Raw genomic sequence first — 106,027 nt, 5'->3', positions numbered from 1 at the left:
AACAATTTAAAGCCAAGAGCACAGCATATTATATTGGAAGGAAACATGTCCTTTAGAGCTCTAAGACAAAACATTTTCTAGCATCAGACCACAATAAACAGAATCTAAGGAATAAAAGACTTACAGGAGTTAAACACTAGTTGAAGGACAGAGTTATTTTTACAGGCCTATTAAAAGGGGAGAGAAAGCTGAAAACAGAAAGGCGCAATGAAGTTGAACTTTGCATACAAAAATAATAATGTCATGTAACTTTATTAAGAGTAAAGCAATACCTTAGGAAAATTTCTTTGTTCAAACTTTTTTAAGGAAGTTTTCAAATATCAAAACCCAATCTCTAGAAAGACCATTATAAACAATTTCCCTTTAATTATGACAACTATAAAAGTTTTCTCCATAAATCCTCTGTTTATGATTTACACAGACCATTCATGACATGTTTGGACTTCCTGGTTTGTCCTGAACATCCCTCTTTCGTGAAGAACCAGTCATTTCATTCTAGGACAAAAATTCACCAAACAAGATTCTTTCTCATATAAAATTATTTTTCTCTAAGCTTTTTTTTTTTTTGAGACAGAGTCTTGCTCTGTCACATAGGCTGGAGTGCAGTGGCATGATCTCGACTCACTGCAACCTCCACCTCCTGGGTTTAAGCAATTCTCCTGCCTCAGCCTCCCAAGTAGCTGGGATTACAGGCATGTGCCACTATGCCTGGCTAATTTTTATATTTTTGTAGAGATGGCATTTCACCATGTTGGGTAGACTGGTCTCGAACTCTTGACCTCAGGTGATCCACCTGCCTCAGCATCCCAAAGTGCTAAAAAGGATTACAGGCCTAAGCCACCGCACCCAGCCAACCTTTTTTTTTTTTTTTTTTTTTTTTTTTTTTTTTTTTTTTTTTTGAGACGGAGTCTCGCTCTGTCGCCCAGGATGGAGTGCAGTGGCCAGATCTCGGCTCACTGCAAGCTCCACCTCCCGGGTTCATGCCATTCTCCTGCCTCAGCCTCCTGAGTAGCTGGGACTACAGGCGCCCGCCACCTCGCCCGGCTAGTTTTTTGTATTTTTTAGTAGAGATGGGGTTTCACCGTGTTAGCCAGGATGGTCTCGATCTCCTGACCTCGTGATCCACCTGTCTCGGCCTCCCAAAGTGCTGGGATTACAGGCTTGAGCGCCAACTTTTTTTTTATACTAAAAATGCCTTTTTATTTTTATAACTTTCTTTTTTTTTTTTTTTTTTTTTTTTTTGAGACAGAATTTTGCTCCTTGTTGCCCAGGCTGAAGTGGAATGGTGCAATCTCAGCTCACTGCAACTGTCTCCCAGGTTCAAGCAATTCTCCTGCCTCAGCCTCTCAAGTAGCTGGGATTACAGGCACCTGCCATCATGCCTAGCTAATTTTTGTATTTTTGTAGAGATAGGGTTTCACCATGTTGGCCTGGCTGGTCTGGAACTCCTGACCTCAGGTGATCTGCCCACCTCAGCCCCCCAAAGTGCTGGGATTACAGGCATAAGCCACTGCTCCTGGCCATGGCCTTCTGTAACTTTTTTTACATCTCTTATTTCCTGATTCCCTTTACCTTGTTTTATACATAACCTTTAAATAGGCTTTAAATTACACAAAAATTGGCCAGGCGGTGATTCACGTCTATAATCCCAGCACTTTGGGAGGCTGAGGTGGGCAGATCACCTAAGGTCAGGAGTTTGAGACCAGCCTGGCCAACATGGTGAAACCCTGTCTCTACCGAAAATACAAAAATTAGTTGGGCATGATGGTGGGTGCCTGTAATCCCAGCTACTCAGGAGGCTGAGGCAGGAGAATCACTCGAACCCAAGAGGTGGATGTTGCAGTGAACCAAAATCACGCTACTGCACTCCAGCCTGGGCAATAGAGTGAGACTCCATCTCAAAAATAAATAAATAAATAAATAAAAGGGCAGGAGAATCACTTGAACCCGGGAGGTGGAGGTTGCAGTGAGCTGAGATCATGCCACTGCACTCCACCTGGGCGACAGAGTGAGACTCAGTCTCAAAAAATATATATAATCATAAAAATAACAATAAATAAATTAGACAAAAATTATTCACCTTTTAACAAGAACACACATTTTTTAGAAAGAATGTTTTCTTAGTATATTTTTTAATTGAAAAATACCTATTTAATGAAATATCTACTATTTAACTTGATATAACTTTAGGTTCCAAATTATGGCATTTGTCTACAAGTATGTATCTCATTACATATACCTAATTATTTTATATTGAGTTTACCTGCATTATTTATGAAACCTGTCATAGTCATCATTTAAAGTTATTTTCCTGTCAACCATTTTATAGCCTGTGAATTTCAGGTATTTAGGTAAGTAGAAACCTTAAGATTAAATATATAGTTATTTTACTAAATAATTCAAGATTTAACTGTTTTCATTAAAACAATATTAATGTCTTATTTATCAAAAATTACACAGCAGGAAAATTTACACAAGCCAAGATCATTCTGTGTTGGGCTGGGTTTATAGTTTAATGAGCTTTATGTCAAATGTTGGCACCTTTTATTATTTGGCAGGGATAAGAATGAAATCTCTTGATCAATAATGCAAATATAAATGTATGCTGGCCGGGCGCAGTGACTCACACCTGTAATCCCAGCACTATGGGAGGCCGAGGCAGGCGGATCACCTGAGGTCGGGAGTTTGAGACCAGCTTGACCAACATGGAGAAACCCCAACACGGAGAAACATGGAGAAATCTCTACTAAAAATACAAAATTAGCAGGGCGCGGTGGCGCATGCCGGTAATCCCAGCTACTCGAGAGGCAGAGGCAGGAGAATTGGGTGAACCCAGGAGACGGAGGTTGCAGTGAGCCAAGATTGCGCCATTGCCCTCCAGCCTGGGCAATAAGAGCGAAACTCCATCTCAAGGGAAAAAAAAAAAAAAAGTATGCCAACAATTCATAAGACTTTTCTAATATCACTTTACCAAAATTTTAAAGCTAGCTTATTTTTTTTTTTTCTTTTTTTTTTCTTTTTTCTTTTTTTTTTTTTTTGAGACGGAGTCTTGCTCTGTCACCCAGGCTGGAGTGCAGTGGCCAGATCTCGGCTCACTGCAAGCTCCGCCTCCCGGGTTCACGCCATTCTCCTGCCTCAGCCTCCCGAGTAGCTAGGACTACAGGCGCCCACCACCTCGCCCGGCTAGTTTTTTGTAATTTTTAGTAGAGACGGGGTTTCACCGTGTTAGCCAGGATGGTCTCGATATCCTGACCTCGTGATCCGCCCGTCTCCGCCTCCCAAAGTGCTGGGATTACAGGCTTGAGCCACCGCGCCCGGCCCTAAAGCTAGCTTATTAATGATTTTACTTAAAAGTCACATGAACTTGAAAAGCATTTCAGTTATTATTTAATTTATGACTACTCTATAACTTTAAGCCAATTTGGTACCTGTGGCCAAAAACACATAACAAAATACATATATGTACATATAAACACACACATACACACTCATACAAAGATCCTACAGCTTTTGCTTTAGAACTCTGGCCATGAGATATTAATACAAACTCATTGGTTTGCGCAAACAATAACAAAAAGAAATGGCTGGATGCACACAGTGGATTTTATCACGGGAGAAAAGTAACAGCAGACTTGAAGCAGGGAAAAGATAGCAGAGAGATAGAGAATTAGGAACTTTGGCTGGGTGTGGTGGCTCACACCTGTAATCCCAGCACTTTGGGAGGCTGAGGCGGGTGGATGACCTGAAGTCAGGAGTTCAAGACCAGCTTTGCCAACATGGTGAAACTCCGTCTCTACTAAAAAATACAAAAATTAACCCGGGCATGGTGGCGGGTGCCTTTAATCCCAGCTACTCAGGAGGCTGAGGCAGGAGAATCGCCTGAACCCAAGAGGCAGAGGTTGCAGGGAGCCGAGACGGTGCCACAGCACTCCAGCCTGGTGACAGAGCGAGACTCTGTCTCAAAACAAAACAAAAACCAAAAAACCCACTTAGGAACTTGATGGTTGCAGGCCGACCTTCAGGCTCTGCATTTTCCTTGATGTAACTGTGCGCAGAAAGACCATAATACGTCCATTTTATACAAACACTTGCAAACAGAGGCATCATTAAACCAAACGGGGGTGGCCCAAGAGGAGTCGCTTTCCTTGGCTTTCCTCATTAGATGATTTGTTTCGCACTTTTGTTTCTCAAAAGGAGGAAGTGACCTGTGGCCTAGTTAGTGTCATGTGCTGGTTGCGGGTGGGACTTCACAGTGTCACCACCACTGTGGCACCACCACAGTGCCCCCTCACGTGTCTCAGTTTCTCTCTCTGGAGGTCTAAGTGCCTCAATTTCTCTCTCAGTACGTCTGAGTACCTCCAGAAGGGCTCGAAGAGTGGAGTGAGCCACTCTTATATGCGCTTCCTGGACTAGCCTTTTAAACTAATTTTGTTGGGGGTTTCCTGTAGGATCGTTGTGCATCGCAGCGGGTCAACCCCCCAGACACTCTTGCTTGGCCCCCATTCACCCAGGGGCACCTTTCCACTGGGAAAAGCAAAATGTCCTTTCTCTTTGGAGCTGAGGAAACCCAGTCTCTCATTTACCTCTGAAAACAACAGTTCACTTCCTCGTGCAAATGTGCATACAAGGCAATGGAGAAGACCCTTTAAAATGCACCTCCCAGCTAGAATTAGGATCCTAAACAACAACTTCCCAGGAGGAAAAAATCCCAGCCAACACCACTTCCTATAAACTGTCTTCAGCCACCCCTAACTTTGTAGCTGTCATCCACCATGATTACAGACGCCAGGCTCAAATCCTCTCATAGCACAAGGTCATCTCTGGTACCCCCACAAAGACAAAGAATACAGGTAATGCAACAGGAGCCAGAGTCTTAGACCCAGAAGAACCCATCCATGACTCTTGAAACGCCGCAAAGAAAACAGAACACCCCAAAAGGGGTGAGTGGCGCCATTGTTCTGAGTTCTTTACGGGATTTGAGTCATTAGACACCTTCTCTAGATTTTTTTCTTGGTACTGAAGTTGGTGAAGGGGAAAGAGGAACAGGGTGGAAGAAAAGTAAGACAGGAAGCAAGCACGGAAACCAGGAATGTCGGGAAGCGAACAGGGAAACCAAGAGCGTGGTTTTGTTTTGTTTTTCTCTTTTGCATCTGTGAGGAATGTTAGATAATTCAGAAAGTCCTTGTTTCCCATAATTTGGAATTCTCATTCGAATTTGACCAAGTCAAGTAGAGTGGGTCAAATCTAATGGGACAAAGACCCGAAAACATTTTTTAAAACAAGATCCCGGCTGGGCGCGGTGGCTCACGCCTGTAATCCCAGCACTTTGGGAGGCTGAGGCGGGTGGATCACGAGGTCAGGAGATTGAGACCATCCTGGCTAATATGGTGAAACCCCGTCTCTACTAAAAATACAAAAAAATGAGCCGGGCGTGGTGGTGGCGGCGCCTGTAGTCCCAGCTACTCGGGAGGCTGAGTCAGGAGAATGGCGTGAACCCAGGAGGCGGAGCTTTGCAGTGAGCCAAGATTGCGCCACTGCACTCCAGCCTGGGCGACAGAGTGAGAATCTGTCTCACAAAAAACAACAACAACAAACAAACAAAAGATCCCAACAATATGATTACTGAGCGCTAATGGTAAAGATAAATTAAGACCAGCTGGTTGTTAAGCATAACTTTAGCCAAGACCAAAACCCAGTGAAGCTACCAAAACCCAGTGAATGGGTCTCAGGCTGAAGACTGCGCTCTTCCATTCTAGAAGCAGGAGAAAACTCAAATTTGCATTCCCTGTTGAAAGCAAGCTCAAACTCCGGAAAGGAGTTACCTGCCTTCCATTGTCATGGAAGCAGGAAAACTTGCCTTCCTTGTTGGAAGCAAGTAAAACTCCAAAAAAAGGAGTTGTGTTACAAGAAAGCGGTCCTGATCAAGACCCCAAGAGACGGTTCTTAGATTTCGCACAAGAAAGAATTCAGGGCAAGTACATAGAGTAAAGGGAAATAAAGGTTGTTAGGAAAGTAAAGGAATAAAAGAATGGCTACTCCGTAGACAGAGCAGGCCTGAGAGCTGCTGGTTGCCCAATTTTATGGTTACTTTTTGATGATATGCTAAACAAGGGTATATTATTCATGCCTCCCCTTTTTAGACTATATAGGGTAACTTCCTGACATTACCATGGCATTTGTATACTCTTATGGTGCTGGTGGGAGTGTAGTAGTGAGGACGACCAGAGGTCACTCTTGTGGTCATCTTGGTTTTGGTGGGTTTTAGCTGGCTTCTTTATTGCAACCTGTTTTTATCAGCAAGGTCTTTATGACCTATATCTTATGCCAACTTCCTAGTCTCATTCTGTGACTTAGAATGCCTGAAGCGTCTGGGAACGCAGCCCCGTAGGTTTCAGCCTCATTTTACCCAGCCCCTATTGAAGATGGAGTTGCTCTGGTTCACACGCCTCTGACAGTTGTACAGAAAAATAAACTGTAGATCTCAATCAAATTTTGGGAGACCTGGGATTCTCTGGAGGGAGGGAAGCTCCCATTCCTCAGTAATTTGTCCTATTGGTTTGAGCTGTAAAGATAGCTCAAGTTGGTACCAAGCACTGATAGATTTGTTGAAGGTCAGGGTCACCGCCACTCAGAGTCCTTTCTGTTGGTTAGCAATTTGTGAACCAGAAAGCATCTGAGGCTGGGTGCATGGCTCATGCCTGTAATCCCAACACTTTGGGAGGCTGAGGCAGGTGGATCACCTGAGGTCAGGAGTTCGAGACCAGCCTGGCCAACATGGTGAAACCCCGTCTCTACTGAAAATACAAAAATTAGCCAAACATGGTGGTGGGTGCCTGTAGTCCCAGCTACTCAGAAGACTGAAGCAGGAGAATCGTTTCAATGGTCTGGAAAGGTGGGACAATTCAAAGCGGGAAGGGGGCTTGTAGGTGATAGGTAAATAAGAGACAAACGTTTGCATTCTTTTGAGTTTCTGATTAGCCTTTAATTGAATACACAATTTATAGGAATAGTCACTTATGCCTTAGTCTGGCTTAGGGAAACAATAGGGGAAAGGAGCCACCAGCTGTGCGTTTGTCTCACCGGAGCAGAGGGAGGACTCTTGAGTTCTGCCTGTCTTTTGCCCACAAGGCATTTTCTTGTGGACACATTTTGAGGGAAGGACATAGCTTTTTTATGTTTGTAGCTATTTTATTTAGGAATAGGATGGGAAGCAGGTTTGCTGATGGAGTTCCCAGCTTGACTTTTCCCGTTGGCTTAGTGATTTTGGGGTCCTGAGATTTATTTTCCTTTCAGTTTCTGTTATTGCAGCCAATCCGTTGGCTCTGTTACCCAGGCTGGAGTGCAGTGGTACTATCTCAGCTTAACTGCAGCCTCAACCTCCTGGGCTCAAGTGATCCTCCCACTTCAGCCTCTTGAGTAGCTGGAACCACAGGCAGGCGACACCACGTGATGTGATTCAGCTTTGTGTCCCCACCCAAATCTCATGTTGAATTGTACTCCCCATAATCCCCACATGTCAAGGGAGAGATCAAGTGGAGGTAACTGAGTCATGGGGGTGGCGGTGCCCCCATGCTGCTCTCACGTTAGTGAATTTGTTCTCAAGAGATCTGATGGTTTGCAAAGGGCTCTTCCCCCTTTGCTCGGCACTTCTTTCTGCCACCTTATGAAGGTGTCTTGCTTCCCCTTTGATGACCACCATGATTGTAAGTTTCCTGAGGCCTCCCCAGCCATGTTGAACTGTGAGTCAATTAAATCTCTTTCCTTTATAAATTACCCAGTCACACTGTACTTCATAGCAGTGTGAAAACAAACCAATACATCACGCCCGGCTAATTTCTTGATTTTTTGTAGCTGGTCTCAAACTCCTGAACTCAAGTGATCCTCCCACCTTGGCCTCCCAAAATGCGAAGATTACAGGCATGAGCCACCAGGCCCAGTCCCAAAAGGGGCACTTCCTACCATTTAAATAGCGACAGCTCTGCCAGTGATCATTGCTCTTTGTGACAAAAATATTAAACAATATAAAGGAAAAGAAAAAGGTGGCTGGGAGGCTTAGTCACAGGCTGAGGGCCTGCCCTGACAGGCGTGTCCTGAGCATCTCCTCACTGACTCCAACAGCCCCTAGCCCCAGGGTTGGCCCCAGGAGTCAGGATGAGTGATGAGGGGGCGGGTACGGCCGTAGCAGTGTCCTGCCTGGAATCTGAACTGTGCACAAACACACCCAGGCTGCTCCCAAGTGAAGGGGCTCAGTTGCGAGGCTGAAAAGCTGAACGCATTTTTTTTCTTAATTAAAGAGAAGCTTTTCTTCCTTGACTAGGTAATACATATGCATGGAAGGTAATTCCAAAGGAACAAAAAGACAGACATGGAGCCTTCTAGCCTGGCCTGAGCCCCAGCCACCAGGGGACCACCCAGAGATAGCCCCTGGGGATCCAGCCATAGATACATTGTATGAGACACAGTACTTAATGTACTTTTTTTTAAATTTTTTTGAGATGGAGGGTCGGTCTGTCGCCAGGTTGGAGTGCAGTGGCGCTATCTCAGTTCACTGAAACCTCCGCCTCCCAGGTTCAACGGATTCTCCTGCCTCAGCCTCCCAAGTAGCTGGGATTACAGACATGCGCCACCACCACGCCTGGGTAATTTTTGTATTTTTGGTACAGACGGAGTTTCATCATGTTGGCCAGGATGGTCTTGATCTCTTGACCTCGTGATCCACCCCCCTTGGCCTCCCAAAGTGCTGGGATTACAGGCGTGAGTTACCCCGCCTGGTCTAATGTACTTATTTATTGAAGTCAAAACATAGAATGCCCTGAAAGGGAACACACAAAACAGATTCAACACCACCATTCAGATCAAGACAGTGATGGTCTCCAGGTTCTGGGAGGCTCCCGTGCTGCCCAAGGGCCATTCTCTGGTACAGTGCCCCTCTGCCTGATCTGAACTTTCCATCTGTGGAAGCAGTCACTACTCGAGTTTGGCTTCTCTCCCGAAACGTTATGTTTGTGGGACCCATCATTTGTTTGTGTGCAGCAATGTTTGCTCATCTCATCTCACAGCAGTGTGCCACTGTTGAATACACCCACCTCCAGTGTCCATTATCTTGGGGACAGACATTTGGGTTTTCAGGTTGGAGCTTTCACTGGGTGCAGTGGCTCGCTCCTGTAATCCCAGCACTTTGGGAAGCTGAGGTGGGTGGATCACAAGGTCAGGAGTTCGAGACTAGCCTGCACAACATGGTGAAACCCCATCTCTACTAAAAATACAAAAAATTAGCTGGGCATGGTGGCGCACGCCTGTAATCCCAGCTACTCAGGAGGCTGAGGCAGGGGAATAGCTTGAACCTGGGAGGTGGAGGTTGCAGCAAGCCGAGATCGCGCAATTACACTCCACCATGGGCGACACAGGGAGACTCTGTCCCCCAAAAAATAAAAATTAAAAAAAAAAAGAGAGTTGAATCTCTAAGTATAAATAAAAGGTTGTATTTGGGTATAAGAAGTAGGATTGCAATCTGGGACATACATACAGAACACAGTGGTCTCTGGTATGTCCAGAGAATGAAGGGAAAAGGCTAGGGTTTTATTAGGGAAAGTGTAGGCTACACAAGTTATTTTGAAAGAAAGTATATTGGAGCTGGCAGCATCTTATAAGAGCTGGTGAGTTTTTATTTTTCATAGTTTTAAATTAAATCCTTTTTTATAGAGACAGGGTCTCACTATGTTGCCAGGCTAGTCTTGAACTCCTGGCTTCAAGTGATCCTCCCACTTCAACCTCTCAGAATGCTGGGATTACTGGCATGAGCCACTGTGCCTGGCCCTGAGCTGGTGAGTTCTGACTGGCAAGTGTTGGTAGTTGCTAGGTAGGACTCGTCATCTGTGAGTTAGCTAGGCTCTTGCAGTTTTGGATTGGGCTTGTGAGACCACGTGTCAGGCAAGTGTTCTTGTATAAGCAGCTAGCTGTCCTTGTGTGACATGTGTAGTGACCTGTGGTTTGGAAACATCTTGTGATAGTTCTTGTAATCAGGCAAATCGTACATGGGAGACCTCCCTTCATGCCCTTCCCCAGCTCCAGTTAGCCAGGGGATTGTCACAAGTGATTCCATTTTGAATTTGACAACTTTCACAAGGCTACTCTGAATAACCCTGCTACAAATACTATCGTATAAATCTTTTTGTGAACATAGGCATGTCTTTCCACTGGGCACATCCAGACAAGCAATCCTAAGTCATAGGCTCGATGTGTGTGCAGGTCTGGTAGATCCTGCCACATAGATCTCCAAAGTTATTGTCCAGCTCACCACTTTCTTGTTCTTCAAGGTTTTGGCTATTTTTGGCACTTTATATTGCCATAAAAATGTGAGAATCAGTTTGTCAATTCCCATAAAAACAAGTTGGTATTTTGACTGAGATTGCTTTGAATCTGAAGATAAATTTTGAGATCTCTGATATTGTTACAGGAGTAAGTCTTCCAATCCATATGCCTGGTTTATTCCTCCATTTATTTAGATTTCTCACAGCAATGTTGTGTAGTTTTCTGCGTAGAGGTCTTGCATATTCCATGTTAGATTTATCCCTAGGTGCTGATGTTTTTAGTGGTTTGCAAACGACATCATTAAAAAAGTATTTTATAATGGTTTCTAGCTTTTTTTGAGATGGAGTCTTGCACTGTTGCCCAGGCTGGAGTGCACTGGAGTGATCTTGGCTCACTGCAACCTCTGCCTCCTGGGTTCAAGCGATTCTCCTGCCTCAACCTCCCAAGTAGCTGGGATTACAAGCGCCCAACACCACGCCCATCTGATTTTTTTGTATTTTTAGTAGAGATGGGGTTTCACCATGTTGGTCAGGCTAGTCTCGAACTCCTGACCTCATGATCCGCCTGCCTCCGACTCCCAAAGTGCTGGGATTACAGGCATGAGCCACCACATCCAGCCAATGGTTTCTTATATATACAAATAGAATTGATTTTCCTGTATTGACTGTATTAAAAAATAAAAATCCAAGACAAGTTAAACATAACTGAGTTTAATTAAGCAGAGAAAACATTCATGTACCCGGGAAACAGCCCAGACTGGTTTAGAATGCATCACCCAGAAATTTCTGCAGGCTATATGTATAGCCAGAGAAGAGGAAATGACATACAGAAATAACCTGATTGGTTGCATTTGGTGTTTGCCTTATTTGGTCATGTTTTGGCAGCTTTCAGCCTCTGACTGGCTGGACATTCAGCTGCTATGATTGGCTGAGACACAGCTGCTTATTACAAGCCCATCCATCCTCTTAGGTCGGTATACAATTTGTTTACACATTAACTTTTTATTAATTTGAACAGTTTATCTGGGGATTCTCTCCCTCCCTTCGTTTCTTCCTCCCTCCCTCTCCTTCCTCCCTCCCTCCCTTTCTCTCTCTCTCTTCCAAGACTCTTTCTTGACAGAGTCTTGCTCTGTCACCCAGAGTGACAGTGGTATAATCATGGCTTACTAGTCTCAACCTCCCAGGCTTAAGCAATCTTCTTGCTTTAGCCTCCTGAGTAGCTGGGACTACAGGGGTGCATCACTATACCTGACTCATTTTATTATTTTATTTCTCTTTTTTTTGAGACAGAGTCTTGCTCTGTCACCCAGGATAGAGTGCAGTGGCACAATCTCCACTCACTGCAACCTCCACCTCCGTGGTTCAAGCAATTCTTCTGCCTCAGCCTCCCAAGTAGCTGGGACTACAGTTGTGTGCCACCACACCCAGCTAATTTTTGTATTTTTAGTAGAGATGGGGTTTCACCATACTGGCCAGGCTGGTCTTGAATTCCTGACCTCGTGATCCGCTTGCCTTGGCCTCCCAAAGTGCTGGGATAACAGGTGTGAGCCACTGCGCCTGGCCCATGTGGCTAATTTTAAAAAATTTTTTGTAGAGACAAGGTCTCACTATGTTGCCTGGTCTGGTGTCAAACTTCTGGCCTCAAGTGAGCTTCTTGCCTTGGTCTGTCAAAGTGCTGGGATTATAGGTGTGAGCCACCGCACCCAGCATCCTTTGGATTTTCTACAAATTCTAACTTTCTGAAATTAATGATAATGTTAGTTCATTTTCAAATCTTCATACCTTTTCTTTCTTTTTCTTGCCCTTTTACAATAGCTAGGTCCTAGAGTACGACGTTGAGTAGAAATGAGTCAGAGCGGAGATGAGTCAGGAGATGAGGAATCTTTGTCTCTTTACTGGTAATGGGAGAAAGCTTTACCATTTTCACCATTTCACTATCATTTTAGTATTTCCTGTGGATTCTTGTAGATACAGATGGTCTCTGACTTATGATTGACTTGTGATTTTTTGACTTTACAATGGTGCAAAAGCAATACACAGTCAGTAGGAACCGTACTTCCAAGTACCCACACGACCATTCTGTTTTTCACCTTCAGTGATGGTGAAAAAAGTGAAAGTAGAGTATTCAATAAATTACATGAGATAGTCAAGATTTTATTATAAAACGGGCTTCGTGTTAGATGATTTTACCCAACAGTAGGTGAAGCTAAGTGTTCTGCGATGTGTAAGATGGGCTAGGCTAAGGCATGTTTGGTAGGTTAGATGTATTAAATGCATTCTCAACTTATTTTTGATATTTTCAAACTACAATAGGGTTTTTGAGGCATAATTTCATCCTAAGTGGAGGAGCATCTGTATATATTTGTTTCATTTTACTACAGTATACAGCAATATCTGTCATTACTAAGTATATATTTAAGTTTACTTACAGTATGTTCAAGTATCTGGTAAGATGCAGACTACAGCAACGTTTGGTTAGGTGTGGTGTGGTGGTGTGTGCCTGTAGCCCAAGCTACTTGGGAGGCTGAGGCAGGAGAATCACTTCAGCTGGGGGAGGTCAAGGCTGCAGTGAGCGGTGATTGCACCACTGCACTTCAGCCTGGGCCACAGAGCAAGACCTTGTCTCAAAATAATAATGATACTAGGCTGGGTGCAGTGGCTCGCATCTGTAACCCCGCACTTTGGGAGGCTAAGGCAGGCGGATCACTTGAGGTCAAGAGTTAGAGACCAGCCTGGCCAACATGGCTAAACCCTGTCTCTACTAAAAATACAAAAATCAGCCAGGTGTGGTGGCACGTGCCTGTAATCCCAGTTACTGGGGAGGCTGAGGCAGGAGAATCCTTGAACTCAGGAGGTGGAGGTTGCAGTGAGTCGAGAGCATCCCACCGTTGCACCCCAGCCTGGACGACACAGCAAGATTCTGTCTCAAAATAATAGTAACAATAATAATGTCCTCCAAGGAATTGTCATCTCATGTCCACATTGGCCCTAGGCTTGGCCAGATGTGTTTTGGCCACCTGGACATTGACACATGTGAGTTGAGCAGAGGAAAGTGTAAAAAGAACCCCTGTATTGGCACCGCCTCCTGCCTGGGCTGGCCTTCCGGAGGATGACAGAGCAGAGATGAGTCAGTCATCCCTGCCAAGACCCAAACGCTTGAGTGAGCTCAGCTGATGCCTCATGAGACAGAGCATGCTGACCCCAGTTGAAATGCCAACCGCAGAAATGCCAGCAAACAAAAGGCTGCCTTTTGAATCTACTAAGTTTGGGAAAGTGTATCATACAGCAAAAGGTAACTGATATAGAGGTGGGTCTCCTCCTTAATACTTTTCTTTCTTACTGTATCTATAGGCTAGACTTTCACATGTATTTCTCTAGATTTTTATTTTTTATGTTTATTTATCTATTTTTTGAGACAGAGTCTCGCTGTGTTGCCCAGGCTGGAGTGCAGTGGCGCAATCAATCTCAGCTCACTACAACCTCCGCCTCCTGTGTTCAAGCAATTCTCGTGCCTCAGCCTCCCAAGTAGCTGGGATTACAGGCACGTGCTACCATGCCTGGCTAATTTTTGTATTTTTAGTAGAGACAGGGTTTCACCATGTTGGCCAGGCTGGTCTCAAACTCCTGACCTCAGGTAATCCGCCCACCTCAGCCTCCCAAAGTACTGGGATTACAGGCATGAGCCACTGTGCCCGGCCATTTCTCTAGATTTTTAACAGTATTTTGTAAGGTTTCAAAAATATCCTGGGATTTTGACTGGCAATAGAGTAAATGTGTATATTCATTTGGGAAGTAAATGAACTCTGGACTCAAGCTCAGTGACACATTTTCACCAGCAATACCACTATCTGTGACTCCAAGAGAACAACTGGAGTCTCCGCATGGCCTCTCCTGGCCCCTGCCTCATGCACCTCTTCCCTTGGTTAATTTTAATGAGCCTTTTCATGGTAATAAACCATAACCATGAGTACAATAGCTTCTAGGGAATTCTGTGAGTCCTTCTAGTTAATTTCAAACTTGAGGGTGGTCTTGGGGCTGTTCCTAACTTTGCACTTGTATATTTAGTTTGCTAAAGATTTTACCATGAAGGGGTATTGAATTTTACTAGATGTTTCTACACTGAGATTTTCATACTTTTTTTCTCCTTAATTCTGTTATGAATCATGTTGACCTTGCAATGTGAAATCAACTGTACTCCAATTCCTGGAGTACACCCAACTTGGTTGTGATGAGCTACCTTTTTCACATTATCACTGGATCTGATTTGCTAATATGTGGTTTGCAATTTTAAACTATGTTCATGAGAAAGAACAGCCTGTGTGTTTTCTCTCATCACGTCCCTTTCGAGTTTTAGTATCAAATTTGTTAGCCCTGTAGAACAAATTGGTAAGAACAGTTCCCCTTTATCACCTGGAAGACTCTGTGTAAGACTGATGCTGCTTCTTCAATTTGAGCCTTTTTTTTTTTTTTTTTTTTGAGACGGAGTCTTGCTCTGTCGCCCAGGTTGGAGTGCAGTGGCGCCATCTCAGCTCACTGCAAACTCCGCCTCCCGGGTTCACGCCATTCTCCTGCCTCAGCCTCCTGAGTAGCTGGGACTATAGTCGGCCGCGGCCGGCTAATTTTTTTTTGTACTTTTAGTAGAGACGGGGTTGCACCGTGGTCTCGATCTCCTGACCTTGTGATCTGCCCACCTCAGCCTCTTAAAGTGCTGGGATTACAGGCGTAAGCCACCGCACCCAGCCTTTGAGTCTTTTTTTTAATGGATTCTAGTTCTCCTTGTCATCAATTTTCCTGAATACATTAGTGTTACTGAAAAATATGACTCCAATCCTGGTGTAACCATAGACGACTTCTATGTTTTCTTTTTCTGGTCCTATGTCCTAGCAAGCCTGTTAATATTTTATGACTACAGTTAATGGTAACTTACTGCATATTTTCTAATAGGTAGAGGAGAGGATTTTGAATGTTCCCAACACAAAGAAATGATGTTTGAGGTGATGGATATGCTATCTACCTTGATGGATCATTATACTTTGTATATATATGTCGAAATATCACACCAAATCTCATCTTGAATTGTAGCTCCTATAACTCCCATGTCGTGGGAGGGACCCGGCGGGAGGTAACTGAATCATGGGGCAGATCTTTCCTGTTATGTTCTCTGGATAGTGAATACGTTTCCTGAGATCTGATGGTTTCATAAAGGGGAGATCCCTGCACACACTTTCTTGCCTGCCGCCATGTGAGACGTCCCTTTGCTTTTCCTAGGTCTTCGGCCATGATTGTGAGTCCATTAAACCTCTTTTTCTTTATAAATTACCCAGCCTCGGGTATGTCTTTATTAGCAGCCTGAGAATAGACTAATATGCTCCGGAAGATATTATCTTACTCCAGACATTATTTTAGATCTTTGCCAATTTGACCTGTGGCAAATGGCACTCCAGCACAGCTTTAATTTCCACTGCTCTTGTCTGCCCAGGCTGGAGTGCAGTGGTGCAATCATAGGTCACTGCAGCCTCCAACTCCTGGGTTCAAGGGATTCTCTCATCCCAGCCTCGAGTAGCTGGGATTACAGGTGGGTGCCACCGTGTCCAAACCACTTTTCTTTGGTGATCTAGATTTCATTTGCAGAATATCTGTATATTAAGGAATTTAACCTTTATGTGGGATACAGCCAGGAAAACCTTTTTTCCCCATTAGTCTTTTCACTTTGACATGCATAAACTTTAAAGTCTCAGGTAGTCACCTTTATCAAGTCCCATTTTCTTTTACCTGGATAATAACCTAATAGGATTTTCTACTTCCAGCCTTCCTGCCGCCTCCTCCAAATCTACTACCAACAGTGATTCTTGGTGGTCGGAGTGACTCATGCCTGTAATCCCAGAACTTCGGGAGGCCAAGGTAGTTGCAGCCAGGAGTTGGAGCCCAGCCTGTGTAACAAGGCAATACTCTGTCTCTACAAAATTACCAAAAAAAAAAAAAAAAGTTAGCTTGGTGTGGTGGCACACTTCTGTAGTCCCAGCTACGTGGGAAGCTGAGGCGTGAGGATCACTTGAGCACAAGAGTTCGAGGATACAGTGAGCCATCATCACGCCACTGTCCTCCAGCATGGGCGAAAGAAACCCGTTTTGTTTGTTTTTTTTAATAAGAACAGTGATTCTTTTCAAGCACAATTCAGATCCCAGTTCCTTCTCTGACCGTGCCAGTAGTCTCCATCCCACTCAGAGAACAGCCCCAAAATCACTCCACCTCTCACATTTAAACTTTCCCACGAGATCACAGGGTTCTTTTTCACTGCACTGAGACTTCTTCCTGCCCCTGCCTCGGGCTTTGTCCTAGCCATTCCTCTCCTGGAATTCTCTTCCGCTCTTCCTTTTGGTGCTTTAAGACGCCCCTTATCCTAGAGACCTATGTGAGCAGCGCCCCAACGTCACTCCCAGCTTTTTCCGACAGCATTTCAGCATTAACCACTGACCTTGGCGCATCCGCATCTGCGGATTCAGCTGAGGATTCCCCCACCACCAGCACAGGGTTCTCAGCTGCAGCCACGCCTGCCGGGCCTGCTGCAGGCGTTCAAAGAATATTACTTAAGTCAATGATTGCAAGCTCTTGTATCCTATTTAAAACCTTTTCCACTAAGAGATTTAAAACACGTGTTTCCCTGCTTTCTACTTTCACGTTACATTTCTTACGTGTAAACCTGGGAAGCCTCTGGAGATAACCGCAGTTTCTGGAGAGGCTGGGATAGACCTCGGAGCCCAGGCCGCCCGGGAACTGCCGTTCCCGGCTCCTCCCCACCCCGGCACGGATCCCTCGGCAAGGAAGTTAACCCAGGCAGAAGCGAGAGAGGATCAGCCCCTACCAGACTGCCCCGCCACGCCCGCCCGAGGGCACCACGTGGGCCCCCAGCGCAGGCGCATTGTTGAGGACCAGACGTGCGGAGACCTGCGAGCCGGCGGGGCTGGGCGGGGCCGGATTGGGCGCGGGGAGACCTGGGAGCCGGCGGGGCGTGGGTATCGCGGAGCCCGGCGCGGAGGCGGGGGCGGGGCGACCGAGGGCGCGCGCGAGCCCCAACGGCCGTCGCCGCAGCGCGGGAACACGCGCCGCAGATGCCCCGCCCGCGCGGGTTTGAACAAGAGGCCCCGCCCCCGGTCCGTGAATGGCCAATCAGTGGGCACGGCGCGCGGAGGGCGCAGCGTCCACCCTTTGTGGACGCTGAGTGGCGGTCGCACGCCCCGCCCCGCGCCGGCGGGCGCTCCTCCCTCAGCGGCGGGAAGCTGGTGGCGGCGGCGGTGGCGGCGGCTGAGCAGAGGAGCCATCGGGCGGCCTCGCGGGTCAGGTGAGCGGGTCCGGCTGACCGCGAGGGCGTCTACGGCGGCGCGCGCGTTTGTGCTGCGGGGCGCGGAGGAGCCCGGGGGTGGTGTGCGGAGTCTGTGGCTCCAGGCACTGGTTTGGGTCCGGGGCTGAGGCGACGCTCAGGGTTCCCGCTGGGGCTGCCGCGGGCGCCCTCGCCGCCCTCCTGGGCGCTGGTTACACCGCGGGGTGGCCGCTGCTGAGGGGGCCCGGGGACCAGAGGGGCCCGGGCCGCCGTCTGCGTTCCATGCGGATTGTGGAGCTGGGGCTTCGCCGAGGCCTCCGGGCGGCCCCACACGGGAGCGACTTCGCGAGGGTCCGGCTGGGGTACGCAGCGGCGTTTCCTGTACCTCGGCTCTGGTTGCCGCGGAGGGAACGCCGGACGCGCCCCGCGACGGCCGCCCCCACCCTGCCCCGGGCCGACCCCACTAACCAGGCCAGGGCGCGCTGCAGCCCCCTCAATTGGATCCCGGCCGCGGAGAGGGCCGAGGATGTGGGAGGAGGCCCAGACCCCGGGCGGGTCGGCCAGCGCCGTCTTTCCTGGGCTCCTCCGGCGTTCCGAGGTGGGATTAGGAAAAGTCCCCGAGACACTTGCAGAAGTCAGAGGCAAGCTTCCCTGCGCGCTTTCAAACGCTTCTCGTCCCGTAAACAGGATCGTCGTGACAAAGTCCTACGGCTTGCTGGAATAGAGAGGGTCTCCGCTGCTTCGCCTCTCCTGTGGCCTTCGTGTGGGACGCACGAGACGGCAGGACCCAGATAACCGTTCTCTCAAAGTGAGCCACAGAAAAACATCGCCTGTTCCCAAAACTTAGGTTTTATAAACTTTCTACGTACAACCACTCTATTTTCCAGTGTCACCATGTTTTATAATTAGGGTGGAAATCAACACAAAGTGAGTTACACCCTTTTTCTAGGAAGAGTCGTAGGCTTTATCTTGGAAAAGGGGCCAGGAAGTTTCTCTCAACTTGCCATTGGAACATGTTTTCAGGGAAAGGAAGGTGTATCGTTCCAAGTAACAAAAGTACCTGAAATTAGCTGGGCGCAGTAGCTCACACTTCCTAGCACTTTGGGAGGAGGCCTAGGCGGGTGGATCACCTGAGGTCCCCAGTTCGAGACCAGCTGGCCAACATGGTGAAACCCCGTCTCTACTAAAAATACAAAAATTAGCTGGGTGTGATGGCGCGTGCCTGTAATCGTAATCCTAGCTACACGGGAGGCTGAGGCAGAAGAATCTCTTGAACCCGGAAGGCGGAGGTTCTCCAGCCTGGACGACAAAGCAAGACTCCTCTCAAAAACAAAACAAAACAAAACCCTGAAATTAACATATCAGTAATTGTTCAGGAACAGCCTCCAGCAGACTGTAGTGGAAGGTGGAGCTCCCACTCAGTAGATCTCAAGACTGAAGACCTTGCTCCTCTTCTTCCTGTTTTTCCGATAGAGTATTTCAAAGCTTATCTGGTGTGTGAGAAATGGAAATTGTTGATGATTTGCTTAACCCGAAACTTCGAAGTGGCTGCAAGTCCAGCTGTGAAGGTGACAGGTTAGGTCAGAGTTGAGTCTGTCCCCAGCAGCCCCAGCCCTATTGGTCAGAATCTGGGAATCTGCATTTTCAGCCAGCCTCATGGGATTGCTCAGCCACGAAGGTGTGGCCGCTGCTGCTGTAGTGAAGGGCCGGTCCCCCAGCTGTACTCTGCTTGCCTGAGTAGCACTGCGGGGCTGCTCTCTGCTGGCCTCTGCTTCCGTGGGCTTAGTTTACTCTGTCCCTAGTGGCCTGTAGGCTGTTCCACCTGCCATGTCGGACATATCCTCAGTCTGTCTGACCCTCCTCGTTTTTCTCTTTGTGGTTGATGCTTGGTTTAGAAGCCTAAGGGCGGTGCTGGGAGTTGACTGAGGGGTGAACGCCTTGGCTGTCCCGTTGACACCCTGTGGAGTTGGTGGGATTTTAGGCATTTAACTAGATGTGTAGAAGGAGATTCAAAACTGAGCAGGGGGTCAGGCATGGTGCCTCACACCTGTAATCCAACACTTTGGGAGGCTGAGGTGGTCGGATTGCCTGAGATCAGGAGTTGGAGATCAGCCTGGCGAACATGGTGAAACCCCGTCTCTACAAAAAATACAAAAATTAGCCAGGTATGGTGGCACGTACCTGTAGTCCCAGCTACTCAGGAGGCTGAGGCAGGAGAATCACTTGAACCTGGGAGATGGAGGTTGCAGTGAACTCAGATTGCATCACTGCACTCCAGCGTGGGGGACAGAATGAGACTCCATCTTAAAAAAGAGCTAGGCTCCACAGCCCCACCCCTATGATACAGGGCCTTTCCTTCCGTATTAGAAGGAGTTAAGCAGCCTCAGGCCAGAGTCACACAGGAGGCCCTCAGGGAGCTGGGCCCAGCCCAGGCATCCCTCAGGGCTGGTCAAGACGATGCTCTTGCTGACTTTGTCCCAAACACAGATATGGCCCAATTCAGGGTGATCCTCACAGGCCAGCTTCTCCGGGCCCAACCTTATCCTCTTCACCCCTGAATGCACGTTCTGGGTGACAGCTCTTGGGGGTCACACGACTGTAAAAAACACCTGTGAGCTTTACTCCTTTTTGTATTAATAGTAATAAACTTGTTAGCATTTTAAAATATTGGGTACAACACAGAATTAGCTGCTGGAGATTTGGAACATTGGACAGCAATGATTTGAAGTGACTGAACAGGAATATTCTCATGGTACCAGAATGGGATCTGTGCATGGGATGAGATGCAGTGGAGGATGATGGAGATTCTCTCTCGTCCCTTGTAGGACTTGTATAACCCAGGCACATCTACGCAGGTCCCTGGGTTACGCGAGTCCTACAAGGGGCGAGAGAATCTCCATCATTCTGGAGGATTCCCTCTGGCCCCCTGTAGCATTTCCCACCTGGATGGTGGCTACCCTTCTGTGTTTTCACAACTTACATTAACTTTGCCTGTCCTGAAGGTTCAGATCAATAGAATCCTAGTACATATTTTTGTGTGTGTCTTGCTGCTTTTATTCAGCATAATGTTTTGAAATTTATCCATGTTGCATAAATCATTGAGGTTTGTTGCTGAGTTGCATTCCTTTGTCAGAATATGCCAGATCGTATGCATTCAACTTATTTTAAGTGTTTTTTTTTTGAGATGGAGTCTCACTCTGTCGCCCAGGCTGGAGTGCAGTGGCGCGATCTCTGCTCACTGCAACCTCCGCCTTCCGGGTTCAAGCAATTCTCCTGCCTCAGCCTCCTGAGTAGCTGGGACTACAGGCATGTGCCACCCCACCCAGCTAATTTTTTGTATTTTTAGTAGAGACAGGGTTTCATCGTGTTGACCAGGATGGTCTCAATCAACTGACCTTGTGATCTGCCCACCTTAGCCTCCCAAAGTGCTGAGATTACAGGCGTGAGCCACTGTGCCCGGCCTGTTTAAGTCTTAAAAGAGTGCTTGTGACTGGGTGTGATGGCTCATGCCTGTAATCCCAGCACTTTGGGAGGCTGAGGTGGGCGAATCACTTGAGGTCAGGAGTTCGAGACCAGCCTGGCCAACATGGCGAAACCCCGTCTCTATTAAAATACAAAATTAGCTGGGCGTGCTGGTGCACACGTTATAATCCCAGCTACTTTGGAAGTTGAGGCAGGAGAATTGCTTGAACCCGGGAGGTGGAGGTTGCAGTGAGCTGAGATGGCACCACTGCACTCCAGCCCAGGCGACAGAGTAAGACTCCGTCTTTAAAAAAAAAAAAAAAAGAATGCTTACAACTGAGAGAGATGAAACTAGGCCAAGGACCGCCACCCCTCCCCAGGAGCCTCTCTGGAGGCTCACACCTGCTGGTCCTGCCCTTGAATAGACAGAAAAAATGTTCCCCGTTTTCTGAATTTCCTTTCAGTGTGATAGATCTCATTGCCTGTGCATTTAACACTCCTAAATTTTATAAAACGGTTATTTCTTGGGCATTTTTCCAAGAGAAATGAAAAACCAGTATTCATGCAAAAACATGCTCTAGAGTGTCCTTAGTAGCTTTATGTATAATAACTCCAAACTGGAAACAAGGAAAAAGTCGCCTTCAACTGGGGTGCGGTGACGCTGTGCTCCGTCTGTGCCTCCAAATCATACTCTGTTGTGAACTGTTGACACACGATACAGTTTGCAAGGATCTCAAGAGAATTATGTTGAGGGAGAAAAGCCAACCGCAGAAGGATGCTTGCTGTGGGATCCCATTTATGCCACATTGTTGTTCTGACCCAGAGCTGAAGGGTGGCATGGCCAGAAAAGGACCTACACAGGAAGGCCGGGGTGTCTGGTCCTGGCAGAAGAGCAGCTGTGGAACAGGATAGGAACACAGAGGTGGAGCTTAGTGGAGGAGGGAAGGAATGCTTAGCTGTGGGGCTCAGAGACTTGGCAAAGCAAGAGGAAACTTTACCAGCAAGTGTGCAGAAATTAGTGCAGGGGAAGGTTGATGGATTGTTCCACCTTCTTAGGATGCAGTTTGATAATGTTTGTCAAGCCTCTTAAAAATGTACCTGCACCTCACCCTAGTAAGTAGAGTCGAGGCTGAGGAAGCCAAATGCTAGAAATACCAAAGCACCTAAAGTTAGAAACTGGTATCATTTGTGATTGGGAAAATTGTCAGTAGTGTGAAACTTCCCTCCCTTATGCAGAGAGGAAAGTGCTGGGAGAAACGACTGGAAAGGAGGAACCCAGGAAAGGAAGAACCCAGGTGGTGACTTTTTTTCTGAGTGGATAGGATCCTGAGAGAAAATTTGTTTTGCGGTTTTTGATACTCTTCCAGATTGTCTACAGTGAGCTGTGGAAATAAGCAACCAGGTGAGAACAGGCAGAGGCTGTTTATCCAGAGCTTACCCTAGCAAGGGTGCGGCCCTTCTCCCTTGTGATTGGCAGAAACTCATAGGCAGGTGAGGGAACAGGAGAGCTTTACAGTGGAAACCAGGGAAGCTCAGGGATGGCTGATGGAGGCTGCTGACTTGGGGGACTGGGGTGGCTGGTTAGTAGTGGGGTGCCTGGTCTGGCACGGTGGCTCACACCTATAATCCCAGCACTTTGGGAGGCCAAGGTGAGTGGATCACCCAAGGTCAGGAGTTTGAGACCAGCCCGGCCAACATGGTAAAAACCCTGTCTCTACCGAAAATACAAAAATTAGCCAGGCCTGGTGGTACACGCTTGTAATCCCAGCTATTCGGGAGGCTGAGGGAGGAGAATCCCTTGAACCTGGGAGGTGGAGGTTGCAGTGAGCTGAGACCATGCCACTGCACTCCAGCCTGGCTGATACAACAACAACAGAAAGAAGTGAGGCTCCTATAAGATGGCTTAGAACACGTTTGGCTTTCTCTGGTTGGTCCTAAATTGGAAGCAGGGACAGAAACTGGAGAGGTGGTCAGCTAATCATGTCCTGGCCATTTTGGGCTGCTTGCTGTGGAAATGACTGTTCAGCTTCCTAGAGAAAGCAGCCAGGCTTCCTGCAAGAGTGACGAGGGCAACCTGGCTTCCTGGCTGGTTACTGAAGGTAAAGGGCTGCTTTTGGACCGCTTGCCACGGATTATGGCTGATAGTTCTGCTTCTGTGCGTGGTTCCGCCATTGTTGGTGTATTCCCTCGCTCAGAGCAGATGTTAGGGTGATTTCCAACGGTCACGGATTCCTAGTGCTGCCCTTAGGACTGCTGACAGCACCAGGCCAAGCACTTAATTCATCCTCTTAAGATCCCCAATGGGAGGTTCATGACCTGGCATTTCTAAGGACTCAGAGGAAAGGAAAGTGGGACCCAGAGGATACTAGGAGCTTGGGCCAGCTTCTTGAGCTGGTTGCTAGTGTGGTTGTGGGTCTTCTTGGTCTGTCCCATTGGTATTCTCGTTCCTTCTGTGAGTTGCCCTCGTCGTCCTGGTCAGCCATGCTGACCTCCTGTAGACCCTACATTATGGGGGTTGTGCTGCTGGGTTTCCAGAGTCAGGGGAGGCAGCCAGGGGTTCTTCTGTCTGTAAACTTGGGCTGAATGCATGCTGTTCAAGAGGATTTGGTTTGGGTCTTAAATTAATCCATTGTTATGCAGGCTTGGGATTGAGATAGGGTTGAAAGAGAAACTAAAAACCCAAAAGGTATAGTGACTTCCCAGAGGAACCCGTGGCACTTAATCTTTTCCTCAACACAGGGTGTTTTTTGTAGTTTGACATAGCCTTATGTTAATTCTCAATATACTTAGCAATTTTAAGCCAGTGATTTAAACAATGGATTGGGATGAAAACCTCTGAAAAGTTAAATTTGTGGCTGACACAAAGAACTTGAATATTTACCAGAAGTAGTTGAAATGTTTAAATGTATTTTGGTGGTAAAGTGTCCTTCATTTAGAATTAGTTGAGAAGCTGGTGTAGGCAGGTGTGAGAGGTGGTGCACAGCCGGAGGGTCATGCCTGTGGTGACACTTGCATGCTGTAGGGGAAATAAGCTAGGGTTATGTAAGTTTTATTTTAGTTTTAATTTTGAAATCATTGTAGAACCAGGGGAGGTCGCAGAGCAGTGTTTAGGAGGTCCTGTGTGCCCTTCCTCTGCTCCCCAGGGTTGGCATCCTCATAGGATGCACAGCCAGGCCCCAGGTCCATGTGATCACATGGCTGCTGCAGGCCCATGTGCGTGTGTCCCATGCTGTGCAGTCAGAGTGGAACCACCCCCACAGCCCAGGAGCAGAAGGGCCCTCACCCCCGAGATCTCCCTGCACAGGTCCTTTTCTAGCCATGCCACCCCCCAGCTCTGGGTCAGCACTGCAATGTGGCATAAATGGGATCGCACAGCAGGCACCCTTCTGAGGTTGGCTTTTCTCCCTCAGCATAATTCCCTTGTGGAAGGATCTGTTGTGTGTATCAACAGTTCATTCCTTTCTATTGCAGAGTAGGATTTGGTGGTATAAATGGAGCAGAGTGTGTGTCACCATGCCCAGGTGAAAGGGACGTTTTCCTTGTTTCTGGTTTGGAGTTATTACAAATAAAGCTGCTATGGACATTCTGGAACATGTTTTTGCATGAACATTGGTTTATTTCTCGGATAAATGCCCAAGACGTCACTTAGTTTTATAAAATTTAGGTGTGTTAAATGCACAGGCAATTGAGATCTATGACACTGAAAGGAAATTCAGAGAACAGGGGGAACCTTTCTTCTGTTTATTCAAGGTAGGACCAGCAGGTGGGAGCCTCCAGAGGGGCTCCTGGGAAGGAGTATGGTTGGCAGCCAGTTCTCCCGCACTGCAAAACCTCCCATCCTTGGTCTCCAGACCCCGAGCAGAGACAGCATACGCCTCCCATACCCCAGCTTTCCAAAAGCAACCTGGGTATACCCTGGTCACAGGGAGCCATCGATTGACTAAGAGAAAAAGAAGTTCCAAAGTGTGCATATTCAAAAGATTGTAACCCCATTTATGCATAACTTGATTTGAAATAATATTTCACTACATCACAAGCATGAGAAGAGATAAACTTAATCATGTGTGAGATGCTTGTCCTGTCAGACTCTGCCGGCCAGTGTGGCCCTGAGCCAGCTGTCATCCTCCCAGCTCCCCACAGGCGGCACTGGCTCAGAATGGCACCTGTCAAAAGCCAGAGCCCACCCTCTTCTCTGCTCTGCCTTTAATGCCCCAGAGATATCCCAATTTAGAATCAGTTAAAAAAAAAAAGTTTGCACAGACTTGTATTTCTAAGAGTAGACATGGCCAGTGTCCATCTAGTGCATCTGTGCTGTGCGTCTGAGTGGAGCCTGCTCAGCAAGGCTGACCCTCAGGTACCAGCCCGGAGTTGCCCAGGTCTGGGGTAAAGTCCAGGAATCTGCATCTTCAACCAGCAGCGCCATTGCTGAGACACACGCTGAGAAATGCTGCCTTGGCCAGCTGTGGGCTGCCACAACACACTGGTGGGGAACCCCCCGCCCCCCAACACACACCTTGCCATGTTTTGGTTCCTTTGAAGAGAAAGGAGTTGGGATGAGAGGGAGGAGGTGGCCCCTGAAGCCATGGTTGTGCCAACTCGTCAAGAGCTCTCCAGTGGAGGGCATTGACCCTGAGAGATGTGAAGTGGAAAGCGGCCAGGCAGAGCCTCTGCACTTCGGGAGAAATGAACTGGTGGGGGCGGGTGGGGGGAGCCAAGGAACGGGTGTGATCCCTAAGGCAGGCAGCACTGGTGGGTGTGGGAACAAGGGGCTGCCAGGGCCACATGGGACCCTGTGTCCCTTGGAGAATTGTGCACGAAACACAGCCCACTCGCTGCATGGGAAGAGCATACAGCCCTGCAGTCCTTCCCCTGCACGTTCCTGGTGGCACAGCTTTCCGGCATGGCTGTGTCTCCAGCATGGCTGTCCGCGACATACAGAGGCTTTTAGTGAAAGTATGGAGGGGGAAGGCACTAACCCTCTGAACACAGAAGTGACTTTGTCCCAGGCAGGATCCTGAGGGAAGTTGGAATGGTAGGTGTGTGCGCCTGGCCCTGTCCCCAGCCCTGCGCCCTCTGCAGGCTGGCATGGTTCACATTCATCTCATGTTACCCCAGGGTCTCTTCTTTCGTATGCACTACAATTAGATTTTTTGATACAGATTTTCAGCCAAGCTCTCAAACACTTATATTTCTCTTATATATTTCTCCTACTTTTAGTTCATTTACCTTTTTTGCTGGAGAACACTGCTGTGGTACAGTTTAGAGGTTTGTTGTTTCTCACAACGTGACTGTGCCTGGATTAGGCAGGATGGCAGCTGATCTGAGGGGGTCTCCCACTGGGCTCCACATCTCAGCTCTGACTTCCCTGCCTGTTACAGAGTCGCTGCTCCTTGTGTACAGTCAGGGCAGTCAGACGGAATCCAAGGGACGTTGTCTGCTAGAGAGTGCTGTGTGCTAAGTGGTATCTTCCTTGGTTTCTGCAGGACACAATGTTTGCACGGGGACTGAAGAGGAAATGTGTTGGCCACGAGGAAGACGTGGAGGGAGCCCTGGCCGGCTTGAAGACCATGTCCTCATACAGCCTACAGCGGCAGTCGCTCCTGGACATGTCCCTGGTGAAGCTGCAGCTTTGCCACATGCTTGTGGAGCCCAATCTGTGCCGCTCAGTCCTCATTGCCAACACGGTCCGGCAGATCCAAGAGGAGATGACGCAGGATGGGACGTGGCGCGCAGTGGCACCCCAGGCTGCAGGGCGGGCGCCGCTCGACCGCTTGGTCTCCACGGAGATCCTGTGCCGTGCAGCGTGGGAGCAGGAGGGGGCACGTCCTGCCCCTGGGTTGGGAGATGGCCACACACAGGGCCCAGTTTCTGACCTTTGCCCAGTGACCTCAGCGCAGGCACCAAGGCACCCGCAGAGCAGCGTCTGGGAGATGGATGGCCCTCGAGAAAACAGAGGAAGCTTTCGCAAGTCACTTGATCAGATATTTGAAACGCTGGAGACTAAAAACCCCAGCTGCATGGAAGAGCTGTTCTCAGATGTGGACAGTCCCTACTACGACCTGGACACAGTACTGACAGGCATGATGGGGGGCACCAGGCCAGGCCCCTGTGAAGGGCTCGAGGGCTTGGCTCCAGCCACCCCGGGCCCTAGCTCCAGCTGCAAGTCTGACCTGGGCGAGCTGGACCACGTAGTGGAGATCCTGGTGGAAACCTGAGCAGGAGCCCTGAGCGCTCACAGCCGCCTCTGACGCGTGGACACGTGAGCACTGGCTCCCACGGAGGGTGCGCCTGCCGCCAGCGGCCCAGCCTTGCTGCCCTGTCTGCTGATTCTGAGAAATCCCAGAACAGCCCATTACCAGTGGGGTCTGCAGCCCCAGGCCCATCCCACTTACTTCCCCCCTGTGGAGGGCCAGGCAGAGGCTGTTATCCTGGAAGGCCTGTGTCTCTGGGCCAGTTCTGATGTCCCCACAGCCCTGGGACCCTTGTGTCTCTTTGTGTCCCCCACTGTAGAGGATGGCAGGCCACAGCTGCATCAACCTCCTTTACATTTAGATAGGTGAATTTTTACAATTCAGTTTTATATGTTTTGGGCAGTATTTTGTCTTAAGATATATTTTTTAAACTTTTTATACCTTATCTCTTTAGATTTTTTCAGCTATTTTCTTAAAAGTATATTTTTTCTATAAACATCCTTTGCTGCTACATTAGAACTTTTATAGCCTAAACAATTGCAGTTGGTGTGTTTCGTTTTTTTAAGGTTTCAATAAGGGCTTTTTTTTTTTTTTTTTTTTTTGCAGTGAGCATCACTACAGTCTGAGTCAACAGTGTGAATGTATCATGTTTTACTTTAAATGTGCGTGTGATGATACTTCATTATGTTCTGTGCTACAGTGAGAGCTGGGTGAAAATCAAGAACCGTACACAGCTACACTTTTTTTGTCGTTAGAAAATCTGTGGGAGCCACATCTTCCTAGACTTAAGTGTAAATTATGGAGGATTTTATTTATGTCTATTTATATGTAAATGTCATTGAAGACAAAGGTCAAATATTTGTTTGTCTGGAGATCACGGGCACCAGTTGGTCTTCAGGGACCTCAGAGCCCCTCGGTGGTGCTTTCTTAAGGCAGTGTTTCTGGAGGCTCCCGTCAGGGTCAGCCCAGGCACCCGCCCTGGGTGAGGAAACAGCATTGCTGCTGGATGAGAAATGCCTGCACTGCTCTGTTAGATTGGTGCTGAAACAAAAGGTTAAGGCTAGGTTGAAGTCTAGAATGAAAGAGATCTGAATCCTTGTTGTCATTCATGACACCTTGATCTGTAGGGCCATGGGTGCTGCCGCAGGCAGGGAGTGAGCTGGGGGTGCCTGCGGCCTTCCGCTCCTGCCCCGCCTCACCCCACATGCTCCCTGTTTCTCATGCTTTCTCTAACTTCCTTACCCCTTAACCAAAAAGGTGTGTTTTCTTTTGTGCATATAGCCATTCTTAAATATCAGTGATGTAAACCTTACTTTATTAAAAAATTATCCAGCAAACAAAATGGGAATGTGGCGTTAGTTACGGCCTGACCCTCCAGCGACCTTTCTGCAGGATCGGTTCCGCTGTGTTATCTAATGGTGCTTTGTAAGGTGGGGAAAGGAATTTCACTTGGCTGCATTATTAAATGGACGCTGGGTTACTTTTATTCCCCCCCACACAGGGTTGCAGAGCAAATTATTTTTACCTCGTTCAGCACCTGGCTGGGGCTGGGGGTGTCCACGACCTCTGACAGTCCCCTGATGTCGAAAGTTAATCCTCATGGACCCTAGTTTAAAGGGTATGTGTTTTATAGCAATAAACCTAAAGCACTATTTTGTTTCTGTATAGCATTTTTATCTTTTAAAAACATCATTTGTTCAGCATTAGTAGTAGTTGTAGTGCCTGTTTTGGTAGCCTTCAAAATTATAAACCGCTCAGAGAATGTGACTTTGGGGACCACAGAGACACAGACAGGAGAGAACAGCTGCTATGACTTAGAAGTGTAGCTGGAGCCTCATTCCCTGGACTCTCATCGTGTTGACCTGTGATACTGTACAGCAAAGCCCACGTGTTTCCGCCGTGGTGCACAGTGGCTGAGTAATCAGCTGTTTTCCTAGCATCTCTCTACAGGTTTAGTCTGTGTGTGTGGCGTTTTTTGTTTTGAGATGGAGTCTCGCTTTGTTGTCCAGGCTGGAGTGCAGTGGCGCGATCTCAGCTCACTGCACCCTCTGCTTCCTGGGTTCAAGTGATTCTCCTGCGTCAGCCTCCCGAGTAGCTGGTATTACAGGCACCCACCACTACACCCAACTAATTTTTTGTATTTTTAGTAGAGACGGGGTTTCATCATGTTGACCAGGATGGTCTCAAACTCCTGACCTTTTGATTTGCCCGTCTCAGCCTCCCAAAGTGCTGCAATTACAGGCGTGAGCCACCGCACCAGGCATTTTTGGTTTTTTGACAGAGTTTCTTGTTGCCCAGGCTGGAGTGCAATGGCATGATCTTGGCTCGCTGCAACCTCTGCCTCCCAGGTTCAAGCGATTTTCCTGCCTCAGCCTCCCAAGTAGCTAGGATTACAGGCAGGTGCCACCACGCCTGGCTAATTTTTGTATTTTTAGTAGAGATTGGGGTTTCGCCATGTTGGTGAGGCCGGTCTCGAACTCCCAACCTTAGGTGATCCACCTGCCGCAGCCTCCCAAAGTGCTGGGAATATAGGCGTGAGCCACCGCACCTGGCCGTGTATGTGGTATTTTTAAGTATGTAGCTACAAATTGACTTTAATTGGGAACACATTTTCCAAGTGTTTAATAATTTTGTTTACAAAATATTTATTCAGAAACAGAAATACAAATCGCAGTGACCTAAAATTTTGGCACTGTTGTCTGTAGTCTGCTTCTGACCGAACTGAGGGGAGAGGGCATTTTAGTTGACAGTTTCACGGGGGCGTTTCCTGACGCGTGGTGGGCGCCCCTCACGTACAGTGCACCTTGCACACAGCTTCGGAGCCCCTTCCGCCTCGGAAGTTCAGTTTCTAAGGTTAAAAAGTAATGCACATTTATTTGAAGACGTGGAACAGTATGAAGATAGCAGATTCCTCCCAGGGAACCGATCTTCCTTTCAGGGGTGACAACGCGCCTTGGAGAACACTGCCTGCTCTGCCCACAGATTCTTGTGCAGGATTTCCTCAGGGTAGGGGGATCTCCACAGGGCTGAGCCCAGCCGTCTGGGCCTAGATCCCTGCTGGGCCACAGCCAGGCCAGGCGTCTTCTCCCAGGTTCACTCCTTAGTGAAGTGGGTACTGCAGTGATGGAAGCAGGACTCAGCAGCAAACTGCAGAACAAGTGTTGACATTGTGCTCACCCTATGGAGTCCGCGTTGCTGGATGAGCAGGCTGGCGGAGCCGCCGGAAAGGGCCTGGCTGGGAAGCCAACCCTGCTGGGATGGGTGGGTGGGTGAGCTGCGAACACTTGATATGTTGCGTTGGTGTCTACCAAGAGTGGTGGAATCACATCCCTCGTCATGAACTCTCACAGTTGGTTTCTGGGTTGCTAGAAGTTTCCATCTGCAACCAGCGAGCCACATCCTTAACTGGGATTTGACTGTAACCTGAGCCAGGCTTTCCATGTGTGTGCTGGGTTGCTGCATTTACTCACAGGAAGGCTGCTGTTCCTTCTCACCCTGTGTGGAGATGGCTGTGTCCTCAATGCCCGCTCAGGGTTTGTAGTGGAGCCAAGCAGGGAGGGGAGTTGTGTGGATGCCTGAGGGTTCGAGGGTAACCTCCATTTCTCAGTGGTGAGCTTTTGCAGTATTCTCAGGACTGGCGATCGCCTGTCTGGGAAGATGTGACTGCCAAGTGCAGCCTTCAGTTGAGGTGTCACAAATGTTGCTTGGTCGCTCCGGCAGGCCTGCTGCAGCTGGACACAGTTTAAACCCCTGTGGCTGCTTGCTGCCCCATGCAGGCGTACTCTTCATCGGCCCATCCCTCACTCTGCCCTGCCCCTGGGAGATAAGCCCTTGCTTCTCAGATCTGTACCCCTTGCTTCCTGCACTGGGCCTGAATGAGCCTCTGCACTGTGCACGGGAGACCAGCAGGGGCTGGGGGGCCTTGCAGAGTAGGCTGGGAGCAGCTCCATGGATTGTTCCTGAAGCTGTCAGAACCAGCTGAATGAACTGGAGGTGGAGGTGAAGGCCTGCGTCTTGGGTAACGATTTGGTCAATGCCAGAACAAGAGGCTTGGAAAACCTACAGAGAGCTGGAATGGAAGGTCCAGGAAAGGCCCTAAAAATGACATGCTCTGGGCAGCCTGTTGGCCACGGCCACTGTGCAGTGGTTCCCATCGGCCTGTAGACACCAGGCTTGGGCTCACTGCCTGGCCCGGCCCTGCCACCTTTGGGACCTTCAGGGGCCCTTCAGCACCCTCGTCTTTCTGTGAAAAAGCCCCAAATGTACAAGCTGTGCCCCCATCCCTGGGTTGGCCTGAGGCCCTGTAACCTTGCCCTCACATTCCTGCAGACCATCAGATGGGAGTAGTCCCACTGATCCGCTTGAAGGTTAGCAAGTTGCATGGTAGGGAGCAAGTGGGTGTCCACAGGCACCTGTTGGGTGGACGCCCAGAGTGGAGTCAAAAACTCCACTTTAGATTCAAAATAAAGCAACCTGGACGGGACTGTTACACACAGCCTCTGCCTGGTGAAAGCTCCTCTGTCCTGTACTCACACGTGTGCCTCCCTGCAAGTGCCTCTATCACAAGCTGTGGAGAAATCCGGCATGCCAGGCGAACCTGCCCACCAGGCTGCCTGGTGATCCTCTTCCTGGAGCTGAGGCACAGCACAGCCAGGCCCGTGGGCTGCATGTGGTTGACAGGACTTTCATTAGAGGTGGGTTCATCTCCCACCGGGATCAGTGAAGGGGCATTCCAGGACCCTACAAAGAGCTGGGCAGGCCTGGGGACAGAGGGCACTGTGGTGCTGGGCGCCAGGAGGGGCTGCCCCACCATTGACCCCACCAGTGATGAAGCTGGGCAGCCTGCAGGGCAAGAGCCAGGTGGCGTGCTTGCTGCCCACAAGCTGAAGATCTGGTCCCAGGAAGCTCTCCCAGGGGCTCTGCCATCTTCACCCTGTTCTTCCTGCCTAGGCTGGTGGCCTAACCTGTGGCAGCTGTGCTGGACCCAGGCACCCAGCAGGACCAGCCACCCACTGAGGGGCAGGAGAACAAGAAGGGGCACTCACTGCCCAGCTCCGAGAGCTCAGGCGGGGCGGTGCCTCTGCCTCCCGACCCTGGCCAGAGGCTGTACCAAGTCGGCCCAAGCCCAGACCCACAGTGAGACACAGGCGGAAAGGTGCTCCCTCCATCCTGGCTGCCTGCTGTGGGGACTGTCTGGGTGGTGTAGGAGGGTGTGCATGTGTGTGTGCAACTACATGTATGTGCATGTGCAGCTGGAGGGGGTGCTGGGGGTGAGGGCCAGGGAAGTGGTCAGATCCCAGCCCGTTCAAAGGATCCTGGTTTGTGATCCCGTCCCTGTGACCATGGGGCCACCACTCCTGCAGAGCTGCTCAGCTGTGGTCACACTGTGTGCGGCTGCCAGGAGCCCGGGCTGTGCATTTTCCTCCCCGCCCATGGGCCTGGCCAGCCTGGTGCTGAGGGTCACTGGGGACTGGGAGGGTTCCCAGGAGGCCACAACCCCTCCCACTGCCCCAAACACTTGGCTTCTGGTTCCCCATGCTCGCCTTCTGGATGCAAGTGGAGAGCCAGGCAAAGCTCCCAGCCAGCGGTGGAGGTGCTGTCCCAAAGCAGGCAGGCTTGCCTGGAACAATGCAAACACCCGGAGCCCAGAGCCCCGGGCCTGCCACCTGGGCTAACCAGATATTAGCATTGTTCATCTTTTTTTTTTTTTCTTTGAGACAGAGTCTCTTACTCTGTCGTCTAGGCTGGAGTGCAGTGGCACAATCCTGGCTCACTGTAGCCTCTACCTCCTAGGTTCAAGCAATTCTCCTGCCTCAGCCTCCAAAGTAGCTTGGGTTACAGGTGCCCGCCACCACACCCGGATAATTTTTTATTTTCAGTAGAGACAGGATTTCGCCATGTTGGCCAGACTGGTCTCAAACTCCTGACCTCAGGTGATCCGCCCGCCTCGGCCTCCCAAAGTCCTGAAATTAGAGGCATAAGCCACTGCACCTGGTCTTTTTTTTTTTTTTTTTTTTGAGTTTCTGAATTTTAAAGCAAATCCCAGATGTTAAGACATTTTGACCCTAAAAACACATTAAAGTTTTTTCCTTTTTTTTTTTTTTTTTTTTTTTTGAGACGGAGTTTCCCTCTGTCACCCAGGCTGGAGTGCAGTGGCACAATCTCAGCTCCCTGCAACCTCTGCCTCCCGGGTACAAGCAATTCTCCTGTCTCAGCCTCCTGAGTACCTGGGACTATAGGCATGTGCCACCAAGCCCAGCTAAATTTTGTATTATTAGTAGAGATGGGGTTTTACCATGTTGGCCAGGCTGGTCTCAAACTCCTGACCTCATGATCCGCTTGCCTCGGTCTCCCAAAGTGCTGGGATTACAGGCGTGAGCCACCGCACCCGGCCAGGTTAAACTTTTTAAAAAAGACTTATTGATTGATTGATTGATTGACTGAGATGGAGTTTCGCTCTTGTTGCCCAGACTGGAATGCAATGGCACGATCTCAGCTCACTGCGATCTCTGCCTCCTGGGTTCAATCAATCCTCCTGCCTCAACCTCCCAAGTACCTGGGATTACAGGTGCCTGCTACGATGCCCAGCTAATTTTTTGTATTTTTAGTAGAGGCAGGGTTTCACCATGTTGGCTATCTCAAACTCCTGGCCTCAGGTGATCCGCTTGCTTTGACCTCCCAAAGTACTGGTATTACAGGTGTGAGCAAATGCACCCAGCCAAAAAAGATGTTTTCTTACACAACCACAATACCATTGTGAAAAAAAATACAATCTCAGGACCCCCAAATTCATTATGCCAGTGGGAAAAATTAAGCTGGAAACTGACTCAAGAAACCGCCTTTTTGTTTCTGAGCAAACAGCTGCAGGTAGAAAAGGCCACAGGCCTCCACAGGCAGCTGCGCTTGTGTGCTGTATCTTACAAAAGCACAATTTGCTGAGTGAGAGACAACTGCGTGACTGCTCTACAACCTCCTTCGCCTGTAACGTGGATTCAGTGAACGCGGATCAAAAACTCAGAATGGAACCGCTTGCCCCTTTTATCTGCCCTCCCCTCTTTTTCTTTCCTCTTTCCTCTTTAAATATTGAAATCCCGGCTGGGTGCAGTAGCTCACACCTGTAATCCCAGCACTTTAGGAGGCCAAGGCAGGCGGATCACGAGGTCAGGAGTTCGAGACCAGGCTGGCCAACATGGTGAAACCCCATCTGTACCAAAGGTACAAGAAATTATCTGGGCGTGGTGGCGTGCACCTGTAATCCCAGCTACTCCCGAGGCTGAGGCAGGAGAATCACTTGAACCTGGGAGACAGAGGTTGCAGTGAGCCGAGATCGTGCCACTGCACTCCAGCCTGGGCAACAGGGCAAGACTCCATTTCAAAAAATATATATATATTGAAGTCCCCAAATCTTGCTCTTTGGAAAAAGCACAGATCACAGACCGTTCCTGTGGTTTTGTGTTTCTTTTTCCTGGGAGCTGGCAAAATAAACACCTAACTTGAATGAGAGCTGCCTCAGATGCTTTTTGGTTTACACCATATTGTAACTGGAAAATTATGGAGAATTCCTTCATATCATCTAACACCTGCTTCATATTCAAACGTCTTTGATTTTCCCCCTAAATTGTCTTTTATTTCTTTTTTTTTTTTTGAGACAGAGTCTCACTCTGTCGCCCAGATTGGAGTGCAGTGGCGCGATCTCGGCCCACTGCAAACTCCACCTCCTGGGTTCAAGCGATTCTCGTGCCTCGGCTTCCTGAGTAGCTGGGACTACATGCGCCCGCCACCACGCCCGGCTAAGTTTTATATTTTTAGTAGAGACAGGGTTTCACAGTGTTAGCCAGGGTGGTCTCGATCTCCTGACCTTGTGATCTGCCCACCTCAGCCACCCAAAGTGTTGGGATTACAGGCGTGAGCCACCGCGCCCGGCCCCTTTTATTTCCTTTTTAACTTTTAAAAATTGAGGTACACAGTAGAGTCCAGAACATGCCAGCATTGTCCGTGTCCACTTGGCAACAGGTTACACGGGAAGACACCCTGTAGCTGCTACGGGTTAAGGTAGGGGAGGTGCGTCACCACCGTGCCAGCAGGATTTGTGGGCCTGATCTGCTTGTGAATGGGCACTTGCAGGGCCTGGGCTTTACATGTCGTGAGGTTTGCCCAGGTTGTGTGTGTGGCTGTTTTGTTTTTTTTTTTTTTTAATTAATTTTTTTGGTCGGGCGCGGTGGCTCACACCTGTAATCCCAGCACTTTGGGAGGCCGAGGTGGGTGGATCACGAGGTCAGGAGTTCAAGACCAGCCTGGCCAAGATGGTGAAACCCCGTCTCTACTAAAAATACAAAAATTAGCCAGGCGTGATGGCAGGTGCCTGTAATCCCAGCTGCTTGGGAAGCTGAAGCAGAGAATTGCTTGAACCCAGGAGGTGGAGACTGCAGTGAGCTGAGATCATGCCACTGCACTCTAGCCTGGGCGACAAAGCAAAACTCCATCTCAAAAAAAATAATAATTAATTTTTAGGCCGGGCGTGGTGGCTCATGCCTGTAATCCCAGCACTTTGGGAGGCCAAGGCAGGCAGATCACAAGGTCAGGAGTTCAAGACCAGTCTGGCCAAGATGGTGAAACCGCGTCTCTACTAAAAATACAAAAATTAGCCGGGTATGGTGGCAGGTGCCTGTAATCTCAGCTACTTGGGAGGCTGAAGCAGATAATTGCTTGAACCCGGGAGGCAGAGGCTGCAGTGAGCTGAGATCATGCCACTGCACTCTAGCCTGGGCAACAAAGCGAAACTCCATCTCAAAAAAATAATAATAATAATAATTAATTTTTAGGCCGGGCATGGCAGCTCATGCCTGTAATCCCAGCACTTTGGGAGGCCAAGGAAGGCGGATCACGAGGTCAGGAGTTCGAGACCAGCCTGGCCAAGATGGTGAAACCCCGTCTCTACTAAAAATACAAAAATTAGCCAGGCGTGGTAGCCTGTAGTCACAGCTACTCGAGAGGCTGAGGCAGAAGGATCGCTTGAACCTGGGAGGCAGAGGTTGCAGTGAGCCGAGATCGCACCACTGTACTCCAGCCTGGGTGACAGAGCGAGACTCTGTCTCAAAATAAATAAATAAATAAAATTAATTTTTAAATTGACAACAATTGTATATGTTTATCATATACAACATGTTTTGAAATATGTGTACATTGTGAAACAGCTAAATAGAACTAATTAATGTGCACCACCACACGTCACTTTTTGGGGTGAGAATACTTAAACCTACTCTCTTAGTGGATTTGTTATATTTTTTTTTGAGACGGAGTCTTGCTCTGCCGCCCAGGCTGGAGTGCAGTGGCGCAATCTCTGCTCACTGCAACCTCTGCCTCCCGGGTTCAAGTGATTCTCCTGCCTCAGCCTCCTGAGTAGCTGGGACTACAGGCATGTGCCACCACACCAGCTAATTTTTTGTATTATTAGTAGAGATGGGGTTTCACTATGTTGGCCAGGCTGGTCTCGAACTCCTGACCTCGTGATCCACCCGCCTCAGCCTCCCAAAGTCCTGGGATTACAGGCATGAGCCACCATGCCCAGCCTTTATTTTATTTATTTATTTTGAGACAGAGTCTTGCTCTGTTGCCAGGCAGGACTGCAGTGGCCCGATCTTGGCTCACTGCAACCTGTGCCTCCCAGGTTCAAGCAATTTTCCTGCCTCAGCCTCCCAAGTAGCTGGGAGGGTTCAAGCGATTCTCCTGCCTCAGCCTCCTGAGTAGCTGGGACTACAGGCACATAACACCATGCCCAGCCAATTTTTGTATTTTTAGTAGAGATGGGGTTTCACCATGTTGGCCAATGGTCTTGATCTATTGACCTCGTGATCCGCCTGCCTCAGCCTCCCAAAGTGCTGGGATTACAGGCATGAGCCACCACATCAGACCCCCGGCCTTTATTTTATCTTTGTGTCAAGATGAGGTATCACTTTGTTGCCCAGGCTGGTTTCAGACTGCTGGACTCACATGATCCTCTTGCACTGGCCTCCCAAAGTGCTGGGATTATAGGCGTGAGCCACCGCGCCTGGTAAGTTTGACTTTTTAGGTTCCACGCATGAGTGAGATCATGCGGGATTTGTCTTTCTGTACCTAGCTTATTTCATTTAGCATAAATGCTTCAGGTTCATCTATATAGTTGCAAATGACAGGATTTCTTTTTTTTTTTTTTTTTTTTGGCAGCTGAATAGTATCCCGTTGTGCATATGTACCGCATTTTCTTTATCCATTCATCTGTTGTTGGATACCTAGGTTGATTCCATAGCTTGGCTTGACTAGTGCTGCAATAAACATGGGGGTGCGGGTATCTCTTCAACATACTCATTTCCTTTCCTTTGAATACATACCCCGTAGTGGGACTGCTGGATGATATGGTAGTTCTATTTTTAACTTTTTCAGGCATCTCCATACTGTTTTCCATAATGGCGGTACTACTTTACACTCCCACCAACAGTGCACAAGCATTGCCGTTTCTCTACACCATCACCGACATTTTGTCTGTTTAGAATAGCCATCCTAACAGGTGTGAGGGGATATCTTATTGCAGTCTTGATTTGTATTTCCCTGATGATTACTGATATGGAGCATTGGTTTCGTATAGCTGTTGGCCATTTGTGTGTGTGTGTGTGTGTGTGTGTATATATATATATATATTTTTTTTTTTTTGTGGAAAATATCCACTCAGCTGGGCACGGTGGCTCACGCCTGTAATCCCAGCACTTTGGGAGGCTGAGGCGGCAGGTCACCTGAGGTCAGGAGTTCGAGACCAGCCTGGCCAACATGGTGAAACCCTGTCTCTACTAAAAATACAAAAATTAGCCGGGCATGGTGGCGGGTGCCTGTAGCCCCAGGTACTCGGGAGGCTGAGGCAGGAGAATTGCTTAAACTCAGGAGGCAGAGTTTGCAGTGAGCTAACATCGTGCCACTGCACCCCAGTCTGGCTGACAGAGCAAGACTCCATCTCCAAAAAAAAAAAAAAAAGAAAAGAAAAATGTCTGTTCAGGTCCTTTTCCTATTTTTTCAATCAGGTTATCTAGGTTTTCTTTCTGTTAAGTTGTTTGAGTTCCTTATGTATTTTGGATATTAACCCCTTATCAGATATATGGTTTCCAAATATTTTCTCCGATTTCCGAGGCTGTCTCCCGGCTGTGTTGGGCAGAGGCTGCCTCCTTTTCTTCGCTGTGTGCTATTGCAAGTTATCTCTACCTTTGGTTTGTTTGAATCAGTAGTCACGCGAGAGTCGCACATCACATGCTCTTTCGTCTTCACTTACAACCATCCCTTTTTCCTAGTGTTCTGCCATTTTCCATTTTGTTGATTTTGGCTCTCAGTTTTATTTCCTTCTTTCTGCTTACCTTTGGTTTAATTTGCTCTTTTTCTTGCACCTTAACATGAAATCTTAGGTGGTTTTGTACTTTTCTTATTTTCTAATATAAACATTTAAAGCTGTAAATTTCCTTCTAAGCACTGCTTTCACTCAGATTTTGATCAGTGCATTTTCATTATTCAGTTTCAATTACTGTCTAAGTTTCCAGTGACCTCTGTGGACCCACTGGTTATCTGGACATGCATTGTTCTCGTGACCTCCTGCTGTGCAGCCACCATCACTAGCTTCACAGCATGCAGCACCTACCATCTGTTACTGCCATGATCTCATGCCAGGGCTTGGCTGGGCTCAGCCGGGTGGTTCTTGCTGGGATCTGTCAGGCCATTGCTGTCAGGCAGCGGCTGCAGCTGGGTGCACCACGCCCTGAAGGCTTCCTCCCTCCCAGGGCTGGCATGCTGGCCGGAAGGCTCCAGCAGCCGGGTCCTTGAGCATCTGTCAGCATCTCTGGGATCGCTCCAGACATTTCTCCAGCATAGAGGCTTCAGGGTGGCCAGGTGTTTTGCATGATGGCCAAAGTCTCTGAAGGCCATGTCCCTGGCCTCTGATGTGGCTGATAGCTCAGCATCTGATCCGCTTGGAGAGAGCTCCACGTCCACTAGAAAGAACGAGGGCTTTGCAGTGTCACTCAGGCCAGGTGATGGTCACGTTCCTTCAGGGCCTCTAGGAATCAAAGGCCAGGATAGATTTACACATTCAAGAAATTTGGGGAAATACTTATGAAGGACAAAAGGGTTAGAAAGCAGGAGCAGGCAGAGGAAAGCTGCCAGCCTCGATGCAAGCCTGGCATCTGTGGGAGGAAGGGCATCTGCCACACCCATGGGCCCAGGGCAGAGTGCCCATTTGAGGCTGAGGTGGGCAGAAATGGCTGGCTCTACACCACTCTATACTCAGCACGGACTGGGGACAGCTGGGAGGGGGCAGCAGCTGGCTGGGAGAGGGGGCTTCCCTCTTGGGTCAGGTCCTCTATCAGTATTATTTGGCACAGGAGCCCAACATGGCACGATGGACCCCAGCATGCCCCATGTTTGCACTGGCTCTGCTCCTGAGTCACTCCAGTAGGGTGCTCCTGGGGGCACCTGTCTTCCTACCAGCTGTCCCTGCAGATCAGCTCCAGCTCAGCTCCTTTGCCTAGGCCTGTTCCTCTGCAGCCACACTTGCTGTGAAAGGCCTGCATCTCAGCCTGGGAGGGCAGAGGGCCTCAGTCAGGCCTTAATTCCTCACTGTACTTCACCCCTAACCCAGAGAAGCTGCTTTCCCGCACCTGCTACTTCAGGGCCTATGAAGTAAGTCTTTATTGAAAAACAAAAAACAAAGAGAGAGGCCAAGGCAGGAGGATTGCTTGAGCTCAGGAGTTCAAAACCAGCCTGGGCAACATGGCAAGACCCTGTCTCTAATCAAAACCAAACCAAACCAAACCAAGACCCTTTTAGTAGTTAACCAACTTTTACTAGTTAATTCTTTTTTTTTTTTTTTTTTTTTTTTTTTTTTTTTTTTAAGAGAAGGGGTCTTACTCTGTTGCCCAGGCTGGAGTGCAATGGTGTGATCACAGCTCACTGCAGCCTCCAACTCCTGGGCTCAAGCAATCCTCCCACTTCAGCCTCCTGAGTAGCTGGACTACAGGTGAGCACCACCACACCAGGCTAATTTTTTTTTACTTTTTGTAGAGATTGGGGGGTCTCACTATATTGCCCAGCCTGGTCTCAAACTCTTGGCCTCAAGCGATCCTTCCACCTTGGCCTCTCAAAGTGCTGGGATTACAGGTGTGAACCACACACCAGGCCTAGTAATTCTTTATAGTTTTTCTTCTTCAGATAGCTGGTGTGGTTTCTGTATCCTGGCTGATAATGCCTTCATTTTTAAATAATATTTCTTTTTTTTTTTTTTTTTTTTTGAGATGGAGTCTCGCTCTGTTGCCCAGGCTGGAGTGCAATGGCATGATCTCGGCCCACTGCAACCTACCCCTCCCAGGTTCAAGTGACTCTCTTGTCTCAGCCTCCTGAGTAGCTTGTATTACAGGCATGCGCCACCACGCCCGGCTGATTTTTGTACTTTTAGTAGAGACAGGGTTTCTCCATGTTGGCCAGGCTGGTCTCAAACTCCTGACCTCAGGTGACTCACCTGTCTCAGCCTCCCGAAGTGCTGGGATTACAGGTGTGAGCCCCTGTGACCAGCCTAAAGAGTATTTCAATGTACATGAACTTCTAGTTTGACCTTCCTTTTCCCTTCAGCACTGCAGATGTCCGTGGCCTTCTGGTGGGAAGTGAGCCATTGTTCTTATCATTGCTTCTCTATACGAATCTCCTGTTTCCACCCTAGCTGCCTTTAAGGCCTGTAGTATGTGTTCAGGTGCGGTTTTCTCCACATCACTTCCTTGCAGTTACGGAGATTCTTGGATCTGTGGATTATTTTCTTTCATGAATTTCAGAAAGTTCTTAGCGATTCAGTCTTGGAATATTTCTTCTTTATTCTCTCCTGTTCCTGCTCTGGGACTCCAGTTACAACCGGTTAGGCCATCTGACTTTGGCCCATAGATCTTGGACCCTCTGTCATTTTCCCTCCCCTCTCTCTGTGTTTGGATCTTCTCTAGTGACCAATCTTCAAGTTAACTGATCCATTCCTCTGTGGTGTCCAGTCTGCTGTTAAACCCATCTAAAGATGATTCATTTATATACTATTTTTTCATTTGTAGCATCTTCATTTTGTTCTTTTCTGAAGTGTCCCTGTTTCTGCTGAACGTCTCTATCACTTCGTGAATGTCACCTGCTATTTCCACAGGCCCTCCCCACCTCCCCAGAGTTCCTTCAAAGCCCTGGACTTCAGTTTTACCACTGGGGCTGTCTCTGCTTCTGCTGCTCACTGTGGCTCATGTTTTCTTGCCTTTTCATGTGTCTTGTAGTGTCTTATTGTAGGCTAGACAGTTCGTATAAAAGAACAATAGAGGCTGAAGCAATGTTTATTTCCCGCGAGGGGCACGTGCCTTCCGCTGTGAGGCTGCCCGAGTGGGGATGGGGTTCTCCTTTCCTGTAGTTGAGCTGGTTCTGGACTTCTCTGCAGCTGTAGTTAGGCCTTCAGATGCCCTGAGGGTGGATCAGGGCATGGCTTCGGTGGGGTCTGAGCTCTGAGCACAGTGATTGTGGACATCAGCCTGTGTGTCACAGCCAAGCCACCGGCTTTGGGGGCTGCATGATTTCTCTGTTCTTCAGCTGGACTGCCGTCCTTTTTGGCCACTGAGGGCTTCTTTTGCTCTCCATTCCAGCCCCTTGCCTGGTGCCCGGGGGCGTCTTGCAGCTCTGCTGCCTCTTCCTCAGCCTTTGGGGGCTTGCCTCCCGCCCACTCTTCCAGCTCCCCTGCTGGGCCTCCAGACTTTGGGAACAAAAATCCCAGCACGTCTGTGAGAGGGGCGTTCTCGGGGGGAGTGTCTGTCAGCTCCCTGCCCCCACTCCCAGCTGTGGCACTTTCTTCCTGAGCGCTCAGCATGGACCTGAGCTGGCCGGGAAGCTTTGAACCTGTCTGTTGCAGGGTCCTCCAGACCCTGGGGGCTTGGCAGCCGCACAGTGGGCGAGCAGTTTGCATGCATGTTGCCTGGTCCCTCCTTACCTGACCCTGTGAGGGTCCTCCTCTCACTCGCCTCTGGGGACAAGAGCAGCAGGGCCTCTCATCTCTACCGGGCACCACAGAAGTCAGGTTTGGAACCTGTTGCTTCTGAGGCTCCTGTAAGGCCACAGGGAGGTCAGGAGAAAGGCTTGGCCTTCTGAGGTCTTTGGGTCACCAACATCCAGCCAGGTGAGGAGCAAGGGCCACCACGGGTGACAGCGTGATGCCATGGCACAGTCTGAACCCGAATCTTGGAATGGAAAGAGCAGGATGGAATATTCTGGCTTGTTAAAGTCTAACTTTTAAAGGTTAGGAAACCAGGGCATCTCCTGGAAGGGCTTTGTAAAGGGGCCCAAAAGACAGTGCCTTTGAAGGAAGCTGCGTGTTAGAAAAAGTCTAAATTCCCAGTTTCACCTGGCTGAAAATGAAAAATAAAAACAGCTTTCCAAAATATATGATATCCAAAAACAAACAAAAAGGAATGATCCTCAATGCAGACCTCAAGTCACATGCAGCACGGTGCTGGCTGTGCAGCTGGGTGGCCGAGGCTGCGGTGTGTGCAGGGACATCCGCTTCCTCCTCCCTTATGATGGAACCTCCTGCCCATCACTGTGCACATCCCACTGATAACCACAGCGACATGGGGGCTGTGGTCCCCCATGTGGCCTTGGCTGGAACAGAGACAGCCAGGGTGGCTGCTTGCTTAGACTTCAGGCCTCCCCTGGGGACAGGATTTCAGGTATCAGTCCCCCCAGCTGATGAAGCAGTGAGAACAGGCTTATCTAGGCGGTTTTATTTCATAAAATTTTACAAAAGTCAGGGCTGACTTCTTGGCTCTGCCGTTCGAAGAGCACGGTTTTCCTTAGCAGATAATTAGGGGAAGCCACGGGCCCACCAGAAGCTCTCACAGGCCAGTGGTGTGACTTCCTGTCCACAACCATGAGGGAGAAAGGCCTGTCCTTGAGGCTGCTGGGCAGAGGCCCGGGCAGTGAGTGAGGGCACCTGCGAGGCTTTGAGGAAACTGCACACCTGCACACCCTCATGGTGCCCTGACCACATGGCAGCCAGGGCCAGGGCAGAGTGTGACAACAGCTGTCTCTCTGGTGACATTTCAGCGCCTTCCCCTTTTCCTCTGAACTCATGGATTTGACCACAAGTTGTTCCCCCTGGACTAAGCAGCCCAGAAGCCATGCCCAGGGTCCATCCCTGGGTCCCCCGCCAGGTGCCAGAAGCATTCACATGGGGCAGGGGCCCATGGGTGCCACCTGGACCCCGACAGCCTGCCATGGCACCCAGAAACCTCTGTTTCCCCACAAGGACTGGCTCTGCCAAGGACACATCCTCCATCTCCTGGTCAGACCTGAGATGAGCCCAAAGCACAGGACAGGTCCCGTTGGAGAGATCCCAGGAATGGGCCTGGGATCTGGAAAACAGCTCCACAGACAGTTCTGGTTTCCACATCAACCCAACCAGGAAGAAAATGAAAAATTCCTCATAAAGGTACAAAGTACTCCTGATTTTAGCAAATGTCGCTATTAAAGAGTGTCAGTTTGAGCTTGCGTGGAGTGAACACCTTTTTCCTTGGAATAGTGATGTGCTGGCCACCTCCGCATGAGGGGGTCTTCAGGAAGCGGCTGCATGTCATCAGCCTCCCCTGTCTGCTGCCAGGCGGCCCCGAGAGCTGAGATGAGAGGACAGCAGTCAGGCACGCGCACCCCCGGCAATGAGAAACGCTAGCTTGGGCGCTTGCCCCTGGCCGCCCCGGCCTCTCGGCCCCCTAGTGTTCTCTCCTTGGTTCTCCTCTTAGAAACCTTCTCATCATGAGGTGTCACCAGAGAGGCGCACAGGGAAGACATGCTGGGGCTTCTGATGATTGAGTCTATGGCTCTGGCCTGCAGCCAGCCCCGAAGACAGCAGTGGGCCCACATCTTAGGAGGGGTCTCTGGCCCTTGTGCTGCATGTCTGGCACTCCTTGGTGGAGGCTGCCACTACCCTCCACACTCACAGCCCTGCAGTGGCCACTCTTGGACTACACCACAGACTTCCCCCAAACAGCTGCGGCTGGATGTCTGCCCCAGTATGGGCTGTTGTGAACAACATAGCCACGAACATTTCTTTACGGCCTGCTACTCTAGGACAACCCTCCTGTGCTGTGGTGTTTTTCAAAAAGATGGACAGCCTGTGAAGACGGCCGATGAGGGCCCTCTTCTGTTGCACCATGGCACCTGTCACCTGTATGCTGACCACTCAGGGCACCCACCCCACGTCAGCTGGGGGCAGTGCCACATTCATGCCAAATTCTAGCCCAGAAGCTGACCCTGGCTGCCTCCTCTGCTATGCAACCTTCCTGCTGTCCCAGCTCAGGCTCAGGTCCTTGTCACCTTCTACCAGGGCAGTACTTTACCCCTGCGCCTCCCTGCATGTCACTCTTCATGCAGATGGCCGCCCATGTGTCCCTCCCACCATCTTCTGGGTGTACACAATAAGCCCCGACTGTTCCAGGGTCCTGGGTCTCCAGGATGAGAGGAAACCAGGTGAGCTAGGCCTGGCCATCTCACTCCTCCTGCAATACCTGGTCTAAGAGTGGGCTCCAGACTCCAGCCCAAAAAAGCTTTTCTTCCCCCTGATAAAAGACAGCTGCAGGAAGAAGTCCCCTTCTCTCCCCATCCCCTCTGCCTTGAGCCCGGCTGTGATGATGTGATGAAGTGACTCTGTGGCAAGAACCGCAGCTCATGAGAAAGCTGTGGGCAGACCCTGTGTAAGGTAAGCGGCCTGTGACTGAGGCCACCAGTCAGATCAGTCCATGACAGCTGCCCAGGCGGAGTCACATCCCCTGGCCCAACAGTCACAGCCTGGTCCCGCCTCATCCTTCCAGCCTCGTCATCCACACCTGGCGTCTCAGCTTCCCTGCAGCTCCTTCTCTGCCTGGCTTCTCCTGCCAGCTCTCCTGTGTGACCCACCCATATCCTGGGTCCTCTGGCCTAAAAGTCTTTCTGGATGATATTCTATTTCTTGGCACCCTGCAGTGGTGTTAACAATTTGCCTGTCTGCCCTAAATAGTAGCAATGTTTGTTTTCTGTAAGTCCACAAGACTCAATGGAATAAAACAAGCAACTGACTCACATCAGAGAAAACAGAGGCCTCCGCATGTGTGGACACCACCAGCGCGGTTCCCCGAGGCCTCTCCTTGGTGACCACTCACCTTGGTCTGGATCAGGGCTTTACAATGCTGGAGACGGAAGCTGCCGACAGTGAGGAGCCCTTCAGGCTCTCTGAGGTCACAATCTTCCATGATGGGGCCCTGGCCTCCAGAAAGGTTCTAAGGAGACAGACCCCATCAGACGGCCAGTACAGGCATCATTTTGTCTCCTGTTTTCTTTTCCCTGGAGCCCTTCTACTAATTTCATTCTAAAACTGCAAAGTTCTCTCAGGCCCCTCTGCAGGTCAGGTCACCCGTTTCCCCTAGCCCTGCCACTCGCTGCCCTATCCCCGGCCCACAGGCCTCGCTTCCATTCAGGACCTCAGCGCCCCTCAGCTGCTCAGCGGGAATAACACCTTCACGGCCACTTTCAGACACACCCTCCACGCTGCTGCCACTCGGAGCTGGCCCACCTCTGAGCCTTCTATTCAGGCTCCCATTTCCTAGCCTCCTGGTTCTCCGTTTTCCTCACAATGACATAGTCAGGGCTGATCTCACTGGGAACCTCTCTGTTCCTTTCTGCCCTTCACCTCCTTCCTGGCCAGCCCAATGTGGCCCACGGGCCAACAGGGCAACCGTTTTCATGCCCCTGTCTGCACCAGGGCCCATCTGCCTGCCTGGCTGGCCGTTTTTGAGTTTTCCATGTTTGAAATTTTCCATAATATTTAAGAATGAAGAAAGATCCTTGAAATCTAGATTGCTGAAAGGCGGCCCTCCCTGTGACTGCTGTTTTCTGTGACAGCCCAGGAGCTTGAGCACATGCATGGCAGTCTGCAGTCTGTGCGTGGCAGTGGTGCGTGCGGCGGTGTGTGCGCACAGCAGCAGTGGCGTGTGTGTGGCAGTGTGTGTGGTGTGTGCGTGGTGGTGTGTGCGCACGGCAGTGTGTGGCGGTGTGCGTGCGGCAGTGTGTGCGCACTGATGCACATCTCTGTGTGCGTTGTCAGGTGCGGGCTCAGGCCTTTCCAGAGCCTTTCCTTACCTCCTGCTCTAGGCTTTGCTGGCTCCTGCCTCAAGCATTCGGGATTCATCCAATGGCCTTGACAAGTTTATGGGGCCACCTAGTGGCTTTAACCCATCTGACCCCACACTTCTGCCTACACCCACCCCTTGGGCGCGGCCAAGGGCCACTGGCTACAGTGAAGTTCAACCACGCTCCCAGGAGCCCTGTGTCAACCCAAACCACCTACCTTCTGCGTAGCATCTATTCCGAGAACAAGAAAGAAGTTCTCCTGGCAACGGGACTCGCTCCAGAGGCATTGAGAAGTAGACGTGGTATGTTTGCTCTGAAGGGCTCTCCAGAGTTTTCTGGATTCATTACTGGAAAACAGACGCAATTGTTAAAAGGTGACCTTGAAAGCCTTCTGAGGAGATCACTGAAGCACCGCCCAAGGCACACAACGGGGGCGCCTGCCCTTTACCCCCAAGCCGAGACTCACGAGAGTTCTGTTAAGAACTCTAAAAACAGCATTCTCGGGCTGGGCATGGTGGCTCACGCCTGTAATCCCAGCACTTTGGGATGCCGAGGCGGGCGGATCACGAGGTCAGGAGTTCAAGATCTGCCTGGCCAACATAGTGAAACCCCGTCTCTACTAAAAATACAAATATGGGCGCCTGTAATCCCAGCTACTGGAGAGGCTGAGGCAGGAGAATCGCTTGAAGCCAGGAGGCGGAGGTTGCAGGGAGTGGAGATTGCACCACTGCACTCTAGCCTGGGCAACAGAGTGAGACTCTGTCTCAAAAAAAAAAAAAAAAAATAATAATAATAATAACAATGTTCCCTGCAGGAGCACTGGCCTGCCTCGTTTATTTGTCCATTTATACTTTTATTCAAACAACACGTGCCATCCTGCAGTACCCCAACCCACCTCCCGTGCCCCCTCTATGCCTCACAGCACCTGGCCTGGAGTAGCTTACTCACTGCCACTACTGACTGTCTCCTCCAAGGAGTGGAAGCTCCATGAGGCCAGGTATTTTGCTGGTTTTGTTCACTCAAGTGCCTAGAACTGTGCTGAGTACAAAATAGATGCTCACGAACCAAGAGTACCAATGCATGCTTAGGAGAACAAATGAACAAACCAACAGTGAATGTCTACTATGTGCCACATCACTGCTATGTACTGTGAGGGACTGAGAAGGTCTGCCTGTAGGAAGTTCATGCTCTAGTAGAGAAGGGAAAATGAGTACAAGGCCAGGTGCGGCAGCTCGCACCTGTAAACCCAGCGCTCTGGGAGACCGAGGAGGGCAAATCACTTGAGCTCAGGAGTTCGAGACCAGCCTGAGCAACATAGCAAAACCCTGTCTCTACAAAAAATACAAAAATTAGCTGGGCGTGGTGTCAGGTGCCTGGAGTCCCAGTACTCAGGAGACTGAGGCAGGAGGATTGCTTGAGCCTAGGAGGCGGAGGTTGCAGTGAGCTGAGATTGTGCCACTGCACTCCAGATAACTACAGAATAACAGCAGATGTGCTAAACGCCAAACCATTTCCAAAAAATACCCCAGTGTTTCAGAACACACAAACCATACTCTACTCCACCCCCAAAGTACCATCCAGCCTTCTGTTCCACGAGTGTCCAGCCCTGCCAAGTCCTGACCCCCAGGATGCCCCATGCCTCTGGGTCCAAGAGTCATGCTGCCGGGGACAGAGACGTCAATACTGCCAGTACAGTGCCCACCCCCACCATCAGCTTGCTGGGACCACATTCTTGGCAGTTTTTCCCCAGGGATCATGCTTGGCAGAAGCACCACATACAGAGGGCATACTGGCCATCTGGGCAACGCTGGTTGTGGCCTTCTGGGCTCCAGGCTTCTGTCCTCAAGCCCCTGTGGAGGGTACCCTGGGGCAGGTGCTGGGTTGGACCCCAGTAGAGGCCACAGTGGGCTGGGCTGGAGCCCAGAATGGCCTGTCTGCAGAGCTCTCTGAAAGTCCAGGCCTGCTCATAGACACACAAATCAGCAGGCTGACCTGGCTCTCCCCTGGCTGCGGGGAGACCCACTCCACAGACCACACCGAGGGGCACGGAAGCTAGCTCTCCCCAACCTTCACTTCCCTCCTCCCTCTGGGGCCTTGGGCCAACTTACCTTGAGCTTCTCAACCACTGCTGCCTAATCTGCTAGAGCACGGTTTGTCTTTCAATGCTTAGTTGAAAGTGTGTCCCTGGAAAATGGCCATCTGCGAGCGACTGCGGGTGCACTTTCCCCTGGAAGCCCACAGCCCTGCAGGCAGCACTGGGAGCACCCCTGGGGCTGGGGCCTGGGGCTGACAATGGGGCTCCAGAGTGTGGACTGTTTTCTAGAACTCTGTGGCTGAGGACCACGAGGCAGCCAGGGTCCACTCAGCCAAGTCCCCCAGAAAGCCCCTGTGCCCACTGCTCAGGCCCACCAGCCACTCACACTGAGTGCGAGCTCCCCACCTACTCCACCAGCACTGCACTGAGACCCAAGGGGAGCTGGGCTCGGGTCCAACTGCTCCAGGTGAGCTGGTGGGGGAGGGGGATGAACAGGGCTCTGAGTGGAAGGCCACAGCTGGGGCAATCGTGCTGCCTGCTTCTCATAGGACCCCATGACCCACAGACAGCAGGGACTTCGGGAGAGATGCTACTCCCTATAAAGGCAAAAACAAAGCCTCACACACCTGCTTTTATCAAACAAAAGTACAAATGCAGTTGCTGTAAGAAATATTTAAGTTCATTACCACAATTTATGTACACATTCAAGGCCAGGTTTTTCTTCGCTGCTTATTTCTAGGAAATGGTCTATGGTGGAAACGTCTTCAGCTGCCTGCTGGACTGTTACTTCTTGAAAAGCACACTTTAGAATGTTCTCACAGCTGAGAACGGACTGAAAGAACAAAAGCACACCAAAGTTAGGAGAAAGACATACATAACGTTACCTTATTCCAAAGAAATAACTGTAATGGAAATGAAATTTGTAATTGATCATACCATTAGTGTTACTATCACTTGACATATTCATTCCTAAAAATCACCATGTTAGCAAAATCACACAAAACCAGAGGACTCATGGGAAAGGTGGGGTTAGGGCAAAACATTCAAACTTCGTCAGTGACACATGAAAAAAGATGGTCACCCAATAATGTTAGTTCTGTTTTCCATGTTTGGTTAAGAAATTATACATGTGGCCAGGCGCGGTGGCTCACGCCTGTAATTCCAGCACTCTGGGAGGCCCAGGTGGGTGGATCGCGAGGTCAGGAGTTCAAGACCAGGCTGGCCAACATGGTGAAACCCCGTCTCTACTAAAAATGCAAAAATTAGCTGGGCATGCTGGTGCGTGCCTGTAATTCCAGCTACTTAGGAGGCTGAGGCAGGAGAATTGCTTGAACCCAGGAGGCGGCGGTTGCAGTGAGCCGAGATCGCGCCACTGCACTCCAGCCTGGGTGACAGAGTGAGACTCCATCTCAAAAAAGAAAAAAAGAAATTATACATACTACAATAAGCACAGCACTTTACCTTGGAAAAGATGAGGACTCGCAGGTTGAGTTAGTGTGAAGGGGTGGGAGGAGGGCGGTCTGAACTGGGAGAGGTCCTAACACCAGGTGTTGACAGGTGTGCTACGTCGGGGCGCTGAGCGTTGTGTGAGGGTGTGCGTGTGCGAGTCTCATGTATTCCAACCGGCCCCAGCTCAGCTGGGGGCAGTTTTTTGCATTCATCTACTCTTTCTTGTGAAATTTCAACTATGCTCAAATTGTTCCCTAATACATCAATCATGCTAGAAAACAAATCCTGTATTCAAAACAAGCATTAAAGCAGACCTTACTCTATTAAGAGTGGATCTCATCAGGATTCCAGAGAAACTGCTTTAGAAAACAAACAGTCCAGCCCTGAGAACCTAAATATCTTTATTTCCTTCCTCACTGGTTTTATTTCTTATCTCTCATGATGGTGTTTGGGATGAACCATTTGGGAAGAGGTGGCAGAAAAAGAGGAACAATGGAAGGAAGAAGACAGGAAAAGAGAAGGAGCGGAAGCATCACCAAACAGTAAACACCTGGCAGTCTGCTCTGAAAAAGCAGGGGGCAGGGGGCTGAGGGCTGGGACCCTGGCTCCCGGACAGGTCGGACTGGGCATCACCCAATTCATTACAAGCTCCCGGACAGGTTGGATCAGGCGTCACCCAATTCATTACAAGAAAGTTGAAATGTGATCATGTGATTTTAGAAGCTCTGAGACTTCTAAACTCAGCAGATTAAGAATTCAGACAAAAAGCTCCTCCTCAAATGCCCTGAGCTGGGACCAGTGCAGCCCCCGCCAATGGGGAGTGGACAGGCCGGGGGAGGAATGGTCAGAGAGAGTGACCCAGCTCAGGTGGCCCCCACCTGGCCTTGGTGTGACCCATTTCTGCAGCTTCCTCTGCCAACTCATTCCTTCCCTGGCCTCAGGATGGGACAGCCAACCACATGGCCAGGGACGAAGGCCAGGAGAGCAGCAGACCCTCCGAGGCTCTCAGCCCCCTCCCTGGCCAGCACGCCACAACATTCGAGGGCTGCAGGCCTCTTGGTGTGTACACATATCCTACTCAACATAGTGACCACAGCACGGCAGAAGTACCTCAGAAGGTGGGACGGCAGCAGTTCCTGTCACCCAAGGTCCACCCTGGCACGGTTGGTGAGAACTGCACTCCTTTGGGGCAGAAGTGGTTCTTGGTGGCTGGGGTTCTGTGGGTCTCTCCAGGAGTTCAAGGGACTGTGAGAATTGTCCAGACTTGGCTGAAGATTCCCGAAAGCCTTCAAACTCCCCCCAAGTGCTGCTGTGTTCCCCAGGGTCAGGATATCGGGTAACGCAGGTGGAACCGCCCTCACGGGGCAGGGAGATGCTGGCTTCCCCATCGGACAGGAGAAGGCCGGGGCAGGTCCGTATCCATTCCCAACTGGCATCACTTAGCCTCACAGGTGCCACTCGGAGGCAAGCGCTGGCTGCTTCCTCCCGGAGGTCACTCAAAGGCCCTCCCCCCAGCTCCTGCCGATCTTGCATCTTGGAGCCGCCAGGCCAGCAGAGGCCCGATGGGCAGCTGCTCAGGTGACATGCACGGCGCGGTGCTGGCCGCCCGGGACTGCCCAACCTTCCCCTGCCCTGGAGAGGGCCTGGGGACGCTGCAGGAGGGCCCCGGGCTGCCCAGTGGCTGACGGTGGAAAGTGCCCACGTGCTGCTGTGGAACTGACACAAACCACAGGCACGGCCTGGTCGCCCGGGAGTCCCGGCTTCCTCCTATGCCTGCGAGCGCGGAGTCCTACACAGGGGCGTGTACCGGACCCACGGCAGGTGTGAGAGCGGCGGCCCAAGGCGGGGCTCCTGCTCTGGAGAGACCCGTGAGGGGGCCTGGGAGGTCCACGCTGACCAGAGGGAGTGGGTGCGGCGCCCCAGGGCCTCCCGAGAGTCCCTCTCGCACGCGGCCCGCAGGGCAGCCCTGGACCGCCTGAGCCTGGACAGGGTCCCAGGTGGCCGGCTAAGCGCCTGGCCCACGGCTCCCGAGAGTCCCCACGTGTCCTGGGCCCCGGCCCGGGCCTCGCACCACCTTCGTCGCCGCCTCGGCAGGGCCGCGCGAGGCCAGGCCAAGAAAAACCTGCAAACAGCAATCCCCTCCTTCCTGCGCCGCCCCGTTGCCTGGCAACGGCGTGCGCCAGCTCCGCTTCCGGCGTCCGCCAACGTGGCGTCAGCACGCATCGGGGCGTGGCCAGCGCCGGCCCCCGCCCTCCAGGCCCCGCCCCAGACCGCCCTCCCTGCCCTGTGCCGTCTCGCTGCTGGTGGGATCCGGCTTCCCCACGGGCAGAGCCCTGGGCGCGGGGCCGCTCGAGCTTTCTGTCCGTGCTCAGTTCGCCGCCCGAGTGGTTCTTTCTTTCTTTTTTTTTTTTTTGAGACGGAGTCTCTCTCTGTCGCCCAGGCTGGAGTGCAGTGGCGTGATCTCGGCTCACTGCAAGCTCCGCCTCCCGGGTTCACGCCATTCTCCCGCCTCAGCCTCCCGAGTAACTGGGACTACAGGCAGCCGCCACCAGGCCCAGCTGATTTTTTGTGTTTTAATAAAGACGGGGTTTCTCCATATTAGCCAGGATGGTCTCGATCTCCTGACCTCGTGACCCGCCCGCCTCGGCCTCCCAAAGTCCTAGAATTACAGGCTTGAGCCACCGTGCCTGGCCCTACAGTAGTTCTTTCTTTTTCTTTCTTTATCTTTATCATGAGCTTCCCAGGTCCCGCAGCCCCCTCTCCCTGCGCCCCGCACCCGAACTCGCTGCGCCGCCAACCCCGCTGTGGGTGCAGCTGAGCGACGGCCCCTCAGGACTCCAGCTCCCCCAGGCGAGAGCCAAGTCCGTCTTGCTGGCTCCTGAACCCCAAAACCTCACCTGCTCCTAACTCGTCCCCATTCCTGGGGAAAGGAGGGGTGGGGAGGCTCCACCCTGTCCGGAGCCGCGTGGCCGGGTCATAGCGATAATAATTGACAGCTGATGCCTGAGCTCTATAAGTCTCTACTCTATGCCTCTTCCCTAGATTTACTTTCTTCCCTGTACTGATATCTCATACACCAGTACAAAATAGCGCTCTTCTGGGTTCTTCACCACCATCTTCCCGCGCCAGGGAAGATGATCAACTTACAGTGCAGGCGCCATTCCGCGCCTGGGAAAATTACCAACCAACGACACAGGAGCAACATGACGTCCCACCGAAAAAACCGAAACCTACCTGGCCACGCCCACGGCAGGGCCACCGTCATCGCCCTGGCCCAACCTCCGCCCTTGCTTTTCTATATAAGGCATTACGCTGCCACCAATAAACGAGACTTGGTCAGGATACTGTCTTGTCTCCATTTCTCGTGTCTCTTGTCCCCCCGAGTTCCCACTCCCTCTTCTAGGGTCTACGTCGACGATCCCGCAGGACGGGACACCACCCCTCCCTCACAGGCCCCACGGAGTGCCGCCCTCCCTTGTCACCACCCAGACCCAGGCAGAGCAGGGCTGGCAGACAGCCCCTCTCCAGCCACAGGATGACCAAGGAGCTAGACTGGCCTCTGCCAGCTCCAGCTTCCCTCCGGGCTTCCAGGCCTTCTGCCATCTGCCCTCACCCCCAGACTCAAGGAGTCAACCTTGACTCCATCTCCTCCCTGGCCTTCCCAGACTGACCCCCATCACTGCCTCCTCTGGGTAAGGGGAGGGCCTGGCTCTGGTGAAGCCCTGAGCCACACCACCCACTGTCCACCCCCTATCTACCTCAGGCTCATATTTCTCCCATCCTGGGGCCTGGGGTCCTGCCTGGACTCTGTCCTTGCTTGAATCACCCCTTCCCTTCCTGGTCCTCAGCCAAGCTACAGAAAAATTTAATTTTACAAATGACAAGATGAGATCATTCTCTGCACCTTAGACCCAGCCTCGTGTCCCTGCTCCTTCCTGAGGGGCAGAGCAGCTGGGCCATGCAGTACGGGAGCTCTTTGGTCAGACTGTGCAGGACTGAACCTTGGCTCGGCCACCCCAGCACCTCAGTGACCCTAAGGATGGTGATCAGGAGCTGGCTGGGTTTGTAGACCAGGCCTGGGCCTGTCTTGCTAGCTTAAGGGCAGTGTCCATTCCCACTGCTGTCCCTCATCCACTGCATTGTCCTTGCTGTCCTTGAGGCCCAGGGAGCTGGGAGAGGGGCAGGAGGAGTGTTGTCCTTGTGTACAGGTGGGGAAACTGAGGCCCCACCCCAAAGGCCTGCATGAGAAGCAGAGCTGGGACAGGAACTGCTCTCCTGGTTTTCTGCAATTCCCCACCCGTCTCTGGGCCTCAGCTTCCACGTGGAGAGCGTGTGGAGCACGGTACCCCCAGGGTGGTTGGAGGATAAAAATGACTCATATGGGTTGATGAGCTGGTGTGACAGCTGAACAGAGCCCCACAGAGATGTCCACATCCTAATCCCTGGAACCTGTGAATATGTGACCTTGCTGGGTCAAAGATACTTTATAGATGGGCTTAAATTAAGGCTCTTGAGAGGAGGACTGGAGCCTCCATGATGTGTGTAATCACAAAGGTCCTGAGAAGGAAGCAGGAAGGTCAGAGTCAGAGAGGAGACACAAAGATGGAAGCAGAGCTGGACTGATACAGGACTGCAGATGCCTCTGGAGGCTGAAAGGACCGGGAAACAGATCTCCCCTGAAACCTGCAAGGGAGGCTTCCATCCTGCCCACACCCAGAACTGGAGTTGACAGATGCGCACATGTTGTTTTCGACCACTGCGTTGGTGATATTTGGTTTTGGCAGCAGCAGGGAACCAATACACCTGAGTGACCCCTTGCAAACCACTAAAAGGTGCCGCCTCGGGGAAGCCAAGGTGCAGAGGAAATGGCAGCGGCAACCTTGACATCAGGTGTCCAACCCTGGTTGCAGGAGGAGGTGGGGCAGCCCAGGTAGCTGCTAGGCTGCCGCTGGCTTCTTGGGCCAGCTTCTGGGCAGACCACCCTGCTTCTTGGCACAGCCTGAAGGGCGTGAGCTGAGGATAAGGCTTCCAGGTTGGCAATCGGAGCAGCCACTGCTCAAGTTGAATTGGCTCAGCCGATAAGGGCGACTGGGCCAGAGAGGGTGGGTCCCCATTAAAGTCCGGGTGTGGGGGAAACATTAACCATGACTCCCAAGGGGCATGGAGGGGCAGGTGGAGTGTGGTCAGGAGGAGGAGCCCATGTGGCCCTCCCAGGACCTCTCCAGCCACCTCAGTCCAGCCTGAGCCCCAGCCCTGCTCAATGGGTGTGTGGGGAGCACCTTCCCTTCTGCAGAGGAGCCAAGCTTTCCTACCCTAGTCTCAGGAGGAAGGGGCCAGCCTAGGTCCTGGGGCAAGTGCCACCTGTCACAGAGCCCCACAGTCATCTTGGGATCTCCCAGCATCACCTGATGAGCAAGGACTGACTGGGGAGGGGTCCCCAGAAACACCCAGGCATCCCAGTCCTCTGGGATCCTCAGCCCCAAGTCCCTAGGGCAAGCTGGGGAGTGTGTCTGTCCTCGCCTCTGGCAGCAGCCATGGGAACCTGCTGCTGCTCAGATCCCAGGCTAGCCCACACGGACTGCTGAGCCAGAGGGCCCGATAAAGACACGGGGGTTGAAAGAAAACCACCCGAGTGGAACGATGGCAGCACCCCGACATGCCCCACCACTGCCGCATTTCCTGACCCCAGCCGTGGGTGCAGAGAAAGTGGACCTGGGGACATCCCCAGGCCTGAAACGGGCACCCAGCTTTGGGGGAGAGGGAGGCGGTTAGAGGTCAGGAGTCGTGTGGTCAGGCAAGAGTAGGAGGCTGGGTGGACAAGTGTGCCCCGCCTGGTCACGGGGGTCCTCCCCTATCATCTCCATGTAAAAGACTGAGCAGGGGCACGCAGCAGCTGAGACAGTCCTAGATGCTCCCACCTCACCTCACACCCCTCCGTCTGGGCACGGGGCTGGGCTGGACGCAAGGCTGGGGCTGGGGCAGGGCAGGGACCACAGCAGAGCGATTTTTGCTTATGTTGCTGCAGCTGCCGCAGCAAGCATCAATCATTGATGCTGTGGGCATCCCTGCCTGTGGAGGGTGGAGGCGAGCAGTGCCAGTCAGGCCATGGGGGCAGGGCAGCGGCTCTGCTGATGCTTCAGGGCCTGGGGAGCCTCGGTTTCTCACCCAGGCCCCGCCGGGGCTTACACCCCAGGCCCTGGCACCCAGCCTCAGGAAGGCTGTGGGCAACCAGTGGGCTGGGCCGGTGTCCCCATCTCGGTGGTCCAGGGAAGAGGTGGAGGCTGCGTGAATGCGACGCCTTCTCCCCGGGGTGGCACCTGCAGCAGGTGTGGGGCCTTGTATGTGACAGGGGCGGCTGTGAGTTGGGCTTGGGCCTGGTGATGCTGTGGGTGGGGGCATGAATTCCTGAGTCCAGGCCCACTTCTGTGGTCCTCCCTAGCCAGGCGTCTGTCCCCAGAGGAGCACATGGGGAGGAGACTGGAGTTGGGTGTGCTGACAGGAGCACAGGCTTCAGCTGGTGGGGAAGGACTGGGATGGGGGCTGGTAGCCCCTCTCACCTTCTCCCATGCTCCCACAGCTGTGACCCTGGAGCCCCGTTTCAGCTGCTGAGGCCCTGGTGTGCGGGTGGAGGGATTCTGGCTGGCCCCTGGGGAGCCAGTCCCCAGCCGCACATAGCCGCAGCCTGCCCGTTTGTGGGGGTACACTGCCCAAGTTGCAGGCCCTCCCAGAGGCATCTGGAGTGAGATAGAGCCCTCAGGACCCCAAGTTTCCTGAAGTGGGGACGCTCTCTGGACAGACACCCCAAGGTGTCTTACTCAGGACACTCTCAGCTTAACCCTCAAGCTAGGAGAAGACCCCCAGAAGGAGGGTGGGAGGGGCAGTCCCCAGCTCCTCTGACAGTCACAGCCAGACTGCAGCCCCAGCACTCAGGGCAGGGCAGAGCCAGAGGCCACTGCCGAGAGTCACCAGCCCTCTGTCTCAGAGTGGGCAGGAGAAGGGAGGAACGGCCTCCGGGTGGAGCAGGCCCTGCCCAGACCCCATCCTGAATTCTGGGGCCACAGGGGAGCACGGCCCAGCGGCACGTGTGTGTCTGTGCCCACCTTGGAAGTGGGCAGCCCCATGCAGGGCAGAGGCGAAGTTCCTGGACCCAGGAAGCTGTGATTGGCTCTGGGATCATTTCTTAGCTAGGGGTGGGCAGGCCCAGTGTTCACAGCTAGGTAAAGGTCTCAGCCACCCCAGGCTGAGGGGCAGGACCAGGGCAAAGTCCTCCCGAGTGTGGGGTCCCCACACTCCCGTGACGCCTCGCTGAACTTGCACTCTTACTTGGTCCCCACCAAGATGGCCTGGAGGGCTCTCTCGTCTTGCTGAAGGAAAACAGAGGCAGGGGCAGAAGGTAGTAGCCCAGGGACGGGGACATGTGCGGGGCAGCCCCGGCCTCCCCACCCAGGGCTCCGTCCTCACCCATCCCGCAAAGCTGAGGGGAGTTCCCATAGCCCTGTGCAGATCACGCCAGACAATCAGGAGAGAGGCCAGTTCATTTGGATGGGGGCCGAGGGGGACACATGACCTAGTCAAAGGCATATACCTAATGGGGCTGAGGACACAAAGGTGGACGAGTGCCCTGAGCTGCCCCTTGTTCCCAGGCCCTGCAGTCAAACTCAGACACAGAGGACCGGTGGGCCAAGCCCCCAGCAGACCAGGCAGTCAGGGACACACACAGAGGTGTATGCACCCAGGCACCCTAGTGGCTCTCTCCCTGTGCCCAGGGAGTGACTGACACCGGGTGAGCAGAGCGGGGTGGGTCCCTGGGGAGGGAGGTAACTTCAGGGGCTCTGGACCCCAGGCAACACTGCTCAGCCCTGAAAGAAGGACACTGCGAGGAGTAGGGGTAAGACCCACGCCAGGTCCACACATGAGGGGTAAGATTGTGCCCCACCATGCCTGGGCTCAAGAGGAGACTGCCAGGGCCTCTTCCCGGCAGTGGCTCTGGCGTCCATCTGACCTGCTGCTGGATGGCTGCCCAGTGGCTGCAGCGCGGCTAACGGGAACTGTCTAGAGTGAGTCATCGCGCCCTGGTGGCTCACCTGGGCCCGCTGGCTGTGCGTGGTCTCCGAATGAGCCCAGGAATGTGTGTGCCCTGTGTGTATGTGTACACGTGCGTGGGTCTGTGTCCTGGTGTGGGTGTTCATGCATGCAGGCCTGAGTGTGTATAAGGCTGTCTCTGAGTGTATCCAATATCCCAGGTGGCCTGTGTCTGTGTCTTGGTGAGTCTGATCTTGTCTATGTGTTGCCTGCCTGGCCCTTCCGGTACAGCCTGGCCTCTTCCCACCCCGGGAAAAGGTGTCTCTGTGTGTGTGTGTGTGCGCGTGTATGACGGAGAGAGCATGTGTGTGTGTGTCTCTGTGTATGTGTCTGTGCATCTCTGTGTCTGTGTGTGTACCTGTGTATGGATCTGTGTGTCTGTGTCTCTGTCTGTGTGTGTCTCTGTGTCTCTGTCTTTATGTGTGTGTGTGTGTGTCTCTGTACGTATGTGTGTGTGTATCTGTATGTGTGTCCGTGTGTGTGTGTGTGTGTGTTTCCTCGCATCTGACCCCCACCCCCGGACATTGCCAGGCAGCAACTCCTTGGTGGTGGCGGTCCTCTCCTGGGTCTCTTCCAGCCCTGCCTCCCTGCATAATCCCTGCAGAGCTCCACTCCTTCCGGTGTGTGCCCAGCTCGGGTCTACACCAGGCCAGGTGTCACCAAACTCTTAGAACTGCCTTGGGCCCCTGCCCTCCCTGTCCACACCACAGGTGTGCTGCCTCTGTGTGGTGCCCAAGCTCGATCCCAGGAAGGCTCCCACCCTCTGCACTCTGTCCTCACCAAGTCCGCTCTGCCGGAATATCCCGGGATCCTTTCACTCCCTCCCACACCACAGCCCTGGTTCCACTGCTCGTATTTCCAGTTGTGCCCCATGCCAACACCCCTAGCCACCTGTGCAGTCTATCCTCAGCTCTCACCAAGCTCAGAGACCCTGCTTGGAGCCTTAGGTGGCACCTCCTACCCACAGGAGCCCCCTCAGCAGCCTTGCTGCCCTGCCCCCGCCCACTGGGCCTGACTTTCAACACCAGCCCTTTTGCCCCCATTCTCTGCACACACACTACTCTGTTCCCTCTCTCCAGAACATTCTTCCTACACTGCCTGGCTCATACCTCACCCCTAAGGTCCCAGCTAACACTGCCAGGAGGCTTCCAGGACCCCCGTTCCCCCGCCCCCAGGGCAGTCCCGCCCTGCAGAACGCCTTATCCTTGCAGTCTTGCCTGTGTCTACACCAGACCTGGAGCCCCTGGGGCAGGGCCAGGAGGGTGCTGGTTGCCGCTGTGTCCTAGGCCCTAAGCTCTTGACAAGAATCAGTAGAAAGGATGACTCTGGGCGGGGTTCTGGCTCCAGGACGGCCCCCCAGCGCTGGGTGCTCCCGCACGCAGCGCCCACCCCGCAGCCCTGTCCGTGGCGCCCTGTTCCCGCTGCACGCTCTCAGCCGCGTTCTCGTGTCGGTCACCCCCAGCCCCTGCAGAATTCTGTCTTGTCCTTCTGCTGCCGGATCACTTCCTGGGGTGCCCGCGACCACTGTTGTCCCCGCAGGCTGCCCCCCACCCCAGCTTGTGACTAAAGTGTCTGTCTCCCCCGGAGTGGGAGGTCAAGACAGCGGCAAGTCCAGGAGCCTAGGTGCGGGGATCCTGAGGTCGCTCCCTGGCGGGAATCCAAAGTTAATTCTGCGGACGCGACAGGCGGGCCGGGGGCGCGGAGCGGGGCGGGGCCTGGCCGGGAGGGGCGGGGCCGCGACGGCGGCAGCCAATGGGCTGAATGAGGCCGGCGGCACCGCCCGCGAGCGCGCTCCGCAGTGGCCCGGCCGGGCTGGGCGGACCCGGGCGGGGTCCTAGCTGTGCGGCTGGGTAGCCTGGCGCGCGGTGTCCGCAGTCTGAGGTCTGCCGCCCGCGGCAGCGCAGGGCAGCGGGGCAGAGCGCGGCTCCCGCCCGCCCGCCCGGTGCGCCGGAGCTGGGACCAGCGACTGGACGCGACGGGCCGGCAGGCCCGCACCGCCTGGCCGCCGCGATGTGCGACTGCTTCCACATGGTGCTGCCTACCTGGCCCGGAACCCCCGGCAGCGGTGCGCCCTCCCCGCCTGCAGCCAGCTCCCGTGGGGCGGGTGGACTCCGCGCTAGGGCGCGCGCCGGGGCGTGTCCGGGGGCGCGCAGTGCGGGCTGTGGGGGCGGGGGACTCGGGGACGCCGGCTGGACTCGCGCGCTGTTCTGGGCCTCCCCGGCCGCTGGGGTCTCTTCTCCCGTGCCTCGCGTTCTACCTGTCTGCGACTCTCAGTCCCTGCTCCTCTCCCGGCCTCTGGGGCTGTCTCAGCCGCTCACTTTGTTTCTCGGTGGCTGACTCGTCTCTGTCGCGCACTCCCTCTGTCACTCGCGGTCCCTGTCTATCTCCTTTTCGCTCCTGCCCCGCTGCTGGGACGCTGTCTGGTCGAGAGGTGGCCTCCTGGGAGGTGCTACCGCGCTCTGGAGCGGGGCTGGTGTCTGCATGGGGCATGAAAGCCGGCGCCACCGGGACCCGGGGCACCTGCACCAGGCTTGCCCTCTCACCTGCTTTGGGGGAGAGCAGCCAGGCTGGTCCAGGAGTCTGGGCTCTCCACTTTGGTCCGGGGCTTCTAGGCAGGGTTGGGCAGCGTCTACTGTGTGGCTGTGTGGTGGGGTCGCTGGCTAGGTGGAGGCTGTGGCAGCGCTAGGCCTGAGGTCTGGGGCCTTGTGAGGGGCCTGAATGGGGTCAAAGTCAGGCCACAGGGTCCCTCAGTGCTGGGCAAGGGAAAGTGGGTGCTACCCACTGGCATGCTCCCAGGGATGGTCAGTAGCCTCCCTCTGAGCCGCAGGCTACAGAATGTGTACCTGCTGCTTTTTGTGTGTCTGTCCCTGCACTGGGCCTGGTTCCAGGGCCTGGGTGTCTCAGCATCTTGGAGGGCAGGGCTGGGGTGGGGGGGCAGTCCCGGGGTGGGGGGGCAGTCCCTTGGGCTAGGTCTATGCTGCTGCAGCCTGACCACACCCAGGGCCTTGGCAGCCACCGGCCAGGGGGTTGGGCTGTGCCGGCACTGGCACGGGCTGGACCCCACTCCTTGGGGAAAACAGGTCAATGCTAATGGTGCCACGCTGCAGGCGCAGAGGGGTGCCCTTGGCCTGGGCATGCCCCCCAGCCGCAGCAGGCACTACCAAGGCCCCTCCTGTGGTCTGTTTATCTGGTGCGCACTTAGGGTGGGAGACTTGTCTGAGGGACTCCAGAGCAGCGAGGCCCCTACAGCGCCTGCTTCATGGTGTTGCAGAAGGGAGTCCAAGGTGTCTGGGCTCAGCAGCGGGAGGATGATGGCCCCAGTGGGCTGGAGGCCCCCGGCCCCCTCCTCTTTCAGTATGACTGGCCCTGCCCACATGGCTGCAGGTCGACCTCCTCAGAGGGAGAAGGGCGGGGCCCCAAGGCATGGGACCACTACCCTGCCCCCAGCTTCCCTGTACAGCCCTTCCTCTCCACTTCCTCCCCACTCAGGGGCACCCAGAGACTCCCAAGTTGTAGGGTCCAGGACCACCTCATCCACCCCCTGCCTCCACAGAGGCCTGTGCTGGCTTCGTGGTTCCCAGCCTGTCTGAGGCAGTCCCTCCCTGCGTCCAGCCTACAGAACCATCTGCTCTTAGGGAATAAGGTCAGTGGCTCTCACTGGAGCTTTGGTAGGAGACTTGCAAGACCAGAGCCCTTGGGAGTTCTGTCCAGCACGCCAGTTCCCAGACCCTCCCCAACCCTGCGGCCTGGGAATGTGCATTCCTGACAAGCACCCTGCTACCTACTGCCTTTCCCAGCCTGGATTTGGTCCAGGCCTTTTTCACCTGCAGTCCCCTCTCAGCAGGCTGGAGATGGGCGGACTCTCCCCTGCTCTAGTCTTCCTGTTCAGTTCAAACCTGCCCTCTGCCAGCCGCACCAGGCACCAGCCCAGCAGGGAGCCATCTCCTGGGCAGCTTTTGTGCCGAGGCTGCCCCCTGGTGGCCTTGCTGGGAACACCCCACGCAGCGCTGCCGACTGTAACACCAGCCCGTTCACTCCCAGCGGGCTCTGGGTGTCACACCCTTGCCTACTCCAGGGGCGGGTTGCCTCCTTCCCAGGGGCAGAGCTGGATCCCCGATAGCTGGGGAGGCAGGGAACCCCTCCCTGGCCCTGGCCCCCACCCTGCACCTGCTGCCCCTGGCTTGGCCTGAGCACCTCCCACAATGACACCCCAAGCAAGCACCACCGTGCTGGGAAGGCCCCAGGTGCAGCGACGTCATGCGAAGATGTGTGGGTGGTCCCTCCTCTGGGATGGGGGTCATGAGATGGCTGGGCCCTTTCCCAAGAAGGGTGCAAAGCAGGGCAGCTGTGGAGGTGGTCTGCCTGTTCTGTGCCTCACTGGTGCCTTCTTCAGGGCCTTGGGCTGCAAATGTGGGTCAGGACCTCACATTCGGAGATGGGAGTGATCGCAGCTGCCTGTGCTGCTAGCGCCATGCAGCCAGGGATGCCAAGTGACAGCGCGGGCGGGCCTGTCACCACCCTAGTGTCTCCCTGACTGGGTCGTCCACACTGAGGGAGGGCTGTATTCCCATTCTGCAGACAGGGACACTGAGGCTGGGGACCGTGAGGCAGTGACTTCCTGGGCTTTTAGGGGCCAGAGCAGAATATTGCATGCTTTGGTCAGTGACATGCTGTTCTGACAGGTACTGGCTCTGCCCTGCCCCACCAGGCAGGGTGACTGCAGGCAAAGGAGCCCCTCTGTGGCCGCTAGTGGCAGGAATGGGCCCTGAGGAGGCAGCAGAGGGCATCCTGGAGTGCCCTCCAATAAGGTGGCCTCTCAGAAGCCACCAACAGTGATGTTGTAAGTGTGTTCCTAACAACCCCAGCGCTTTCCCTGGTGGGGAAACGGAAGCTGAACCACCAGGGAGGGAGGCTGGGCTGCCTGCTGGTCTCTGGCTCCTGCCCCAAACCTCAGGAGTGCCCACCTGATGCAGCTCAGGGAAGGGGGTGGGGCTCAGAAGTAGACAGGAGGGTCAAGCCCGCAGAGCCTCCAGTTCCAATGCCCCAGGAGACCCCTCCCTCCTGGCCTTCTCCATGCCCAGGAAGCTGAGTGCCCACTCCCATCTGGGCTCATCGTGGCTGGGCCTACAGCAGGAATGCCCTCATTGCCTTCTCTCCATTTGGCCAAGCTCTTCTGTCCTGGGCTGGGCTAGGAGCTGCCTCTTTCGGGAAGCCCCCTGGGTTGCTGGGCTCACTCCCAGCTCTCCCTTAGACTCTGGCCCCTCTGTGTCCTTCTCTTGTGACACCTATGCTGAAAGCCTCTGTGTTTCAGGCTCAGCTGGGGGCTGGCTTGGCCAGGTGTGGAGAAGTATAGGTGCTGGGGAGGAAAGGCCCCCAAACCCCAGCAAGTGGGGGGCACTGCCATCTGGGGGTCCCTGCCACCCACTTCAGGAGTAGAATGACACATTCTCCCAGCTTGGTCTTCTGGCTGGCAGAGGCACACCCTGCGCTCAGGGCTGGTGTGAGCTGTGGGAGTGCTTCCCGTCTGACTGGCTGCCTGTTCACCCATCCTTCTGGGTCTCAAAGCCACCCCGGGAGCCCTGGGACCTGGGAGGTCATACCTCAGCAGAGCAAGGATCCACCCATTGCTCATTCAACAAACGTGAACCCTATTTTTGTGGCCAGTGCAGCCGCAGGGGGCACAGAAGGGCCAGAGAGGGCTCCCTGGAGGAAAACTGGCCCAAATGGAGACTGGGACTGGTCATGAAAAAGAAGCGGAGGCAGAGCAGGAGGAGCTTGCAGAGGCCGAGGGTGAAGGCAGGGACCTGCAAGGTGTTCAACCCAGTGCATCTGGGACGGGTGGGGTGAGGATGGAGAGGTGGCAGTGCCAGCTGCTGGAGGGAGGGCTTTGTCCTGAGGGCACCGGGCAGCCCCATAGGTCTTAGGGCAGTTTTGGCAGGAAGGAAGCTGCTCCATGGGGGCTATGGAGGCCAGGTAGCCTGGAGGGAGCTTAGCGGAGTCTTAACTGGACACACAGGGAGGACGGGCCATGCCCCTCTGCTCCTCTCCATCCCCCCTAAGGGTGATGGAATCCCCGGCCACGCTGTGAGCTTCGAGGGTGTCTCCACCAGGCCCCACCTGCACTCAGTCTGAGCCTCCAGATTTCCCTTTATTTTTCTTTTTTTGGAAGCCATAGCCTGGCCGGGAGCCAAGGACTTCCTTGCTCGGATAAATATTTAATAGTCAGAAGCACTTTCTAAAATGGAAACATGGAGCTGGGCCCAGGAGGCAGGGGGTAGGGAGGGGCTGGGGCGGGAGGCGGTGATCCCCCATCCCCGCACCTACCAGAGGCCTACAGAGTTATTTGCAGCCACCGCCCTCCCCTCCGGCTGCCAGTCCCTGCCCCACCAGCTGTGCTGCGCCGACTTGGACTTGCTGACCCAGTGTGTGCTTGTGAGGGTGGGAGTGGCATCGGGGCCTCCTCTCTGCAGAGCTCTTGGGAGGGACTCCTTCCTGCAGGGGTGGTGGTGGTGGGACGGTAGGCAATTGCACAGGCTGTTCCGGGTAGGAGTCCGGAAAGGGATCTCAAGCCACACCCCTGCCTGGACGCTGCAAAGGGTATAGCCAAGCAGGGGCAGCTGGGGATGCCCGGGACGCGGCAGGGGCGGGACACTTTGGGGAGCCTCACTGGGCTATGTCCCTGTGAGCCCTGCCAGCTGGAGGGGCTGTCAGGTGACGGCGTGTGGGTGGGTAGGAGGCCCCATGACTCAGCCCCACTGGGTGGAGTTAAGGCCCCCTTGTTTAGGGCTCCAGCCCTCGGTCCTCGGCCTGCTCCTGCTGCCTGGCAGGCCTGGCTCCTGAGTGAGCCAGTACCGTTGGCTCCTTGGTGACACATGCCCTGAGAATGCCGAGCTTCATGCCTTGGCCTCCTCCTGGCTGATTCACCATCCGCTGCCCTCGGCCCTGCCTGGCCCCCGCCAGCAGCCGAGTTCCCACCGCGACCCCTAGCTGATCCTGGGTCCTAACAGCTCTGAGCTGGGACTAGCTGTCCAGTGCACATCACCGGACATGCCGGATCTCAGGGTCCGTGATGTGGTGGCTCAGCAGATGCCCTGCCTGCCGTCCCTCCAGCTGATCAGACACCTGCCTGACCACTGAGTCCCACCACGTGGTGCCGGGGGTCTGGTAGGTGGGGGTCCCCAGGAACTGAGGCAGGTGAGCAAGGCCCTGCCCAGCACCCGCCTGCTGGTGGCCAAGTGTGCCCCTCTTGGGACTGGGTAGCAACAGGGGCAGGGTGTGAAGCGTGGCTCTCCAGCTCTTACCCTTCCCAGTAAGTGGTCCTGAGCCAGAGCCCAGGGTCTCCAGCCTGACCCCTTCCCTTGCTGTGTGTCTGCACCGTGCTGTGGGCACCCACCGCCAGGGGCTCTGTAGCCGAGGGCTTGGTGCTGACTGCCTGGCGGGGTAGCGAGTCCAGGATCTGAGCTGGGAAGGTGCCCCCAGGCAGAGCCAGTGGCACGTGCTGAGAGTCTGGAGAGGGCCTGGGGCAGGGTGTGGTGCGTTCCCATGGCAGTCCGTGTTGGGGAGGGTGTGCCAGGAGGAGATCTCGGTCACATGTTCCAGGGCTTGGTGGATCACACTCGCCGCACTGCAGCGAGGGTCTGGGAAGGGCTTGCGTGGCCGGCGCTGTGGCCAGCTCTGCAGGGCGCCTCCCTCTGGCTGCTGTGAGGTGGGCCTAGCTGGGGTGGGGGCCCCAGTAAAGGCTCTTGCGGGGGTCAGTGCTGTGTTTGTCACGATGGCCGTGCTCTGTACCAGCGTCCCCTTCCCATCCCACTCCAGCTGGGCTGGGCCTCGGTGCGGTGCTGACTCAGCCAGCCCTGCCCTGCCTGGCTAGTGTGGGTGTCAGGTGGTAAACATGTAAACAGCGTTCCCAGGTGACAGCTGTCTAGGAGTGTTCCCGGAGCAGACCTGGCCAGCTTTTCTGTCTTCATGTAAATAGAGTCGTTTTCTACCTTTGTGACCGTTAGGTTTTTGTGTCACCCTTTTTAGGGCATTGCAATGGGGGCAGGCCAGGAAGGGGCCTGGGAGCAGGTCCCTGCCTTTCGGGACTGAGGAGCCCCTGGGGCCTCTCCCACCCCATTTGCCAGCCAGTGCCCCTGCTGGGACAGAGCCTTCCCCGCCCTTGAAGTCCTCTGGCCTATTTGAGGACCCCTTCTCTCTGTGCCCGCCTCAGGCCAGCCTGACATCCCGTGGTGGGGGCAGCCCTCTCAGCCGCACCTTCCCACCTCTTCCCATGCCACTGGGGCCTGGTGTGGGTGCAAGCCATTCCGTCGCTGACCTACCAGGCCGGGTCTGACCCCTCGCTGCCCCTGAGGCCTGGGCTGGGCCTCAGCTGTGCGGGCCTGCTCCAGACTGCCTGTTGGAGGCAGGTCCCCACCCAGGCCATGGGCACAGGGCTGGCACCCTGGGATCCCAGTGGGGCTACACATAGCACAGTTGGTTGTGTCCTGCTGAAGCCTCCTGGCCACCCAGAGCAAAGACGAGTGGGGGCTAAGGGCCCAGGGTGCAGCAGGCTGAGGTGACCAGGAGGTGGGCCAGGCAGCTGGAGCTCTGGATCGTGGGGGACTTGGGGGCATGGGACTCAGATGTTTCTCAGCCCCACCCAGAAATGACTGGGAAGGACGGGAGGCTTGTTTAAAACAAAAATGCTAGGCCAGCGCGCAGGTGTTGGGAAGGATGGGAGGCTTGTTTAAAACAAAAATGCTAGGCCAGTGCGCAGGTGTTGGGAAGGACGGGAGGCTTGTTTAAAAACAAAAATGCTAGGCCAGTGCGCAGGCTCACACCTGTAATCCCAGCACTTTGAGAGTCTAAAGCAGAAGGATCTCTTGAGCCCAGGAGTTTGAGACTAGCCTGGGCAACACAGGGAGACCTGGTCTCCACAAAAAATTTAACAATTAGCCAGGCGTGCTGGTGCAGCCCCAGCCATTGGGAGGCCAAGGTGGGAGGATCGCCTGAGCCCATTCGTATGAGATCAGCCTGGACAATATAGTAGGATCCTGTATCTACAAAAAAAATTTAAAATTAGCCGGGTATGGCGGCATCACCTGGAGACCCAGCCATTTGGGAGGCTGACACGGGAGGATGGTTTGATTCCAGGAGTTTGAGGCTGCAGTGAGCCATGATCGCACCACTGCCCTCCAGCCTGGGTGAGAGAGAGACCCTGTTTCAAAAAATGCTGGTTCCTGAGCCCCAGCACACCCTGCTTACCAGATACCCTGGTGCTTCGAGGGGTGGGGGCTGCTGTGAGTTTGGGCTGCGAGGGCTGAAAGGAGGCCAGGGTTGGCTGCCCTGGGGGCTCAGGCAGGTGGCAGATGACCAAGCCCCAAGGTCACTGGCCCAGCCCCCTGTGGGCTCAGTCCTGCCCTTAGGCTATGCCTCTCCTCCCTTCTGGGCCAGCCTCTATCCTGGCACCCGTAGGGAAACTGAGACACAGGGCTTGTGCAGAGCCTGCCTGGGAGGGACCTGCTTCAGGCCTACGTCTGTCCACAGAGCAGGACCTGGCACGCACTAAGGCACTCACCAGACTGGGCTGGCTGTGTGACTCAGAGCGGTCTGTTCCTCTGCAGTCAGCTGCTCAGGCTGGGGGGGCACTCAGGGTGGGGTCCCCAGCTCCAAGAAGCTGAGTGAGTGTTGAGGGCTGGCCTGGCTCCTGGCCCATCAGGGGACCCGCCTACTCCCTCTGGTGGGACGTGGAGGTCCTGGCAGGGTCCAGAGCCAGCCCTAGGAGCAGGGGGAGGCGGAGGCGGGATAATGGGGGGAGGAGCTGTGGAGGGAGGAACCGGGCGTGGCAGGGGGAGGTGGCCAGTTGGGATCTTCACTTCTGGGCCAGTTGGGAGAGCGTCTGTAGCTTTCTTGGTAAGTGGCTCCTGTGCCCACCCCCTGCACTTCGGCCCCCTTCCCGGTCAGCCCCGGGCACCTGCTTGCCTCACTTTTCCGCAGGTCTGTGGGGGCCAGCAGGCCACCAGCAAGAGGGGCTGGAGGAACAGCGCTGGGCTGGGCATGGCCCCGACCCACAGCTGACGGAGGGCAGGGGTGTTAGTTCACCATGGTTCCAGCCAGGGCCAGTGGGTTGGGCACGGATGTCAGGGAGAAATTCCCGGAGCCCCTTCTGGCTCCTGGCCCCTGGGGTGCTGGCGGAGCCCAGGCCATAGAAGGTGTGTGGCAGGACACCGAGCTGTGGGCCCTGGGCAGGTAGGGGACAGTGGCTCTTGTTTGCAAGGAGCCTGGGTGTGGGGGGAGGTGAATGCGAAGGGCACCTGCACTCAGGGCAGCCGCAGGTCTGCAAGTCCCCCAGGTGGGCGTGGGGCCTGGGGAAGGGTCCTTAGACGACCCTGTGCTTGTGTGGTACACAGGGGCCCTGGGTGTCTGTGGAGGGTGGTTGCTTCCAAAGGCCAGGTTTACTCTCCTGGGGGTGCCCGAGGTGGGCTGTGGGGACCTGGGGCGATAGGCAGCCCCCTCACAGGGTCACGGTGCCCTGGACGTCTGTGGGGCCGGCCTTTCGGCCCAGGGAAACTGGCTCCGGCTAGCCAGCCTGGGATGGATGGGAGCGTGGGGCTGCTCCTTTTGGCTGCCAAATCCCTTGGAGAGGTGGCTGGTGTGCTCCCCTGTGCCTCAGTCTCTCCAGGAGCAGAAGGAGATGAACTGGGCCCACCTGCTGCCCTCCCATCCCCATCAACAGCCTCCCACCCTCAGGCTTACCAGGCTTTTCCAGGAGATCTGACAAGCTCCTTCCTTTTTCCCATGCACTGCCCGCACTAGCATTTATTATGCACCTACGGTGTGCCAGGCTCTGAGTGCTTGGTGAGCAAAGTGTTCTGGGGACCAGGGACCAGGCAGTGTCCAGAAGCCATGGCAGGGTGGCCAGGCTTAGTCTGTGAATTTGCCCAGCAGAGAAGATAGCCTGGGAAAGCCCAGAGAGAGAGAGCCCGTGGCCCAGGCAGGCACAGTGAGGGCTGGAGAGGCTGTGGATGTTGGCTAGGGCTAGAGCAGGCACAGAGAGGCTTCCAGGACAGTCTGACCCATGGACGGCACCAGGGAGCTACGGAAGGTTGTTTCGGGAGAGGGTGATGTGAATAGCCTCACGGGTACAGCTGGGCTGCAGTGGGGAATGGTTACTGGGTGGGCAAGGAGCCCAGCTCCTAGGTCTAGGGGACTGAGGCTGGCTCCTCCGCCCTCCTGCAGCCTTGGAGGCAGACACAGAGGCAGGAGCAAGAGCCAGAGCTGGCTCTGCCGGCCTCATCCCGAGAGAGTTATCTCGAGAAGCATGGGGAGGGGTGGGGGATGTTGCTCAGGAAAGTCTGAAGGTCTCATGACAGTCAGCCCGCTTGGCACTTTCTTCATGAAGTTCCACGACTGGGTGAGGCCCAAGTGCAGCCGGCTGTGTGCTCCTGTGTCTGGGTGGGCACAGGGCTCCCGCCTCCATGGCCTCACTCGGGGCGTTCAGAGGGAGGAGCCCAAGCCAGACACAAGTGCACACACGCCCTAGCACCTGAACACGTACATCCCGTGAGCACACACGTGTGCACACTCACCTGCAAACCTGGAGTGGGCCGTTCCTCCCACCCAGGATGGACTTTTCTGGCCACTGGAGAGCCAGTCTCCTTCCTGCCAGCTCCCAGGGCCCTGGTGACTTGCAAATGCACCCAACCATGCCCTCCCACCTGGAGGCAGGAGGTGGGGCCCTGGGGCTGCCAGTTTAGATGCAAACTTGGATTTTGTTTAAGCAAAATCCACTTCCTCCCCGCATGGACCTGTTCTGGGCCCTCCAACGACTCTCATTTAGCTGGTGGCTGGTGGGAGTCCTCAGTTCGGACCGGCTGTGGAGCAGGGGTGTTGGTGAGCCTCTGCTGCACTCCCCAGCCTGTGTTCCTTGTCCCCTCCCGCTCCGCCCGCCCCCTGCCCCCCACACCCCACCTCCCCGCCAGGATCTGCTCCTCCCCCAAACACACTTCCTGAGGCCCTGCCTGCTCAGGCCCTGCCCCAAAATAGTCCAGTTCTTGGGGAGGCAGCTCTTCTGGGCCAGGGTGGGTGTCCTCTGTGCCTTTCACTGTGGTACCACCCCCACCTGCCGTGGCGTGCAAGGGACTGACCTGGGTCCTGGGGTCCCTCCCCAAGGTTCAAGTTTGCACCCGCAGGAATGTTAATGGTAGTGTTGAGGCCAGGGCGCTGGGGGCCTGGGGAGTGGGGGAAGGGCACTGGGGAAGGAACCAGGTGCCAACAGCCTGACCAGCTGGGCCTGGCTCAGGCAAGTCACCTCCACATTCTCCTCTGTGAAGTGGAGCTTTGGTGACTGTCAACAACCAGCGTCATGATTCAGGTGATGGGGCCACTTGCAGAGCCTGTCTGGGAGAACGGGAGACGGGGCGGGGGCAAAGGCGGCCTCCTCCGCACTCTGGGGCCGAGGCGGGGCTTCCTCAGGACCTCGGGCCTGGGAGGAAGTGCTCTTGGTGGGGGACTGGGATACTGGGGGCCTTCCTCTCTCTCCCCACTGGTGTGGGTCCGAGGCCGGTAGCCTGGCTGGGCAGCCTTATCCTGAGGCGGGCAGGATTTCCCCCTTCCTGTTTATGTTCCTGGGCCAGGTTCCTGCCAGCCAGCGGCACAGGGATCCCCATTCCGCAGCTGTGTGGCCAGAGGCGGGTCTGCTGCTCCCTGAACCTCTGTGCTCCATCCCCACCACAGGCAGTGCAGGAACAGCTACTCCCAGTGCGGTTGCTGAGGGTGGGACTGGGGACTGTTCCGCGTGGGCCAGTGGCAGGACCAGTCATGAGGGCCAGCAGGAGCAGAGCTGGTCACGCCTCCTCCTCCTTCCCCCACGCAGGTTCCCAGCACAGGGTGTGCCCAGGGCTTGCTGTCGACACCCTCCCTCACCGGCCCCAACACCCACAAGACTACCCTGGAGAGATCTGAAAGTGCAGCTGGCTCTGCCCAGCTCAGGGGCCCTTGACCATTGTGCCCACCCCCAGCCCAGCAGACCTGTGCCCCCTGCCTGGCGAGTCCCTTCTCCAAGGAGTTGCCCTCCTTACCCTTTCTTGGGCCTCATGGCAGCTGCCTCCCACCCCCAACCCAACCAGGCTCCTGCCTGCCGGGTGGGGTTTTTTGGCTGGGGAGGCTGTGGAGGGAGGAGGAGGCAGCTGGGTTTCTGGGCAGCCTCAGAACACCTGCCCCACCCTGAGTGCTGGGCAGGGCCTGGGACACCCGGTCTCGGCAGCAGGGGAGCCCCTCCCCACTCATGACCCCAACTCCAACCGCTGGCAGGGGAGCAGCTGTGGGCCAAGTGACCCAGGGATCCTCCTCTGCCCCCAGCCCTGCTAGGTAAGGGCAGGCTGGGGCAGTTGCCCCAGCTCCACACCTACTGGCTGGGTCCCCTTGGGTAAGTGGCTCCCCTCCCCCAGCCTCAGTTTTCACATCTGTTACCCACCTTGGGGATTGAGGGGCAGGGTCTGGGCAGAGCAGGAAGGGAAACTGAGGCCAGAGAGTGGCTTACCTGCATTGCCCTTGGCTTAGCGGTGGGCAGGCTCTGGCCAGATTCCTGTCCCCTTTCTTGGCACCACCCCCTCCCACGAGTTTGCTGTGGGTCTGGTGTGGCTGGAGCTCCAGGCAGCTCCAGAGCGGCTGGGGTGGCCCCAGCTGGCGGTCCCTCAGGGTTGTGGAGTGCACTGGGGAGCCCTGGCAGGGCCACGTGGAGGGAGTGGGAGCGGGCAGGTGGGCAAGGAGTGGAGGGTTTGGCAGCCATCTGGGAGGCAGAGCGGTGGGGCTGGCCAAGTTCTGTCTGCAGGTTGGGGGTGTGTCCAGGTGGGAGCAGCAAGGGCCCTGTCAGGTGGTGGGGCAGTGTCTGAGTGCCAACGTGAGTGAGATGGGCCCAGGTGGCCAGGACAGAGCTGTGCAGAAGGGAGACAGGGCCTTGCCCCTTCACTGCCTGGTTAGGGAGAAGGGGCCTGTGGAGGAGATCGTGTCATGGGGTTGCCAGGGGTACAATTCTTGGGCTGACACCTTGTGCAAGGCTGGTTTGGCAGGTGAAGGAAACGGAGGTTGTGGCTCTGCTGGGGGGTCATGGAGGCCAGGGGTCTGGGCCTGGCCACCCGAGCAGTAGGAAGGTGGTGGGGGTGGGATGATGTGGGGGTGAGTGTTGATGCCTCCTGGCACTGACCCAGCCTTGCCTGCCCTCACCTCCTCCCCTTCTCTTCCCTCACTTGAGAGAACCTCCTCCAGGAGACCAGAGCCAGAGGGGACGTGGGTTGTGAGCCATCTTGCAGAAGGGCAAGGAAAGGCCCCTGAAGCAGTGAGGGAACGGCAGGGGCCTGTGCAAGCAGAGGTGCTCTTGGGATGAGCAGGCATGGCCCTGGGGGTGCCTCTGGGGGAGCAGTGTCTATGGCCCAGCAACCTACACTCAGGGCAGGCAGGGTGGTCCCCGAATCCACGAGGGAATGAAAGCTCAGAGAGGGCATGAGCTTGCTCAGGGCCACACAGCACATTGGCCAGAGCTAGACTACTGCCGGGACTGGGCCTCCCCATCTCCCTTCATGGGACAGTCCCCAAGGCCAGGATACCTACCGCAGGGGACAGGGAGCAGCTGGTCCCCGAGGCCAGCACACCACCCCAAAGGATAGCGACATGCTCCTTCCCAATCAGTGTCCTACCAGCAACTGGGTCTGGGGCAGGGATGGGGGCCTTAGGTCTGAGACCCTCCTCGTCACTGCTGGAGGGAGGCCCTGGAGCCCAGGCCAGGGCGCCAGAGTTGTGTGAGATTGGTACTGTTTCTTCTTGGAATATTTAGAGTATAATTCGGAGTGGGAGTTGGGCCTGGAGTTCTTTTTATGGGACGGTTTTAAATAAGGGATTTGATTTTTTCTTTTTCTTTTCTTTTCTTTCTTTTTCTTTTTCTTCTTTTTTTTTTTTTTTTTTTTGAGACAGTGTTTGCTCTTGTTGCCTAGGCTGGAGTGCAATGGCGCGATCTCGGCTCACTGCAACCTCCGTCTCCTGGGTTCAAGCGATTCTCCTGCCTCAGCCTCCAGAGTAGCTGGGATTACAGGCGTCCGCCACCACACCCAGTTAATTTTTGTATTTTTAGTAGAGACGGGGTTTCACCATATTGATTTTTAAATTGTTATAAAACTGCTTGGATTATCCATTGGGGCGTCCTATCTTTTCGCCTCCCTGGGCCACATTGGAAGAATTGCCTTGGGTCACACATAAAATACACTAATGATAGCTGATGAGCTAAAAGAAACAATTGCAAAAGAATATCCTAATGTTTTAGGAAGTTTACGAATTTGTGTTACGCCACATTCAAAGCTGTCCTGGGCCGCGTGCGGCCTGTGGGCCGTGGGTTGGACACGTTTGGTTCTTCTTGTGGGTTTTCTAGGAATATATCCAATCGATCTAAATTTTCAGATTTATTAGTGTAAAGGTTATAATTATGTTTGATTTTATGTAGAATTCTAAAATTTTTTATGGAGAAAGCATACAAACCATGGCACACCCAAGTAGCTAGTCCTCTGGTTGGAAAGTAGACCCCTACGGCCACCGGGAGACCCTGTCTGCCCGCTCCCCGTGGCGACTTCAGCCCTAGTTGGCCTGAGCCTGACTGTGAACTGGATGTGATGGGCTCCCCTGGTATGAGCGCTTTTTATATCTAGCTTCTTTATCTCAACCTTGCGTTTGTGAACTTCATCCATGTTGCATGTAGGTATAGTTTCTACCATATACTGTTCCATTGGACAAATACCTCAGGGTTTTTTTATTCTACTGTTGATGGACATTGGAATCTCTGGTTTCTGGGTGCCACAAATTATACTGAGATGGACGTTCCTGCACCCATCTTTTGAGGGACATACGTGCGCATATTTCTTGGCCCTGCCCCTGGCTATAAGTTGCTGGGCCCCAGGGTAAGGCGTGCCAGGCTTTGATAGACTCTACCAGGCTGTTTCCAAGTGGTTGTGCCAGCTCATCCCCAACCCACACCAGGACGGAGTTCCGGCTGCCCCAGGCCTTGTCCTCAGGTGGTCCGCCTCGCCTGAATCTCGACTTTGAGATTTCAGCCATTCTCCTGGGAGCATATGGCGCCTCGTGGTTTTGTTGGCATCGCGCAGATGACTAGAAATGCTGGCCATGTTTCCACATTCTCATCGGCTGGTTGAACATCCTCTTCTATGAGCTACCTTTCCAGTGTTTTCTTGCCCATGTTTCTATCGGGTTGTCTTTTGGTTTGCAAGAATTCTTTGTGCTTTCTGGGTTGGAGGACTTTGCTTGGTAAATGTATTGCAGCTATCTGTGCCCAATCTGTGTTTTAGGCAAAGATAGCTGCAACTCATCGATTTCATTTCCTTTGGATATATAACCCAGTAGTGGGATTGCTAGATCAAATGGTAGTTCTATTTTTAATTTTTTGAGGAACCATCCATAGTGTTTTCTATCATGGCTATACTCATTTACATTTCATGCCCCTAGTGGTGTTTTTTGATGAACTTAATTCTTATTTTATTTATTTTTTTTTGAGACAGAGTCTCGCTCCGTCGCCCAGGCTTGAGTACAGTGGGGCAATCTCCGCTCACTGCAAGCTCCGCCTCCCAGGTTCACGCCATTCTCCTGCCTCAGCCTCCCGAGTAGCTGGGACTACAGGCGCCCGCCACCACTCCCGACTAATTTTTTGTATTTTTAGTAGAGATGGGGTTTCACCGTGTTAGCCAGGATGGTCTCGATCTCCTGACCTCATGATCCGCATGCCTTCGCCTCCCAAAGTGCTGGGATTACAGGCGTGAGCCATTGCGCCCGGCCAGAAGTTCTTAATTCTAATATAGACCAATATCTGTCATTTTTTGTGTGTTCTGTTTAAGAATTTATCCCCTACTCCAAAAGTAATTTCTATTTATTTTCTAGAAATTTTATTGGTAAGCCTTTAACTTTGGATCTATAATCCACATGAAATTAATTTTCTGTGGCTGAGATGGGGCGAAGATTAATGTTTTTCCATGTGGCTATCCAGTGGGTCCCAGGCCATTTATTGAACAGATCATCACAGCTTTATGTATGTGTGTCTGTTTCTGGGATCTCTGTTCTGTTCCGTTGGTCTTGATTTGCATTTCCCTGATAACGGAAAATGTTGAGCATCTTTTCTTGTGCTTATTGAACACTCATACATCTTCTTTTGTGAAACGTCTGTTCAAATCTTCTGCCCATTTTTAATTGAGTGTTTTTTCTTCTATTGAGTTGTACACGGGCTCCATGCAAGTCCTTTGCCAGATACATTCACTGCCTTTTCATTTTCTGAGGAAAATGAAAGCTCTTAAGGCCAGTGTTTTAAATTATGAGAACTTAAATTTATCAGTTTTCCTTCTACTATCCTTACCTTCTGTATCCTAAGAAAACATTGCTGCCTTCAAGGTGGTAAATAATTTCTCCTATATTTTCTTCTAGAAGTTTTATAGTTTTCAGTTTACCTCTATGATTCATTTTGAATTCATTTTCATGAGTGATGGGATGGAAGGGTCCAGGTTTATTGGTTTCCCAGTAAATACCCAGCTGTTCCAGGACCATTTGGTGAAAAGACTTTGTTTTCTATTGGAATAACTGGGCTGCTTCGACAAGAATTTGGCCGGGCATGCACAGGTTGCTGTCAGGAGTGTTCTCACACAGGTTCACACCTGTACTTTGGGAGGCCAAGGCAGGTGGATCACTTGAGGCCAGGAGTTCAAGACCAGCCTGGGCAACATGGTGAAACCCCATCTTTACTAAAAGTACCAAAAAAAAAAAAAAAAAGTGAGCGAGGCATGATGGTGCACGCCTGTAATCCCAGCTCCTTGGGAGGATGAGGCACGAGAAACGCTTGAACCCAGGAGGCAAAAGTTGCAGTGAGCAGAGATTGTGCCACTGCATTCCAGCCTGAGTGACAGAGTGAGATCCTGTCTCAAAACAAAACAAACAAACAAACAAGAATTAATTGGCCATGTAAGTGTGGGGCTGTTCTGGACTTTGTTTTCTGTTCACTGATTTGTGTTTCTGCCACACTATCTTGATTCCATTGGGGGTCAGAGAAGAGATCTAGGATGATTGAAGTGATTTTAAATTTGTTGAGGCAGGTTTCTGAGCCAGCATGGGGACTGTCTCAGTGACTGTCCCCTGTGCACCTGAGAGCAGCATGCTCCGGCTGCTGTCTGGAGTGTTCTCCTAGTGCCAGTTTGGTCTCGTTGGTTGATGGGTGCTTCAAGTGTTTTGTATCTTCACCTATTCTACTTTGTAAGGTTATCATTTCCTAACAGTGTTAAAATATCCTATTGTATAATAATTATGGATTTATTTCTCCTTTCAGTTTTGCCGGTTTTTACTTCAGTGTTTTAAAAAGGAGATCTAGGTGTTTTTTTATTTGTTTTTTGAGATAGGGTCTTGCTTTGTCACCCCGGCTGGAGGGCAGTGGCACGATCTCGGCTCACTGTAGCCTCAACCTCCTGGGCTCAAGTGATCCTTCTACCTCAACCTCCTGAGTAGCTGGGACTACAGATGTGCACCACCATGCGTGGCTAACTTTTTAATATTTTCTAGAGATAAGGTCTCACTGTGTTGCCCAGGCTAGTCTCAAACTCCTGGCCTCAAGTGATCCTCCTTCCTCGGTCTCTTAAAGTGCTGGGATTATGGCGCAAGCCACTGTGCCCAGCCTACTATTCCATCTTAGTTCCACTATTGGTTTATTACCTATACATCTTTTTTTTTTTAAATGGTTGCATTATGGTTTATACTCTGAATATTTAACTGATTACAGTATAATTTCAAGTAAGATTGTCCTACTTCAAGTATAATGTAAGATCTTCACAACAGCAACTTCTGCACTCCATCCCCATTCCGTCATATGCTTTACTTCTATATTTGTAAAATTCTAAGATACATTTTATTTTATTTGTTATTTTTTTTTGGAGACAGAGTCTTGGTCTGTTGCTGAGGTTGGAGTGCAGTGGAAGGATCTCAGTTCACTGCAACCTCTGCCTCCTGGGTTCAAGTGATTCTCCTGCCTCTGCTTCTTGAATAGCTGGGATTACAGACGTGCACCACCATGCCCAGCTAATTTTTGCATTTTTAGTAGAGACAGCGTTTCACCATGTTGACCAGGCTGGTCTCAAACTCCTGGCCTCAAGTGATCTACTCTCCTAGGCCTCCCAAAGTGCTGGGATTACAGGTGTAAGCCACCGTGCTGACTTATTTTTGTTTTATACAGTTAATTACCTTTTTCTTTTACAGTTTCATTGAGGTATAGTTTAGAAACCATAGAACCCACCCATTGTAAATGTATAATTCAATCATTTTACTAACCTTATAGAGTTGTGCAAACATCACCACAATCCAGTTCTGAAACACCTCCATCACCTTCCAAATTTTCTCAACCCCACTTACAATCAATCTCCCTTCCCACTCCCAGCCCCAGGCAATGCCAGCTTAATTCTGGGAAATTATAGAAACTTTGGTCGAAGGTACACTTGTCCCTCAGCATCCATGAGGGATTGCTTCTAGGAACTCCCTCGGATACCAAAATTCAAGGATGCTCAAGTCCTTCTATAAAGCGATGTAGTGTTTGCAAATAACCTACATACATCTTCCCTCTCCAATACTTTAAATTGTCTCTAGATTACTTGTAATACCTAATGTAATGTAAATGCTATGTAAACAGCTGGTATACTCTATTGGTTAGGGAATAATGACAAGAAAAAAAGTCTGTGCATGTTCAGTATAGATGCAATTTTTGGAAGGACATTTTTGACCCAAGTTTCATTGAACTCAGGACACAGAAACCACTGATATGAAAGGCTAACTGTATACCCTCTCCTCCCACTCCTTGTTGCTATTATTGTCACATATATACTGCATCTATATATGTTATAATCCTAACAATATGGTGTTCGAATTGTTGCCTTATATAAGTGCTTCACAGACTATTGCCTGTCTTCTAAATCCAGCCTCCTTTTTGTTTTACAAGTAAAGTTTTGTTGAAACAGTTATGCTCATTTATTTACATATTATCTATACTCTATAGCTGCTTCTGTATTATAGCTGCAGACATACAACAGAGATCATGTGGCCTGTTAAGTTTAAAATATTTACTATATTGCCTTTTTTCAAGAAAAGTTTGTCAATCCTTGCTTTATACAATCCTCTGTTTTTGAAAGAAGTTAAGAAATAAAATGAGGACAATATATATTCAGAGTCTTTTATATTTGCCTACATATTTACCATTTTTTGCATTCTTCATTTCTTCCTGTGCATTTGACTTACTGTCTGGTATTAGTTCCTTTCAGTCCGAAGAGCTTCTTTAGTATATCTTGTAAGGCAGATTTGCTAGCAATGAGATTTCCAAGTCTTTGTTCATTTGGGAATGCCTTTATTTTGCCTTTTTTAAAATTTAAATTTTTATTTTTTTGAGACAGAGTCTTGCTCTGCCTGACTGGAGTGAGGTGGTGCAATCACAGCTCACTGCAGCCTCAACCTCTCAGGCTTAAGCTATCCTCCTGCCTCAGCCTCCTGAGCAGCTGGGACTATAGGCATGCACCACCATGACCCGCTAATTTTTTAAAAAAATTTTGGGCCGGACGCGGTAGCTCACGCCTGTAATCCCAGCACTTTGGGAGGCTGAGGCAGGTGGATCATGAGGTCAAGAGTTTGAGACCAGCCTGGCCACCATGGTGAAACCCCATTTCTACTAAAAATACAAAAATTAGCGGGGCATGGTAGCGCGTGCCTGTAGTCCCAGCTACTCGGGAGGCTGAGGCAGAAGAATTACTTGAACTCGGAAGGCAGAGGTTGCAGTGAGTCAAGATCGTGCTACTACACTTCATCCTGGGTGACAGAGTGAGACTCCGTCTCAAAAAAAAAAAAAAAAAAAACTGTAGAGATGAGCTCTTACTATATTGCTCAGGCTGGCCTTGAATTTTTGGGCTCGAGCTATCGTCCCACCTCAGCCTCCCAAAGTGCTGGGATTACAGGCATAAGCCATCATGCCCAGACTATTTTGCCTTTATTTTTGAAGGATAGATTGCTTAATATCAAATTCTTCGTTGACAACATTTTCTTTCAGCCCTTTGAATATACTGCTCCACTTTCTTGTGGCCTCTACGGTTTTGATGTGATTCAGATGTTAGTTGTATTTTTATGCCCTTATTATGTGATAGGTCCCTTTCTCTTGAGCATTTTGACTATGATGTGTCCAGGTGTGGATCTCTGTGTTTCTCCTGCTTAGGTTTTGTCGAGCTTCTTGGATTCTGCAGATTGTTTTCAGCCATCACTTCTTCAACTCTCTCTTCTGTCTCTTTATCTTATGGTTAATGCTCTGAGGCTCTGTTTTTCTTCAATCAGTCTTCCTCCTGACCCCCGTTCTTCAAATTGGTTAATTTATATTAATCTACAAGTTGATAATAATTCTGGTGTCTCAAATCTATTGGTGAACCCCAGTAGTAAATTTTCAACTCCAGAATTTTTGCTTGCCTTTTAAAAAATAAGTTTTATTTCTTTATGAGATTCTTTCTTCATTGAGTTATTGTTAACATATTTTCCATTAATTTTTTAAACGTGGTTTTTTTTGTGTGTTTTGAACAAACTCTTTTTTTTTTCTTTTTGAGATGGAGTTTCATTCTTGTTGCCCAGGCTGGAGTACAATGGTGCAATCTCGGCTCACTGCAACCTCCACCTCCCAGGTTCAAGCAATTCTCCTCCCTCAACCTCCTGAGTAGCTGGGATTACAGGCATGTGCCACCATGCCCGGCTAATTTTGTATTTTTAGTGGAGATGGGGTTTCTCCATGTTGGTCAGGCTGGTCTTGAACTCCCGACCTCAGGTGATATACCTTCCTCGGCCTCCCAAAGTCTTGGGATTACAGGTGTGAGCCACCGCGCCCAGCCTGAACAAACTTTTAATAGTTTCTTTGAAGTCTGTATTAAACCCAACACTGATGGACATTTAGAGATACTTTCCATTCACTGCTTTTTTTCTCAGTATGGATCATACATTCTTGTTTCTTTGCGTAACTTGTAATTTTTTGCTGGCTGCTGGACATTTTAGATAATACATTCTAGCAATTCTGGATTCTGATCCTCCCAGGGTGTGGTTATACAATAACTAACACCTTGTGTTTGTTTAGTAACTTTCTTGGACTAAATCTGTTCCAACTTGGAATAAGTCCAGTCTCAATTCACTGCTACGTGACTTCATGCCACAGCCTCTCCAGCCCAATAGCTGTGGATCCTCCCCTGGCCCCTGAATTTGCTCTCAGATCCAGTGTCCAGGACAGGACTACGCCACCTCCACAGTGTACATACACTCCTGGCTCCCTCCCCCGGGCCCCGATCTGCTCCCCCAGCCTGCTTATCTCCACTGACAGCCACTCTCTCTGCAGTGTCTGGCCGACAGCTGCAGCCCAGGGAGCCAGATGCAGAAACTGAAGATGACCACTCTGTAAGTGACAGCAGGAGGAAGTGTGTCCTCCTCATACCCTGTCCCCATTCTCCCTGGGCCCTGGGAGAACTGAGTGGCAAAAGTAAGTGGATTCTCTCCTGTCAGGTGACTGAAGGGCCTGCAGATGAGGTCATTCGACCACGGCCACAGGGGTCCTCACCTGTCTACGAATACACGACTGAGGCTGCTGACTTTGGACTCCAGGTGAGCCTGCTGGGCAGAGCCCCACAGGCACCCAGCTCTCCCCCTGCATTGCCCTGTGTGGGCAGCTCACTCATGTCTGTGCAGCCCTGCCGCCCTGCCTCGCTGCCCACTGGGCAGTGCCCACTCAGATGTCCTCTCAGACTCCTCTGTGCCCTTGGGTTCCTCCCTGCGACTGGCCAGGGCACAGTGGGATGGAGGTGCCCTGCAGCTCTTGTGAGCATGTGTGTGGGCTGATGCGGACAGGCCTCGTGTTACTGTGTGTTTCAGGGGCACAGGTTGTGTGCATACCTGAACCTGTGTAACACACTCATGCTGTCTTTGGGGACAAGGCCCCATGGCCACCTCTGGAGACAAGGACTTGGGGAAGGGATCAGAGGAGCCATGTCTATGAAAGGATTCCTTTTTGTACAATTTGAATTTCTTATCTCCCACCGTACGAAACTCCAGTTGCTGTGGGGCTTCCCTGTGGGTGCTGTGGGCTGTAGGCTGGGCCCTGTCAGGAAGCAGGAAGGCCAAGAGTTGCCTTTTCTCTGTGGATGTGCCTGGAGGGACCCGGCTCCCTCTGCACACAGCTGCATGTTGGAGGTTCTGGGCCCCTCTGAAGGGAGGGCTCCTGGTCTGGCACCAGCCTACCTGTGCCCCTCCCTGTCCCTGAGCTGGGGCAGGTGTCTAACTCCCAACACTTGTGGCTGCAGGAAGACGCTCCCGGCAGGCAAGGTTCCGCTGGGAGACGGAGATCCTGGTGGAAGCGGGATTCAGGGGACTCACGGACATTTTTCAGGATGAGTCGTCCAGAGGTGGGTACAGAAGGAGCTGAGGGTCACAGAGGTGTGTCCGTCCACAAAGGATCCAGCCAGAGAGTTTGAGGTCAGAGCAGGCGGGGGAGGAGCAAAGAGGCTGGCAGTGTGCCCGGTGCCCTGGGGAGGAGGGGTGTTCTTGTCCCCCTTGTCGGGCCTGGGGAAACGCAGGGGCTCCAGAAGGCTAAATCTGGTTCTGACCCTCCCCACTCCTCCCTGGTGTAGAGTTTGATGCATAGCCAAGCTCCCAGCCAGGTAGACCTGGCTGTGCAGACCTCAATTTCCTCCTCTGTACAATGGGGTAGTGCTGGTGTCTGTTGCGTATTCAAGTCACGGGGCTGAAAGGGCCAGTCAGCACCCAGGCCATGTAACTATGGAAGGTGCTAGACTCTGCTAGCACCCGGTGATGAGGGGACACTGCCTCTAAAGCAACTATTCTTTTTTTTTTCCCTGGACGCCCCAGCAGTCCAAGAGCTCTACAGGACACAGGCCCCATCCTGTCCCAGGTCTGGCAGCCTGCACCCAATGTCCCGTATTTTCCTTAGCATTGCTGTTCTTCCTTGTCTTGAGCATCAGGTGCCTTGCACACAATTCATACTTCACGTGTTTGTGAAGAATGCACAAAGGAGCTGAAAAGGGAACCTCTGGCCACAGGGAAAGCAGAAGTCGTTCTGCCCTGTTCCTGGTGCCCTGCTGGGCCTGGTGGCATGGACAGGCTGTGCCTAAGTCCTGGCAGGTTGGGGTGGGGACAAGAGTTCTGGAAGCTTCCAGCTGGCTTCCTCCAGAGCTCAGACACAGCTAGCTGAGCCCACCCGGTGGGTGCCCCACACTGCTCTGTGTTGTCCGGGCTGATGGGAAGGATGGTGGGGTGCCCATCCTCTGGAGACTCAGGCCCCAGCAGGGATGCTTACGGTGGAACTGGCACATGCTCACCATGGCCCTGATGTGCTTCTGCTCCAGTCCATGCAGGAGGCAACAGAGGTGACGCTGAAGACAGAGGTGGAGGCGGGAGCCAGTGGCTACAGTGTCACAGGCGGTGGGGACAAGGGGATCTTTGTCAAGCAAGTGCTGAAGGACTCCTCAGCTGCCAAGCTTTTCAACTTGAGAGAAGGTGCCATGGCAGTTCCATCCCTGGGGTCCCCATTCTCCCCACCAGAATGGGAGGGACCTGGAGGGGGGCATTGAGGGGGATAGGAGCCACACCTGGAGCCTAGGACGACCTCCTCACGTCTCTGCTCAGCTGCTTGAGGCTGGGATCACCCACTGCATCTAGTAAAATGGGGGACCCCATCTACCTTCCCTGTGCCTGAGACACTCGGTGGGGGACTGGTGGGGCAGACTCAGTGGGATCCCCCCATTCATGCCCCTGGGCCCCTCCTCGCCAGCCAAGGCAAGACAGCAGACCCCATCTCATTCACACACCTGGCCCTGGGGCTGCTCTTTCTTGGTCTAGGGGATCAGCTGCTCAGTGCAACCGTGTTCTTTGACAACATAAAATATGAAGATGCTCTCAAAATCCTTCAGTACTCAGAGCCTTACAGGGTTCAGTTCAAAATCAGACGGCAGCTCCCTGCTCCACAGGATGAAGAGTGGGCCTCCAGCGATGCCCAGCATGGCCCACAGGGCAAGGAGAAGGAGGTGAGACCACCATGCCTGTGGGGCAGGGCCCCAGCTGGCTTCACTACCCTGCTGGCTGAGCCTGGGAGGGGATAGCACTCCCAATCCATCTGTCCCTGGGCCAGGGTCTCAGGCTTCTTGGACTGGTTCCAACAGATTCCCTCTCCCTATGTTTTAGGACACGGATGTCGCTGATGGATGCAGAGAGACCCCCACGAAAACTCTGGAAGGAGATGGGGACCAAGAGAGACTCATCTCCAAACCCAGGGTGGGGAGAGGCAGGCAGACCCAGAGGGAGAGGCTCTCTTGGCCAAAATTTCAATCCATAAAGAGCAAGCGGGGGCCGGGACCCCAGAGGTCACACAGCTCGTCAGAGGCCTACGAGCCCAGGGACGCACATGACGTGTCCCCTACAAGCACAGACACAGAGGCCCAGCTCGCAGTGGAGCGCCAAGAGCAGAAGGCAGGGCCGGGCAGCCAGAGGAGGCGGAAGTTCCTCAACCTGAGATTCAGGACAGGCTCGGGACAGGGCCCTTCATCAACAGGAGAGCCAGGCAGGGGGTCCCAGAGAGGGGTGGGCCGTGCTGGGGTCCTGGAAGAGTTGGGGCCCTGGGGTGATAGCCTTGAGGACACTGGGGCTGCCACAGGCAGCAGGAGAGAGGAGAGGGCAGAACAGGATCGAGAAGTGACACAGTTGCCCACAGAGCTGGGTGACCCTAGAGCTTGTGAGGGAACCCCTGAGGAAGGGGGACTCAGGGCAGCCAGGTTCCACAGAAAGACCCTGGAGGGGCAGGCACAGGAGACAGCAGTGGCCCAGAGGAAGCCCAGGGCCCAGCCAACTCCTGGAATGAGCTGGGAGGGTGAAGGTGAGGGACTGCAGAGCCTGGAAATTGGGATCGCCAGACTGTCCTTGAGAGACACAACTGAAGGAGGCACACAGATCGGCCCACCCAAAATTAGGGTGCGAGTACACGATTTAAAGACACCAAAATTTGCATTTTCCACCGAAAAAGAGCCAGAAAGAGAAAGGCGCATTAGTGCCCCACAGCGAGGGAAAGGACAGGACCTGTACTCAAAAGTGGGTACTGGCCTCAATGTTGAGGAGGTGGAAGGAGCAGGGTGGGAACCAGGCAGGGAACTAGCCACACATGCAGAAGCACAAGACGGTGAAGGAGATGGAGAAGGACTACAGAGGACAAGGATCACCCAGGAACAGGACAAGGTCGGGGAAGACAGAGAAGGACAGATGAGAATGCCCAAGTTCAAGATACCATCCTTAGGATGGTCGCCAAGCAAGCAGGCAAAGACAGGGAGAGAAAAAGCCACACAAGACACAGAGCAGGAAAGGGCAGGACAGGCCATAGCAACAGCCGACAGAAGAGAACAGGGAGGCATGGAGGCCGGACTAAAAGATAAGGAAGATAGAGACTCAATGACAAACGAAACAAAATTACAATTAACACATGACCAAAAACCCCTGAAAAAGGAACAAATTCTGAAAGAAAAGGATGTGGCCACCAAAGACAGCAAGTTCAAAATGCCCAAGTTCAAGATGCCATCCTTCGGGATGTCGGCCCCAGGCAAGTCCATCGAGGCCTCGGTGGACATGTCTGTGCCAAAGATGGAGGCCGACGTGAGCCTCCCCTCCATGCAGGGGGATCTCAAGACCACTGACCTCAGCATTCAGCCCCCTTCCGCTGACCTGGAGGTCCAGGCTGTCCAGGTGGATGTTACGCTCCCGGAGGGCCACCTGCCCGAGGAAGCCGGCCTCAAAGGGCACCTGCCCAAGGTGGAGATGCCCAGTTTGAAGATGCCCAAAGTAGACCTCAAAGGCCCCCAGGTGGATATCAAGGGCCCCACGCTGGACCTGAAGTACCCCAAGGCGGAGGTGACGGCCCCCGACGTGGAGGTGTCTCTCCCCAACATGGAGGTGGACATCCAGACCCCAGGAGTCAAGCTGGATGCTGTGCGGCTGGAGGGGGACCTATCCCTGGCCGACAAGGGCGTGACCACCAAAGACAGCAAGTTCAAAATGCCCAAGTTCAAGATGCCATCCTTTGGGGTGTCGGCCCCAGGCAAGTCCCTGGAGGCCTCGGTGGACGTGTCTGTGCCAAAGATGGAGGCCGACGTGAGCCTCCCTTCCATGCAGGGGGACCTCAAGACCACTGACCTCAGCATTGAGCCCCCATCTGCTGAGCTGGAGGTCCAGGCTGTCCAGGTGGACGTGAAGCTCCCGGAGGGCCACGTGCCCGAGGGAGCTGGCCTCAAAGGGCACCTGCCCAAGGTGCAGATGCCCAGTTTCAAGATGCCCAAAGTGGACGTCAAGGGTCCCAAGCTGGACCTGAAAGGCCCCAAGGCGGAGGTGATGACCCCTGACGTGGATGTGTCTCTGCCCAGCGTGGAGGTGGACATCCAGGCCCCAGGAGCCAAGCTGGACGGCACACGGCTGGAGGGGGAACTGTCCCTGGCTGACAAGGATGTGACTGCGAAAGACAGCAAGTTCAAAATGCCCAAGTTCAAGATGCCTTCTTTCGGGGTGTCGGCCCCAGGCAAGTCCATTGAGGCCTCGGTGGACGTGTCTGCACCGAAGGTGGAGGCCGACGTGAGCCTCGTCTCCATGCAGGGGGGTCTCAAGACCACGGACAAAAGCATTCAGCCCCCTTCTGCTGACCTGGAAGTCCAGGCTGGCCAAGTGGACATGACGCTCCCAGAGGCCCACCTGCCCGAGGGAGCCGGCGTCAAAGGGCACCTGCCCAAGGTGGAGATGCCCAGTTTCAAGATGCCCAAAGTGGACCTCAAGGGCCCCCAGGTGCACATCAAGGGCCCCAAGCTGGACCTGAAAGGCCCCAAGGCGGAGGTGACGGCCCCTGACAGGGAGGTGTCTCTGCCCAGCATGGAGGTGGACATCCAGGCCCCGGCGGCCAAGCTGGACGGTGCAGGGATGGAGGGGGACCTGTCCCTAGCTGACAAGGATGTGACTGCCAAAGACAGCAAGTTCAAAATGCCCAAGTTCAAGATGCCATCCTTCGGGGTGTCGGCCCCAGGCAAGTCCATCGAGGCCTCGGTGGACGTGTCTGTGCCAAAGATGGAGGCCAACGTGAGCCTCCCCTCCATGCAGGGGGACCTCAAGACCACTGACCTCAGCATTCAGCCCCCATCCGCTGACCTGGAGGTCCAGGCTGTCCAGGTGGATGTGATGCTACCGGATGGCCACGTGCCCGAGGGAGCCAGACTCAAAGGGCACCTGCCCAAGGTGGAGATGCCAAGTTTGAAGATGCCCAAAGTGGACCTCAAAGGGCCCCAGGTGGATATCAAGGGCCCCAAGCTGGACCTGAAAGGCCCCAAGGCGGAGGTGACGGCCCCTGATGTGGAGGTGTCTCTGCCCAGCGTGGAGGTGGACCACCAGACCCCAGGAGTCAAGCTGGATGGCGTGCAGCTGGAGGGGGACCTGTCCCTGGCCGACAAGGACATGACCGCCAAAGACAGCAAATTCAAAATGCCCAAGTTCAAGATGCCATCTTTCGGACTGTCCGCCCAAGGCAAGTCCATGGAGGCCTCAGTGGACATGTCTGCCCCAAAGGTGGAGGCTGACGTGAGCCTCCCATCCATTCAAGGGGACCTCAAGACCACAGACCTCAGCATTCAGCCACCACCCGCCGACCTGGAGGTCCAGGCTGGCCAAATGGACGTTACACTCCCGGAGGACCACCTGCCCGAGGAAGCCAGCCTCAAAAGGCACATGCCCAAGGTGCAGATACCCAGTTTCAAGATGCCCAAAGTAGACCTCAAAGGCCCCCAGGTGGATATCAAGGGCCCCAAGCTGGACCTGAAAGGCCCCAAGGCGGAGGTGACAGCCCCCGACATGGAGGTGTCTCTGCCCAGCGTGGAGGTGGACATCCAGGCCCCAGGAGCCAAGCTGGACAGCGCACGACTGGAGGGGGAACTGTCCCTGGCTGACAAGGATGTGACCACGAAAGACAGCAAGTTCAAAATGCCCAAGTTCAAGATGCCGTCCTTTGGGGTGTCGGCCCCAGGCAAGTCCATCGAGGCCTCGGTGGACGTATCCGTGCCAAAGGTGGAGGCCAACACGAGCCTTCCCTCCATGGAGGGGGACCTCAAGACCACTGACCTCAGCATTCAGCCCCCTTCCGCTGACCTGGAGGTCCAGGCTGTCCAGGTGGACATGAAGCTCCCTGAGGGCCACGTGCCCAATGGAGCCGGCCTCAAAGGGCACCTACCGAAGGTGCATATGCCCAGTTTGAAGATGCCCAAAGTGGACCTCAAGGGCCCCCAGGTGGATATCAAGGGCCCCAAGCTGGACCTGAAGGACCCCAAGGTGCAGGTGACGGCCCCTGACGTGGAGGTGTCCCGTCCCAGCATGGAGGTGGAAATCCAGGCCCCAGGAGCCAAGCTGGATGATGCCCAGCTGGAGGGGGAACTGTCCCTGGCTGACAAGGACGTGACCACCAAACACAGCAAATTCAAAATGCCCAAGTTCAAGATGCCATCCTTGGGGGTGTCGGCCCCAGGCAAGTCCATCGAGGCCTCGGTGGACGTGTCTGTGCCAAAGGTGGAGGCCGACGTGAGCCTCCCCTCCATGCAGGGGGACCTCAAGACAACTGACTTCAGAATTCAGCCCCCTTCCGCTGACCTGGAGGTCCAGGCTGTCCAGGTGGACGTGACGCTCCCAGAAGGCCACATGCCCGAAGGAGCCGGCCTCAAAGGGCACCTGCCCAAGGTGGAGATGCCCAGTTTGAAGATGCCCAAAGTAGACCTCAAAGGCCCCCAGGTGGACATCAAGGGCCCCACGCTGGACCTGAAAGGCCCCAAGGCGGAGGTGACGGCCCCCGACGTGGAGGTGTCTCGGCCCAGCATGGAGGTGGACATCCAGACCCCAGGAGTCAAGCTGGATGCTGTGCGGCTGGAGGGGGACCTGTCCCTGGCCGACAAGGGCGTGACCTCCAAAGACAGCAAGTTCAAAATGCCCAAGTTCAAGATGCCGTCCTTTGGGGTGTCGGCCCCAGGCAAGTCCCTGGAGGCCTCGGTGGACGTGTCTGTGCCAAAGATGGAGGCCGACGTGAGCCTCCCTTCCATGCAGGGGAACCTCAAGACCACTGACCTCAGCATTGAGCCCCCATCCGCTGAGCTGGAGGTCCAGGCTGTCCAGGTGGACGTGAAGCTCCCGCAGGGCCACGTGCCTGAGGGAGCTGGCCTCAAAGGGCACCTGCCCAAGGTGCAGATGCCCAGTGTCAAGATGCCCAAAGTGGACGTCAAGGGCCCCAAGCTGGACCTGAAAGGCCCCAAGGCGGAAGTGATGACCCCCGACGTGGATGTGTCTCTGCCCAGCGTGGAGGTGGACATCCAGACCCCAGGAGCCAAGCTGGACGGCACACGGCTGGAGGGGGAACTGTCCCTGGCTGACAAGGATGTGACTGCGAAAGACAGCAAGTTCAAAATGCCCAAGTTCAAGATGCCTTCCTTCGGGGTGTCGGCCCCAGGCAAGTCCATCGAGGCCTCGGTGGACGTGTCTGCGCCGAAGGTGGAGGCCAACGTGAGCCTCGTCTCCATGCAGGGGGGTCTCAAGACCACGGACATAAGCATTCAGCCCCCTTCCGGCGACCTGGAAGTCCAGACTGGCCAAGTGGACATGATGCTCCCAGAGGCCCACCAGCCCGAGGGAGCCGGCGTCAAAGGGCACCTGCCCAAGGTGGAGATGCCCAGTTTCAAGATGCCCAAAGTGGACCTCAAGGGCCCCCAGGTGCACATCAAGGGCCCCAAGCTGGACCTGAAAGGCCCCAAGGCGGAGGTGACGGCCCCTGACGGGGAGGTGTCTCTGCCCAGCATAGAGGTGGACATCCAGGCCCTGGCGGCCAAGCTGGACAGTGCAGGGATGGAGGGGGACCTGTCCCTAGCCGACAAGGATGTGACCGCCAAAGACGGCAAGTTCAAAATGCCCAAGTTCAAGATGCCATCCTTCGGGGTGTCGGACCCAGGCAAGTCCATCGAGGCCTCGGTGGACGTGTCTGTGCCAAAGATGGAGGCCAACGTGAGCCTCCCCTCCAGGCAGGGGGACCTCAAGACCACGGACCTCAGCATTCAGCCCCCTTCCGCTGACCTGGAGGTCCAGGCTGTCCAGGTGGATGTGACGCTACCAGAGGACCACGTGCCCGAGGGAGCCAGACTCAAAGGACACCTGCCCAAGGTGGAGATGCCAAGTTTGAAGATGCCCAAAGTGGACCTCAAAGGGCCCCAGGTGGATATCAAGGGCCCCAAGCTGGACCTGAAAGGCCCCAAGGCGGAGGTGACGGCCCCCGATGTGGAGGTGTCTCTGCCCAGCGTGGAGGTGGACATCCAGGCCCCAAGAGTCAAACTGGATGGCGTGCGGCTGGAGGGGGACCTGTCCCTGGCCAACAAGGACGTGACCACCAAAGACAGCAGATTCAAAATGCCCAAGTTCAAGATGCCATCATTCGGGCTGTCCGCCCCAGGCAAGTCCATGGAGGCTTCAGTGGACGTGTCTGCGCCAAAGGTGGACATCAAGACCACGGACATAAGCATTCAGCCCCCTTCCACCGATCTGGAGGTCCAGGCTGGCCAAGTGGACATGATGCTCCCGGAGGGCCACCTGCCCGAGGGAGCCGGCGTCAAAGGGCACCTGCCCAAGGTGGAGATGCCCAGTTTCAAGATGCCCAAAGTGGACCTCAAGGGCCCCCAGGTGCACATCAAGGGCCCCAAGCTAGACCTGAAGGGCTCCAAGGTGGAGGAGATGGCCCCCGACATGGAGGTGTCTCTGCCCAGCGTGGAGGTTGACGTCCAGGCCCCAGCAGCCAAACTGGACGGCATGGGGCTGGAGGGGGACCTGTCCCTGGCCCACAAGGATGTGACCACCAAAGACAGCAAGTTCAAAATGCCCAAGTTCAAGATGCCGTCCTTCGGGGTGTCGGCCCCAGGCAAGTCCATCGAGGCCTCGATGGACGTGTCTACACCAAAGGTGGAGGCCGAACTGAGCCTCCCCTCCATTCAGGGGGACCTCAAGACCACTGACCTCAGCATTCAGCCCCCTTCCGCTGACCTGGAGGTCCAGGCTGTCCGGGTGGACGTGATGCTCCCAGAAGGCCACATGGCCGAAGGGGCCGGCCTCAAAGGGCACCTGCCCAAGGTGGAGATGCCCAGTTTGAAGATGCCCAAAGTGGACCTCAAGGGCCCCCAGGTGCACATCAAGGGCCCCAAGCTGGACCTGAAAGGCCCCAAGGTGGAGGTGATGGCCCCCGACGTGGAGGTGTCTCTGCCCACCATGGAGGTGGATATCCAGGCCCCAGCGGCCAAGCTTGACGGTGCAGGGATGGAGGGGGACCTGTCCCTAGCTGACAAGCACGTGACCGCCGAAGACGGCAAGTTCAAAATGCCCAAGTTCAAGATGCCATCCTTCGGGGTGTCGGCCCCAGGCAAGTACATCGAGGCCTCAGTGGACGTGTCTGTGCCAAAGGTGGAGGCCGACGTGAGCCTCCCCTCCATGCAAGGGGACCTCAAGACCACTGACCTCAGCATTCAGGCCCCTTCCGCTGACCTGGAGGTCCAGGCTGTCCGGCTGGACGTGACGCTCCCAGAAGGCCACGTGCCCGAAGGAGCCGGCGTCAAAGGGCACCTGCCCAAGGTGGAGATGCCAAGTTTGAAGATGCCCAAAGTGGACCTCAAAGGCCCCCAGGTGGACATCAAGGGCCCCACGCTGGACCTGAAAGGCCCCAAGGTGGAGGTGACGGCCCCCAACGTGGAGGTGTCTCTTCCCAGCATGGAGGTGGACATCCAGGCCCCAGGAGTCAAGGTGGACCACACGCAGATGGAGGGGGACCTGTCTGTAGCCAACAAGGACTTGACCGCAAAAGACAGCAAGTTCAAAATGCCCAAGTTCAAGATGCTGTCCTTTGGGGTGTCGGCCCCAGGCAAGTCCATCGAGGCCACGGTGGACGTGTCTGCGCCAAAGGTGGAGGCCGACGTGAGCCTACCCTCCATGCCAGGGGACCTCAAGACCACTGACCTCAGCATTGAGCCCCCATCCGCTGAGCTGGAGGTCCAGGATGTCCAGGTGGACATGAAGCTCCCGGAGGGCCACGTGCCCGAGGGAGCTGGCCTCAAAGGGCACCTGCCCAAGGTACCGATGCCCAGTTTCAAGATGCCCAAAGTGGACCTCAAGGGCCCCCAGGTGCACATCAAGGGTCCCAAGCTGGACCTGAAAGGCCCCAAGGCAGAGGTGACGGCCCCCGACGTGGAGGTGTCTCTGCCCAGCGTGGAGGTGGATGTCCAGGCCCCAGGAGTCAAACTGGATGGTGCGCGGTTGGAGGGGGACCTGTCCCTGGCTGACAAGGACGTGACCGCCAAAGACAGCAAATTCAAAATGCCCAAGTTCAAGATGCCATCGTTCGGGCTGTCCACCCCAGGCAAGTCCATGGAGGCCTCAGTTGACCTGTCTGCGCCGAAGGTGGAGGCTGACCTGAGCCTCCCCTCCATGCAGGGGGACCTCAAGACCACGGACCTCAGCATTCAGCCCCTATCCGCTGACCTGGAAGTCCAGGCTGTCCAGGTGGACATGACACTCCCGGAGGGCCACTTGCCCGAGGGAGCCGGCGTCAAAGGGCACCCACCAAAGGTGCAGATGCCCAGTTTGAAGATGCCCAAAATGGACCTCAAAGGCCCCCAGGTGGATATCAAGGGCCCCAAGCTGGACCTGAAAGGCCCCAAGTCGGAGGTGTCCGGCCCCGCCTTGGAGGTGTCTCTGCCCAGTGTGGAGGTGGAAATCCAGGACCCGGGAACCAAGCTGGATGGCGCACGGCTGGAGGGGGACCTGTCCCTGGCCGACAAGGACGTGACCACCAAACACAGCAAATTCAAAATGCCCAAGTTCAAGATGCCATCCTTCGGGGTGTCGGCCCCAGGCAAGTCCATTGAGGCCTCAGTGGACGTGTCTGTGCCGAAGGTGGAGGCCGATGTGAGCCTCCCCTCCATGCAGGGGGACCTCAAGACCACTGACCTCAGCATTCAGCCCCCTTCCTCCGACCTGGAGGTCCAGGCTGGCCAAGTGGACATGACACTCCCGGAGGGCCACTTGCCCGAGGGAGCCGGCGTCAAAGGGCACCTGCCCAAGGTGCAGATGCCCAGTTTGAAGATGCCCAAAGTGGACCTCAAAGGCCCCCAGGTGGACGTCAAGAGCCCCAAGGTGGACCTGAAAGGCCCCAAGGTGGAAGTGATGACCCCTGACGTGGATGTGTCTCTGCCCAGCGTGGAGGTGGACATCCAGGTCCCAGGAGCCAAGCTGGATGGCACACGGCTGGAGGGGGAACTGTCCCGGGCTGACAAGGACGTGGCCGCGAAAGACAGCAAGTTCAAAATGCCCAAGTTCAAGATGCCGTCCTTTGGGGTGTCAGCCCCAGGTAAGTCCATCGAGGCCTCGGTGGACGTGTCTGTGTCAAAGGTGGAGGCCAACGTGAGCCTCCCCTCCATGCAGGGGGACCTCAAGACCACTGACCTCAGCATTCAGCCCCCTTCCGCCGAGCTGGATGTCCAGGCTGTCCAGGTGGACGTGAAGCTTCCTGAGGGCCACGTGCCCGAGGGAGCTGGCCTCAAAGGGCACCTGCCCAAGGTGCAGATGCCCAGTTTGAAGATGCCCAAAGTGGACCTCAAAGGCCCCCAGGTGGATATCAAGGTCCCCAAGCTGGACCTGAAAGGCCCCAAGGCCGAGGTGACAGCCCCCGACATGGAGGTGTCTCTGCCCAGCGTGGAGGTGGACATCCAGGCCCTGGGAGCCAAGTTGGATGATGCCCAGCTGGAGGCGGAACTGTCCCTGGCCGACAAGGACGTGACCACCAAACACAGCAAATTCAAAATGCCCAAGTTCAAGATGCCATCCTTCGGGGTGTCGGCCCCAGGCAAGTCCATCGAGGCCTTGGTGGACGTTCCTGCGCCGAAGGTGGAGGCCGACGTGAGCCTCCCCTCCATGCAGGGGGACCTCGAGACCACAGACCTCAGCATTCAGCCCCCTTCTGCCGACCTGGAAGTCCAGGCTGTCCAGGTGGATATGACGCTCCCGGAGGGCCACCTGCCCGAGGGAGCCGGCATCAAAGGGCGCCTGCCCAAGGTGGAGATGCCCAGTTTCAAGATGCCCAAAGTGGACCTCAAGGGCCCCCAGGTGGACGTCAAGGGCCCCAAGCTGAACCTGAAAGGCCCCAAGGCCGAGGTGACCGCTCCCGACGTGGAGGTGTCTCTGCCCAGTGTGGAGGTGGACATCCAGGTCCCGGGAGCCAAGCTGGACCACACACGGATGGAGGAGGACCTGTCTGTAGCCGACAAGGACTTGACCAGCAAAGACAGCAAGTTCAAAATGCCCAAGTTCAAGATGCCGTCCTTCGGGGTGTCGGCCACAGGCAAGTCCATCGAGGCCTCGATGGACGTGTCTACACCAAAGGTGGAGGCCGAACTGAGCCTCCCCTCCATTCAGGGGGACCTCAAGACCACTGACCTCAGCATTGAGCCCCCATCCGCTGAGCTGGAGGTCCAGGCTGTCCAGGTGGACGTGAAGCTCCTGGAGGGCCATGTGCCCGAGGGAGCTGGCCTCAAAGGGCACCTGCCCAAGGTGCAGATGCCCAGTTTCAAGATGCCCAAAGTGGACGTCAAGGGCCCCAAGCTGGACCTGAAAGGCCCCAAGGCGGAGGTGATGACCCCTGACGTGGATGTGTCTCTGCCCAGCGTGGAGGTGGACATCCAGGCCCCAGGAGCCAAGGTGGACGGCACACGGCTGGAGGGGGAACTGTCCCTGGCTGACAAGGATGTGACTGCGAAAGACAGCAAGTTCAAAATGCCCAAGTTCAAGATGCCTTCCTTCGGGGTGTCGGCCCCAGGCAAGTCCATCGAGGCCTCGGTGGACGTGTCTGCGCCGAAGGTGGAGGCCGACGTGAGCCTCGTCTCCATGCAGGAGGGTCTCAAGACCACGGACATAAGCATTCAGCCCCCTTCCGCTGACCTGGAAGTCCAGGCTGGCCAAGTGGACATGACGCTCCCAGAGGCCCACCTGCCCGAGGGAGCCGGCGTCAAAGGGCACCTGCCCAAGGTGGAGATGCCCAGTTTCAAGATGCCCAAAGTGGACCTCAAGGGCCCCCAGGTGCACATCAAGGGTCCCAAGCTGGACCTGAAAGGCCCTAAGGCAGAGGTGACGGCCCCCGACGTGGAGATGTCTCTGCCCAGCACGGAGGTGGATGTCCAGGCCCCAGGAGTCAAACTGGATGGCGCACGGCTGGAGGGGGACCTATCCCTGGCTGACAAGGACGTGACCGCCAAAGACAGCAAATTCAAAATGCCCAAGTTCAAGATGCCATCGTTCGGGCTCTCCGCCCCAGGCAAGTCCATGGAGGCCTCAGTTGACCTGTCTGCGCCAAAGGTGGAGGCCGACGTGAGCCTCCCCTCCATGCAGGGGGACCTCACGACTACGGACCTCAGCATTCAGCCCCCATCCGCCGACCTGGAAGTCCAGGCTGTCCAGGTGGACATGACGCTCCCAGAGGGCCACTTGCCCGAGGGAGCCGGCGTCAAAGGGCACCTGCCCAAGGTGCAGATGCCCAGTTTGAAGATGCCCAAAGTGGACCTCAAAGGCCCCCAGGTGGATATCAAGGGCCCCAAGCTGGACCTGAAAGGCCCCAAGTCGGAGGTGTCCGGCCCCGCCTTGGAGGTGTCTCTGCCCAGTGTGGAGGTGGAAATCCAGGACCCGGGAGCCAAGCTGGACGGCGCACGGCTGGAGGGGGAACTGTCCCTGGCCGACAAGGATGTGACCACCAAACACAGCAAATTCAAAATGCCCAAGTTCAAGATGCCATCCTTCGGGGTGTCGGCCCCAGGCAAGTCCATCGAGGCCTCAGTGGACGTGTCTGTGCCGAAGGTGGAGGTCGATGTGAACCTCCCCTCCATGCAGGGGGAATTGAAGACCAGTGACCTCAGCATTCAGCCCCCTTCCGCTGACCTGGAGGTCCAGGCTGTCCAGGTGGACATGACACTCCCAGAGGGCCACTTGTCCGAGGGAGCCGGCGTCAAAGGGCACCTGCCCAAGGTGCAGATGCCCAGTTTGAAGATGCCCAAAGTGGACCTCAAAGGCCCCCAGGTGGACGTCAAGGGCCCCAAGCTGGACCTGAAAGGCCCCAAGGCCGAGGTGACGGCCCCCGATGTGGAGGTGTCTCTGCCCAGCGTGGAGGTGGACATCCTGGCCCCAGGAGCCAAGCTGGATGGCGCACAGCTGGAGGGGGAACTGTCCCTGGCTGACAAGGACGTGACCGTGAAAGACAGCAAGTTCAAAATGCCCAAGTTCAAGATGCCGTCCTTTGGGGTGTCAGCCCCAGACAAGTCCATCGAGGCCTCGGTGGACGTGTCTGTGTCAAAGGTGGAGGCCAACGTGAGCCTCCCCTCCATGCGGGGGGACCTCAAGACCACTGACTTCAGCATTCAGCCCCCTTCCGCCGAGCTGGATGTCCAGGCTGTCCAGGTGGACGTGAAGCTTCCTGAGGGCCACGTGCCCGAGGGAGCTGGCCTCAAAGGGCACCTGCCCAAGGTGCAGATGCCCAGTTTCAAGATGCCCAAAGTGGACCTCAAAGGCCCCCATGTGGATATCAAGGTCCCCAAGGCGGAAGTGATGACCCCCGACGTGGATGTGTCTCTGCCCAGCGTGGAGGTGGACATCCAGGCCCCAGGAGCCAAGCTGGACAGCGCACGGCTGGAGGGGGAACTGTCCCTGGCTGACAAGGATGTGACCGGGAAAGACAGCAAGTTCAAAATGCCCAAGTTCAAGATGCCGTCCTTTGGGGTGTCAACACCAGGCAAGTCCATCGAGGCCTCAGTGGACATGTCCCTGCTAAAGGTGGAGGCCAACGTGAGCCTGCCCTCCATGCAGGGGGACCTCAAGACCACGGACCTCAGCATTCAGCCCCCTTCTGCCGAGCTGGATGTCCAGGCTGTCCAGGTGGATGTGAAGCTCCCTGAGGGCCATGTGCCCGATGGAGCCAGCCTCAAAGGGCACCTGCCCAAGGTGCAGATGCCCAGTTTGAAGATGCCCAAAGTGGACCTCAAGGGCCCCCAGGTGGATATCAAGGGCCCCAAGCTGGACCTGAAAGGCCCCAAGGCCGAGGTGACGGCCCCCGACGTGGAGGTGTCTCTGCCCAGCGTGGAGGTGGATGTCCAGGCCCCAGGAGTCAAACTGGATGGCACGCGGCTGGAGGGGGACCTATCCCTGGCTGACAAGGACGTGACCGCCAAAGACAGCAAATTCAAAATGCCCAAGTTCAAGATGCCATCATTCGGGCTGTCCGCCCCAGGCAAGTCCATGGAGGCCTCGGTGGACGTGTCTGTGCCGAAGGTGGAGGCCGACATGAGCCTCCCCTCCACGCAGGGGGACCTCAAGACCACGGACCTCAGCATTCAGCCCTCTTCCACTGAGCTGGAGGTCCAGGCTGTCCAGGTGGACGTGAAGGTCCCAGAGGGTCATGTGCCCGAGGGAGCCAGCCTCAAAGGGCACCTGCCCAAGGTGCAGATGCCCAGTTTCAAGATGCCCAAAGTAGACCTCAAGGGCCCCAAGCTAGACCTGAAAAGCCCCAAGGCGGAAGTGATGACCTCCGACGTGGATGTGTCTCTGCCCAGCATGGAGGTGGACATCCAGGCCCCGGGAGCCAAGCTGGACAGTGCACCGTTGGAGGGGGACCTGTCCCTGGCTGACAAGGACGTGACCGTGAAAGACAGCAAGTTCAAAATGCCCAAGTTCAAGATGCCGTCCTTTGGGGTGTCGGCCCCAGGCAAGTCCATCGAGCCCTTGGTGGACATGTCCGTGCCAAAGCTGGAGGCCGATGTGAGCCTCCCTTCCATGCAGGGGGACCTCAAGACCACTGACCTCAGCATTCAGTCCCCTTCCGCCGAGCTGGAGGTCCAGGCTGTCCAGGTGGACATGAAGCTCCCTGAGGGCCACATGCCCGAGGGAGCCGGCCTCAAAGGGCCCCTGCCCAAGGTGCAGATGCCCAGTTTCAAGATGCCCAAGGTAGACCTCAAGGGCCCCCAGGTGGATGTCAAGGGCCCCAAGTTGGACCTGAAAGGCCCCAAGGCAGAGGTGACGGTCCCCGACATGGAGGTGTCTCTGCCCAGCGTGGAGGTGGATGTCCAGGCCACGGGAGCCAAGCTGGACACCAGGGGGCTGGAGGGGCACCTGTCCCTGGCTGAAAAGGACGTGACCACTAAAGACAGCAAGTTCAAAATGCCCAAGTTCAAGATGCCGTCGTTTGGGGTGTCGGCCCCAGCGAAGTCCATTGAGGCCTCAGTGGACGTGTCTGTGCCAAAGGTGGAGGCCGACGTGAGCCTCCCCTCCGTGCAGGGCGACCTCAAGACCAGTGACCTGAGCTTTCAGCCCCCTTCCGCTGACCTCGAGGTCCAGGCTGGCCAGGTGGACGTGAAGCTCCTGGAGGGCCACGTGCCCGAGGGAGCCAGCCTCAAAGGGCACCTGCTCAAGCTGCAGATGCCCAGTTTCAAGGGTCCCCAGGTGGACGTCACGGGCCGCAAGCTGGACCTGAAAAGCCTCAAGGCTGAAGTGATGGTCCCCGACGTGGAGGTGTCTCTGCCCAGCACGGAGGTGGACATCCAGGCCCCAGGAGCGATGTTTCACGGCGCGGGGCTAGAGGGGGACCTGTCCCTGGTCCACGAGGATTTAGCTGCAAAAGACAGCAAGTTTCAAGTGCAAAAACTGAGCACGTCTGGTGCGGAATGGTCGTCAAAGAAAATTTCCATGTCATCCTCTGAAATCAAAGGAAATGTTACATTCCGTGAGAAGACTTCAGCATTTCCCATTGTGGAGTCTGTTGTTCGTGAAGGTGATCTTCATGATCCATCACGCGACAGTAACCTGGGGCTTGCTGTTGGAGAAGCTGGAGTGGATTCGAAGTTTAAGAAACTGCATTTAAAAATGCCCAAAGTTTCATTTTCTTCTGCCAAAACTGCTAAAGATAGTTTAGTCTCAGGTGCAGAATCTAGCGTAGGTCTTTCCACGATTCCCTTATCTTCAGAATCCTCAAGTTGTGAATTACAGCAGGTTTCGGGTGGTTCAGAGCCATCCATGCAGATGCCTGAGGTTGGTTTGACTGGGTTTCCATCATCCCGGATTGATCTCACTGGTCCTCACTTTGAATCTTCTATTCTCTCTCCCTGTGAGGGTGTTACACTTACAAAATACCAGGTGACCGTTCCCAGAGCTGCCTTGGCCCCTGAGCTTGCTCTGGAAATTCCTTCTGGGTCTCAGGCTGAGTTTCCTCTTCCCAAGACAGAGTGCTCTGCTGACCTGCAACCTCCAGAGGGAGTTCCAATATCTGAAACCGAGAGTCACTCTGGTCCACTGAATTCCATGATTCCTGTTTCTCTTGGTCAGGTGTCTTTTCCTAAATTCTATAAACCAAAGTTTGTGTTTTCAGTTCCCCAAATGTCAGTTCCTGAGGGAGACTTACATGCAGCAGCGGGTGCCCCAGTCATGTCTCCTCTTAGCCCTGGAGAGGGAGTGCAGTGCCCCTTGCCAAGCACCCATCTGCCATCCCCAGGCACCTCTGTGTCCCAGGGCCCGGAAGAGCTTGTGGCCTCCTTGCAGACATCAGTAGCGGTCCCCGGAGAAGCCCCTTCTGAAGATACTGACCACGAAGGGAAAGGGAGTCCCTTCAAAATGCCTAAGATTAAGCTTCCATCATTTAGGTGGTCCCCGAAGAAGGAAGCAGGGCCAAAGGTGGACCCAGAATGCAGCGTGGAAGACTCAAAACTCAGCCTGGTTTTAGACAAGGATGAAGTGGCCCCGCAGTCTGCCATGCACATAGATCTGCCTCCTGAGAGGGATGGAGAGAAGGAAAGGAGCACAAAGCCTGGCTTCGCCATGCCAAAACTTGCACTACCCAAAATGAAGGCTTCTAAGAGTGGGGTCAGCCTGCCACAGAGAGACATGGATCCTTCTCTTTCTAGTGTCACAGCAGGGGGTAGCTTTCAAGACACAGAAAAGGCCAGCACTGACGGTGGTGGGGGAGGACTTGGTGCAACAGCAAGTGCCACAGAAGGTAAGGGTGTGAACCTCCCCTGTCCACAGGTCCGCATTCCCAGTTTGGGCTTTGCCAAACCTGATCTCAGATCCTCCAAGGCCAAGGGGCAGGTGAGCCAGTCTGAAGCTGACCTGCCTCTTCCCAAACATGATCTGTCTACCGAAGGTGACAGCAGAGGATGTGGGCTCGTCGATGTCCCAGCAAGCCAGCCTTGTGGGGAGGGGATAGCTCCCACACCTGAAGACCCCCTCCAGCCATCCTGTAGAAAACCAGATGCTGAAGTCCCCACAGTGGAAAGCCCAGAGGAGGAAGCCATGACCAGGGACTCGCAGGAAAGCTGGTTTAAAATGCCCAAGTTCCGCATGCCCAGCCTTAGGCGCTCTTCCAGGGACAGAGGCGGGGATGGAAAGCTGGAAGTGGCTCAGACACAGGCACCGGCAGCAACAGGGGATGAAGCAGCAGCTAGAGTCAAAGAGTTCCTTGTTTCTGGGTCAAACATGGAGGCAAGTATGTCCCTACAGCTCCCAGAGGCAGATGCAGAAGTGACAGCTTCTGAGAGCAAATCATCCACAGATGTTCTAAGGTGTGATCTTGACAGCACAGGCTTGAAGCTGCACCTTTCCACTGCTGGGATGACTGGGGATGAGCTTTCCACTTCTGAGATCAGGATCCATCCAACCAAAGGACCTCTCCCTTTTCAGATGCCTGGCATGAGGCTTCCAGAAACCCAGGTTCTTCCAGGAGAAATAGATGAGACTCCTCTTTCCAAGCCAGGACATGACCTTGCCAGCATGGAGGATAAAACAGAGACATGGTCATCCCAGCCTGAAGGTCCACTTAAACTGAAAGCTTCAAGTACTGATATGCCATCCCAGATTTCTGTGGTTAATATGGATCAACTGTGGGAAGATTCTGTACTAACTGTCAAATTCCCCAAATTAAAGGTACCGAGGTTCTCCTTCCCTGCCCCCAGCTCAAAGGATGACGTGTTCATCCCCACTGTGAGGGAAGTGCAGTGTCCAGAGGCAAATATTGACATAGCCCTTTGTAAGGAAAGTCCAGGGCTCTGGGGAGCCAGCATCCTGAAGGCAGGTGCTGGGGTCCCCAGGGAGCAGCCTGTGGAGCTTAACCTGCCTTTGGAAGCTTCCCCAATTTCAAAGGTCAGAGTGCATATTCAGGGTGCTCAGGTTGAAAGTCAAGAAGTCACTATACACAGCATAGTGACACCAGAGTTTGTAGATCTCTCAGCACCCAGGGCTTTTTCCACTCAGATTGTGCGGGAATCAGAGATCCCTGCATCAGAGATTCAAACACCTTCATATGGATTTTCCTTATTAAAGGTGAAAATTCCAGAGCCCCACACACAGGCTAGAGTGTACACAACAGTGACTCAGCACTCTAGGACTCAGGAGGGCGCAGACGAGGCTCCCACACAAGCTGCCCCAGGAGCAGACTCCATTTCTGGAGATCTCCAGCCTGACACTGGAGAACCATTTGAGATGATCTCTTCCAGCGTCAATGTACTGGGACAGCAAACACTCACATCTGAACTTCCTTCTGGCCATCAGCTTGCAGACAGCTGTTCAGATGAGGAGCCAGCAGAAATTCTTGAGTTTCCCCCTGATGATAGCCAAGAGGCAACCACACCACTGGTGGATGAAGGCAGGGATCCAAAAGAGAAACCAGAAAGTAAAAAATCTGGTCTGCTCTGGTTTTGGCTTCCAAATATTGGGTTTTCCTCTTCTGTTGATGAGACAGGTGTCGATTCCAAAAATGACATCCAGAGATCTGCTCCTATTCAATCACAGCCTGAGGCACGATCGGAGGCAGAACTGCCTAAAAAACAGGAGAAGGCAGGCTGGTTCCGATTTCCCAAATTAGGGTTCTCCTCATCTCCTACCAAGAAAAGCAAAAGCACTGAAGATGAGGCAGAGCTGGAAGAACAAAAACTTCAAGAAGAAACAATCACCTTTTTTGATGCCCGAGAAAGTTTCTCCCCTGAAGAGAAGGAAGAGGGTGAACTGGTCGGGCCTGTGAGCACTGGGCTGGACTCCAGAGTGACAGTGACATCTGTGGCAAGAACAGAGTTAATCCTGCTAGAGCAGGACAAAAAAGCTGATGATGTAGGCAAAGGCTCAGTCCTGTGACCAAATGAAGGCTGAGAGGAATGGCTCATCAGCATAAGAGAGATGCAAAAAACTAAGTTGGAAAGTAAAGGCTACACACACATATGGAGCACCCCATCCCACAGCACATTACATCCACCTCACTTCACAGAACTGAGAACAGAGCAGAAATGACCAGAACACCTTTGTCACCATCACACTGCCCTCCTAAAATGGAACCAAAGCTTTGGATGCAAAGAAGGCACCCTGACTTCCCACAAGACACCAGAATTCACACGGTACTCAGAGGCATTGCTGGGAAAGTTTGTTGGTCTTTATTAGAAAAATTTCAAGAGACCTGTCCATAATACCCAACAGAACATGAGTGTTTCTTTGAGGTAAGGGTTCTAATGTCTGTGGTGTATGAGTAGTTTTTGGTATAACTTCTTTCCTGCTGCTGCTGCTTCCTGGCAAACATAGTTTTCCTATTTCAGGCAGAGTGCGGTATATTCCAGGAGACACTGTTTCCTTCTCTCTTAGCTTACTTCTTTGTTGAATTCTCACTAATGGCAAGCTTCAAGATGTTTTGTGTGACAATACACACATGCTAGGCAGAAGGGTGATGGCGTCCAGTGGCTGGCAGCCGGGCCAGCAGAAGCCAGGACATCTGTGAGTTGTCATTCTCATCTATCCATGTCCACTTGCTTGCCAGCATCCACCAGTGCCTTGCCAGCGTGCACGGTCCCACACTGTGGCCCCTGAGTCTCCTAATGTACATGCTGCAGCCAGAATGCAGATGGAGCTGGCTTGGCTGTTCCCTGGATGGGCAATAAAGAAAGTGCTGCATCCCACGGTGAAGGCTGCTGAGGTCTTCTGTCTACAGGTGGAAGTTTACCAGTGCTTTCCCCCCACACACTCTGGTCTCTACTAAGTAGCTCTAGAGAACAGTCAAGGAGGAACATTAGAGTGGTTGCCTATGTATCATCCATTTGTCCAGGTCCTCCTCTGAGCTAGAGGCTATGAGGAAGACAAGGAAGATAGGGCTAAGTTCACAGTGTGGCAGGGACACTGTGAATCCTGGTCTCTCAACCCTTCCTTCCTCCAGCTGGAGGCAGTGTGGGATGGGAGATAGAGTGCAGAGTGGGGACAGCACAGAAAGGTGTCCTTGGCCATCTTTAGTGGCCCATCCTCAGAAGCTTCCTTTATCACAGAGGCTGTCTTGGGCAGCCCACAGGAAGCAAATCCACGTGTGGTAGTGGAGTGAGGTTCAAGGGGTTCCCTATAGTCTTTCAGTGGTCAGATCTCTTCCCAGCTGCCCTCAGATGCCCCTGCTGGGTTCATGGGTATGCAGTGTTCAAGGGGGCGGTTGGAACTTGCCCCCAGCTCCCTCCTGGTTTGGGTGGGCTCCTGGTGAGTAGCGCTCATGGACCCCTGGGGAGGTGGCTGCTCTCATGGCTGTGGGCATGGGAGCAAGAGCTGGGCTGTAGCCAATCTGGAGGACGACAGTGCCTGAAGGGTGAAGGCCACTCTGAGGCTACCACTCCTTGTGCTGCCCTGAGAGGTTCCAGAGGAGTGACAGCTATGGGGTGCAGGAGCCTGGGCAGGGGAGAGGCTGGGTTCTTTCCCCATGCCACCATGGGCATATGTTCCCTGTGCTGAGTTGGGGAGGCCCATGGGTGTCATCCAAGTTAGGGGACATAGAAGCCTCTAGAAAGTGAACTGACAGGTCCCCTGGGGGCTCACAAGCAGGGGAAGGAGGAAGGGAAATTTGGTGGGCACTCGTCCCACAGTTAAGCAAGGCTGTCACCCCCTCCCTTCCCAGGGCTTCCTGCCTCCTCTACTCCAACTTCTGTGTGCCAGACAAGCTAGGTGAGTGCAGCCCAGGGAGCACTGCAGAGGGAGGAATCTGCCTGGCTCCATGGGGCTTTTATCCCTCTCTGATCCCAGAGTCAAGGCCTGGGATAGTGGGGGCCTTGGTGCTAGAGGCCAGAGAGACAGCTGTCCCAGCACATGAGAAGTGGCTGAGCAGCAGGGGCCCCCACAGGGTTCTCACGTGGCCTTGGTTCTCTGTGTATGAGTTATCTATGCTGCATAAGAACATCACTCACTACAAATGAGCAACTTAAAACAACACATATTTATGATCTCCCAAAGTTTTTGTAGATCAGGAGCCCAAGTGTGGCTTTGTTGGGTTCTCTGCTCAAGGTCCCATTAGGCGTCAATCAAGGTGTCAGCTGGGGCTGTGGTCTCCCCTTCAGTCATGACCAGGAAAGAAGCCACTTCTGAAGCTCACATTTAAGCTTCAGTGTTTAAGTTGAGTGTTGCTAGCCACACTCAACTCCTGTGGATGGGATGATTGAGGGCCCCAGTTTCTTGCTATTTGGGGGCTGGAGGCAATCCCAGTACCCTGCCACATGGGCCTCTTCACAGGACAGCTCGTAGCCTAGCAGCTCACTTTATTAAAGCTAGCAAGGGATCAACTGCTAGCACAGAAGTGACACCCCATGACCTCTGTGTATTCTATTAGTTACAAGGCACAGGTCATGCACACACTCAAGGTAAGATCACACAAGGGCATGCATAGCAGGAGGTGGGGGTCACGGGAGTCATTCTAGAGTCTGTCTGCTATATTCCAGAAGGGGCCATATTGTGTTACCCTCCTGGGGTCTCTCAAACCTTGTCAAGCTGGATTTCCTTGGGAATAGGAGTCTGCTTTGAAGTAGGCCTCTGACAGTGCCACTGAGGTGTGACTGCCAGACCCCAGGTGTGTGGAAAGAGGCCTTTCACTGGATGAGGGCCACAAGCCAGTTGTCCAAATCACAACCTGGAGCACAGAGCCCTCCTAGAACACAGTCGGCAGGCCAAGAGAGCAGGCCAAGTGCTCTGAGACACATTCAGGTATAAGGCCAAGAACCAGGGAGCAAACCCACACATGGAACTCTGGAGGGCAGAGCTTAGTCTGGGATGATATCAGATTCTGAGCCAGGTGTTGCCACGCAGCTTTTTGGCAGATGGTTGCTGAGGAGATTTGGAGCATGGATGAGGGATAGGAAGCCACAGGGAGCAGCCACTGCAACTGCCAGAGCTTGGCTTGGCCAAGTGCAGCTCACATATGTACAAAGCAGCTCCCAGAGGCTCCTGAGGCCTTGCAGGGCTGTGTGGATCCCCACCCTCCTGCAGCATCTGCAGCCAACTTTTCACAAGCTTGGGCAGGGAGGCAGGATGGGTGTAGGAGACTTTCTGCACAGACAGAATGCTGAGGTCTAAGGCGTCCTTTAGATGGGGGAAGTATGAGGTCACCAATCGAACAGAAAAGTAACTTGTACGGTACCTTAGATGAACTTCGCTAGCTTTCCCCAAAGCGAAGAGGGAAGAGGAAGATAGGGCTGAATTCACAGTGTGGCAGGGACACAAAAATAGGAAGGAAAAAGGTAGAGAAGGGTAGGAAAAGTAGAGAAGTAGAAAAGGGTAGGAAAGTGGTGCCCCAAGACTGGGAGAGCATTTGGGGGACCCTGGGGTCCATTCAGCTCCAGTGCTCCTTCATACCGCTGCACTGTCCCTGAACTCCAGCCTAGGGTGGCCCCATGGACCTCCACCAGGGGAGGGTACCCTGTGGTCTTGGTCAGGAACCATCAGGTGAAACAAGCCAGGGTACTTTGAGAAGCCTTCTGGCCCAGCATTCATAGCAGAAGAGTGGGAACGGAGTGGCCAGACCTGGGTTCGAATCCTGCATCTGCAGCACAGGTGCCCAGGTGGCTCCCAGGATAGGGTGAGTTCCAGTGGAGCCGCATCCAAGTCCTGGTCTCAGATTGGAGTCACCTTCCTGCCCTCCAGCTCAAATGCTGGTCCTCACAGCCCCATACACCAGTCCTGGGCCCTGCATCCCCAGGACAGTCCTGCCCCCACATTCTTGGACCTGCCCTGCACAACAGCCCACAAACCACACAGCCTTGCACACCCCTACCCTCGCCAGCCTGTCTCCCCAGCCCTCACGCGGGACCTGTTCTCTCGGCCCTGGGTTCCCTCCCTCTTACCCTCCCCGTCAGGGGTCCCCTCCCGACTTCCACTCTCCTGATCCCTTCAGCCGCGGGTCCCCTCCCGACTTCCCCATCCCTCAGCCCCGGTCGCCTCGCGTCCTCCCCGTCCCCTCAGCCGCAGGTCCCCTCCCGCCCTTCCCATTCCCTCAGCGCCGGGTCCCCTCTCGCCCTCCCCTTCCCCCAGCCCCAGGCCCCCTCCCCGCCTCCCCGTCCCCCAACCCCGGGTCCCCTCCCGCCCTCCCCATCCCCTCAGCCGCGGGTCCCCTCCCTTTCTCCGCGTCCCCTCAGCCGCGGGTCCCCTCCCGGCCTCCCCGTCCCCTCAGCCGCGGGTCCCCTCCCGCTCTCTCCGTCCCCTCAGCCGCGCGTCCCCTCCCGGCCTCCCCGTCCCCTCAGCCGCGCGTCCCCTCCCGCTCTCTCCGTCCCCTCAGCCGCGCGTCCCCTCCCGGCCTCTCCGTCCCCTCAGCCGCGGGTCCCCTCCCGCCCTCTGTGCCCCTTAAGCCGCGGGTCCCCTCCCGCTCTCTCCGTCCCCTCAGCCCCGCTCCCCTCCCTCGCCGCACCTGTCCGGCGCCGTAGGAGCCGCCCCCTGGCGGTGGGTGCGCGGCGCTGCGCCTTGGTCTGCGTTCCCTCCGCGGGAGTCCCGGGCGTGGGCTCCGCGGCTCTCGCTCCCCACGGCAGCCGCTGGGCGGGAATTTGGGTTCCGGAGCGCGGCA

The 106,027-nt window shown here is 53.9% G+C and overlaps 3 protein-coding genes across 5 annotated transcripts; 2 read left to right on the top strand and 1 right to left on the bottom strand.

The window, feature by feature from the left end:
• Window positions 1-17,529: 17,529 nt before the first annotated feature.
• On the top strand, window positions 17,530-28,933 carry CDCA4 (cell division cycle associated 4). 2 transcript variants are annotated; one of them, XM_007988023.3, is made up of 3 exons: window positions 17,539-17,649; window positions 18,316-18,436; window positions 26,574-28,933. In XM_007988023.3, exon 3 carries the CDS (start codon window positions 26,580-26,582, stop codon window positions 27,303-27,305), a length of 726 nt encoding a protein of 241 aa, XP_007986214.2. In that variant the 5' UTR covers window positions 17,539-17,649; window positions 18,316-18,436; window positions 26,574-26,579; the 3' UTR covers window positions 27,306-28,933. The 2 variants fall into 2 exon arrangements, with proteins under 2 accessions (XP_007986213.2, XP_007986214.2); XM_007988022.3 differs by lacking the exon at window positions 18,316-18,436 and having other exon boundaries at window positions 17,530-17,649.
• Window positions 28,934-39,044: 10,111 nt separating this feature from the next.
• Window positions 39,045-52,082, bottom strand: CLBA1 (clathrin binding box of aftiphilin containing 1). Of its 2 annotated transcripts, none has more exons than XM_007988017.3 (5): window positions 51,046-52,082; window positions 49,173-49,318; window positions 46,669-46,798; window positions 45,485-45,601; window positions 39,045-39,348 (listed from the first exon to the last, which is right to left on the bottom strand). In XM_007988017.3, exons 1-5 carry the CDS (start codon window positions 51,466-51,468, stop codon window positions 39,340-39,342), a joined length of 825 nt encoding a protein of 274 aa, XP_007986208.1. In that variant the 5' UTR covers window positions 51,469-52,082; the 3' UTR covers window positions 39,045-39,339. The 2 variants fall into 2 exon arrangements, with proteins under 2 accessions (XP_007986208.1, XP_007986207.1); XM_007988016.3 differs by lacking the exon at window positions 39,045-39,348 and adding an exon at window positions 43,059-43,963 and having other exon boundaries at window positions 51,046-52,081.
• A 7,882-nt stretch (window positions 52,083-59,964) lies between these two features.
• On the top strand, window positions 59,965-102,131 carry AHNAK2 (AHNAK nucleoprotein 2). Its single transcript, XM_073011377.1, has 7 exons — window positions 59,965-60,082; window positions 80,420-80,478; window positions 80,584-80,682; window positions 81,378-81,479; window positions 82,440-82,590; window positions 82,933-83,117; window positions 83,275-102,131. Exons 1-7 carry the CDS (start codon window positions 60,028-60,030, stop codon window positions 101,320-101,322), a joined length of 18,699 nt encoding a protein of 6,232 aa, XP_072867478.1. The 5' UTR covers window positions 59,965-60,027; the 3' UTR covers window positions 101,323-102,131.
• The last annotated feature ends 3,896 nt before the right edge of the window (window positions 102,132-106,027 follow it).

Source organism: Chlorocebus sabaeus, chromosome 24 (assembly GCF_047675955.1).
Source record: "Chlorocebus sabaeus isolate Y175 chromosome 24, mChlSab1.0.hap1, whole genome shotgun sequence".
NCBI lineage: Eukaryota > Metazoa > Chordata > Mammalia > Primates > Cercopithecidae > Chlorocebus > Chlorocebus sabaeus.
Note: the sequence above shows the minus strand (reverse complement) of the source record. Positions and strands in the feature narration are given on the sequence as shown.

Coding starts and splice junctions, on each gene's coding strand:
- CDCA4 (XM_007988022.3), top strand. CDS start 26,580: ATGTTTGCACGGGGACTGAAGAGGAAATGTGTTGGCCACGAGGAAGAC.
- CLBA1 (XM_007988016.3), bottom strand. CDS start 51,468: ATGCAAGATCGGCAGGAGCTGGGGGGAGGGCCTTTGAGTGACCTCCGG. Junction 46,799..49,172: donor GAATGTGTACATAAATTGTG/GTAATGAACTTA, acceptor TCTGTTTTCCAG/TAATGAATCCAGAAAACTCT. Junction 45,602..46,668: donor GAATAGATGCTACGCAGAAG/GTAGGTGGTTTG, acceptor CTGTCTCCTTAG/AACCTTTCTGGAGGCCAGGG.
- AHNAK2 (XM_073011377.1), top strand. CDS start 60,028: ATGTGCGACTGCTTCCACATGGTGCTGCCTACCTGGCCCGGAACCCCC. Junction 80,683..81,377: donor CTGCTGACTTTGGACTCCAG/GTGAGCCTGCTG, acceptor TTGTGGCTGCAG/GAAGACGCTCCCGGCAGGCA. Junction 81,480..82,439: donor TCAGGATGAGTCGTCCAGAG/GTGGGTACAGAA, acceptor CTTCTGCTCCAG/TCCATGCAGGAGGCAACAGA.